Source organism: Ammospiza caudacuta, chromosome 6 (genome assembly GCF_027887145.1).
Source record: "Ammospiza caudacuta isolate bAmmCau1 chromosome 6, bAmmCau1.pri, whole genome shotgun sequence".
Classification (NCBI taxonomy): Eukaryota; Metazoa; Chordata; class Aves; order Passeriformes; family Passerellidae; genus Ammospiza; species Ammospiza caudacuta.
In genome coordinates this window covers 45,715,575-45,828,483 of record NC_080598.1, presented here as the reverse complement: position 1 = coordinate 45,828,483, position 112,909 = coordinate 45,715,575, and the positions used below count along the sequence as shown (strand labels likewise).

Sequence of the window (112,909 nt, the reverse complement as noted above, 5' to 3'; positions counted from 1 at the left end):
GAAGGGTAATTTGCTTTGTTGCTCTTTCACCAAGAGCAAAGTATTTTGGAATACCTTTCATTTATTAGGGAAAAGGAGCATGCACATAAATACTGGCATCAGAAGCTTTGGCATGCCAACAGCTCTGTGGTAGTGGTGATAGTTCAGAAAGTGTTAATGGAAGGAAAAGTATCTTCCCAGCTATTTATAAGGGATCAAAAATGGAAATTATAAAAGATTGCATATAAAAAATGCAAAGCTGACACAAAGATGTTCAGAATAGACTCTAAAATAAATAAGAACTTCTTAATACATGATTTCTGGGCTTGAACCATAAATGAGAGAATGAAGGGACTCCTGTCATTGAAGGCCTGATAGCTTTGAAGGAAACAGGACAGTACATGCACCTTCAGCTGGGAAGAGCTCCAGGTCTGGATACACCTCCTTCTGTGCTTCAAGACTTGGCTTGCACATTCTGAGCCAGGAACATCAACAGAGTTTGGGTAGAAAAATGACTGTTGCTAACCACATGGTGTTTCTGTGGGTACTGGCTTCACTCGGAAAGGTTATGTTCTAAGTAAAATGATGTTTGCATTGTAGTTTCTAGCATGTTTAAGGAATTTTCTGGTTACAAGTTTGCAATCACTGTTCAGTTGTTTGTCTCTGTCAGGGCTCTGGCCTGGCCAACCCAACCATGCCAGCACCATGACCCTCTCTAGGAGCTCCAGGGTGTAGTAGGAGTCCTTGTAAAGCATATATGTTGTATAAGTGGCGTTGCCCAGATCCTAGTTGTTCTAAATGAGCTACAGCTGTGAAGTCCTTAATTGGGCAGCAGCTGTGGCTAGTGAAGGCAACTGGGATAAATGGGGGTGGGTTAACCTGTCAGGGAGAGCCTTGGTGGAGTTCTGATGAAGCAGCAGGAACAACACTGCTGAGAAGAACTGCTCATGAGAAATCCAGCCAGAAAGGTATGGGACTCTAGAAATATAATAACAACAATATGATTACAATACCGGGGTCTGGATCAGCTCAGGTCTGAGCTATTCAAACACTGAACTCATTCCCAGCCTGATTCCCACAGCCCCATCTTGCTGACTGGTTTTCCTGCATTTACTGGAGACCTATGTGGTAGCATTGTCTTCTCTCCAGTCCTGTCTCCTTGGCAGACCTTGGACACACATTATAGTCTTGCCTCCAGCTGTCTCTTGCTCCTCATAAATGGACACTGGATCTATTTTCATTCCCTGCCTTGCTGTGACTGTCAGTATCACCAACCCAGTCCTGCTGAGATGCTGCAGGACTGTGTCCTGTTGGCAAGGCCACTCTGTGCTGTGGCCATGCCTGGCTCACAGCCTGTAGTCCCCTCCTAGAGCGGCCTGTCAGAGCTGAGAGCACTGATGGCCCTGTCTGGCCTCCACCAGGCCCTTCCTCCAGCCCGCACAAAACCCAGGACCGTGTCAGCCTCCAGGGCTGTCAGTCCTGCCCCAGCACCACCACACACAAACATGGGCCCCGCTATGCCAGCCCTGCCACCCAGGCTGCCATCCTGGCCCAGCCTTAGCCTGTCCCAGTTCCCCAAGGAGGTGACAGTACCTGGGGTTGTAGCTGCCCCAAAGGCCACCAGCAGCCCAGCCCCTAGTGGGGCTGGTGGATGGAATGGGCTGCCAGGGCCTCTCTGCTGCTCGAGGAGGATCCTCTGTGGCTCCTGGTGCTGCCCTGAGGGAGCTGCTAGCCTTGCATTGCCATGCTCTGGCTTCATCTAGTCAGTTCCTGTGGGATCTCAGCACCTCAGGATGGAGGTGCAGAGAGGCCGAGACCACCCTTGGGGGGCTCGGGAGTCCTGGAATGTTGCCAGAAGTGTCTGGTGGCTGGACTTTGATCCGACACAGGAGACGACGCCTGTATGAGGACTGGGAAGGTTTCACTGGGTGAATGGTGAAGGGATAAGTTAGTTAAAGTGTAAAACACAGGGTTTAGGATTTTGGTACGGGGGGGGTCTAAAGAAGTAAGATGGAGGAATTGGGGCGTGTCCTGTTCTTCTTCTTCTTCTTCTTGGCCTCCATCTTCTGTGGTGGTCGTGGCACTTTGGGATTGGTTATTACTAAAAGTGCACCGGTTAATAAGGGTAGAAGGTATTGGGGAAAAATGATAAATATTGTACACGTAACTTAGGGTATAAAGATAAGTGACCGCCCCGGGGGCTCGCAGTGTGCCCATGGCTGACTTGCTGTGCAGACCTCTGTCGGGCTGAAAGAAAATCTTTTAGATAAACAATTAATAAACACCAAGACCGAGACGAGATCAGAAGTCTCTCCTCGTCCTTTGAAGCGCTGGGCTCTTCAAGGCCATCCCTGGGCCTTTCCAGGCCACCTAAACAGCACAGAAAACCTTACAAGTTCCCAGTCCTTCTGTTCAACTTTTTCAAGAACACGTCCAGTGAGATGGGGGAACTAAGAGTGTATTTGTAAGTCTACAGATAACCCCAGGCTAGGGAGGTCTCTGAACTCTGGATTAGAAAATAAATTCTAAATAGAAAAATACAGGTAGCTACATGCAATAAGACGTACCCTGCATGGCACAATTATGGAAATATGTTGCAATTATTCAATTTCATTTTGCATTTTTAGCACTGTCTGGAGTACTTTATCATCAAGAAGTAGACAAACAGGATTATTGACAGGATAGTAAGGAAAATAGTAGGTTTAGAAACATGACCTATACTGAAGGAATGATAGAACACAGTTGCTTAGCTTAGTTAAGACTGCAACTTTTACGCTGTAAAAAAGAACAATAATCAATAATTTTGATCACATCAGCTTAGAGCGACTGGCAACTTTTCAACCCTGTAGAACATTAATAAATGTTTCTCTTTTATATACTAAAACCAGTTAATGTATTAAAAGTATTACCAACAAGTGTAAATCCACAATTATAAATATAATCCTAAGAACAGACATGCAAAATCCTGTATGCCCTGAGGCTAGAGAAATTAAGTAATTTTTATCAATTAGAATATCTTGTGCTCTGATTCAAATAAACATATAGGAAAGAAAGTCACTTTTAAATCACTGTATATTGCAGATTTTTTTTTCTGGCTCTTTTTCAGAGACCCCTGCATGTTCCTATTAATTTAAACAGAGCAAGGCTTGGCAGGCATTTTTTCCACTGTTACAGGCACTCCCTCTAGTGACAGCCACGGTTTGTCATTTAGTACATATCATCTCAAGCATTGCAAGGCTCCGAATGCCATCATTTTTGTGATGCTTTCTGAAAAAAATAACATTATTATCATCTGCCAGATTTGATGTAGTTTCTTACTTATCCTTTCACAAATCAGATAAACCACAACAGGTTCTAACAGAGAAGCAATTAGGTCTAATTAGTGTTCCACATAGATCACCAGGTATCAACAGCCACATCTAGGAACATCTGCATGAGGAAATGTTTAAACTGGGAAAACAAATCAGTAAAGAGTAGATTAAAAGACTTGGTGGGATTTTTTTTTCTGACTAATCCATGTGTTTTGACATACTCGATGCTTGGAAGATATGCCAATTCCTACCTGTTTCTATTTCAGTATTGCAAATAATTTCTGGCCTCTCAGAAAAAAATACATTAGACACACTGCTTTGACACAGCATCATTTATCAAGTGTTTGAACAGCTATATGAAATAATTTTATTCTAGGTTCTTGAAGATTCATGTTCGTATAAAAAAACTGTCTTCTATTTCAAGGTAGTTTTGGAGTTTTATGGTTACGGAATATTGAGGAACTCTTGTGCTTTTCCTTACTGTAAGAAAAATCCATGAAAAACTGTGAAAATTGAAATACCCAGTAGGCTGCAGGATAAAGAGGAGGTGCTGCTGTGTAAAGCCTTATAAAGCCTCAGGCTGTCAATTCTAAGAGTGCTCAGAGAGATGAGCAAGATGAAACTATCTCTTGGCCTTAAGCAATTAGTTTAGGTCAGAATGATGAGAGCTGTTTTCAGGCAGTATATTCGTCTACAGAAAGAGTTATTGAATCACCGAGTCACAGAATCATTGAGATTGGAAGGGCCCTGGAAGCCATCTGCCCAAGCCCCTGATCAAGAAGGGTGACCTAGAGCTAGTTCCCCAGAACTGTGTTCAGACAGCTTTTGATTATTCCAAGGATGTAGATCCACAGCTTCTTCATGCTCCCTGTGCCAGTGTTTGGTCACCCTCAAGACTGAAAAGAGTTTCCCGATGATGACAGAAAGTCCTGTTCTGTTTGTGCCCGTTGCCTCTTGCCCTGTCACTGGACACTCTCCCTTCAAGTATTTACACACACTGATGAGATCCTCCAAGCCTTCTCTTCCCCAGGCTAGACAGCCCAGCTTTCTCAGCTTTTCCTCAATGGAGAGATTAATTATCTTGGTGTCCATCATCCTGCCAGTAGCTACCTCAGCAGCCATGGGTGCATCCCAGGGCCTATGTACTTATGTCTCTCTTTGTATATTTTTTTTCCTCAGGCTTACATTCCCTGTGCCTCTTCATCTAAAGTCAGCTTTCCAGCCATCTCTGACTTCCTTAGAAATAACCTCTAGCAGAAATGAATTTGCCCTCATAATTCAGACTTCAGATAGATCTTGCACTTTTCTTTGACTTGGGTCATGGCACATACTTCCTTTAATAAGGAGAACAGCGTGTTTAATAGAGGAGTTTGAGTGTTTATTACAACAATCATAAATAAAAAATGGCTTTCAAGCTCACTGACTTAGGTGACAATTCATCTACCACATGGTGCTTCTCCTCTTTTATGCATTTATGATAGCTGTTCATAAAAGAACTCATTTTCTGAGTACCATGAAAGGTGAATCTGTAGGACAGTTATTTATTTTGTGTTGTCTTTTTTTTTGATAGCCTTGTGAAAGAAATAGCGAAACAATTTCCTGAAAGCTACATGAATAATGACTTGTCATGGAGGACAAGTAGTATAGCATGAAAAGGTATCATTGGTGACAAATACAAAAATTTAAAAAATTGAATTTAAGCTTAAAAAAAAAGTTATAGTCCTTCTGGATTTTCTGCTCTTAAGGTATGTGTCCTCAGACTCAATACACATTTATTTATATATATATATGCACATTTATTTATATATATGTAATGGGTCAGAATAATATATCTTTTTTTTTTTAAAGTTTTAGCCAAGATCTGTATTTGTATTATATATTTGTATTACTCAAGGGGCACAACAGCATTAATCAAGCAGCACTAACCCAAAGTAAAAAGACCATGCTGGCCTCTCTAAATGCAAGCACCATCATGTTACTGTCTAACAGAGCACTTCAGATAACAGAATGCTGGGATATAACTTTTCAAATCCATCTAATAAAATTAAAGGGTTCTGTTCTTATAAAGTTAAACAACTACTTTATAATTTTGTCTAGTATAGTGGTTTGTTTTGCACAGTTAAATCATTTCTCATCATCCTCATTCCAAACTGAAGATGTATTGTAGCAATCTTATGAACATATTTAACATCCTTATGACAAAAGGAAACAAACCAGCAAACAAAATCACAATACTCTTTAGCTTCAAAAAAACAACTCCAAAAACATAACTCAGAACTGTAGTGGGTACATCAGTATAAACTACTAGGAAGAATAAAATTAATGTATGCATGCTCTTTGAAGGAAGAATCAGAACAGCTTTTTTTAAGGACAGATGTTCCTTATATGTTTTGAAAGTCATCTGAAGCTGTCAACAGAACTCTAGACACAGTTTATTTAGATTTTCAATCTGCCTTTAGCACAGTCTTCAGCAAGAACCCTTAAATTATGCAAAACCACAGAGTAGTAATAAAGCACTTTTACACTCTCAGAAGCAAGCCTCCAGAAATCATTGCTAGGAGGTCGGGAAGGCACACACGATTATACAAACTGAGGGTTTACAGGCCTGTAAACAGACACCAAAGGAAACAGCCTTTTTACAAACGAGCTCTGATGTGACAGATGTAGATGCCAGAAGAAACTACAGAGGGTTAGAGCATAGTACATAGCCAGGTTCATGTGCTCTCTCTCTCAATATCCTGCTGTCACTGATGAACACAGTGTGCTGGGCCAAATTTCAGAGGCCCAGGAGACATTTCCTGTAATCGGTCACAACATTCCTTATCCCTTTTCTCTCTTATAGGTCAGTCAGAGCAGCAGTGTGTAATACCTGGTCGTTTTTACTGCACACAAGGACAATGGATACAACATTTGGGAGCAGGGGAATGCGTGGCTTAAGGAAACGAGAAGCAGCCACGAACCAGGAAGGGAGACGCCTCCTTGTAAGAACAGCTGCTCTCGGTAGCTCAATGCCTTTCCCCACCCAGCCTATCAGCCATCTGCTCGCAAGCGGAACCGACTCGCCGGCTTTACCAGTGCGACAGCTAGCTGACCTGTTTGTAAACACCAATGTGTATTTTGTAAAAACTCAGCGTTTCACAAAACAACGCTGATAAACACCAGGTCACTTGCGGAACCTCCCACCAGCGTTCTCCGCAGGCCCAACGGCCTCCCCAGCAGGCGGGACCTGCCCGGCCCTCGCCGCTCTGCCGCCTCAAAGCCTCTCGGGAGTTGAAGTCCCGCACGCTGCCTTTTCCATGGCAGGCCCGCGGCTTGTGAACTCGGTGTCCCATGGAGCGCTGCGGGGGACCCGGCGCCCGGCCCGCGGCCCCGGCAGCTGGCGGCAGGGCGGCTAGTTCAAGTTGCCATAGCGGCGAGGTGAGGCGGGCGGGAGGTGCCCGGGGACGGGGCGGCCTCGCCTCGGAGCGCTGTGCGGTGCGGGCTGGGGGTGCGGAAGGGCCGCGGCCAGGGCGGTGTGCGGGAGGCGGCTGTCGGGCATGAGCGCCGCGGGCGGGCGGGCGCGGCTGGGAGCGGCGGCGGGAGGCGCGGGGTGCCGCGGGGCGCTCCGGAGGCCCGGCCGGCGGCGTGCCCGGCGCCGTTCTGGGCTCCTGTCTGCGCCAAAGAACCGGGGGACTCTCGGAGCTGGAGTCGGGTGTTAGTGAAGTTCCCTGCGTGTCCGGCAGGAGGAGGATTCTCCGAGGGCATTACTTGCTAATGAACAGTGCGAAGGAACCGTTTCTGTGTTGTGCTGCTGAAGAGTGCTGGGAGCACGGTGTGACAAATTGATAGTAAAATGGGGTGCTGGTCCCTGAAGGCACGATGGCGAATTATCATCTTCCTGTCTTTTTCCAGACTCAAATACAAACACTGAAGGAAAGGGCCTTTCAGGTGTCCTGTTGTTCCTTTCTGAAATTATTATAAATTTTTTTTCGTTGTGTTCAGTCTTAGCTACAAGGCTTCAACCATTCCTTTAACACTAACTTAGTTACCTAGTGATAGATTAGTCTGTGTGGAGCTGAACAAGTAAAACACTCGAGGAATAATCAAGTTGTGTACACTGACTTTTATCTTTTGTTTACTTGAGCTGAAGAGCTTGACGTTGAGATTGTCAGCTCTACTTCTTACCTGGCAGATCTGTTAAAATTCCTCAGTGAAGCTGAAATGCTCTGCTCCCTACAGGAAAGGAAAATACTGAGTATTGATGCTTTTCATCCATCAGTTCAGCAAAGGTTATGATCTGCTTGGGTAGAAAACCAGTAAGAACCAAATGACTCTCACTGTCAAGTAGGTCATATGTGCTGAAATTAGTGTTGCTTTTTGGAAAAAGTGATAAGCTTTTTTTTTGTTTGCTTTAATTAATAGGCGGATGTGCATATGGAACATTTCTACAAATTTCTACTTCTTTGTGATTTTTTTTAATCTAAAGTGAAACTTGCACAGTTCCTTTAAAAATGAGGATATTGCCTTATGTGAAACAGCTTCTTCACCTTAAAAGTACTTGTGGTTCCTTTTAGGTTGCTCATGAGAACAAAGAGGAATGCTTGACTGTAAATAGTAAGTTTTCTTCAGACAAAATGTCCTCCTTATCCTGTGCTTTCTTTTATTTTTACCTTGATTACTGTCCTTTCTTCTATGCTTTGGCTGTATGTATCTTAATGGGCCTATTTTTGGACAGCTGAAAATAAACCCATTAATCTTTCATGCTGTAAATAATTATTTCCCTTTTTTCCTTCAGTTGTTGCTTTTCAGTAGTTGGGGCTCTTATGGTTCAGTCTACTTTTTTATTGGGTTTTACTGATTGTTTATTTTTTTTACCAAATTGCAGTAAAGCCAATATTATTCCATGTTATTATATATACTAGTGTTTATTTTATTTTTCTTTGTCTTTGAAAATATCCCATAATTTCTATTTCCCAGTGTTTAGTGTTTATTCATGTTCAGTCTAATTAAGACTTCATTGCAGCTGACTAGAGTGAGGCACTGGAATAACAAATTCTGATACTGTTGGTAAAAATGTGCTTTAGTGAGGTGAGGTAAGAAGAGGAAAGATGAGTTAAATTCACCAGTTCAGTAAAAGAAGGAATACTGATATACTTGAGCACAGAGTAAGCATGTTGATCTGCTGTTCTTTCATGTTTGAAAGGTTTTTATCCAAGTCTGGGGGACACAAACGTGCAACCTTTTGAAAATAAAATATAAAGACTTGGAAAAACATCAAGTTGCCTCTATATAAAATATAATACAAGATTTGAATCCATCCATGGTTTCTTTTGTAAATTTCAGCTCTCATGGCTAGAAGAATGTCATCTTTACTGTGACTTTTTTGTTGGCTACAGGGGTTCAAGAGTTTGCTAGTCTATTTCTTCTTTCACCAAGTCATTCCATGACCTTAAGGCAAACTGCTGCAGTGTATAATAGCTTAAGAAAAAATTTCGATCTAACCTACCTTTTGAGGGTTATTTTAATCAGTTACTATGTGATTTTAGTATACTAAGCACAGCTGTCTGTAGTTTTTAATAATTTCACCCATCTGATGATTGTTGACCTATTTTCCCTCTATTTTGCTGTCCTTGAGATTTAGCAATCCCCATTCTGGAGACAGCTTAGTGAGTAGTGTGAGGTAAAGGAGAGAGTGGTTCTGCAGACCAGGAAGATTGATGAAACATTGATGTTTTATCACTGTCTTTGGGGGGGAGAATTTGCTTTGGGCTGTGATTTGATCATGGATACTGAACATTTGGAAGCAGTGAGATTGCATATTTTGATTTAATTCAATTCGCTCCTAAGAGGCTCTGCCTTCTGCATCTTGACCCTGCTTCAGAGTGGGAACAAAGGCAATAACTGAGGAGCAGTTGGAAGATCTGCTTCAGAAGTACATCCTGCTGACCCAAACCAGAAAGGCAAATGTCATCTGAGTTTCTGAAGTTGCTTTGGGAATGTTGTGCAAGATTTCAGTTACAGACAGGAATTAACACACATTACTTTTTCTTCCTGCCTAGGCTTCAAGACACTGATGGCAGATTCATCCAGTGATTCAGACAACTTATTTACGGGTCGGGTTGGAAGGCGGCCTTTGAGAGCATCCCACAGCAGAGCTCAGAACTATGGTGCTGAAGAAGTTACAGAGAAGATCCATACTTTAGCAAGCACTTTGCAGGTAGTTTACAAAATACAACTTTAAAGTATTTATAGAGCCTGCATTTCTGTAACACAGAGTCAAATTTTCATTTCTAAAGTTGTGGAATGTACTGTACAGATGGGAAACATTGCTTTCTCTGCAAACTAAAGATCTTTTGGGAAATAATTCATACTGCTTTTGAGTTGAAAGTGTGTGGCTTGTTGCACTTCTATACAGTTGCTGTTTCAGACAGTAATAGAGTGTTGTTAGAAACAATGATGTGTTGGGGAATATTATTTATAAAGTTAGCAAACTGAGTAAGGGCAGATCAGCTTTGTTAGACTCTCACAAAAGGCATGAAATTTTCTAGCAGAAAGTTTCAGCCTTGTCTTGGTTGTCTTTGTACTCTGTAACATTTCCAAATTTCTGACAGATATGTAAGTGGTCAATTCCTTCAGGAGACAGCTTACATTTCAAATATTTTCTAGATGTGAAAAAGCACTGTGAGAAGCATTATTTCTAAACTTGTAAGAGAGCAAGAAAAAGTGGAGGGTGTAGAGGGAATATCTGTTTTGCAAATGGAAGGAGACATTTAGCTATCCTGACACCATTAGTGCTGGAGAATTTATTCCCATTCTACTCTAGTTGACAGTTCTGACTACCTAGAGTGGGTGGGTGTATATTTTATTACTTATTATTTGGGTAGAAATATTTTTTTAATATATGAGAAGAGAAAAATCAATATAGAATGGTAAATTTAAAATTTAAAACTTGTTATCTGGAAAATAAACATCAATCTAGAAAAAATATAATAATAAGAATACAGTCTGACTACTTTTTAAAAGGGATTCTTTGGTATTCTGATTCTGTCAAACCTCTTTCTAGCTACTCTTCTGAAATTCTGATTTTAAGCAAATTGCTTTTTGTGGACTGCTTTTCAGCAGATATTCCATCTGATCCAGCTGTTTATCTGGTCAGAAAATATTCATGGAATGACCTTACCTAGTGTGTTCACCTTCAAAAACTTGTTATTTCTCAGATAACTATTCTGTTCTACAAGCAGGTAATGTTAAGATTGTTGGATTAAAAAGTTTTTTCTACAGAATGGCTGAAACTTAAAAAAACTTTTTATTTAATGTTGAGGCCTTGCTGTTGTACTGAAATTACAGAATCTGGTTGTTTTTTTTTTTTCTTCTTCATTTTCCTCCCTTTAGCCATGCTGTATCCCTTCAGATTCTGGTTTACTTGAATAGGATTTTGAATGCTTAGATCCTTTAGAAAGCATTTGTGTTTCAATTTAATCTTAGTAATCAATAAGAATAAAGGCAACAGTAATGTTTGATTAGAGGAAGTTTCTGTTTTAACTTTTTTTCTAAACCTTTTTTGTTTAAGGATACCAACAGAAATCTAAGACACGTTGACCATTTGCTAGGACAATACAGAGAATACAACAAGGAACAAACCAAAGCAATAACAACTGTGAGCAACTTTCAGTTTATCTTAACTTTTTTGGCCTTTTCCATTAGTAGAATTCATAGCTGAAAACTTGGTATTAATGGACAGAATATATAAGGAGTTAAGTAGGTGTAAACAGAAACTTTTAATATTTATTTGAGCAAACTAAATCATAATGTAGTAATATGTTATGTAATGAAACTCTGACAGGTTTTGTAAGCTTGTTACTTCTCTGTTTATAAGCACCCAGTAGATTATGTTATGGTGCTATGCAAAGTACAAGATGTGTAGCTGAAATAGAGTGTTAGGGAACATGTTTCTTTTGCAGGAAGAAGTGGTAAGATAAAAGCAGGGAATGAGATTGTGATCATACTGGTGTAGCTTTTTTTCCTATCATTCTACAGCAGTTTCTGGACCTGTTGACCAGCTTGCTCTAAATTGCAGAAAGGATGCAAAATTCCTAAAATTAGTCTTCTCATTTTAGAAACTCAAAACTCAAACTTGTACAAACTTGAAAATAGGTGTCTTAGAGAAAACAAAAAAAATTAATGCTGCTAGGGCAAGAGAGGTTTACAATTTGGTTACAAGCTGCAGCAGGTGCTGCCTTAAAACAGATACATCTGAAATGTAGAATATTTTACATGTGAAGGTAGAGTGAAGAAGCAAATGTGTAGAAAAGAAAGCTTTTCTTCAGAGAAAGAGATCCAACACCATATAATTCTGCAGGGTTAAAGCATCAATTTAACCAATATACATACAAGCCAGTATAAAAGCTTCTCTTAGAAAAAGGAGAACCTTTAGAAATTGATGTTTTGTGGATTGTCAAATAAAGGTGTAACAAGGCAGGTGGCTAAGAACCAAAGTTAACAAATGCAATTGTTAAAAAAACGAGATGTCAGTTTGAAAAATTAAGAACTAATTTTTGAATATAGCTAGTTCTGTAGTCTTAAATTGGGAATGGCTTCCTTTTCCTGGAAGTAAAACTTCTAAAAATAGAGGTTTCTGTAAAGCTGCTTAGGGAAATTTGATAGCCATGTAAAATTGATTCCAGATAGGGCTGGTGGAGGAATTCCAGTAAAAAATAATTTCTTGGAAGTTATTTTCTGAATTTTGTAGAGCTGTTAATGAGCATTGCTGGCAAATAGGTCTTATTTTGGTTGTAGGAGATAAACTTTTGAGTTTTCATGGTGGTGCACCACTGTTTTAAGAAACTTGATATTTGAAGCTGCCATTGTTGGAAGCATGTTTTGCTATATTTACCGGAATGTGATATATGAGATATTGAAGAAAAGCTGTTATTAATTCATAGCTGTAATTGGCTTAAAATAGCTTTTATACTCTTAATGACTTTTAAATAAACAATATTTTCCATGCTTTTTAAAAAACAAGTCTGTGTTCATATTTCAATAAGTTATAACTTTTCTACAGTTGAAAGAAACACTGGAGCAATCTATAGGTCAGTTGAGGAGCCAGCGACTAACACGAAACTGTGGAATGAGAAGTGCATCTCTCTCAAGCTTATATCCCAGTGACCTGGATGGAGAAGGAACATCAGGTAAAATACTTGAAGGGCTTGAGTATGCTTGAATTATGTCATATGGCTGTGCTATGCAAAAAGGAAATTAGGAAAAATGTGTAGAGATGGTCTTATGGAAAGTCATCGTTGATGACTTAAAAGAAACCGAGTTTAGAAATCTGGGAGACCTGCATTAAGTTATGCAGTTGTTTATGTGGTAAATTTTTCCAGCTTTGTGTTTCTGTTAGTATTTTCTGCCGGCATCCCAGGAGATCTAAATGAAATGTTGATTCTTTCAGCTGAGGAAATTAATTTTCCACTGCATGAGTTGTAGGTACATACAGGTTAAAACTAAATCCAAAAGATATTGCAGCTTCTGAAGCTTGCTTCACAGCAAAAAGGGAATTTAAATGTTAAATGCATGAGATTATGGATGTTTGGAAACAGTGGAAAAGAAAAAACAGAAATTATTTATGACCCACAAAAGAGTAGGGTTTTTTTTCCTTGTATATCTCACAAAATTCATTAATATTTTGGGAAAAGGTATGTTTGGGAGGAGTGTTTCTTTTAGAGGTAGTATTGAATATATTTTAGCAGAAAGCTCTAAAAATTTAATTTCTCTGTAAAAGCTGTGAAATATAATAGTTTGAAGATCTGATAGATTCATGTGGAGGAAAAAGTGGTTGGTTGGGCAAATAAAATTTGAGGCAAAACTACTCCTTGGAGAAAAAATTCCTCTTTCTGGAATACTTGTATGTCATGGGTAAGAAATGTTTAAAGTGAAGAAGAATCCTGGGAAGAGCTAAGAGTCATATACATGATAGGTAATATAGGTAATTCAGTAGTTGTTTTGTCTGTAATATGACCTAGAAGGATATTGTCAAGATGAAATAAGCCGTTTTTGTGAAGCAAAATGCAGAATTTCCCATACTAAATTTTGTTTTCCTGCTTTTTTTTTTTTTTTTTGTATCATATCTGCTGCAGCCAACCACCACTTCCTGCCCACTTCTCCTCTCAGGGATTACGGACGCGCACAGGGCAATAAGCACCGAAGGTCTCGATCTGCAAGTGTTCGGTTTGTCAGTGAGGCAGACAATGTGGAGCAGGTACCGAGCACTAATGGGAGCTGCTGTTCCAAACAGGCAGTATGTTTGCTCTTTGAGAGTCCAAGAGTCTCAAAGACTCTTTGCTTTTACATTAAATGAGGTGATTCTGAAGATGCAGCTAAGAATGTTTCAGTTATGATTTGTGCTTTCAATGTTACCTGCTTTTTTCATTAGGCAGTCACCTCTTGTATCTGTCATGAAATTTCGTGCAAATCATTATAGAGAAAAAGATGCAGATGGTAGTGGTATCAAAAGTAAAATATGAAAATAATCTTCCTACTTTTTAGGCTGTCTAATGACAAAGAAAAATAATCTCTGAGTAGCCTGTTTAGTCTGGAGACTACTGAGAGGGGATCTCAGTAATGCATATTAATATCTCTAACATGGGTGTCAAGAGGAGGGTGCCAGACTGTTCAGTGGTGACCAGTCGCAGGACAGGCAGCAATGGCCATGAACTGAAACACAAGAATTCCACCTCAGTGTGAGGAAGAGCTTTACAGTGAGTATGGCAGAGCAGTGGCACAGGCTGCCCAGGGAGGTTTTGGAGTCTTCCTCTGGAGACATTCAGAACCCACTTGGACAAGTTCCTATGTCACCTTTTCTAGGTGACCCTCCTTTGGCAGGGTGTCACAATTGAATCAGGAATGGATGAATGAGTGACACACTCCAGATCTCTTCAGGAGGCTAATAATTTTATTAGGAACCCATTCCTTTTTATACCCTGTTCAGACACAGATGGACCTGACTGGTCCTTTAATCAACACAGCTCACATGATTGGCTAATTAAGGAGACACCCTTTGGTAAACATCTTATGGGAAAACAACTGTTCAAAACACCAGCTGCAAGGCTGTTTTAATTCTTTCTCTCAGCCTTCTCAAAACTCCCCAGAACAATTCTTGGGATTGTTTATCTTGCTTTCTCTCTCTGACCAGGTTGTCAGTATCCACAGCAGGGGGCTTGGATGGGATGACCTCCAGAGGTCCCTTCCAGGCAGTTAACCCTCACCTTTGTGCTGAAGCTCACTGAGGCTGTGAAGGGGGTTATTCTGCTTTAGCTAATGGTGTAGGGTCTTAGTGCTTTTGCTTTTAGTTCAGAGTAGCTTGACTTGATTTTGAACCAGGTAGTTCTTCATCTTAGTTCTTGGTCTGACCTGTGAGTGGGATAATTTGAGCCTGTGTTTCAGGGAGATGATGGGAGGAGTAGATGTGTGTGCCACAGGTAATTTTCATATTCCTTAACCTGTATCTGCTTGCAGACTTCAGAAAAAATAAATTAATTACCTTAATGGATAAGATTATATGTTTCTGTTATCCTACAGGTAGAGAGGAGATTTCACTACCTGTTTTTGCTTTTTTCAGACAGGGTGGATAGACTTGCTTGAGTGAATCTGTGTAGACTAATGTTAAAGAAGCTGATTGTAAGGTATTCACATTGACTTTATTAAATCAATCTCAGCTTCCAAATAATTTTAAACTTAACTACAACAAGTTTTCTCAGTTGACTTTTTGGGAAATGATAGAAATTTTGGACTTTTATTTTACCCTGTTTCATTGTCTTTTCAATCAAGTTCTCCCCCCATTCCTTCTTCTCCCAAGGTAAGTGTAGAAAATAATTCTTGGAAGGAAATATTATATGGGAATCTTTCCTCCCAACCATCCAAAATCCTTAGGACTATTTTAGATTATTTCTTGATATTCTATAAATATCTTGGAAATTTTATTCAAGGGAGTTCCTGCAATGCATACTAAGTTCTTAATATTAAGTAACTATGTAGGCAAATAGCATTTTTTTCTGGTTTTGATGATAACTGCTGGTTTATGTTTGTTCCTTATTCTTGCTTTTCAGTGGGTGAATGTGGCCTTTTTCTTGTCATTAACTATTTTGTGAGAAGAGTATAGTGCTTTGAGGAATGGTAAACTAGAAGTAGCCATTGATCATGATCATAGGTAGAAATTACACCAGAGATAAAGCTGTACTGCTTAAGTAAAGTTGTGGCTTTTTCTTTTTTCTGCAACCACTGTTCTCTTTATTCCCATTCTGAATTTTTCTGACTGAAGTAATTTTTCAGCCAAATGGTCTTTTAACTCATTCAAGTCCCTCTCTTTCTTAGCACATACATGTTGAAAATACAATGTGTTATTTCAAAGTCCTTCAGGTCAGGTGGGAATTTATGGTTAATCACACAGGGGAGGTAGTAGTGCCTGTGTCTGAATGTTGAGGGTAGTCAGCTTGATTGTGGAAGATCCAGGTTTAAATCTAGGACACAGAACAAAGGAATGTTATAAATTAGGTTTTTTCATAAAGATAATCCTGGCCATGGAATTGTTGACAGCAATAGGTTGCATTAGGATGGATTAACTGTCACTTTCTGTTCCATGAAGAATGAATGACCTGTTCAATTTTTATTTGCTCCCTAAAACTTTGATGATAAATGAGGAGCTTGCTGAATGGGGAGAATGGGAGGTTTTTCAGAAAAAACCTCCTTTGTCAGAAAGTACTTTTCAGAAAGTAGATGGGTGGTTTTGTTTTTTGGTTGGTTTTTTTTTCTTTTTTTTCCTGAGGTTTGAAAAAAAAAGTATGTCAGGTCTTGGGCAAGGTAAAATATCTATTCTTGGTAGATTATTATGCTGTACTGCTTGTTTCATTTCAAGTTCCTATGTAATCTATTTTTAGTAGCATATATAGCTGGGCAGAACTTTGTTTTACCAATACTTGTATCTATTAACATGAAATATGTCTCTCCTGAACATTACTTGTTCAGATATTTCAATTTGCTTTGCATTGAGTTGAAGAGCTGGTATAGTTTGTAAGCTCTGAACCACATTAAAAAAACATAGTTAGGAAACTTGGTTTATCAAATAAAGTACTGAAAGTTAAACTGCATTGAGCAAGTATTGTGAAGGGTGGGTTGAAACAGAAGTGCATAAGCCTCATCCAGTCATCCAGGCTCAACTACAGTACATGGAGTTTTAGTCTTTCTAGGTTATTTTCATCTGGTTTATTTTAAAAAGTGTGTAATGTGTAGATATCTAATTTTGGAATATCACAGAAAAAAAGGGTTCCTAAGCCTTGGCATAATTTGTGTATTTCATTTACAGCTGCATTCTTTCCACCAGTCTCTTCGGGATCTCAGCAGTGAGCAGGTTCGCCTGGGAGATGACATCAGTCGCGAGCTTTCAAGAAGAAATCGGTACAAACAGAATAAAACTCCGTGTGGAGAACAGTGTGGAAAAAAATTCTAAAAACTCTTTTAGTTCAGAAAATAATTTTGTGGAGAATGAGTGATTGTGCAACATGTAGATGAAAGCAGGGTTATGAACTGCTTGTTTTATGTAATCTTCTGCAGTATTTATAAATGTTAGTAACACCTACTGATTCCAAATTGTATAATATATGGGGCTTTACTCAGCTTTTTCAAATATATGCACGAAATAACAAGGTCTAGGGGTTTTCTTTTATTATAACTTTGCTCTTAGTTTGTTCTTGTAACTGAGTCCCTTCAGGGCAAGCTCTCTTGCAGGCCGTAATGTATATACTTTGTCAACATGTGGTGCTTTGTACAATAGCAATGACAGGAGTTAGACTGTTAATCCCTAGTAGGAAAGGACTGTTCAAAAGGACTGTGTAGATGTGTCCATAATTTTTTACTTGTTGACCTGATACCTGGCTGATACTTACATGCTCTGTTTCTTCACTTGAGGAATGGGAATGCTTTTTATAATGAATTTTCCACTTGGGGCTTGTTTCTCATTATGCTATAAATTATTATGAATTAGCTATAGAACAAATTGAGGAAGCAAAAAATTCTGGGGGGAGTTGTTGCTGCTTAAAATTATCATGGGTGCTACTTAGCTTCTACACTGTAGAATGTTGTCTTACTTATATTTTTCTATGAAGGACTGATGCTGAATTAAGAAAGACTCTAGAAGAATTGTCTGAAAAGCTCACTGAGTCCCAAAGACAAGAAACGGTGAGTGTGACTCACATGAAAAGGATTATTTTAATCTGGTATTCTAAACAAGATGTGGGCTTCTAGTTTAAAGTATCTGTTGGTAATTGGTATGACATACTGATATGTATATCTGAACATGATCTTATTTGGGTTGCTATAGGTTGTTGAAATGTTACCCTTTGATGATGAAATCAGCAAGGCAAGTTTTATACTTCAGGTGCTTGTTTTAAGTACAAATGTTTTGCAGGTGTGTGTATTGCGTGTTTTTCTGTTTCAAAATATACAGCCTTGGAGAAAGGTGTATTTTAACTTTGAACATTGGTTTGAATGCCTATAATTGTTCAAGGTACCTTTGGAAAGATACAAGCTTTCCCGTGTTAAGATGATAAATACATTTGTTTCTTCTTCCTTCATCACTCCCTCCCTGTTCTTTTCAATCCTTATCATCTGTGTAGCAAAATGGAAGGAGTCTCTTTGGGCTGTACTCTTCTCTAAAGGCTTGCTGACAAAATGTAGCAAAGGAGGGAGGACAGCCGTGACAGTCTTTTCTTTTTTGTTTCCTGTATCTGCTGGAAGCAGACTAACTGCACTCTATGTTACTTAAATCTGAGAGAGATCTGCTATTGAGATCGAAGTCAAACATCATATTGCTGTAGGAACAAGAGAAGTTGAGAATCACCCCAGTAATAAGTAGGTGAGAATCCTGTAGGTAGCTCTTGACACGTAGGACTTGTGTGTATGCTTTATGTAAGCATTTACTGTGATACTAGTAGCAAAGCTGACTTTCCAGAGCAGGTGTTGTACGTGCATATTTTCCTGTAGGTGATTCATCTTGCTCTAAAATTGCATGAATTGGTACTAAATGCTCTGCCAAGGGCTGTAGTGGTGTGTTTGTCACTGATAACAATATCATTGGCGTGGACCACTTGTTGGTACCAGCAGACTTAATAAATATCCTTGTGTAAATTCATGTTACTGGATTAAATTGGAGATTGATTCAAGAGACACTATCTGTACCAGTTATGTTCTTGATATGGTAGAGTCTATCAGGGAAAGAAGACTTGCCTTGACAGCCTTTGTAGAAAAATATGATGGGATTGTCTTTGTTAGAATGTTAATTTTGATTTCTCCTAGTAGCCTGGTAGGATAAAATAAGTTTATCTGATAAAGAATTCTTGATACTTGGAAAATGCTGTGTTTTTCTTGTAGCAGACTTCTCAGTATACTTACTTTTTTCTCTTCCATGTATCAGGAATTAGCAAACTCAATTTTAACCAAGGTGGTTCTCAAGAAAATAGCTGCTACAGCTGGCTACATTACAACTGTTCAGTGCCATTGCATGAGAGAAACAAATGTTCCTCAATCCTCTGGAATGGAGGCATGCACTGTCTGTTCATTAATGAAAGAAATAACTAGCTCTTTGACCTCCTACACTACTCAGTGCAATACAGCAAGTAGGGTTTCAAGACATGAAATTGAAGGTTATAACTTTTGACCTGAGAGAAGCAAAAACTGAGAGAGGTGAGGTGTAACAAGGAAGTCTTCTGTAGATTGTTAATGGTAAGGGCAATATCAGAAGAGTAAATCTCTTAATTGGGAGGGAACGTTATAATGCAATAAAGCTATGAAAACTGAAATATTTACTGATATTCTTTTAGTGAAGACACAAATGCTGCAGTAAGCTGCAGTGGGATGATTTTTATGTGTAAGACTAGTAAGAATTCACCTGGAATATTCTGCTCATTGCTGATTGCTGATTTTATGAAGAACATCATAAAGCCAGATGGAAAGAAGACTGGAAAGAGGAGAGGGGGGGAAAAGAAAAGGGGAAAAATAAAAAAGGCCACTAATTCAAAGACTTCAAAAAGACAGAACAATAGCTGTGATTCAGTTTGCACAAGAAACAGGTCATTAGGAAGGATCTAGCCATGTATGATGAATGCCCAAAAAGTGGAAGTTTACTGTACAATATAAGACAGTCATCTAATGATAATTTTGTACAATAAAAGTCTAATCACCTGTGAGTTAGGAGCTTCTTGGTCTGGAAGTGATCTGTTTGCTTTCTGTACTGAGAAATAATCCCTCTGTGGATTTCTTTTTTGAAACTTGTCCAGTCTTTATTATAACTTGCATGTCTTTATGATCTTGTCTCATAGCAAGGGGTTCTCAAAATAGATTATATATTATATGAGGAGCTGCTGCTTTTTTTGGTGATCTGGTTTCTTGGGGTTTTTTTGTGTTTATGTGTTTTGGTTGATGTGTTTTGTCTTGGGTTTTTTGTTTGTTGTTGCAGGGTGTTTATTTGTTTGGGTTTTAAATCTAATTTTTCATCCCTAATTTTAACTTGGGAGGTTGTTCAGTTTCTTCAGAGGCTTTTCAGAGTGTTACTTTTTGGGCCAAAAAATTCTGACTTAATGCACTATCGTGTCCAGCCAATTCCCCACCGCTTAAAAAGCCTACTGGTAGCAACATTGTGCACTGCTGCTTTGCCAGGGCTCTCCAATCCTAGATGTGGATCTCTTGCCCTTGTTCAAAGCCTTCTGATCTCCTATTACCTGATGAGGCTGGCAGAATCAGTGAGATGAGGTAAATGCAAAAAAGGGGAATTTAGTATGGATATTAAAAATAAAAATAACTCTCATGGTATGCATAGCAAAGCATGCATGAGATTAGAGTGCATGTAGAAACTAGGGTCTGTTATTGTAGATATTTGACATCCTTTAGCATGTGTATTCATTTAGGAATTTTTCTAATGAGATTGCTTAATTCAGAATTGATTGTCATTGGTGAAAACGAGTTGGATAAGACAAAATACTAAACTTCTTTGTGCAACGTTGTTTGGGAACTTTTATCCTTAATGCCTTTAGGCTTGGGAGTGTTTATCACCTCAGGCATTGCCATCCATGTATTTATATTCTGCTGTATGATTCTTGGCAATAAATTGTCAACTTGAAATCTTGATAATTTCACAGGATGAGCTCATGGTAGAAACATTCTTTTCGGTTCAGTGTCCTTAAGTCCTTTATTTTTTAGAGACATATATCTAAATTCTTGCAGTTTGGTATATTTGGTCCTGTTTGAAAATTGCCTATATGTAGATGTGTGATGATAAAGGTTAAGTCACTACAGTTCTTCTGAGTCACTAGTTCAGGATTTATTTTATAAGGGTTTATGATTCTTAGAGCCTTTTTGATGCTGCATTTGAGTACTTTAGGATTCATACATCACAATCACAGCACATTATTTTACCTCAAAAGAGAACTTTTCCATGCCAATATAAAAAACAGATGACATTGAAGGTGGTGACTCAAGCATAGTTGGGTGCCTGTTTCAAGTCAAGCACTCTTCATGGCCTTGTACTTGAGAGTTTATGTGCAGTTTTGCTAAAAAGCCTTTCTGGTTCTGCAACTCTCTATATCAGAATCTCTTTCTTACCTAGACATTTTGTGAGATTCCTTTGTTCTTGAAAAGGGTTTGGATGATCGCTAGACAGGCATATAAGCAATTGAAAGAATATTTACTTACTTTATGGTTATATAAGATAGCCCTCTTGGATATTTTGTTGCAATTGCTTGGATAGATGCACATCTCAAATAGCACAAGATGCTGATCTTTATACATAAAAAGCAACTTCATCAGAGCACAGTTTAGTTAAAATTAAGTAGATGCTTGATTGAGGTGGTGCTGTTATGAAATGATGGTAGACTGTCTCTGGAAGAAAACAGTGTCAAGTGAAATTGGTCTTACATGGAGTTACTGTGGTTATGATACCTCAGAGAGCCAGGATTGTTGTCAGATAATGAACTGTTCCTCAGAAGATCTGGAATAAGGAATTTTCATGCTGCACTGGTGACTTGTAAAAGGAACACATATTATCATTTGCCATGAGGGAGAAGTTTAAAGTTTAAAACAATATTTAAAGTTCTATCTCTGAAAATAGTTTTCTCTTTTGTGATTTTAATACTCCTGTTTCAAGTATGCATTGACGATAAAATGGGTCGTAGCAAGAACAGCAGCAAAAATCTGTTGAAATAGATTTCTATTAGCAGGACTTTTGCACTAGAAATAACAGTGGAAAGCTGAAAAACAGGTCAGAACTTCAATAAGTAGGATGGTGCTTTTTGTACAGTAGGCATCCAGCATCTTCCATGAGATTATATTTAGCTGCATGACTTAAATGTCACCCTAGTTTTACAAAGGACATGCTGTTCTTTGTGTTTAATTGTGGGGGAGGGGAGGAGCTTTTTGATAGCAGCAAAATATATGAAAGCAGATTAAGCTACCTGAAAGCTGGAGTGGAGACACAGCTCTAGTATCATCATCATTATTCAGATAGTCTGTTGCTAAAAATGCGTGCTTGAAATCACATTCTAATATGTTCTGAATGCAGTAATTTAGTGCTAGTATTTCGTGTCATTGTGTAGGGCCTCTATAATCTTTGTACTGTCCTTTGGTGAAGCGCTGGTCTACACTAAGCACTAAGAATTTTGATAACATTCAGAGGTCAAGATACAGTTTCATGGTAGAGGTGTTGTTCTGAGTCAGGGTCATTTGGAACAAAGGAAGACAAGTATGTTTTTAAGTTTACTTTGCAAGTACTTCTTAATAAATTAAACTGTTTCTAATTTCTTTTTAATCCCTACTGTTATATGCTGCAGGCTCTGTGACAATCTTAGAAAAGTCAGAGAGGCTACAAAAACAGGGAACATAATTCTCGTGGGACATTAAAGCCTTGCTGTAGTGCAAAGGTGTTACCAATACCATACCAATATAGAAAGTATGGGAAACAAATAGGAGTTATAAGTAGCATCAAAATGTTTGATGGTTTGTGTTGGTTGTGGGGTTTTAATTTTTATTTTTGTTAAAGAGGATTATGTCTGTAGCTGAAATTTCCATGACAAATATTATGATATATAGTCCATCTTTTGTAGTACCTTGTTAGAAATAATACAACAATTGTGTCCTGGAAGTGAGTTGAAGGAAGTCAGAGGCAAGGCAAATCACCTCATAAAGTTACTTTCTTACTTGTTCTGAGTTAGTGATAAGTTGTAATGAAATCTGAACTTTGCAGGAATCTAAAGCCTGTCTAGTGCTGCCTTGTGTTCTGTTATCTGCTGTGCATGCTAGACCCATGACAGTGAAAAAGTTACTGAAGTCTCCTTTGGGATGTCATCTTCAGGGGTGATGTTACTTTTGAATCTTCTGTCAAGTCAAAATTGTATGTTTTCTTTCTTAATAGTGCAATATAATTAGTGCACTAAATTAGTGCTTAATAGCACTAAAGCTATTAAGAATGTGCTTCATTGAAAAAGGTGCATGAGAGACCTGAGAAAGCTTCTGTCTTCAGAAACACATAGTCAAAACTTTTTCAAAAAATGTTAAAACATTACTGTTTCATTTCTTTATGTTAGATATGTATGGGGGGAAAGATGACAGCTTATTGCTTGGTTTCAGCAAAGCTGTAGCAAGTTTAATGACAGTGTTATTTTCTGTTCCTACTACCTAGTATCATTGTTTCTGTTAGCTGGAGTATTTTATGAATTCTGAGAAGTAATGCTAAGTGGTACTTGTCAAAACAAACATTGCCATGTGGTCTTTTTCTTTTTTTTATACATTAGTTTTTAGTAAATAATTTTTCTGGATTATGACTGCAGAGCTTTCATAGCTTCATGAAAGTGTGTGGTTTGATGCAGTACCAGGCACCTTCTGATGATTTTAGGAAAAAATACAATATTCCAGACTGTAAGCTGACTGTTCATCTGGCTGCACAAACAAGAAGTGTTTTCTGAGAGATGTATTCTGTTGTAAAGAAAGTGTTTTGTTCATCCAGCCTTGTGAAGCCCAGATTATAAGTGTAGCCTTGATTGTGTTTCTGTTGCTACATGAATTGTGTTGCTTGTGGTAACATTTTCTATGCATGCATATGCCTAGTCCTAATAGAAGTGTGCTTAACGGGGAAAGATGAGAATTTATTCATCTCCACGTCCATCAAAAGCTAATAGTCAAATGTTGCTTTATTTTTTATCTCTTTTTATCTCTTTCTCTTTTTATCTAATTATAATTTGGTAATGGATATATTGTTTTCTGGTGTTTTAAAATAATTAGTTTTAAGGTAGGGAGGAAATGATACATAAATATTTTTCTTACTAATCTTTAATGGAACAAATTTAATTTGCTGCCTCAAGAGGGTGCTGTCTGCTAGCAGCTTGAATTGCAAAAGTGAAGTAATTCTGGTATTCTAGTCTGATTGAACTTTTATGTTCATAATCCAAGTTGCTTTAATAAACACCTGTTGTTGTTTGTATTAGTTTCTACATGGATTCACAAAATACTGGGGAAAAAGCTTAAGTGATGTAATTATTTTGTGTTGTTACACTCATTTTCATGTATTTAGTTCTTGTTTACAACTTTTTACTCACAGAGTTTGGATCATTAAAGAGGCAAACATTGGTCTGTTTTGCAGGCTGGAGATATGAAATAAATGTCCTTCCAGAGGTTAATCAGGCTTGTGACAGAGTAGCTAAGACTTTCGTATTGCAACTTCACATTAGGCTGCTCTAACCTTGATAATGAGATATTTAACCCTTGAGTAGAGCCACCACTGTAGAGAAAAATATGCATACACATAAAGGAGAATCCTGCCAGCAAGATAACAGTTTGGTTCCCTGCCTGAGTACTTCTGGAGTACTGACTGCTATAACTAGTTATTTTCTCTACAATTCTAAATCTGCTCTAATAAAATACAAATGGTGTTCTCTTTTCATTTTGTCCCATGATCTATTTACATTTTTGCTATTGATATTTTCACATGTATTAAAAGGCACACTAATTTCCAACAGCATGTATTTTTTTCCTTGTGAAGGTATCAGAACGAGTAGAGAGGAGACTTCAGGAGATAGAAGAAGAGATGCGTGCTGAAAGACAGCTCATAGAAAGGCGCCAGGACCAGCTGGGCCATGTGTCTCTTCAGTTACAGGAGGTATGAAATGAAAGCTTCCCTTGTAGTTTGGATTTAGTTATGAATGTGTTGCATTTGTGAGCCTGTACCTGTCAAATTGACAGAAGAGCTCATATCTTAGGCACATGTTTTAGCTCAGTCCAGCTCACATTGTTTTGATGATCAGATAATACCAAGCACAGTCTCTGTCCTTCATTATATTGTCTTGACTATATTTAGACTTTTTGGTAACTGCCACAAATCTTCTAACAACCTACCCCCTATGCCCTTCCTGAAAACCTAAGCAAACAAAAGCAAGTCATTACCTGGGTTTTTTCAATTAAAAGTATACCTTTTATTTTCTAAAAGGTAAACTTCGCTTGCTCATGCAAATGAACACTTTCATTTATTTCAACAAGCAATCTAAAGCACTGTGTAGTGGCCAGACAACTTTTCAGTGCTTTCAGTTTTATTCAGCAATACCTGATGAAATAAAAATTACTGTTTAGGAGACAAATAGAAATGTTCAGAATAGAATTTAAAGTTTGGGACAGCTATTAGCTTTTTTCCTTCTTATTTTAGAAAACATATGAAAAATACTTCTTTTTGATTTTACTTCTTTTTGGAAAATCTATTTCTTCACATAGAGTGACTTTTTATTTCACTCCACTTAAGATTTGCAATGTTATCTCTATCTGTGCAGTAGGATACTAAAATTGAAAAGAAATATGCAATTCCTTGGTTTTCACTCTTAGTATTTGTAACATAGCTTTTTGGAAGGCTTGATACTGTGTGGTGATACTGAGGAACCTTGTTCATGATGCTACGTATTTCTTGTAAAGCTAGAGACTGTTCAAAGATGTCATATTTTAGAAGATTATATGCTTTTTTTAAAATATAGATAAAAAGTAACATTTATCAAAAGGCTTGGAATTGTTCTGCCAGTATTTCAGAAAGACTTTTTGTTTCATTTTCCTTCCAGTTCATGCCCTGTTGGGTGAAAGGAACTAGTGTACTGACTTTCAATTTTCATCACTCTTTAATATGCCTATGTCCACCTCTAGATTCTTCAGTTGTGTCTTCAGGCTGGGGAAGGGATGCTTAATGCATTGGTGTGATTGGATAGTGTTATCTGCAGAATGGAAGATTCTTATTTTATCCTTTTAAAGGGAGGATGTCTTGTGTTCTCTAAAGATACATTGACACTGCCATAGTTTCCTTAGAAAGAAAAACTTGAACTCAAGTGAATGGGTTCAAATGTAGTTCAAAGAATTTTCATATGATCTTTCATAGATCATGAGAATGATCATAGTGTGTGTGATCATGAGCCTCCAGGCTGGGTGCCTTTTATTCTTGGTAGCTTATCTTTTGAATTTCATGCAAAAAGAGTATGAAATACTGAGTACATCCTAGACCTTCTATTCCCTTAAGGTGTCCAGCTGTGAATTAAGATGGTTTAATAGTTTCTTCTGTAAATTCTATTTTATTTTTGTAAATTATTTTTCCTGAGGAGTGCCTTTTTAAAATACAGTTAAAGTTGCTGTATTTTAGAAAAAACGTATTTGAACTGCCTTGTGTACTTTTGCATAGCCTAGTGAGAATAAAGTAAATAAATATTTTGCTACAATTGTTATTTGGATGAAACATGTTTCTGTATAATTTTGAGCTTGTTACTTTGTTACTCTGTTTATTGTCCTTTGTAATTCAAATAGTGAGTTAGATGGACTCTAAACTCTGACAGTGGCCTCAATCTTGTGGTAATCATTGCACAGACATAATGTTCTATTGAGGTCTACTTTGGTTTTCATTTATTTCTCCAAGATACTTCCCAAGTAACATAACTGGGAAGGAGGGTAATGTTTGGACTGAGTTTTGAAATCCTGTCATTAATACAGCCTGAATGATTTACAGAGAAATACTACTTAAAGCATTTGTGGCTGTTGAATGATATAATTTTTTCATTAGTTTGCCTGTTACAGATTTCAAATGAAATAAAATTTTTCTTTTGCATGTGATCAGCAGTTGCTCTAATTAAGAAATTGTGTGACATTTGTGAGGATTAAATGCTATTTTTTTTCAGTGAATGCAGTGCCTGTAACTGACCACTGCTTGTCAGTGTTTTACCGTCTTAAGAGAATCATCTTCCTAAATTGCAGTTATTAAATTATATATTTGCAGGATCTAACACAACATGATACATTTATTTTAGCCTTTCTCTTGTCTGTCTTTTCTCTCAGTTTTTTGTATAATGTGCAAACTTCTGATTTGCAATGTAGTATTACATATTACTATAAGCATAGACTGATTATGAACCAGGAAGATATCTACATGTATACTGGCCATTAAGAAAGCTTGATGTATAAAATGTTTTACCTTTAAGTTTTAAATTTGCATTTTTGTTTTAAATCTTTAACCTGTCTGTGCTGTGTGTAGTTGTAAAAAACCTATTTTCTGCACATTTTATGTCTCTTTTACCTTAGTGTGTATTGGTACATTTAATCAGCAATTACTCCAAATTAGAAAATAGCAATTAGCAAACAAATTCATGCAAATCGTATTATCGTAATTTTTACTATTTTCCTGATACAAGCATTTTTCTGATTAGAAAGAACAACAAATATTCTTTTTTTGCCAGGGGTATTGACCTGTGTGAATTGCTGTAACAACTGAATTTGTTGTGTAAATGAAAACTATCTTGAGATCCTTCAGTGTTTCTTTTTTTTTTATATAAAGACACCATCACCTCTTACTTTTGTTTGCATTTTTACATCTATTTTCTAAAACAAGATCAAGTATCATTCTTAAAAATGTTTTCTTTGCATTCTTTTCTGTGCATTGGGTGTCCTGGATGGCTTTACAAACTTCTCTGCTTGGCTTCTTGGACTTTGGTGAAATGTGTCTGTGTGTTCATGCTTGGCATGCTTTAGGTAAACAGATTCTTCATTATAGAACCTTTTGAATCCACTGACTGTGGTAAGGCAGTGACTGCAGTTATGTCTTAAGCTAGCAACTTGGGTAGGCCAGGAAGCATTTTTTAACTTTCTCCTAGTGCAACTGTACACTTAGACTCTGTTTGCCTCCCACTGCAAATACTGTGAACTGCAAGAAGCTGGTGGACAGAGGGTGGGGTAAACTGATGGTCAAAAGTCTTATTGAACAATGTTTTTTGCATTTCTTTATCACTGATATTTTTAGACAAACATAAACTTGATCTGTGCTCTAAGCCACCTGGATATTTTAGTGCATTGTTGATACTTGCTCTTTGGCTCTGTGCTATGCCACCTGTGGCCAATGGTTTCTGTTTTGATTGTAGTTTGAATCTGACTCTTGCTTGGAACATGAGCAAGTCTCATACATATCTGTCACTGAAATAGCTAGGTAGTCTCTTTTTAACTGCCTGGATGGTATGTTTAGGTAGCATACTTGGAGTCATGCTAATCGCTAATGTAGCAAGTTAGGGAAAGTGTTTTCATTCAGATTAGGATGTGGTACATTTTTGCCTTACTTTAAATTATAGCTTGTGGCTGTTCTGTTTGTATGTTTGTGATAGTATGAAACACTCACTGATCAGTCTCACTTTGAAAGAGCAAGTTTCAGTTTGTGGTCTGTACACAGCTTTCAAAAAGTCTGGTTTTATTTAAAAAGAAAAAACAATACAGCAAAACCAAACTGAGACCAAAACCCAAACCCTAAGAAAAGTTAGTAGGCTTAAGTTGTTGTAAAAGTTGATTTGCTCTTGAGACGTTACCATATGTTGGAAAGATTGAGAACTTGAGTTGTTTCACAATCATCCCCATAGTTTTTCTCATGTATAAGAAAAATGAATCTATGAAGCAGTAAGTTATGATTTTGAAGTTTTGAGGTTCAACAGATATTCTGTGTGTATGGATGAGGTATGCTCAGTTGGGGTATACCAGTTACATTTGTATTCTAATGCTGTCTTATGCTGGTGAGCTCTTTATAAAGACCTATAAGAATAGCCCTCCTTGGTAAAATCAAAAGTTCATCTAGCCTGACCACCTAGCAGGCAGTGGAACTTGTGGCTGGTGCTTTCCAAAGCCATGCTGTGAAGACCTCTGTACATGAAAGTTCTTTGTCTCCTGTGGCCTCCAATATACCTGCCTCCTCCAAGGCCTCATCAACCTCGTCAGTCTCTTCCAGACCAACCTGGACATGAATGCTTTCAGAGGAGGATCCTGCTGACTGTAGGCCTGGTCCCATTCCTTGGTGCTTCAGCTTCTCTGGGCAGTGTCTGCCTGCTGTTTGTGAGCCATCAGGGAGGAGTGTGTGCTTGAACTGCTGTCCTTAGCATCCTTTTCCTAGTTCCCATTTTTGACATTGGACTTCCTCAGCCCCTTCTTTGGGGACAGCAAATGAAATCAAAGAATCAGCTTGATCTTTAAATCTGTTGTTTGGTTTTTTTCTGTTACCCCTCCCAAGAAAAAGGTTATATAACGATTTTTAGTGGAGAAAAACTGAGCGTTGCCTAAAACAACAAGAGAGAATTATTTAAAAAAAGAGTACAGAAAGGGGGCAAAACAATTAACTTTTACCTGTACAATTTCTGAATTGTCAGTAAGAGCTGACGTTTGTCTGGCTGTGCATGATCAGATGTTTCCATTGCCTCATGACATTTTGATTAACTGCTTACCTGGCACATACTGGTACAATGCAGGTTTCACACTCCAGGCAGTGCACATGTAGTATGTTTCATTTACTGTAACATTACTTCTTTTTTGCAGTATTTTAACTCTGGGGTATCTATCTATATCTCTCTCTATATATGAGCTGTTATTTTCCTTAAAATGAAATGGCTATGGGCTATTTTTACAATATGCAGAAAATAAAATGGAAGGTTATAATATCAGTTATAGTAAAGGATGCATTTCTGTTTGAAATGATTCCTCTTTAATAGCCTGAATATCAGTCAGTGAAGTTGAAATGGCATATTTATTTCCATGGTTTCTTCTGGGAATTAGGATGTGCTACTGATGCAGAGATATTTTTTGCTTTTAGCTGGAATAATTTTTGAAAATTTTACTAGTATTCCTGAATCCAGCCCAGCTGTAATATATTCATTGTGATTCTGACCTCTCTAGCCAAATTTGTACATGATAATGTGTGCGTTTGGTACTATGTTAATTATTAATTTAGTGCCAAAAATCAAATTGGCCTAAATTTGACTGTCTATAGCAAAGCTTCTGATTTTGCTGGTAAAACTGATGGTTGACTGCAGTTAATAGACATCATATATTCCAATTGGGCTGTTCTGAACCGATACTTCTTGTCATTAAAAATAAACAAAGAAAAAAATGCAAACCAAAGCAAAAACCCAATGAACTTGGGTAATGCAAAACAGCATTAGCTGAAAAGATGATCTTAGGCTTTTGTTCATGTTGCTTTTTGGGACTTCTCTCAGGAGCCTTTTTGAGTAAAATATGTGCAGTGTTGAGTTTTACAGTTGACTGGAATTATGGATTTAAATCTCTACTGATTACTTAGGAAAGTACCTTAAATATGCTACAGTCTTCTATTATCTGATTAGGGATCAGTATGACTAAAAGTATAACTCTTTATGTGGTATAGTCTTTTCAGTGGCATAGTTTTGATTGATGTCTTCCATGGTCTCAGATTTTAATGTAAACTGTTCAGGCAGAAGAGTAATCCAAACTGTACTGAAACCCTTAGGTTTTCTGAGGCGAGGTTGTAAGAGGAAGGTAAGTATATAAAGCCATTTATTTTCTCCAGAAAGCTGCTTTTAAAGCCAAAACTTCTAAAGCTGAATGCCTGGCCTCATTGAAGTTGATTAATATCTTGTATTCTGTTTTCATACACTGAAATTGCTCTTCAGTGTACAGTGAAGAGAAAATGTTCAAAACTGAATGAAATGGCACAATTTATAGGGACAGATTTCAAGGAAGATAAGAAGAGATTTTCCTATAAATGTAAAATGAAAGTGCTGCTTGGGAATGACAGACTGGGAAAAAGAAATTTCTTTCTGCATTTTTGTTGTTGTTCTGTTGTTGTTTTAGCAAGTAATTATGAAAGCAATAAATGTACTTATGTTTCAAGATATGGGATGAAAGTAAAAGATTTGTGCTCAGGTACCTAATTAATTGATTGGTGACTAGTGTGAAAAATGCTTGGTCATGTTGCGCAGATAAAAACTGTGATTTATGAACAGTTACAGAAATTCATGGCAAGTTATCAGTGTGTGGCTACTGATCTCTTTCAGCTGATATTTCTAAGTGATATTTAAAATGACCCAATGTGATTTTAGATACCTCAGTCTGAGAGGGAATGGGAAAAGTCTCCATGGAATTTTTCTATTTTTTGTTATTGTTGTCAAGGAAGGGCACATCAATGTTGGTAATTATTGATCAGGAAAGTTTCAGTTGATTCAGTTGTAGTTCTATGGCTTTAAGCATCTGTCCAGATTCAGAAAAAAATAACCTTTTCCTTTTTTTGCTTTTGACTTCTCACACAACCTTATGGTAGTGTTTTCTTGACCACAGTGCATTGAATTTCATAACATGCACACTTTATGTTAGAGACTATATTATTTTTCTCTGATGTGTGCACAGCTAGTCTGTTGGGGATCTCCTGAGCCTTTTAGACCTTAATCTAAAGGTGTTTGGGGTCAACTTGAGAGTCTGGAGATCTATACATCGGAAGGATGTTAGTGCTGCTTTAGACGTTGTGTTTGTCCCTGTTCTCTGCATGGGTGTGTTTATGTATGCATGAACTTATATTTATCTTTTCATAACAATATACATTGGCTTTACATGGAAGTATTAGATGCAGACAGAAAGCATTTGTCAAGATCTTCTCTCTTAAATTCTTTATTTTTAAAAATTTAAAAAAAAATTATTTAAAAAAATTTTTATTTTTTAAGATTTTTAAAATTCTTTATTTTAACAACCTTGGAATGATGGCTTCTGTAAATTTTGTGATGATGTTTGCAATATATTTTTCTCATCTAAAGGTTTTAAGGAAGCAAGATGTTAAAGCAGATGAAACAGAAGAACTCATGAGAAATAAACTTGTGAAATATGAAAGTGAAAAGCACCAGGTAAGACTTAATTTTTCCTTTTTGTTTGATTTTAAATGAGTGTATAGTGTCATCTGTTACAGTATATGCTTTCTTTTTCTGAGACACCAGCAGAACAAAACTTTCTTTACTCTTTAGGAATTCAAGGTGTGGGATTTTTTTCCTGCATCAGAGGCACTGTGAATATAGCTATGCTCTGCTTGTGTCCCTGCTTCAAAGCTCTTCAGTTATAGTATGTTACTTCTAATGGCTCTTCCATCCTGCCAGGCAGACAGATTTATAACTTGGACATAATCCTTGATTTCTTTCTCTACTTTGTCTCTGAATTTGTATGTAGTCTGCTGTTTCTTATTTGCAGCAGCTCAAAGCAGCTTTTTTTCATCCCTGCAACTAGCTCATGCTGGTTATGTTGCACCATAGTTATTATTAATTACTCTTACTGAACTGTTGCCATATTTCACTCTTTCTTTTCATAGAAAATAAAATTTCTTGTATTTCTATTCTAGCAGGATGCTAGGGCTATATTATGCTTTCCTTGTTTTTTTTTCTACTTGCATCAAGTTTAGCATCTTTCAAAGGTATACCCCTTTATGCCAAGCCTTTATGTAGTGTAGTGTTTTATGTAGTGTTTTATGTTATGTTGTTCTCTTCATTCCCTTAATGTTGGTCCTGTTTACTTTGCCCATTTGCCAGGCTTTCAACATCCTCCTTCAGATTGCTATCTCGACAATAACAATTTCTGCTGTCAAAACCTCTATTTATTTTCAAGTGGATCTTTGAACTATTTATGGAAGAAGTCAAAAAATATTTTGAAGCTTTTGCTTTCATTTCTTTTTTTTTTTCATGGTCATCGATTTGATCACTGTTTCTGATTACACATTTTGAATATTATGTTTTCCTAAAAATTTTCAGTTTTATTAAATTTAGGGCACTTCAATTTCTTAGTCATCTTGTTTCCAGAATAATTCAAATACATCATCTTGCACAACACAGAAACCCCATAGATTTTACCTGTTACAGTTCTACCAATGCGTGTCATCTTTAACACTTCTAGGAATAAACTACTTACCAAAGGTGACTTAAAATATTAAGTCATTATTAATTTTGAGTTTGAAAGTATGTTTCAATCCAGGGACTATGTTTTTGAAACTTTGTTAAAACTTATCTTCCATTTTTTTACTTTAAACCCAGTAAAAATTTAATTTTGTGATTTTTTTGTTTTGGGTGATATGAATTATTTTATATCTTTATGAATAAATTTATATATTTATGGAAAAATTATAGACTGTAAGTAAAATTCCCTTTATGTAATTTAAATAAATATTGCAGGGATTTAGTACAAATGAAGGTTTACTTAAAATTTTGGACAAATAAAAATACTGTATATATTATACCACATTTTAGATAGATGCTTGTATGGAGGAATTTGTGTCCAAATTAAATGGTAAAATACACTTATATATTACAATGCCTACATTGCTTTTCTTTTTTCATCATCCTCTGAAATGCAAGCTTGAGCAGGAATTGGAGCAGTCCCGGAAAAAGTTGAGTGAATCTGAAGGCAGTAGAGAAGCTCTTTTGCATCAGGTAACTGCTTTAGTGTGGTAAAAATCCTAAGGTTTTCATACTAGGTTGTGTCTGAGTCTTTTTGTTTAGTATTCTTATCTCATACTCTGATAAAATGGTTTTATGAAGGAAGGCATGAGGTATAGGAAGACAGGTTTAAGTGTGTATAATATGTGGACTGAGCTCGTTATACTTTTTCTACTTTTCAAACTGTTATGTGTATATGTTCATATGTATTAATTATAGTAGTGATAGTAATGGTATGTTTTCAGTACATAAATGCCTTCTGTGAAATTTCCTTTCATAATATGCTTTAGAACTACTCCTATATTAGTAATCATTGTTCTGCAAAGCATGTGCTATAATTGGTGAAATCAGATAAATCAGTGACCTAGAGGTATTTGGTACATTGTAACATGCAATAAAAGTAAATAATTACCGGAAAAAAGTATCTAAAGTGTGCTTTAAACAATAGCTATTGATGCATGTATGATTAAATTCAATATTTGTAGGAATTTGGATTATAACTTCAGAAATAAGTCCTTTCTCCTAAATATCTTTCCTTTAGAGGGACTGGATAAAAAGACTGAAATAACTAGGGAGGAGGCAATTGGCATTCTCATCTTTTAGCATTAGTTGTTTGTCTTGTGTATCTAGCAGAATACTAGTTTTGAGTTAGCTATGTTACTGTTTTGAATTTAAATAATTGTAAATGGCATATAGATTAATATGAATAACAGATATTTTTCTTCAATTCAACTTTAGCATGTTGGATTTTCTCTATTTTCCTACATGTCATCTTTGTAAGTGCTATACTATATATGATAGAAAGGAAAATGTGAAGACCCCTGTGTTTCTTATTAATAAATACATTGTATTTTTAAGGAGCACAATTTAAATAAAACATACTCTTTATTAAATTTGGATAGACATTTTCACTAGCTATGAGAAAAGACAATTGCAACATATAATATGGTAGCATTTTGTTTGGTCTAAAGAAATTAATGCTCATTTGTAGTCAACATAAATTAAAAGGTTTCCTTTAATTTTGAATAATCAATTTATGGCCTGTAATTAGGAAGTAGTTTGTCTTTTTGTTTACCATCTGCAGTACTCTCAAGATGTATTTATAAATATTTTTTGTGTGCAATATTTTTTTAGTGTTTAATAGAAGTATGCTATTTATGTTTTTTGTTCTGTTTTTCATTAAACTTTTGATGCTTGTGCATATATTTTAGATTGAGGACCTTCATTCTCAGCTTTTGAGAGCAGAAGAAGACCGTGTAGAATTGCAGCATCAAATCTCCTACGCTGCTATGCATCGCCAGAGCTATCAGGATGCACAGGATGATGACAGGAGAATTAGAGCAGGTACAGCTAATACTTTGCACTGGAGACCTGCAAGCTAGTTAGTGGGCATGGATATTAATTTTATCTTAGAGTTGCAGTCTAATTCTTCTATTGTTTTGACAAAACCAGCCAATTAATTCCTCAGATTTAAGTTAATACATATTGGCACCTGAATATTAACAGACAAATAGCAGTGACAATTAATTTGTGATAAAATATTTTGACTTGCATGGTTAAAACCGATGAGACAATTTCAGCAAACTGAATGGTGTTTTTACAGAAGAAAAACATGCATTATTTTTAAGTAATAATTTTCCAGAAAATTGGCATTTCAGTCCATTTGCAGTTTGAATTCTGCCATCTTGAAAATGATAACACAAGTCATTGATTAGTTAGTTAATAAGGCTGATGACTTTCTGGTAGAATTTTTAAGCTACATGTTCCTGAGTGGTTTAGAAAATTTTTCTGTATAAATGCAGTCAGAGCTTCTGTTTGCACTATGTTAGAGTTTTAGAGTTGGAATAGTTTTATTTAGAAGACAAATACTTTAAACAATTTCGAGATATAATTGCATATTAAATTACCACTTTAGCAAGGTCTTCAATTAATTGCTAGTTATCTATCTATCTATTTTCAAACATAATCACATAGGTATTAGAGAAAGTCTTTATCTTTCTCTTTATTAGCATAGCAATGTATTACTCAAGGTAATAGAGAAATAGTGATTCTATTCTCGAGTCCAATGTCTATGGGACTATTTAATTGGTTTGACTAATGACATATTTTCTTAATTCAGAAGCTGAAGTACAAAAATATCTTCGTTTTTAAAATAGGACTCTGACTCCATGTTTTACAAACCTCATACAGAGCACTGGAAATGGGCTTAGCTTCAGAAGTGTAATGCAAAATAATAATTTCAATAGTTTTTTCTCCAATCATGTTAATGTATCTGCTTAAAAGTTAGTTTATTCGGAACAATATGCCTTTCATATTAATAAAAGCATATTTTAACTTGTAAAATATGAGGAAAGTTATAGTGTACTGTAACTGTTAAAATACATGCATACATTTGTATAATTTTTGCTGTTGTGTTTCACCTTGCTGTGTTATTCCTTTTTCATCAAAGAAATATGGGAAGAAGAAAAGTAGAGATTTTTTTTCCTTCTGCCTCCAGTAGTTATTTATGACTTAAGACCTTTGAATTTCTGATTGAGTGAATTTATAGCTTACTCTTATCACAATCTTTGGTTGTAGTTTCAGGATTCAGACATAAAATTCACAGATAATGTGACTTTCAAATTGGGAGGTATTACTCTGGTGAGATAAAACCTTGGCCTTGAAAGTGATGGCCAAATTTCATTTACACCAGAACTTCCCCACTGTTTCTTCCATCCCATTTTATTTAATTCAGTTTTGTTGTGGCTTTTGTTGTTTTGGTTGGCTTTTTATTTGAGGGAGCAGCTGTGTGCAGGAGGAAGAGTGGAAACCCCTATAAAATGAAGGAAAAGTACTGTTTTATTGTTATTAAAATGTTATTAGCTTATGACACAGGTATAAAATTTTTCACACATATTTTGGCGAAAATCAGTAGTTGTAGAATAGTCTCAAGTGGAGAAACAAATTGCCAAAAATTAATTGAGATTAAATTAATTTACCATGAGTTGGTATTTCTACTGAATGTGTTGCTTTGTTCTTGCTGTTTTACAGTAGCTGAAAGATATGAGAGAGAGAAGCAAGATCTAGAGAAACATATTTTGGAACTTAAAGCAAAGCTGAATCATAATGCTGTAATGTCAGAGGTAGAAGAACTGAAGAGATGTATAGAGCGTAAGGACAAGGAGAAAGCACAGCTTGTGATGCACATACAGGTAAGTTGGGTTTTGCTGCTTTTTGCTTGGTGGCATTTTTGTTTTTTAAATAATTTCTTATCTGTTTAACATTAGGTGATGTATCAGATTAGGGATTAACCTTTAAAACTAAGAGTAACAGTCATGCTTATTATTTATTGTGTGAAGAACTTTGAAAAGTGATTTGTGTTTGCCAACTTTTTTGCTCTCCCATGTAATACTACAGAAGGTATTTGCTGTTGCCCATGATTCCATAGTTTGGATTACTTCTCTTTCCCATGTGAAAAGAAAAGTTGATCTGATTTTATCAGCACTTACTGTTAATAATGGTTTTTGGAACTACTTTTGTAAGGTAGTACTTACTTTCTTATTCCCTATTCCATCATTCCACAGAACTGAAGTTCAACTTTAAAAATTGAAATGCCTTGTTCTATAGCAGAGTGTAGTGGAGTAACAAAAGTAGGTCACAATTTCCCTTTTTTTTAGTAATTAAATGCAATATAGTAATATAATCATAAATATTAGTAGTCTTCTTTATGGTAAGCATATTATAATGTTTATGTGGTTCTTTATGAGAAGGATGAGAACAGTCTTTTGTACTGGAATTTTAGTTAGAAGACTTAGACCATAAAATGAGATCCAAGTAGGCAGTAGCCTTCTTATTTAAGATGGGAAATTTCTGTGTTTCTTGCTCTTGCCTAGATTTGTCATTGGTAGTAGAATGGCTGAACAGTAACAATTTTCTTCTGTCTACTGTGACTGTTATGAGAAAAGAGTTTGCAAAACGATGTGTATTTTTTCAGTAGTCAAGGATTTCACTTTTTGTTCAGCTTGTATTTTGGCATTCTGTAAGCAAGGAATTTTGTATGTATTTTCCTAATGAAGGTACTTATCTATGAAATGATATTGCATATCTTTGGAAATTCAAAGGTAGGAATTGATTTTTTTTTGTCTTCGTAGATTTACAGGACTATACTCTTCAGTTTATTTCTGTTGCTCCTTTACCTTGTCAGTTCTCTGCTGATTTAAATCAAAATAAGACATCAAATTACACTTGGAAAAAAATGGCTTTCTGAAAATAAGTTCCTACAAGCTTTATGCAATTTGGTTATTGAATAGGTTTAAAAGAACCTAAAGTGTTTCTGTAGAGGGTAAGATGAGCAGAACTCATTTCCTGGTGTCCATCAGCATTTGTATTCTAGCTTAGGTTAATAAAACCCATGAGTAACTGAAAACATTCTGGGTTTTGATTTTGTTGTGCCTGGGAAACAAATAATTTTGGTGACAGGAATTAATGGGGTAAGAACCCACATAAACCAAATTATTTTAAACTTCTGCTTGTAGAACATGCTTTCTTAAGGGTCAGAATGATTTTATAATACTAATTTCCTGCCCTGAAAATACTCATGCAATACTGCTCAGTTGGGGTCTTTGTCATTTCTCTGAGTTAGAAATCTTTGACTTCCCTCATTTTCTCAACAGAAAATACTTTGTACTTCTTATCTGCTTCCCACTGCCGTTCTCCTACAGGGGCACTAACAGGAAATTAGCTACTGTGTTTTTCTTTTAATGAGACATCAAGGAATGCAAGGATGTGAATTTCTAAACTTGTGTACTAACAAAGCATTTTGTCAAGCCTGTTCTGACAGCTGCTCCTATCAGATAGTCTGATTCCCAGTTGGAAGTGACCAGTCATGTTTGACTTGGGTCTGATTTATCTTTGTTTAGTGGGGAGAATCTAACTTGCCTCTGATGTACATGTGATATTAGAAATTTCTTTTGATTTATTAAAATATCATTGTTTGCAACAATTTGAGTTGTGTGTGTTGTACATTTAGCCTCCTACAGTTTCCATAAAATTACAGTGTGATGTGAAATGAACAGGATGAAAAACGTTAAAACATATTCTTAAACTCATGTTTAGAAGTGAGTTCAATCTTAGTTCAATTAGATTTTAAATTTAATATTTATTTCAGCTACTCTAGTTTACTTAAGGGAGTGGTTGTGCTATCTTCCAAATGTTTACAATCATCTTCAAGTCATTTTTCTGCATGAAGCCAAATAGATATGGGGCTGTTGTGGCTAACTATTAAGATTTAACTATTATGACTAAGAAATAATTAAAGTGCACAAATTACAAAGATGCTATACCCTACTTTCTCTGTAAGTGTTTTTAGACTCTTTAGAGTTTTTTAGACTCTTTTAGCCTGGAAACTTGTTTGATTTACTAATTACTCTTCATTTGGCTTTGGTGTTAGTATTCTTATAGTATTGTCCAGTACAGCAGTGAGTTTGTTCAAATATTTCAGTTTTTCTGAGGGAAAATTATTGATATGTTAGAATTCTTCAGTAATATAAATCTTTCAGTTTTATAAAGATTGATTCATATTCTCACTAAAATTTACTTTTACTTTTCTTCTACAAATGAAGTTGTTAGCCAATTAAATGCCAGTAGTGCAAGCCCTTATAGATTAGAAAGAATTTTGGCAACTGCACCCATGTTAACACATGATGAGATACACATTTATCGCACATAACTAGGAATTCAGAAGTACAGATCAGTCCATTTGGGACTTGTGTTTTGATATAGAAACAGAGTGTGGAGATACTTCTTCAATCCTCTTGCTTTACAGGGTTGGCTTCATGAAATATTGACTTGCTATTATGCTGTTTTCTACCTGATTTCAACTGTTGGGTCTGTGCTGGCTTAACCCTTTTAAGCAAAGTGCAAACTCATTGCTAAGGTTTATCCTATTTACACATATTGTAAAAATAAAACGTTAAAAGTCACTTCATATTGGTACATCCATGTCAAAATCCAGTTTTCCTCCTCATGCAAATAGTTGTGTTGGTAAATTAGTTGCATCAAGGTAAATACCTAAAACAAATGTTCCTCTTTATTATACTGTAAATCAATAAATTGGAGGTTGATTTACTTCTACACGATAAGGGGAATGTTTACAGTTAATTGAACATTATTTTATGTGTTTAAGATTAGACTCATATTTCATTAAAAAGTTTGTGGGAGCAGTAGTTTTGTTAATGAAGTGTGTACTCTGGGGAAATGATATATAAATAACTATTTTTTAGTGGTGCAGTGTTGAGTACTACATCAATTTAGTCTGACATCCTTTATGGTCTCCAGAAAGACATGAAATAGGAAGTGATAATAGCATGTGTAATCATAGGACTAAAAAAATTATGACCCGTTTGAGAAAATCTGTGGAACGGTAAATGTACTATCTGATTGTATTTTATGATGTTATTTTTAACTTCTGCTATACTCAGTTTAAATCTTTGTCTTTAAAGAAGTATGTTAATCTGTTTTCATTGGAAATTAAGCTTGTTTTGATTTAAATTTTGCTAGTTGTAGCTAATGAGCTTGTTTTGGTTATCTTTTTAGTTCAGCAAATGCTATCTCAAAGAGATTGGTACAATTTGCTGCCTGCCAGGAGATGTTGGCCTGGTTTGGACAGAGAAAAAACCCCAAACTAACAAACTGACAAGGAGAGAGCCCTTACTAACAAAACCAAGTCTCCTCCTTCCCCCAACCTTGTGGAAGTATCCTTGTCTAAATAGTCACTCTATGTCCATCTGTAAAGTTGCCCAATCTTTCATAGATAAAATAATTTTCCTTTGTCCATTCTGAATTGCAGTCTGTTTATTTCAGGCTACATCCACTGTTTTTTTTCAGTCATTCTGAAATCTAATCCTCTTAAAAGTATTTCAATCCCCTGAGGCTTGATAATATGTTTGACTGGCTATAGATCAGGTCTATCAAATTTATCTTTCATAATGAAAAGGCTGAGTGGTATGAAAGCAGTCTAAATAGGCCCAAAATGCGGAATACTAATGTGAATGATCTCAGTAAAATACAATTTTGCTAGTGTACCTTCAAAAACTGATTTCTGAGCATGTCCTTCCAGAATGTGTGTGGACACTATTATTCCTGAGTTTCTTAGGAGACTGTTCAGAGAAATATGATTAGAGAAATAGAGAGTATTTTATTTTTAAAATGTGTGTTTTCAATTTAATTAATTTTTGAAAGGCTTATATATGCCTCTGACATTTTCAAACATCTTTGTTCTAGAAGCATTTACCAAGCTGCTGTATTCTCTTTGTATTCTATATTGTATGCTAATATACCTTTATTTAGCATGTTGTTTTCATACAGGCAACCAGCATAAAACTGGGTAACAACTAGCTCATAAACTATAAATTCCAATTGTTGTGGTGACTGCTGTTTTGTCCTTTCCAGTTATTCTTTTCCTCTCATCTGTTTACATTAATCTCCTTATATCTTACTATTTGGTTTATTTCTTATTTGTGTAGTGTGTAATATATAGTCAATGATTGATCTCAAACTTAGAATACAGAAAAGTAACAAGAACAACTAGAAAAGGAAAAAATGCAGAAAGAATTGAGTAGTATGTATTCTATGTCTTGTGTTGGAATTCTTTGCTCTTGCAGAAGGGGAGATTCTCTGGGCTAACAGAATTTTCCTTGATACTGAAGAAGATCTTTTATGCTGTTGATATTTAATAAAAATGTGATTTAATGTTGCTGTATGTTATTTGATAAAGTTTCGTACTGCACATCTTTAGAGAATGTTTGTATTTTGCTATTATCATTCCAGATGTTAACATCTGACCTGGAAAACAGGGAGAAGCAGCAGGAAAAAATGCTGGATCAGCTAAAGGAGATAGAGAATTGCTACAAGGCTTGTGAGAGTGGACGTAGACAAACTGAACTCCAGTCTGCTGAGTTAGCTCAACAGGTTGAAGAGAGTACCAAGGAAGCAGAACGGTATCTCAGTGAATTCAAGCACTCAGAGGCACTCAGGCTGGAGATTGAGAAAAAAAGAGAGGATTTGAAGGTGAGAGCCCAGGAAACCATCCGCCAATGGAAATTGAAGTGTAAGAAACTGGATCGTGAGGTAGAAAAGCAAAATCAAACTATCAGTGAACTGATGGACAAGAATAGTCAGGTAAGATTTGTTGATTTTTTTTGGTACCCTTTCCCTTTGTTTTGAAAATGAAGAGAAGGAGTTTATATGCAAACTGTGACTTAAACTGCTTTCTGCTTTAAGTTCTGGACCTCTTCTGTATAATTTTCAGAACTTTTTCTTTAAAAAATCAATTTGAAAATGGATTGTGTAACATTTCTGGGGTTTTCGTTTGTCTTTGTTCAGTATGGCAGACCACTTACTCCTCTTTTTTTCCTCCTCTAGAGTTTCTCAGGAAAAAAAATTTTTTTTTTTTTTTTTTGTTTTGACTTAGAAGAATTATTTGTTCAGTTGCTGACACTGTTTTAAAGACAAGCACTCACATCAATGCTAATGTTTATCATCCTCTATCAGAATAATGGTAGAAACCACCACTCTGTTGGCAATGAGTTTGTGGGTCTGTTTTCCAGTGGCTGGGTCAAAAGTTGCTTGTTTCTAATAGTGGCTGATATAGTGCTTAACTCTATGCTGTGAGCTTTTATCTTAACTTAGATGCTCTGCTGGTGCAGTCTGTCATATTGTATGGCTTTTCTTTTACAGTGCTATACTCTTTTCACATATTTTCTCATGGCATCCTTTCAGTTTAAGTTACTGAATGTGATGGGCTTGAGAGGGCTCCATCCTCTGTTTTGTTTTGCTCAAAGATTGAGGTTTTCAAGGACTAAATGGGACGCAGTGGTGGATGTCTGTTAATCCTGTGTTGTTTCTGATGCAACAATCTGTTCTGAGATTGGTACATGAACACAAGCATGGTCAAAGCACAGGAGAAGTCACAATGGGGCTATCACTGATTTGAAATTAATAAACTGTAGCAAAACTAAACTTTGATTCCTGGTGTTGCTATTTCTCTCCTATTGCCTATCATATTCCTTGCTTTTTATTATTATTTCCTCTTTCCATGCTCCAACAATCCATTCTATAGTAATCTTGTATTTGTTTGCCCTAGTGCTTGTCTGGGAAAGCATGTATGTCTATCAAATGGACAAATAAGCAAAAAGTAGAGAGAAATTCAAAATCATGCGTGTCTATTAAATGGACAAATAAGAAGCAAAAAGTACAGACAAATTGTGAATAAGAAGCAGTAGTTCCCAAAAAGGTTCTGGAATCACTGTTCTTTTAAACAGATAGGCTAGTCTTTGTAGAGGCACTAGATAACACTTTCCATGTTGAAATTTTCTTTGTTATGCAAGATTCTTTAATATGGATTTTACCTCTTTTTATGTGGCAAGTATATTCACATGCTAAATGCAGTGGTTAAACTTTGGCTTAAGCTCCATTTAAGAAATGCTGTCAGTATTTGTTTTTACTTTTAAAGTGGTGACCGTCCTGCCAACAGGTTTGAGGTAATTGTCTGGTGAAGAAAGTTTCTTTATTTTAAGATATAGAAGATCAAATGAACTGTGTGTCATTGTGAAGGAGAAAAAAGTACAAACAATGTTTCATGTTCTCAATATAGAGTTGGAAGCAGTTTTACTTATAGGAATATAATCAAGCTAGATGCAGCATTTAGTATGAACTTGAGGTAACTAGATGAACATAATTTAACTACCTTTGAAATGCAGGCAATAAACAATTGAGACAAAAATCTGTAAAAACAATAAAGGAAGAAATCTGTAAAAACAATAAAGGCAGTTTGTTTTCTTTGATTTGTGTTAGAAGACTTCAAAGGGTTGATGGAAAATTTTCAAAATTGGGTTGCAATCATAGCTTGCAATTTTGAGATTTTTGAAAAATTGGCAGACAACAAATGTGCTATACAAAGATTGTTTAGGTTTCATTCTTTTGGAATTACTGGGATAATTTGGTTGAAGTTTTGCCCATGTGGTTGTCCTTAATATTGTTTGACAATGGAGTTTCTGACATCTTTTGAAACATGTTCTTTAAGTTATGTAATGTAGAAAACATACTCAAAGCAAGTAACTAATAGGTTGTAGTTTAAATTTTTTCTGGAGTTTTGTTTTTGTTTGGTTTTTAGTGATGCTTTGAGTTTTTTAAGCCAAATTCTTCCAGTAGAATTACAAGATAGGTTTAGGAGAGTCTTTTTGTTGGGTAGGTTTTTTTTCTGGAAAAACCCATGATGGTCATCAGTCCATGTCCTCAGTTTATTACATTTGTATTTTGCTTTGTGTTGCTTATTCTTGTTGTAATTGCAAACTGTTTTATTATTTTTAACTGCACACTTTTAACCCTAATTGCCTTCTGTTCTGGATTGTTTCAAGTTATTTTGCTATATCCATAAGAAATGTGTGTTGCTTGTGGAATTGATGAAAATACTCAGTAAAATTTAGTATAAAATTTATTAAGTCAGTTTAAAGAATCTGATCTATTGGAACAGATTGCCCAGATGGGTTGCATAGTCTCCCTCACTGAAGATATTCAGGAACCATCTGGATGCCATCCTGTGTCTGTGTTCTAGGAAAAGTTTGCTTGAGCAGGGAGGTTGGACCAGATGACCCATTGCGGTCCTTTCAAGCTTGCGCATTCTGTGATTCTCTGCTAATTTTTACATTAAATATATCAATGTTGAAAAAACACCCAAGCCCTGAAGATCTTAGGAAAACACAGGAATTTTTTATTATTTTATTGCATTTGATTGATTTCTATTTGGGAGATGATGTCGTTATTTCTTGGCTTTGATGCATAAGTGAACCAAGCTTTTAACTGCTACTAATTCATCTACTGGGCATAATTTCAAACATAGGTTAAGGCTGGTATACTTTCTATGTAATATTTTAGAAAATAAACAAAATAAGTCAGCATATGGAATGGACCATAGGTATGCTTTATATTTCCAGTAGTCATCCCTGTATGCTGCAGCATTACTCTATTACCTTATTTTCTCCATCTTGTTTTCTGGAGGAGCCAATAAAGAAACACTTCTCAGTCTGCAAAGAGAGAGTGTGAGAAGCAGAGAATTAACCAGAACTATCCCTATTTAGAAGGCTATATGATTTAAGGACAAGTCCAAGTTTGAGATTGCACATGATCTAAAGTGGGTAAATTTAAAGAAACACTGACTACATTTGAACTGAGTTCGTAGCAAGCAAAAATTTTGTATTTTCACATACATATGTTAATTGTTCCATAGACATACCTGATGTCTAAGGATATCCTTCCAACAATTGTCTTTAATTACTTCAGATCAGAATGGATTTTTTTTCTTTCCTAGGCCCTTAAAGAAAAAGATGATCTCAAAAGTCAGCTTCTCTCAGCTATAAATCAAATAGAAAACCTGCGGAAAGAGCTGAATGATGTGCTTACAAAGAGAGCCCAGCAGGAAGAACTCCTGCACTGTAAAGAGGTAAAACTGAATGAAATGGAGTCACACCGGGTATCTCTTGAAGAAGAGATCAAAGAAGTGCAAGGTACTGCAAAAAAATTGGAGAATGAGTTGAAAAAGCAAGTCTTTCTACAAAACCAAATGCAAGCTGAGAAGGAGCACTTGAAGACAGAACTTGCAACTATTAACTTGTTTCATAAAAAAGACCAAGAACGACTCCTAGAAATGCAAGCAGATGTAAAACATTTAAGTGCTGTACGTGTGGAACTAACAAACAGAATTGCAGAAGAGGAGAAAGCCAAAAAGGAATTACTTAAGAGCCTCTCAGACCTCCAGAAACAGCAGGAATCTAGTCATGAAGAGATGATTTCAGCCAACAGGCAGGTGAAGATGGAAAGAGAAATTCACCAACAGGAGTTGGCAGATCTTAGATCAGAGTTACAAAATGTGAAAATCAAACATGAACAAAATGTTCAAGAGCTCATGAAACTCCTTAAACAAGAAAAAGATGATGGAGAGGCTCAGATTAGAATGCTAAAGGTACTTATTACAAAGAATTCCAATGTCAGATTTTCCCCCTCCTCCCACACACCCCACACACAGGCCCTGCCACTGAATGATGAAGGTAATAAAGCATGGACTTTAAAGCACTAAACACAGATGTTTTGCAAGCCATTGTAAAAGTTTAAAGTTCAGGGTAAAAGTGTTACAGTACCAGTTTTAGGTCAAAATCTTAGTTCAAAAATAGTAAAATAGATATAATCAAAATAAAAGGAAATTTATGATGCTGTAATGTTTTAATATGGCAGGCAGGTGAAGTCCCAAGTGACTGGGTAGGGGAAGCATTGTATCATACAGTCACCCCAGGACACCATCTTTTAAAAGGGTAGAAAGGAGGAGTATGGGAGCTACTGGCCTGTCAGCCTTCTCTCTTTTCCTGGGAAGATCATGGAACAAAACCTTTTAGAAGCTACACTAAAACCACATGGAGGACAGGGAGGTGATTTGAGACAGTCAGCACAGCTTCACCGAGGGCAAATCCTGTCTGACCGACCCAGAGGCCTTCTCTGATGGAGTGACTGCATCAGGGGACAAGAGAAGGGCTACAGATGTCATTTAGCTGGACTTTGTAAAGTGTTCAACACAGTGCCCCACAACATCCTTCTCTCTAAATTGGAGAGAGATGGATTTGGTAGGTGGAATCTTAGATAGATAATAAATTGGCTGAATGGTCACATTCAGAGGGTTGTGGTCAGTGGCTCAGAGTCCAGATGGAGTCCTGATGTACAGGAGTGATGAGTGGTGTTCCTCGGGGATCTGTGTTGGGACTAGTGTTTAGTTATGTAATATATAATTCATGTCTTGATAATAATTCTTAAGCAATTGGTAACATGGAAACCTTTAAGTGAAGAAAGCAATAAAAACCCCTCTAGGTGGTTGTTAGTAGAAGGGTCATTAAAATCAAATATTTTGACAGCAGTGCTTTAACATTGTAGACCTAATTTTTAGTGTGTGTGTCATTATTTAAGTGGTCTGTCCAAAAGTGGTTTTTTCTTTGGCAACGACATTGAAATTAAGAGTTTACATTTGATATCAAGTGAGGAGAAGGAAAGTGTATTCTGGACGCAAATAAGAAAAAGTAAGTTGGTCGTGACTGTGTTTTTCTATGAAGCAGCAAATCCTACTGTTAGGACCTGTTTATCTTTACTGATTGTTGAACCTAAACAGCATATTAAAAAAATTGACTTCCATATTTCATTTACAGTTCCATGACTTCCCCAGAATCATAAATCCTAAATATGTTTTTTAAGAGCAGAAGGTTTGAGGGAGATGAATTTTCTAAGATATTAGGGTAGGCAAATTTTTCAGAAGTATACGAAATAATAATGCACAAGATTCTCTTAATTAAGAGACTATAAGTGAAAAAAATTAGAAAATCACATGTGTCTCTAGGAAGATCTGATGAGAACATGTCATCCTGCAGGTGATTTGGTTACTTTTTGTCTGAACTCATCATTACATTGCATTTGGATTTCAATTTTATGGACATACTTTTCTTCTAAAGTAAGGTAAACTTAACATACATTTTATCTTTTTTTACCCCTTTTTTTAAATAAGTATTTTGTTCTTAGAGTAGTCTTTGGGGAAATCCAACAGAAAAAGTTGGAGTTTTTTTAACCTATTACATTTTTTTTTCAAGCTGCTAAGATTTTGTGGCTAGCAACCGGTTGTCTCTTACTGTTACAGTAATAGTTGACCTTATTTATACCTCAGCTGTGTCCAACCTTTGTAACTGTTTTTGGAAAGGACTACACACATCCTGTCCAAAGATAGTTAAAGCTTTAAAAATAAAGGTTGGTTGAGGGAGACTTGAGGAGTGAAGGGAAATTTGATATATTTGTAGAATCCAAAGCCTTAAACTTAAAGAGGATGCATTTATGAGTTACTTCCAGGAAATCAAGGGTAGAGAGTCCTGTGTTTAGAGAACTAACTTCTACACAGATTGTAAAAAGAAGTGACTTTTGATTTTAGTTGTTCTTTCCTCTCTTGCCTACTCTGTGTGGTACTTTCTGCCCCATTTTTGCCTGGTTTCCTGTACTGCAGCACTGGATTGAAAAATAATTAAGTAGTTAAGGATTTTTGCGGTAGTAGGGAAGGTACCATAAAATATTGTGTGATGCAAGAGAACCGGAGAAAAACAGAGTTTTTTGAGATACCAGTGTTAAGAAGGATCTTACTGTTTCATTACTGAAGTTCTGATGCTTAAACTTTTAATTTGGTTTCTATTAGAACAACCTAAATGATTCCCAGCCAATGCCTCTATGATGTCTTATTTAGTATTTAAAAAGATTGATACACTTGGCATAGGAAATCAAGTGGTTTGCTTAGTGATCCCCATTTGGCTTTGTGCTCTGGATCTGTCCCCTAATTTTAATACATACCTTCATTTGCTTTAAAAACATGCTTGTTAGAATGATAACATACAAAATTTCCTGCTCCCTGACAGTATGGAAGTATTTGCAGTATTAATCTTTAATATAAACTTATAGAGATATCTATCTATACACATTAAATTGTGTATATGTGTATATTTCTTTTTAAATTGTTTTCTATACATTTTCCAATTGTGCCATCCCATTTTTCCTGGAGTATTAAATGTTAAAATTGGGTTCAATAAAGACCAATTAAATTACAGTCATATCTACCTTGTTATACTGGAAATTAATAAGTATTGATTTTCTCTTCTGTGTCTCAAGGGTAATACAGGTGAAAGATTTTTTCTTGAAATGTCTCCATCTGCATAGATGTTATAATGCAATTACTTTTAGTAGGAACTGAAAAGTTGATTTTTATAAGCATATTCACAGAAAATGTTTTGGGCATTGCAGGCTTGTCTTTGTGGTCTTAAATCTTTGTAGACTGTGAATGCCAAAGTTCTTTCTCAAATTGTCCTTTGGAAGAGTTTTTGTAATCCGTTTAGTGTCTAAATTAGTGTCTAGATATAGTGTCTAAATTAATTCATAAAACTTCTCTCCTTACCCTTCTTCTTCATAGAACTTATATTTATAGTGTAATTGGAAAATAGAATTTTTGCTTTTCCTCAGAAAGAAATTTACCTCTCAAATTTATTTTTCTGTTTAACTGCATCCCTCACGTCATCTAATCTTAAACTGGTTTTGAGGAATGTGTGCGTTAATTTGCTTCTTTGTTGTATTTTTAAAAATTTTCTAGATACTATGGAGCATTTCTCAATTCTCTCATTTTCAGTCAATTATTTTTTTCACTGGAAACAAATATACATTATTTACTCATTGTTTTGGGGCTTTCTAGATCCTTACATGTTTTCTTCATTTTTCTCTGCAAAGTTTCATGAGTAGCATTAATTGTACAAAGTAATAGCACTAAACCCACACAAATCTAGAACTTAAAAATACTAAATCTTTGCTGTTGTTTCCTTGCAGATATAAATTTAGCACTGGTTCCTGAAATTAAATGAGTTTTAGACTTTCTGATTCCAAATTATTTTAGTAATGGAAAAGCTGCATAAATACTAGGCTCAGGATGATGTAAGCTGATGAGTGTAGCAGAGCTGAAATGAAGAACCTGAGACTTCTGTTTTCTGCTTTTAAAGCACTGTATGGTTCTGCAACTTTGTGATGTGTGTTTTCCATGTTCAGATAAGTAATTGCACTTAGTAGAACTTAATTTAATTTTTTACATTTCTCATTTGGCAATAGTGTTCCACTGATATAAAACTTTAGAGTTTGGACGTGTTTTAAAATAACCCATACAGTAACTTTGTAATCTTTTTTCCCTTTACCATCAGATGGAACTTTTAGAAGAGAAAAACATAGTCCAGGCTCAGTGTCGACAACTGGAAAAAATAAAAGTTGAGTGTGATAAGTTGACAGAAGAATTAACCCAAAATAAGGAAGAAAATACAAAACTGAAACGGAAATGTGAATTTGTAAAACAAGAACTGGAGAAAAAGGTAAAATTAATTGATTTTAACCATGATTTGTTTCTCTGCTGATAAATACCTAATATAAATGATGGATTATAGAAATAGGTGGTAAACCTAAAAAACCCCAGCCTGCATGTATTAAAGAATACACCCAGTTGTGCCACAGTACATGGTTTCTTTATGAATGAAAGAAGACAAAAATGCTTTGCCTGGATTATGAATGGTATCCCTCCAAAGATTTGCTAATATTATTTAGGACTAGAAATATAAATCCTCTTACTTGCCTGATGTCTAATGTAGGTAACCAACAAGTGTTTAATCAGCTACTTTTAGTTTTCTTCATATTTTTCTTCAAGATGCAGTGGAGCTGTGAATGATTTAGAAATAATTTGAAGTAGATATGCAATGTAAGCATAGTAAAAGAAATTCTAAGTAATGTTGGGGTGGAGGATTTTTGGATTTTTGGGATTTTCTCTTATAGTATAGAGTTAGAAAAATGTTAAATCTGGCGTTTCTTCAGCTTGCTAAACTGTCAGGAAGTGGTTTCAAAGCTCAACTTGTCAGACTAGTAAAAAGTACTTAAAATGAAAATTCAAAAATGTGTTTTCTCTGTGTTGGCATTTTAGTTGTATAATATCTATTATTAAGAAAATGTATTTATAGGAATGTACATAGGCTTCTGTAGTGTGTTGTGTATTAGCTCCAACCTTACCTAATATTGGGAAGACAATTTTTGAATTAAAATAATCTTTTATCTCTAAACTGAAAAAGATCAGAGAAGGTTTTAAGCATGCAATCCTGTGGTCTCAACTTTTGCAGGTAAAGGCAGATGGAACTTCTATTAGTTTGCATTAAGGTTAACTTAAAAGAATAGTTGCTATTTTGGTTTTGTGGATTGTCAAAAGGGATGTTAGGATGGGGGAAATAATATTACCTCTTCAGAAACCTCATGCTAGCATACAATTGTGGAAACACAGCAGAAGCTTATTGTGTTACAGAGTATTTTATTTCTTTTCCATGCTTTTTAGACTTTTAATATTCTGTTCTTAATGCAAATACTAATTCAAAGGGGCATAGGTATTATAGCTAGCTTAGATTTTTTTTTAATTGAAAGGTGAAGGAGCAGAGCATAATGGTTGGTTTCTTTCCTTTTCCTTCTGTGCACTTCTGAATCATTTGTGACTTCTTTTCTCCTGTAAGCTCTGGATGTAGAATGATAACGAATGTTGACACATTCAGAAAATCAAGCAGATAAATAAAAAAATAAAGCTATGTGTTCTGTTTTAGTCATGATCTTTGGGAATGAACTTTGGCATGTGTTGAAATGCATTCAGTGAATAGTGGGGTAACAGAATACAGATACTGGAAATATATACAGCGTAATCTTACTGCTTTCAGAATACGAGTCTAGGTTAAAACTATTATTTCAACTCCCATCTTTCAACTCCCATCTTTAGAGTACAGAAATACTGGAATCTGTCCATCTTAAAAAATCTTATGACTTCTTCAGTTTGAACAACTACTGTCGCAAGTGTTTTTGTATTAGTTAGTGAGAAAATCAGACTGCTTATCAAGTATTGGTGTTCCACATTTGTAGGCCACCTACATTAAAAACACCTGTTTTGCTAGTAGAAATAAACCCCTATACATATATATGTATACAACCTCCTGAAAGGAGATAGCAAGGTGGATGTTGGTCTTGTCTCCCAATTAGCAAGTGATAGGACAAGAGCAAGTAGCCTTAAGCTGTCTGAGGGGAGATTTAGATTGGACATCAGGAAAAATGTATTCAGGCATTGGAGCAGGCTGCTTAGGGAAGTGGTTGAGTCACCACCCCTGGAGGTGTTCAAAAGACATGTACATGTGGTGTTTGGGGATATGGTTGAGTGGTGGACTTGGCAGTATGGGGTTTTTAGTTGGACTCTATGAATGATTCTGTGATTCCATATATATCCCATTCATGGAACTTGAGTGTTAGACGTTAACTCTGTGTTGGTGTCTCATAAGAGCAGTGTATGAAGATTTCTAACAAATAGACTTCAAACAGTTGTACCTTGTCATTGTGGAGGTCCACAATTAATAATTTTTTGAAAACCTTGCCGTTCTCACTCTTCTTGGTGCAACTCACAGTTAAAGTGTTTGCCCTTTGCTACATTACATCCTCCTGATCTCAGCAGCAGACAGGTGTGTTTCCATTTCTCTTATTCTCACAGGATAGGTTTTTCTATATTATTTATAATGCATAATTCAATGTTTTGTGTAATCTAGCAGCAGTTTTGTTTGGTTTTATGGCAGCTCATAGATATAAAGGAAGATAATCTGATTTAGAAACCTGTAATATATTTAATCAACTTTCTGACATTAGTTGATAACGTAAACACTTTCCTCTGTGCCACTCACTCTCCTATGAGATATTCTTTGAGTAGTTTTCCTTGGAGGGCACACTGACTGCCAATAAAATTTTCCTTCTGGGATCTCTTTTCTGACAATAGATTACATGCCTACAACAGATTGAGGGCAAAAGATAATAATGGGAGTATTTAGTCTGGGCTCTTTTTCTACTCATGAGGAGATTTGTATTAGAACATCTATTTTTGACTTTGAAAATAGGCTTTATGATTGTTGAGTTTGGATTTAGTAGCAGTTTCTTCATAACTGATTTACAGGATAATGAGGAGAACCAAGGGAGGAACTTACAAGTGCTATTAGAAGGTATTATTTTTCCATGGCAAGCAGTTGAACTTAGCATGACTGAGTATGGTCTGATTATGAGATTGAATGATACATGGCTGATGACATATATTATTAATGCAATTACTTAACTTTGTTTTGTTTTTCCTTTTTCACTCCAGGAAAAACAGATCAGCAATGAAGATCATTTGAGAAAGATGAGTGAGGCCAGACTGCAGTTTAAAGATCATCTACGTCAATTAGAAATGGAACAGCAATCCATTCTCTCCATGATAGGAAGTGAAATTGATGCTGCTTGTGAAATCATTTCTCGGGACTCTATGGAGAAATTCAAAGTAATTCTAAATTTTAAGTATGCTGCAGGTTTTGTTCTTTTCTTGATGAAAATTTGTAGTGGAACTTGCATGCATTGTTTTCACTGTTGCATAGATAATCATTCTGACAGAATTATGGGTATTTAGCTGGTACAGAGGGACATTACTATGTATTAGAATGGGATACTATGAAGGACTGTCCATGCATTAGTTGGTACTGCTTCCTTTTTTTTTTTTCTTTTTTGAGAAATAGTTCTCCTTTTGTTTTTGTGAAAGGACCTTTTATTAGCCAAAATTTTGAGGTAGGTTTTCTTAGGCCATGTTCCTAGAATTGGGAAATCCTTAAGAAGGACCTAAAATGCTTTTAAAAGTGGGAGAAAATGAAAGAAATTTTTTGTTAAAAAATCACTTGGATGCTTTGTTTTTTATGTACAGAACTGAATAGTGAAAATGGAAAGAGTTTATACCCTCCTCTTTTGAGGAGCACGTCCTTGTATCCAGAAAACTCAGACTCAAATTTTCAGGAAACTGGTAGCTTGCTGGAACTTTTTTTTTGCTATTTTGCTACTTCTCCTGCAGCCCCTGTCTCCCTGTAGCTTTTCTTCTGAGCGTTCTCATTTGCTCCCCAGGTAGAGAAACCACTCTTGCTCCCTCTATATGATTCTACATGACTGATCCTCTTAAATCAACGTTGTACATTTCTGAGAATAGTGAGAACAGACTGTCTGACTCAACTTGTCACCACACTTACAAGTACTTGACCTAATGGCCTTTTGGCCTTAGCTACAACCCAGAGTACATTCAGATTACATGGTTTTTTTTTGTCTTGCTGTTTAAACAGAAAATACTTTGTCGCTCTTGGTCATTTGACTGGGCTGGGCTGGGCTGCTTTTGAAATAGATTTTTTTTTGGTGATTGACACAATTTCTCCACTTACACATGGAGTTGGGGTATTGCAGCACAAAACTAGATGAGAATTCTAAGAAAATGTATTTTACAAACAAGCTTTCTCCTCTGTATCCTTACAGATAGGTCTTTTTTAAAATTAAGTTTTATAATCTGCTGTGGTTGCCAGATTTTTGATCATTGAACCATGCCTTCTTGGACTTGTTCCTCACCTTGTGAAGATTTTTTTGGTTTCTGGATAAGGTTTTGCAGATCCCTGTTTATACAATTCTCCTTGGTTTCTTATCGCTGGCCAACTTAAACCAGTTCTGAGTGTGAGTTTTTGACTAGACAGTTAATGTGAAAAAAAAGTTAGTTTTGTGGTCCTGGTATGAATTTTTATTTTTTTTAAAGATAAGCATCTTCATTTATAATATTGTTCCTCTGCCCAGTACTTCAGGTATTGCTAAGGTTTCTGAAAAGTTTTACCCTTTACTTCAAGAAGTTGCCACTGCAACTTGGGTAAGCAGGAGGAATTTGATGGATAAATATTTGTATTGAGAGAAGTCAAGCACTAGGCTTAATCTTCCTTGATAAGAAATGTATTTCTTTGATGAATTTCCAGTAAGAAGAAAAGACTTTCTTCCTCCTATGCCTAATTCCCATTTTATGTCTGTTTCTTTGTCACCTGCTTTTTCATAGGCAATATCCCTTACACCAACAGTACCGAATGATCCTCATCGCTGGTTAGCAGAAACAAAGGTAATAGTCAAACCTCCTGAAATTTTACTGAGTAAGCTAATATTCAGCATTTGATGATGTAGTGGGAGGTGTCCCTACACATATCTGGGAGTTGGAACTAGATGGTCCTTAAGGTCCTTTTCAGCCCTAACCCTATATTACACTCGAGTGAGGGGGTGAGTCTGTGAGTGGATGGATCTGGTTTAGTTGAAAGTAAATTTAAAATGGCACTTCACGGGTAAAAGAAAAAATACAAAAACATTCCTTTGGCAATTATTCTGATATTTCCAGACTTTTATTTCAACTGATAGAATAATTTTCCAAATGTTTCTATCAACAAGAAATAGCCATCTCTATAGCAAAATAAATAGCAATTTTGTTTTCACAAAAAAAAGGCATATAAGTAAGAGCAGTGATAGCCTTTAGATCTAGTTCAAATTTTTTGAGTAAAGCATGAGAATGTAGTTAGCAGGTTAAGTTTCTCTTACAGCAGTATCACAAGGCTAGAAATTATTTTAAATAAGGCTGCTATTTGTTCTGTCTAAAATATATTAGATTGGATTCTTGGAAAATGAACGATTTTTCTTTCCCCATTGAAGCTTTCAAATCCTATAATATGGGGGCACACATGCTTGAGAACATCTTCAAGGTGATGACTGTAACTCATAAGTCTTGCCTTTCATTTGGCAGCTTTCCTCCAGCTCCCTCAGCTCACACACATAGCACACTTCTTACCCAATATATTTTAAAATAAGTAAATTTCTCATTATTAAAATAGATCACATACTGTGGAAGACAACTGGTGGTTTTGCTTCATATAGAAAGGTTGAAGCCACAGGAGAATTGACGTAAGGAAAAAAAATTGCAAATGTTTGCATGTAAGAGAAGATTATTCATGGCATGTGGTCTTTGTAAGACTTGTAGACCAAGAAAGACTTCCACCATAGATAACAGAAATAAGATTGGAATCGAAGGAGAAATGTTACGGAGGAAGTGTTTTCTTCATTTGAAAAAGTGCCTATTAATACTTTGCAAACCCAAGTTTGTTTAGCTGCTAGAGGGAAGTTTAGAATGAATGACTGCTTAAAGTGCCACTTTTATTTTCTTTTGTTTTTAAATACTGTGTGAAAGTTTCCATACTGTATTCCATTTCATCACTTCTAGATTTACTAAATTGATCACAACCTTATCAATGAGATCTTTTTCTCCTCTGAGTGAACCTTAAATATTGGCTTTTTCTGACTAGAAAGGATTGGTGTCACTTTTTTTAGAAAGCGGAAATATTTTAAAATTCTGCCAACATTAAAATGAGAGAAAAAGGTACTTTGAAAGGAAGGCCTATCTCTTGGTGCATATGCGTGCACTAATTCAATGCGAATTTCCATATCTACCCTAGCAAATTCATGCTTCTGATTTAAAAGAAATAAAATAAAAGAAAATCACTTTTCCCATATAATTATCAACCAAAATATGTCTTTTGGGTCTCTTGAAAATCAACTTTTCTTCTCTTAATATATCTAAATGCCTTCTCTTATTATTGTTCAGATAGCTAGAAATGAGTAATTTGTGACTCCAACGATCATTTGATCAGTGAACATTTATGTCCTCTTATTTTTATTAGAATTCTTTACTTTTTATTGTACCTTTTGTTTTAAATGTAGACTAAGCTTCAGTGGCTCTGTGAGGAGGTAAAGGAAAGAGAAAGTAAGGAAAAAAAGCTGCGATGCTACTTGCTGCAGAGCCGAGAACAGCTCAAGCACTTTACACAGATAAAGGAGACTGAGCATCAGTCTCTCTTTAAACAGATAAAAAAACAGGAAAAACTTTTGGAAGAAGTTCACAGAGAAAAAAGAGGTATGTTATGGATTCCGTTTTTGTTAATAAAAGGGATAAAGAATTTAATATTCTATTAATTATAATTTCCATGGCACAGTCATTTTATCAGCTAATTATTTCAAACTGCAGTGGGCTAGTGCTAACCAAGAATAAGGTTTTGTTTGTGGTTTTTTGTTTTCCCTTGCTGACAAAAAGGCCAATGCAATCAGCCACCTTTCAAACCATACAGTGGCTGAATAACACACAAGTTTACATCACACACAGTGGATAGAGAAATTATTTCCCAGCTGTACCATCTGGGACATTGCACGACCTGGGCAAAAAGGGATTATACAAGCGTTTGAGGCAGTCTGAGTTAGACTGCTATTGCACAGCTCACTGTGTCATGGTACGATCTTTCATTGTATTCTGTTCCCTCAGTTTTGGAAGAAAGGTGTCACCTTTTAGATTTTCTTCAGAAATCTTGTTCCAGCCTTTATTCAGGACTCCATACTGATAGAACTGGGCAGAATAAGTATTCTCTTTCATTATTTTGTTCGTTGTCACTTTGTGCTGATAGATGTAGATTCAGCTAAGTGTAAACTTTTAGTAAATGTAGTTACAGCTTCTAGCAGTTGACTTAATGAAAACATTTTGTGAATTGCAACAAAAACCAAAACTGCTTGGTTTTGGCAAGAACAAAGTTAATGCTCTTCCTAATAGCTGAAATGTGCTGTGTTCTGGTGCTAATATGGATAGTAATGTTGAAAACACACTGATGATTTACTTGTTACAATCTAAGTCAAGCAGTTTTCAGTTTTCCATTCTCTAATAGTGAGATGGTGCACAAATAGCTGCACGGGAACATGGGCAGGCCAGGGGAACTGGCAAAGGTATATTCCATGTATTACAATATTATTCCCAGTGTACAAACACAGGAGAGTTTGGGAGGAGCCAATCACAGCTGGAGAAGGGGCTGGACATTGCTTGGTAGTGAGCAGTGACACTGTACATCACTTGGTTTTTTTTTTTTTTAATTTTATTTATATCTTTTTTGACGTGTGTGTGTCATGACAGTGCATGTGACCATGTATGCAAGAATAATGGATTTACAATCTCCACGTGAATTTAATTGGTTTGTTTTACAGTCATGTCAGCTTAGATTTTTCTTTTTAATTTGAAAATTGTGATCTTCATTATACCAAACCAGTTATTTTTCAGAAGTTGCAGGAGGTAGAGAAATAACAGAATGCATATCTGTTAATCTGAGTTTTGAGTACTGTCGTTCACTAAGGGATACATTTAAATGTTTAAAAGGGGTTTTTATTTTAAAAAAGGTGCAAGACAGAGTCTGACTGTTTTTATAATTTGAGCGAATACTCTTACATACTGAGTGAGAAGCCCAGCCTTGATTATGAAGCAAGTAATACAAGAATGTAAACATGTAAATAGTTTAATGGATAAATGATTTGAACATGAAAATTGGAAAAGCTACTTTCCCAGAGGGAAAAAAAAAAACTCAGCTAAAAGCATAAAAAAGGTGTTAAGCCAAGAGGAGAAAGCAATCCATCAAAATGATAAAAAATTTAAATTAAGGATACAGAATGCTGGTTGGCTTTTCTTACTTAAGCATAAAAAATGGAAGTATTTACACAGTACTAAGGCACCCAGTATTGAAATTACAGGCAAATCCCAGGTACAGGAATAAAGCAAATGAAGGCAGAATGTATTTAATTGATTAAAAAAGCCTTTCACTTTTTTTTTTTTTTTTTTAACAACAAAGTATCCTTTAAGGTATTGCTAAATAAAATAGATATTAAGTCAAATTTGATCAAATGGATGAAAATATTTTCTGTTGCAATGGTGTGGATTTTAGATGGAGCGTTTTATCAGATTCTCTGATAACCATGAATATCCATGGATGTGGTTGACTGTCCCCACTGACACAAACCTCTTGTCTGAGTACCTGATATAGTCTGAAAGTAGTCCATTAATTAAAGTTCATATAAATCAAAACTTATGAAAATGAGACAGAGAAATTATATTCTCATGAAATTGATTTTTAAATTTCCTTTCTGTGGATCTGATGTAATTTATTCATGGAGTTTTTTGGGGAAAAAGAATGAAAATAGAGATTTATGGTGGACATATCAAAAGTAGGTGGCATAAATATTTAAATTGCTTTGTTGATGAACATGTTTATGAAGTTTTATTAGCTTAAATAGATTTACTAAAACTTTTAACTATGTATTTTTTGTCTTTTCTCTTCACCAAGGCCTTTGTAAATAGCTGGGATATTGTAGGCTTTTAAAACCTTCTTACAAATCTCTGTAGAAGTGTTAACCTTATCACAGTGGTACCTGTGGTGGTATAAACTGGCTGTCCATGTGGTATAATCCTGACAAATACAAGTAAGCTATCACAGAGAATCATCCATGAGAGAATATGAATGAAGGAAAATATAGTTGTGAAGCACAGAGTTTCAGGATTGTTTACAGAGTAGCAGAAGTTTCATAGTTATCTGGAGATGCTTCAAGATTAGCTACATTTGTCTTCTTTTCTTGATAAGAATATCATGATGGTGAGTTTAGAAATTCAGAAGTCTAGCAATATTTATAAATACAGAAGAATTGAAGAGGATGTGACTTCTGATTTCAGGTTTGTAGACTGGTACATTGGATGCAGTTCACTACTTAACAAGGTATTTATCTAGCATGCTACACAATGGGATATTTCAGTAACAACTTGGATTCTGTGTTCATCTTCGAGTGCTTTTGGTCTTAGAATCAAAATTATTGCACTAGGTATTCAATATGTTAAGAAAATAGACAAAGGTCCGAGGAAATAAAATGCCTAAGTTCCCATTTCTTAACTAAGAATTTAATTTGCATTCTGGAGTCACTGAGCATGCCATGGTGTTCTTAAGAACAATTTTAAAATTAGTTTAGCTAACAAGAATTTTATTTTTATTCTGTTTTGAATGCCATTGTCAGCAATTGTACCCAAGACCTGGCACAAATTTCTTTCATTTATTGTATTTCTATATGATCTAGCCAGACGGTGTAGTCTGAAAAGCTCATCATTCAAATCAGTGAAAGTCTATATTTGATCCTGGGTGGACCCAATGGTTTTATAAACTCAGATATACTTTAATTGCCTTTCCAAAAAAATCTTGCAATATATTGACATGCATATAGCTAGACATAATATGTTGTATAGTGGTGGACATGAAGTCTGCACAGTTTTTTGTTTCAGGATAATATACTGCTACTTCAGAGAAGACACGGACAGTCAACAAATAAATCTTTGGCAAAATAAGACCTGACATATTTGGGAAGACCATATCTGTTCCTTTTTTAATGAAACAATGTTAGTATGGCTGTAGTGATGTAAGAAGAGGAGGTGCATTGCTTGCATTTACACAACTGATTTAATTGGTCTCAAAATATTTTGCAAAAACTGTTTCACACCAAGTCCCAGGTGATGCAGGATGTATTCTGTATCCTTTCTCGGTGTCTACTGAAATAATGCTCTACAATCACATTTGAATTATTGCATATTTAGAATCTCTTATATAACATACCTATACTGCTATATATATATATATTTATACTGCTAAGTAAAGCTTAGGAAGTTAAAAGCTGTAGTCCTGAGCTGTGATAGACTAATGTTAGATGCCTTTGTCACAAGTACAAAACTGTTCTGGGCAAATGTGTGGTGTTTTTCTTTATGCATTAAGTTTATCACTCATGCATTTATCATTGTGCGTTGTCTTATATTTGAGGATACAAAAATCCAGTTTTTAAAGACTTATATTTCAGCTGGTTTTAGTGGTGGTGTCAGCTCTATGAATCATACGGTTACCTTTTGTTTCATCACTTTAAACAAGTAAAATTTGCAAAGATTTTGGGAAGTGATTCCTGAAGCAGGACATCAGTTGATTTTAATTTCTTTTTTTTCTCTTATGTTCAGTCAGGATTATCTGTTATTCAACTGCTGTGGATAACATAAACTCAAAAGAGCCTGGTATATTAAAGTAGATTAAAAATGTAGGTAAAACCGTGCTTTGACAAAACCTAATCTTTCAAATTATGTTTCTGTTTTTTCTGTTTTAAAGTCAGGAGTTCCAATTTTTGTTTGAGTCAGGGACACTAAAGCCGAAAGAGTAAAGATTTAAAATAAGAAACAGTATAGTACATTGAATATAAATATACTGACACTGAGCAATCTCTGCTATTAAACTGAGGAATGGGATGAGATTGGAAACCTGGGAAAATCAAAACAGTCTAAAGTCTTTCAATTATGACCTATTATGTTTCATTAAATAGTAAAGTACATATGCTGTTTTGAAGACAACTTTAAGCCTGAATCTGCTCTTTCAGCTTTGATTCTTTCTTTTTTATTAAATTTCTTTTTCTCATATATTGCATGATATTGCCTTTGTATGAACAAGAGTCCTTTCTGTGGCACCAAGAAACATCACAAGGTATTTTCAGGTCATCTTTTATTGAACAGTGGATGGGAGCATCAACTAGAGAGAACACTCTTTTAAGCATACAGACAGGAAGGAGTCTGAAGGATTTCAGAGAAACTTTTCATAGTACTTGGTTTTCATAGTGAGCTTCAAAATTCATAAAGTTGAAAATCATTACTGTTGAAATAGTTTATTTCTTCTTAATAGTGTTCTTGCCCTTTAAATAATGCTTGGTTTTTTTAATGTGATGGGGGAAGGAGGAGGGAGGACTTCTAAGTTATTTTTAAACTTTGCCAAAATGAACCTGCGTTCATAGTCTTAGAAGAATGGAAATAAACCCAAATCATTTAGAAATCATGCCCTGTGGAATTTTTTTAAATCGGAAAACTGGAGATATCTAACTGGACGTGCCTTGCTGTAATTATTTATTTGTTTTCTGGAACCATTTTCATTTGACATTATCTTTTTATGCACTCATAAAAATATGGCTGCCATTGTAAAAAAGAGAAGGTAAGAGATGGGATCAAACTGTAGCTAAGATCTTTTTAAGACTTCCTTTGATTTCTTTTTTCTTTCTGAATCACATACTTTAGATGATTATGTATAACTTATGTACAGTTTTTTGGTGTGGAAAGCATGTACTGCTCATTAACAGTAAGAGACTATATTTATTAGATTAATTTCTTGGTTTACCTGTACATACCAGAAACTAAACCAAAATTAACAAAAGTAACCTGGGGGATGAGGATTCAGTGTATATTAAATAATTAAAATGTATTATTTCATTTTTTCTTTCTTTTGTGAATTATGACTTTTTTTCTTTAAACCAAGCTAAAATAGCTGGTGTTCTATGATCTAGTAGTTTTTTTGTGTTTTTTTTACAGCTGTTGAAATGATGGCATTGGACTCTTTATAAGCACAATTACAGCTTAACAGTGATTTAACACTGTGTAATAAAAACAATCTTGTAATCAACTGTACAGCTTTATCAGGACTCCTTGAATTAATATGAAAGGTGCTGTGATGCTTTCAGGTTATATACTATGTTTCTATACCAAACTGATATCTCCATTTTACAGCTATTAAATTTTAAAAACCCAACCAAAAAAACTCTACTCCAAGCAACACAGGTACTTCCACACTTGTCTTGAATTCAATATTTTTCTGAGAAGTATGTAACAGAAGCATGCTATCTGTCATTTATTCTTCTTTAGGTAACAATGACATCCTGAAGAAACTCATCAATATCTGAGATGATGTCAGTTTATTTAAATAATATGCTGTTTTATAGGAAATAAAACTGAACCAAGGGCTCTGTGTTCCTCTCCTGTGCCTATTCCCTTGGTCAAAGCCATCTTAGTCTAAAATACAAATGAATCATGTTTGAAATTTGAGCAGAAATGAAAAAAATGCTATGATTTAGTATAGTAATTTTTTTGAAATTAAAGAAGTATTTAAAATCTTGCATCTTGCTATGTCATAGATTCAATGTCTTTCAAAATTAGTGCTTGTTGTAATGGTTTTGCCTAGAATTTTTCAGGTTGTAATAGAGTATGATTTTCAGTGTAATTCATTGCTATGTTAAAAGCTTTTATATCCTTTCAGTTAACATGATATCCAAGATCCTTTTTTTTCCTAAAATGAGTCCTAATGATATGGTGTATGTGGAAAATTGAAGTTTAAGTGCTATGTCAGTACTAAAAAATTCCTCACTTTGACAAAGGAATTTTTTGTCAATACCAAACAATTCCTCAGTTTGAGAAGAATTGTTCATTAGTAAAACAAATTCTTAATGTTGACTGTATACAACAAAATAATTTTAATTACAGAATATACATTTAAAGCGAATTCTTGAAAAAAAAGGAAGTCAAGCTGGTTTTGGATTTTTCTATATAAAAATTAAATAAGTGATATTTAATCTGTTTGCCCATTTTTTTCCTTCTAGTGGGTTAAATATGACAAATTCCTAGGTTGGATATTTACTCTGATCAGCATGTTCAGGGTAATAACTGTCTATATCTAACATCTTTTTTTCCTTCTTTTTTTTTTGTTTTTTTGAGAAAATTAGACATGATTGGTACTTTTAAATGCTTTACATATTTTGTAGTTAAAGGGGAAATTGCTTAAAAATGTTTTAGAGCCAAGCAAGACAAGCAAATTAACTATACAGTTCATATAATATGAGTGATTAGAACAATTAGCTACTAATTGTTTTTACTAAATAACAGGCTCCTCTATGTAGTTTTTTTAAAACTACAGACACATAATACTGGGCATATATATCTGAATCTTTAGAGTGGACAGAGAATGTCATGGTATTTTTCTTGTCTGCGTCTATTATGTCTCTAGGGTAAAGCCATAACATAGTCAAGGGCATTATTTGGATACTTCTGCCTTGTTTAAAGGACTTGAGTTGCAGGTCATTAAGCACTGTTAGTAAATATTGTTGCTGTAAAATTTTGTTTGCTTAAACAGGTACAGTATCTGAGTCAGAGAGAATGTGCCTGCTTGTGATTATGTACCAAACAAAAAAAAAAAGAGAACTGAGGGTAAAGCTTGGTCTCCTATTCCTCAGCTGGATTTCTTAATTCTACACCACCTTTCTGCTCTGAGAATTATTTTTGAAAATGCACATGTTCATATTGCAGTACTTATTTTTGGGTATTTGAGCAACATTATGTATTGCTAGTATGTAAATCTGTGTTTAGTGGAAAGCATTTAAATATAAAGTTTATGACCTTTTTGTTTCACGATTCTAACACTTGTGATTTTGTTGTGGATATGTTTTTTGTTTTTTTGTTTTAGTATACCTGGTGAATTGGGGTGCCTACCACTAAAAAAAGAGACGAAGTGCAAACCCAAGAAAACAGATTCATTGAAATATATATGTATGTACTTTGTGCATATGTACATACTGCATCAATATTGTATGTTCTTCAGCTGCCAGGATAAACCTTTGTCTTCCTGATTTTAATTATATTCGATGCCTTGGCTGTAGAACATGACTTTCTTGATTGGATTGAAATTCTTGGAGCAGCATTTTCTGAAAATAAGGCTTGAATGTTTTCTGTATGGGAAACTGCTTCTACTTGCAAAATCAAATGATCAGACAGTATACTATTTCTTGCAAGACACACTATAAAATGAAAAATCCTAGTGAAATGATTTTGTTCTAATGCAACATGCTTAAAATCCATGGAGCACATTTTTATTAAGGAAGAGATCAAAGGGTAGAATTAAGTTAGGATGCTATTGAATGTAATGCAATGACCTTACAGCTGTTTGGCAATCCACAGTTACCCTATCAAGTTTTTAATGCCTATTAAAAACCGGCTTATTTTTTAGCAGACGCATATTTAAATTGGGAGAGAACTTAGTTTTTCAGATGCCTTGCTTCTGTAAAGACATGAGCCATGAGTCATGGAACTTGGGAGTGAGTTTGTTTTGCACAGCTTGGTGTCATCCTCTTGTCTGAGGAAGAAGGGGCTTTCCTCTCCAAGCTGTTGGGAATGTTGAGCTGATGTTTCTCAGGTGTATTAAAGGGATTATAAGTATGTTGGGCTATGTTTTATTAAAGTGGCTTCTTACATAAGAGTGGAATGTGAATATTCTACTATATACATACTTATTCTCTTAAAAGTTGGAGAAATATTAATACTTCATCCTTGGTCAATGGGACTTATCTACACAGACTGGTTTAATGAGTTTCTACCATGCACTAATCATGTATTACAGTGAAACAGAGAAAATAAGCAACAGTAGGCTAAGATCTGAACTTTAAGGTTGAAGTATTTTTAACTTGTTGCAAAAACATCTCAAATTTGAAAATACAAAAATACTCTGTCCATTCTGATACATGTATGTTGTATACAATATGTGTATAGTATAAAATCTTCAGACTAGCTTCTGATATTGTGGGAAGATTGCATGATGAGGGGTATAAAAACTGAAAGCTTTTAAGATTTCTTTTTTGGCTGTTTCAGGAAGGATTGTATTTTAAAATCTAAGGTTTTTACAGTACACTGCAACTCTTATATTGATCTGATCTTAAAACACTTTAGTGTGTGACTTCTAAAATAACTTGATTAATGTAAATATTTTAAAGTCTTGCTGTAATTTTATCTGGAAAGAATTTTGATTTCCAAATAATTATTTACAATAAAGGCAGTGTTATTACCACTAAATTATGAAAATTTCCATCCTTACTGTAATTGAGAATCAATGGTATGATTATGTGGGCCATTCAGCAGCATGATTATGCATTTTTCATTCGTTAATCTGCTCTTACTATAAGAATGGCAACATAAAATGCTTTTAGTTCATAAAATTAGTGTCTCATATTTCCTGAAGTGGTAATGTACAAATATAGTGTGATTGAACTTGAGCATTCTATTTGTTGCTACTCATAAGGTTTTCATAATTAATTTCTTTTTGTTCATTGAAAATTTTGTTGATGATGATTCAATAACTTGTAATAATCTAACTTACTTGAGTAGTAGCGTAACAGTATTGGACAGATCCAGGAACCACACTGCATCCAATTAGGAGGAGATGTCAGTACTCATAGTATCACTGGGATCAGCTATAGTCAGGGCATTTTTACAAAGCTGTATAAGAAGCTGGGTAGTTTCTTTTTCCATCTGAATTACCAATACGAATAATATTTTATAACACCAGGTCAAGAAAAAGTAGTATCAGGTGTCTTGCACTTTAAAATTTGTAAATTTGTTGCATATGTACTGTTCTCATCTGATGTGTGCCCTCAAGGATAGGGTGCAAGTTGCATGTGTACTCTGGTTCCAAGAAGATTATCTGACTTTATTCTTTTTCCTGAGCAGTGTTTTTAATCTGTGTCCTGTAAGAGATGACTGTTTTTATCGTTTGCTCTAAAGATTTGTTTGCACTGCCTTATTTTAAATTGCTCTATAGACTTTGTTTGCAGTGCCTTAGCAGAGCAAACGAGATCCGAAAGAAAGAATTTATTCCAGAAGTTGTAATGCTGGTGTATTTCTGCTCAAGTAAACTGATTTGCTGGTGTATAAAATACACATCAAGGCAGCAGAAGGACACACATTTACAGTAAACCAAGTTTTTATTAAATGGGAAAATATCTGTTACTGATCATGCTAGTGCTTTGGGACAAATGAACTTTGATGACCACGTGTGTAGAGGAGAAGCGCAGTTGTGTGTGGCACTTACATTGTACTGTGTAAAGTGTAGGTCTGGAAAAGATGCTGTCAGAAAGCTTGACAGAGTAGAGAAACCCAGCATGATTCATTTTAAATATTACTTTGATACTGAAGGTTGTCTATGATTTGTATTTTATTGTCATTATTAAAACAGTAGGTTGTCATACAGAAAAAAGATATGATCCTTGTGTCAATTAAAAGGTGTTGTCAAAAAAATATTCTGGCAGCAAATGTTGTTGCAGTAAAGGAAAATTATACTAGAAAAAGGGGTAAAATTAGAGAAGCCACAGAAAAGCATACAAACTTCTGGGTAATAGGTAGAAAAAAGTTTCTGAAAAGCACACTTAGATTTTCATTTGCGTTATTTTCTTGTTTTCTGAAGAAAGTTTAGAACCATATTTACACAGTACAAAATATATTTTAGAGCTAAGGCTTAAACCTTTACTTTTGGTCTCAGGAGCTTTATTTTTTGGAATTATATCCTATTATACATAATATAAAGACACAAGGGAAGAGAAATTTAGCCATCTGAAAAGATGGCTAGAGGGTATAAAAACTGTACATAAACAGTATGAATTTTCAACATTGGTTGTATATTAAGAGAGTAGTTTTTTGTTGTTTTCTCTGTTCTCAGGAGGCATGAGCAGATCAATGCACATTATAACCTATAGCTCTTAGCAGTTATACATGAGGGGCATTTCCAGAGAAGCACATTTACTGTTTGCTTGGTACCGCCCATGCCTAACCTAGGAGATGATGCCCCAGCAAGTTTCTGTTTGCCAACATAGCTTATAATGTATGCTGCAAGAGGCATGATATAAAAACATATCATAATATTTTAATACTTTAGCAAAATTCAGTTTGTTCCTTGCATTTGCATTGCTGAGATTAAACAGATGTGCAACTATAATGTAAATAGGTAAAGGATTAGGTATATAGAATACTCAATGTGGTCTCCCATTTACAATGGTATTTTTGTGGGATTTTGACAGTCATTTTGCCGTTTCTTTGATTACTATTTCAATATATCTGTCAAAATTATGTAGTGTTGGGAGAATGGGATAAGCAATTCTATAATAAGCATAATTTATTTGCAGCTCTCATCAACCTTGTAATAAGATTTGCAGTGTGTTTTTATAACAAATTAATTTTTTCTAGTACATTTATTATACTGCTCATACTTAATACACTTTTCTCCATGTAATCTCCATTGTGAGATAATTGCCTTCTTACCTTTTAAATCAGTTAAAACAGCAGTGTAAATTTGGGGTTTTTGTGATCAGTCTCCAGAAATTCTGTTGATCAGAAATAGAAAGTCAAGTGTCAGTTGAAAATTACACATACTCCACTGCACAAGAGAAAGAAAAGAAAAAAGTTCGGATGTTGCTATTCATTTATAATATTATATATGTAATTTGCCTCTTAATATTATCTTCTATTTTGGAATATAGGAGAGATTTCTTCCTCAAATCTATGTATAGAAAGTTCTTGAAAAAATTTACTGGACTTGTATTGTAAATTTTTGCAATTGACTATGCAGAAGGAATAATAAGTTAGTGCATTTAGCTAGTGTAAATTTCAAAATAGTTTTTTAGATGTTAAGCAAAATGTGCCATTCACTGAAACTTAAAATGTTTGCCAGCTGAGCTGGTAAGTCTCAGTTGTCTATCATCAGTTACCGTGGGACAGTACAAAAACAGGATTGTCTCACCAAGGAATAAACTTAAAGCCTAACTGCAGCTGAAAAAATGACAAGTAAACATTGCTATTAGAGCTGTCTTCATAATTGCCAGCTCAGTTTATTGCATCTTCCTATGTAGTATGTGTAATAGACAATTATATAATTTCTAGTTGCATTTTCTTGGGTGTCAATAAGGCATACTGACCTCTGTGTATGTATGTTTGTTTGGTTGAAGTAAGTGTTTTCTCAGAAGCTGTTTGGGTCCTAGTGATACATAGTGCCATCTAGTAGAAGTAAAAGCTTTCTTACAGCATGTGTCAAGGAGTGAATCCCATGGAGATAGGATGTGTGCTTTTTGTATGCTTTATTCTTCTGACAAAACATCCAAGCTGCTTAAAAATTCCCTTTTTTTCCTGAGATTGGTAGGGAAACTTAATTTCTGGACCAGTATCTCTGAGCTTCTTGTATTACCTGTTCTCCTATGCTGTGAACATTGCAAATTTGATTGTTTAGTTCTGATCTTTAAACAGCCCAATTAAGAAATGCACTTCTGGGCTTGGGAGAATTTCTCATCTCAAGTAACAAGTGACCTTGGCTAGAAATGATTTCTGTCTTGCAGCTGTTGGCCTCCTTTGGTTGGCCCAGTTACTTCAATTCAAATGAGCTGCACTAGCTGCTTCAAAACCCTGGATACCCTTCATCATTGACCATTCCTTAGCTGATAGGTCCAAAATCAGTTTTGTATGTATTTGCATTAAGATCTGCAGCGGTCTTTCATATGTAGCCAAAAGGAAATTTGCTGATACACATAAATATGGTTGGGATGATAAACATCAAAACAAGAAAATCCTAGGATATTAAGAGAGAGCTCACTGGAGCAAGTGGCATTCAATTTCCTGTTTGTCATTTACATATGCCATACAATGATTTTTATATAGCTACCATGCCCATAAACATATCAACAAAATTTTCTAAAACAAGAAATGACAAATTATCTTTCTAGCTTGCAGTTGGTAAATGAAAACAAATTACATTTCAATTTCTTTCTGTGTGCTCCTGGAAACTTTTATTCATTATCAGAAAGGAAATGTTTCTTCATTCAGGAGAGAATTATAAGAGTTATGTATTATATGCAGTGATAAAAGTGTTCAACTGCATTTTCTGTTTAAAGTGTGAACTATTATGAGGACCTTGCTTTCAGGCATTTCTTACTATTTTTTATTTTATATAATACTGATTTTTTTTTTCCAGGTTATTTAATAGGTTTTCTAACCAAAGCTATGGGAGAAAAAGCCATTGTCAGTTTCCTTGCATATATCTGTGCTACAGACAGATGTGATGATATCTCACACACACAAATCCAAGTGAATCATGAGTTAGTGGGTCAAACTGCAGTTTTCCATTCATGGAGACATTTAATATCACTGCAGACAAAAGGCAGAATTCTTATTTCTGTTTCTCTCACTCCTGTCAGTGTTACTTTCTCCATCCCTTGCTCCGTGTCTCCATCCCTTGTTCCTCCTCTCCTCCTCCTATAAGCATGAATTACTCTATTAGCCACATAGGACTGTCTGTTTTTTGCCAGTATGCTGTTCTTCTGGTAATGAACTAAGACCTTATGGAGGTCCAGGTTTGTCATTTTGCCAATGCAGGACGAAGTAAGCAAGAGCAATGCACAACCAGAGGCAGAGAGCAAAGCGACCTCCCTGCATTTTGGCAAATGCAGCTGCAAATGCCATCTAGAATGTGATCTGAGCACATCTGGCAGGACTGGAGCACTTGGTGCTAGCACCCTGTCAGCGGGGTTGGACTGGTTTCTGTGGAACACGAAGAAGGAATGATTACATAGCCATTAGTACCCAAATTAGCTTATTTAAAGCTATTAGTAAAGAATTCCATTGTAGTATAAATGTGCTATTAGGTTGTTAGGGTTGAAAATTGATGGCCTCTCAGCCAAATCTGTGAAGTGTAAAATCTGAAGTGTTTATTCACAATCATTGTATATTAGATTTTTTTTAAAGTCTGTTCTCAAGATTTATTTCTAGTAGGAACATTATTGCCTGAATTCCAGCACTGGTTGACTATGTTACTGTTGCATGAGTAATCAATACCTATATATTTGGTAACGGTTTCAGCTAGAAGTATGATCAAGTAATTGATGTTTAAGGCCTTAGAAACATTAATGATCATCACACAATGCTCAGTGGCAGAAATTCAGAATGTCGCTATTTGTGTTTTGTTTGAGAATAATTTCTAAATGCAGTAAATCTCAATTATTTTCTCAATTATCATTATTTTTAGGGTTTTAAATCTTTTTTTTTTTCCTCATAAGAAATTCTGTATAGTTATAAGTGAAAAGAGACTTCTGTTATTGTAGTTAAGTCATGCCACTGTAATGATAGTCTGAAAGAAGAGCTGGAGTTTTCTGATAGATGTTTCAATAAATAGTAGCCAAAAAAAAAAGTATGGCAGCATACTCCAAATCTAGTGTTTAACTGTTCAAATACCATTTGTATGTGTGTTAATAAATTGTCTCTGGCATATGTGTCTTTGATGATAAGCAAGATGAAATTTGAAAATACTGTCTCGGTTACTGAAATTATTATTTTATTACTACCTTTAATGGTACTAAAAATTTTGCCATGAGGAGTTTGTTTTGCAGTTAAAAACGTTTTGCTCTTTTTGCCTGCAAATAAAAGGCATAATCCAGAATCTGTAATGACTGGAGGAATTTCACCATTGTTACTGTTTGAAGTTTGGATTTTGTGTTTAAAGTGCAGTTACAGACAATGTTTCTTAGCTCATGTACGAGGAGGGCATAGGCAGTAACAATGCTGGCTTTTCCTGCTATACTCTTATCCTTTTTTTATCCTTAAGCACATTAAATGGAAAAAAACCATAATGTTGACACAAAGGATGGTACAAAAGGAGGGTAACTTGCAATTATTAGGGTTGTTTTAATATTGTTTAAAATGTTAATTTAAGCATAGATTCAACCAACACCTTCTGGTAGAAGGTTGCAGATTTGTGGATACAGTTTTTATAGCTAGATAATTTGTAATCCGAAAATGCCAACATCCTGAAACTACTAAGCCATTTCCAAACCAGCTATCCAAGCCATTAATTAAACATAATGGGAAAAAAATTGTCAACTCCATTTTTGGCATTTGGTGTATCCCATTTTAATTTTCATGGCAGAAGCCACGCCGTTCAGATAAACGTTTTGCTTTACTGGATCAATTTTCCATGATTTTGTTCTTGTGGGGTTTTTTTTTTTGTTGTGGTTTTTTTTTTTTTTTTTTTTTTTTTTTTGTTGTTGTTGTTGTTTTTGTTGCATCATTCTTGATATCTGATTATTAATTTAGCGTGAAATATGTGTATTTAAATGAGTTTTTAAAGAAATTGTTAAATAGAGGCATAAAGAAAATTCTATCCTGCAGTGTTTTTTTTCTGTCAGTAGAATCATGGCTTAGTAAAAGCTTCAATAAGAAAAGCTATGGTGGTGGCATCCTGTAGCAGTGAAGCAGGTTAATATCCATAGTGCAAGGACACTGATGTAGAAGATTTAGTATTCCTGGCAATGAAAAGTGGCTGCCTAAGACTGAGACAAGTTGATTGATTAATGAGTCTGCCTGAAACTGAAATTCCAGTGGTCTGACTTTATAACAGTTGAGCAAATAATGCAAACAGAAGGTTTTCTATAGCTCTGCAGTTGTGACTCACTGTGAGTTAATACCTTTATTTCTATCCCAGTTGTGTTAATTCTGATGTAACATCTGTCTAGATTCTAGAAGAGACCCTTGATTCTATTCTGTCTGCGATTCAGCTTGCTTATTTGGACACTTCTTCAGAGAACAAGCAATACCTGGGTTACCACCTCTTAATTTTTCATAGTGGCAGCTGTTTGGAGATGACATAATTCTAGATAAAAAAATCTTTGTAGGGATTTGTATTAACATACAGACTGTTCCTGTTCTACATACAAAGATGTGTTTGGCACTTCAAGATTAGTTTATGCCAATCATTCATGGCTCAAAAGCTATGTGTCCAGATATGCTGGATATGATCTTCTGCTCATAGGAGAGCCTCTATTTGAATAATAAGCAACACATTCTGTCCCTTTACTGTAAATAGTTCTAGTCCCTTCTTCTCTTCCTCATTCTTACCAGAGTTTCTCTTCCCATAGACACCCTTCTCAATTGACCTTGTTCTTACTTGAACTTTACTTTTTTTCCTCTCAGTTCCATGTGTTACGATGTATGCTGCTTGGTGTATTAAGGAGAAAGAATTTTGGAGTAAAAGGCTAGAAAACATTTCAGCTTTCTAAAAACTAAATGCCTTTATTAAAAAAAATTCTGAATGCTAACTGCCAGCCATAGTCTGCTTACTTCAACAGTGAGATTGTTCAAAGGTTCTAAATACTGAGTACTAGTCTCCAAACTTTGTTGATTACATGCTCCATTGGTAAAAAATTCATGAGCATGCTGCCCTAATATATGTATATTTATTGATAATATTGTATATTTACTTATATTTATATGAACAATAAATACATATAAATATACAACTTGATGATAAATAGATACACACATCTTTGTAAGTTCAGCCCCACAGAGCTAGAAGATCTACCTTGAGCATATTTTCATAATGAAATTGTCTTTGAACCAGAATGAGGCATTTTTATTTTTTCACTTCAAGATTAACCTTCTTATTTGTCTGTGTCACTAACTGTTTCCTAATGAAACTTACTGGAACTTACTAAAGCATCTAGGAAGTGAACCCTCCCTCATACTCCTCCTACTCTAATTTCAGTTGGGAATCAGTATGGTCCTAAACAATTATAATAGTCATGCTCTCTCTCCCAGCTCATACCTCAGGCAGTTGCTGACATAGAGAAGTTTTGGGCTGTCGTCACCTTTTGTATTCATAAGAAAGTTCATAGGAATATTTTGCATGGATTTCAGTTCACTTTGTTTGAGCTTCACGTCAGAAGATAGAGAAATATTTTCTTTAGCCATGTTCAAATGAAGCACAGAAAATTTCCCAGGAATAGAGGGAAGCCAGGAATAGAACTAAAAGATCTCATGTAAGCTTTGGGAAAAAAGCCTTCTCATTCTTTTGATAAAGGCCTCTTATAAAGCAGCACATTAGGACCTATAATTTTTTGATTGGTAACCTTGTAGTTTAGTTTTTTTATTATATTTAGTCTCATATTCAGACAAACTATTCCAATGCAATCATATTTGGACTGTAGAAGAGGTTACAGCAACTTGGCCAAGGATCTTGTGTACTTAAGCTGTGTATTTGAAAAAAAAAAAAAAAGAAAAAAGTATGTATGTATGTATCCAGTCTTGAACTTGTGAATTCACTGTAAGACAGGCAGTGTAGTAGTTCAGGTAATGACAGGTACAGAGAGGTTATAAAACTGATGAGGAGAATTTTGGACTGGTTCTTGGGAAAAGTAAAAAATTGGAAGAGGTTTTCTAAATGAAGTGTGGGAGATATGCATATCTATATCAAATACCAATCAAAGTGAAAGGAAAATAACCCAGTAATGTATCATTCATTCCTAGAAGTCTTCTAAAATTCATGAGTATAACTTGAATAGAAATTCTCTGAGAATATTAAATCACACTTCTCTGTTGTCCCACACAGCTCCTAAATGATTACATTTCCCTTCTATAAGCTATCCTTTTTTCTTTTTTTTCCCCCCAGTAGTAATTAGCTTCTGTGCAAACAGAGAAATATAGACAAGGCCAGACTGGAGATGGGAATGTTTAAAAGTTTTGCTACAAAATATCAGACCTGCCTAAGCCTCAGGGAGTAGAAAGAAAACAGTTGTTTCTTGTATAGTATTAATTCTCTTAGGGAATCTGAATGGTGAATTGTTTCCTTCTCTTTTAAGTTCTGACACCTTTCTTCTATTTCTTTTTCTGCTATGATTAGGTGTGCTGCTTCAGCATTGGGGTAAGCCAATGCCTCACTGTAAGTTGAAGAATCTGCTTTGAATTTACACAGTAAAAATACAAGTATATACCTAAAAGTTATCAAAAGAATGAATTAATTTCAAAAAAGTTCAAGTTTTCTGTAAAGTATATTATTTTGAATTCTTGATTATGTAACTTGCTAACTACAGTAGTTAATAAATTACTAGGAGCTGAAAAGGCAAAGAATATTTCAAAAGGCACTTCGTTTTTTAAAATTGTATTCTTTTAAGTTTGGAGCTCTTTTTCAATGTGGATAAGAAAACTTTTGATTTAGATGCAGACTAACAGCTTTTTGGTCTTGGTGATCATGAGTATTGCATTGCTTGCAGTGGTGGGAACTGAACTAAAATCTTTAAAGACAGTGGAATGTGCTCAGTTTGGTAATGAACTAGGAAAGCTCTAAAAAGTATTAAAAATCACTTGAGACTTTTTTTTTTTTCCTTTCTTTTTTAAAATTTTGCTTGGGATTACATAAACACTGAATTTGGGATTACACAAACACTTGAGATTACATAAACACTGAATTCTGAAATACAAATAACGTATGGACCTTGTTCCACACTAGCAAAAATTAATGTTCTAAGAGATACCTATTTCTATAAAACTCCTTCAAGATGATAATAATATGGTTATGTAGAAATTCCCTTCATGACTTGCATGTGTGGCAAATACTGTTACAATTAAAAGAGTGCAAAGTAGGTGCCAGTGCTGTTTTACATCTCAGTTGCTTTAGTGCCAGGATGATTTGTAGTGTTGGGCCTGACAGTAGGAAGCTTGAGCCTCACTGAAACATCCTTTAGAACTGAGTGCTTCTGGATTGTGACAGTTTTCACAGTACTGTGGAGCCATTCATCACAACCTAACACAGGTACAGGGCAAAACTGCAGTTGTTCTGCTTCTACTGGACATGAATTAATATGTATTATCTTGTGAAACACTTTGGTTACACAGGTTCAGCTAGAAATATATTTATTCACCCCCAAAACAGGGCCTTCATGTCAGATTCATTGTGTGAAGGGAAGAATTTGTAAGTGGTGTGTGATTAAACTTGACTGTGTAGATGTGAGCAAGATAAGTAATTTCTAGCTGAGAGAAACTGATATATTCAGCTACTTGAAAATTCCTTCATACTTGATGGAAACCTGCTTGGCTGCCTTGTGCATCTACAGGAATGCTGCAGTATCTGTTCAGCAGTTTTGTGGGAAGTATATCCAAATGAGTGAAAGCTGTAGGCTGCATATTTGAAGTGAGAATGATGGGAAATACTTGGCATAAAAAAGCCTTACACTTTTTGATCAAAGCAAATTTAAAGGTAATATGATCAGAGTGTCTAATTAAGTGACTTCTCAAGAGTTTGATATCCACTTATATAACTTAAACCCTTAATGTTTAGGGTTACAAACTTTGGGAAATCCAAAATAGTTGGAAATCCAAAATCCCTGACTTGTGTTTTGGAGAAGAGCTTTTCATAGCTTGATGATGCAAAAACTATGCTGACAGTTTTTTTTCCAAGCTGCCATTCTTTTCTGGTAATAACCTGGATTTCTTGCTTTAGTGCCACATAGTAGCTGTATTTTTTGTATTATGTGAGTTCTTTATTTTCCTGTGTGATCTGCAACTGCTAGGGAGAGGTGAGAGTATTCAGTCAGACCTACGAGTAGCCTGAAGATATCTAGGATAGTTTACAGCATATTGCCTATGAATTCAAAACTGAGCTGTAGTGTGAATGTCCTCATCACCTCACTGAATTGCATTTTAGGGTTTCTCACTGTATGAGTAGATATCTATGGCTATAAGAATTGACTCTGTGTGCACTTCTGTATTTGTGCATTCTCCTTGGCTAGAAGAAGATAAACATAAAATTGTGGTATTGGTCCAATTTGTAGATTTTTCTCTGGCATGTCAATCTTCTCTGAGAATGTGAAGAGGAATATTGTCTATTATTATCTTCAGTTTCTAAAATGGGGCGTCATGCAGTGTTTGAAATCAAAAAATTGATGGTCCAGTTATTATAAAGTCAATGTCCTGTTTCCCACCTTTGTTACACCCAGCACAAAGCTAAAGGAGTTGAACATTTTAGTTCATAAAAGAGCTTTAACATTCTAGTTAGTTAGTGGCATATTAATGGATCAGCTAGGATAAATAAGGTAGTACTGTTGCATTTTATTCATTTAAATCAATAAATATCTGCTCCTAAATCTATTTGCTGATACTTTTCACCAGCAATAAAATTTACAACTGGGGAGTTTGTGTGTGAAAAATCCTTTCAAATAACCCTTTTTTCCTCACTTGTCAGTGTGGTATGATGGAATATATAATCTTTATCTCCAGCTTAGTATTTGCAGTGTTTTGAAGCATACTGTGGTGGTTCAGTGTCAGGAAAACTGTAAGAGATAATGATTCTGACAGAATATTTTAAATCATAACGTGTATTTTTCCTGTAACTTTGATTAGTCACATCTAAGTCACTGTAGTGTAACTTCAAGGACACTCAGTTGGTGTATACTGATGCATAGCTCAGTGAGATATAATCTTTACATGATTTGGAATTTAGGCACTGTAAATAAACTGGTTTTGTATGGCTGCAGAAAAGCATGATCCCTAATTTTACAGACAATGTCCTGAGTTTGCTGCTGATTTTGAACATCTAAAATATATCTGATTTTTTAATAGTTTTAGCTTATAGTTCCTTATTGGTTTGCAATATTCATATTTAGCTAGAAGTAAAAAGGGAATATACTGATGAATATCTTTGTTTCTACATCTCATTTTTCTTGTTGTCTTTTCCCATGTATTATTCATCTTTTGAGAAGAGCCATCAATGCCTAGAGGTTCCTTTTTCAATAATGCTATTTCTTCTAGTAAATTTATAAATTGATGTGTTCTGTGCCCCATGAGAATAATGATGCATTGCTTTGAAAAGTCCCCGAGTACCCTGTGGTTACATTAGGCCTTGAAAGAAGATGGTAGCAGGATTGTTGTAGCAACCCATGCCACTGTGCAACTTCTTTTATGAACAGAATTTGAATTAGAAAAACTCAGAGGCTGTTTGCACAAGAACTTAAATATGGGAAGTATTGTACAAATTATAAAATAAATCAACAGAGCTCTTCAGATCAAGTAAGCAAAGTTATTCTGTCATGATAAATGATGTCCAGAGGAATGGTATATGCTATATATGACTTGACTTTTTGTATAGCTGTTTAATATATATGGCTTAATTTTTTTTTTTTTTTTTTTACTTCAGCTTTGGAGAAAACATGTCATTATTTTACATGGAATACTAAATGGAATCATCAGTTGAAATGCAGAACTTGATCTTTAAATATATGTTCATAAAGGATGCCTCTGTACGGGTGTATATTTTGTCAGTTAATACAACTTGAACACCTGCCTGCCCTTCCAGGGACAGAGTTTTGTGAAGCACCCTGCAGGACAACTGATTTAGGCAGCAGTAGGATAAAGTAAATGGATTCTAGATAACCCTAATTTGAGGTGCAGAGCTTTCAAATCTAGAGACTGTTAGCAGAAATCAGTTGAATTTATTTTACATTTGTGGAAGATGTTTGAAGGGAACCTTGTAATAGCAACCTTTTTACTTAGAACAGTCATGCCTATACAGTAACATTTTAATTACTACATTAGAATGAAAATAAAGCAAAGTAATAATAATTGAGGGGTTTTGGTCAGAGGGGACATAGGGATGAATTTTTCCTTTCCCACCTTTTTCTTATAACTTATTCCTTGCTCCTAATTTTTTTTAAAGCTTGTATTACAATGCAAATTTTTATCAACTTACATCTAATACTGGCATATACCCAAGGTAAACATACAGGGCAGCTACTTTTCAACCCAAATTTTTGTACTAATGTTGATGGCAGTGCATTTGGCTAGAGTAATTTATGTGGCAGTTGGATCACTGCACTGAAAAAGCATACCAAAGAACAATCCAGAAAAACATAGATGCACCAAAACAAAGTGAAGAAATTGTAATTTGACTAATTTTTAAAAAGGATTTGGAAAAAGTGGCATTGAAGTCAAGAAGAAATAATAGTGAGTCGATCTCTCAGCTTGTGAAAGAATTAAGTAAAAATTTTTACATGGTATCTACATCTCTTAAAGGACTGGCGCTTGGAAATAAGTCTCAATCCACATGCAATCAGAAATTAATAATAAGCTATGAAAAAAGAGGGTTGGAGTGCTCACAGGAAGGTTTCATAACAAGAGAAGAAGAAAAGATCAGAGATACAAAGGGAAAATGACAAATTAATATCAGAATATTTTCTGTAGTTACTACTGTAAATCATTGAAGCTTATCTTTATGAACTATGTAAGTATCAGTAAAGTTTATTTCTTATGGAGGCAAACACAGATACTTTCAGTTAGCTGTTCTGTACTAGGATGCTGAGGAAATTGGCAGAATTCAGTCCTCTGACGTTGTCAAGGCAGTTTCATAATCTCATAACTCTCCTAATTGCTACCAAACTGAAGCACATCTGAATTCAGAGTCAGTCTCTGGCTTAGATAAAGCAATATTCTTCTCATGCAGAACTTATGAGTGAACTTCTGACAGCTGAAATAGCCATAAGCCTGCAGCATGTTTTTTTGTTTTTCCTGCTCTTTATGAGGTTATAACTTCAAGGTCCCAGAATTCTAAATATGTTACAATTTATCAAAACCATGATTTTAATCATGAAACTATGTGAATGAAGGAAAAAGGGAAAAGGAACTCATGGCATAAGCCACAGAATTCCAAAAAAAAATTTCAAATGTGAAAAATTACATATGTGCATATAGTGCTAATGTCTATAATTGTCACACATGATGATACAAGATATTAGGATTTTATCTTGTAGAGACTGTAAGAAGCTTTTCTAATATTTTGTCACAGTGAATTATTTTCCTTAGCAAAATTGTTCCATTTTAGTGAGAGGAGGTAATTATTGTGAGTCAAAATAGTCTGCAGTGTTCTACAGTAACTTTTCATATACAATTGCATTGCTTTGACAGTCAGTTTTCGTTAATTTTTAGGCAGAATCTCTTTGATTTTTTCATTCAATTCTAAAAATGCACCAGAATATTTATTTCAGGATAGAAAAGTTTATCTGTAAATCTTAAATCTCTTTTCCCCCAAGTCAAACTGTGTTCTTGAGGCTGTTTTTTTTAGTCATCTCAACAGCCCATGCTTGAAAACAATCATATCACTGACACTTTTAATTTATTATTTGATCAGCTGAAAAGGGGTGTTGTGAAATCTGTAAAATAAAAAAACTCAATGAAGGTTTAACACAATGCTTTTTCTATCAGGCCATGAGACAGGAATTTGAATTTACAAGTTCCATTTTTCATTTTGCAGAGCTACTAGAGAAGACACACAGAAAAGAAGAAGAAATGGGAGCTCTCCAGGTATATTTTCTGCTTAATTAACTAGCTACATTTTTTGTTAAATTTCTTTAAACATATTGTATTACAGCATTATGATTTTCTGAACTGCCTTATAGCTTAAATTCAGATTTGGAAATATATGCAGACAAATCCAGACCCAATGGCTGGTAATACTCACTGCTGAGTTTTTTCACTGGTTGGGTTAAATTCTCTGGGCTGTGTTACCTTCTTTTGTAAAACTGAATAAAACTGAAAGTAAAGTATTCCAAGTAAATATTTAAAGCCTCTGAAGCACTAAATGTTCATAGCCACCTTTCTGAGGAAGAATCGAGCAGTCAGTATTTGCTAGGACCTGTTACAATATTATAAATCCTTATTGTATGTCATCTAGCAGTAAAGTTGTTTGTGCTAAGCACTTTAAATTTGTGCTTAAAAACTTTTACCCTAAGCTCAGCTTTGGAATAGTATTTAAGCGTTGCAGTCAAAGAAAGCATACTCCTTTTAATTTAAAATGACTAAGAAAGCAAAACCAGGCTGGAATGTCTCTGAATTGTGAGGCTCGGGAGGCTATGAGGGAGGGTAATGTGTGTATTCTTCAGAATAAAGAAAGAAAAAAAAGTAATTTTTAACAACAAATTGCTACAAACAATACCCAGTATGAACATAAAAAAAATTTACATGCAGTGTGAAGAGTATCAATGAGTCAGCATTTTGTAAGTGTATTGAAAGCAGGACATTTGTGAGGGAATTGATGAAGATAAGGCTCATAAGGAAAGTGACATTATGTATTGACCTCAGTTTTGACCATAGGATTTTGTTTGAAGATAAGCCTTCTCTTCTCATATAATAAATAGAAGGCATTTTGAGGGCTAGAGGTACCAAAGAAGTTAGTGTACAAACAGTTTGATCCAGTAAGAAGAGACAAGTTGCAAGACCCAAAAGTTGCACAACACACCAATCCAGCTGTTTCCTGTTCTAACAAAAATCTTGGCCTGGCTTTCTGGCAGCTCAAGTTCAACAAGGCTGAGAGCTTGTCTGCGTAAGCAGTTTACACAGGTGCATATCTAATTACATCAATGTAAAAAGATCTCCTTTCATGTGAAGCAATTCTGCATCTGCTTTCATGTGAAGTTTCATGGTTGACAAATTGTTCTAATGATATTGCTTCTGATTGAACGAGGAGTAATTTTAGACTGCAGGAAGTTGCATCATAGTAGTATCTTGCATGGCTCTATGTGCCTGCCTGCCTGTCTTGTTCCTGATTAAATTGCTTTATTCCTTTCCCTAGCTGGCAGTTCTGTTTAAGTGTGTGAATTGTAGTGCTCTGGCTGCTGTTCTTTCATATTCAAATGCTTGATAGCAGTTTTTTCTCCCTTCAGATATCCATGCTTTCACAGTCAAGTGGTGTATAAATTATCCATGGTAAATTTCCTAATACATTAGATGCTAGTCCAGAAAATTATCTGCTGAGATTGTAAGAGTTTATTATACTTTTAGAATTTGGCAACTCTATCATGCACTTTATTTAATGCATGAGTCATTTTGAAAACACTCTTCATTCTATCATTGGAAATATCCTCACTCTAAGACCTTTTTTTCAAAGTAGTCCTCTTTAAATGAAAAAAAATTATTTGAATTGATGTTCATTATTACCAAAAGTTTGTGAGTTCTGTAAATACCTTCTTTTTCATGATAATGACTATGTATTTCATTGCAGAATCTTTAAATAAATATGAGTGTTTGCCACTGCAATTTTGTGGAGGAACAAACATCTCAGAATAAAAATTTCTGAGTTTTCAATATAATACTTTTTGTCATAAGTTTGTTCTGATGCATGGAAATAATCTCTATCTCAGACCTAGTTCTAAGGAAGAATAAAGACTTTAGCAGGTGATAGGCTACCTTGCCTAAGAAAACATTGAGTAATATTTGAGTAAGGTTAGAGTTCCTGTAATGTCTTAATGGTCACATACTCTAAATGGGGACTTACCTAAACACTGGAATATATGTTTTGTCAAATAACTTAAAATACCATACTTAGTCAGGATATAGTACTATCTTGATTTTACTAACTTCATATTTTTCTTAAAAATACTTCAAAAAGGGAAAAGTATGTTGAAATATACACAGTAAATAAGTTAATTCTGTGTTCTTTGTATTTTGTCCTGGATTAAAACTGACACAAGTTTGTTCTATTTGTTTGACTAATGTCATCCTGTTATTAATAAAACATTATTCAGAGCTATTTCTGGATGAAAGAATAATGATAAAGAATTTACTTTTTAGTTTTCTAAGGAAATGCGTAAAAGAAAACTAAGCCTGATGCTAAGATGATATGAATTCCAAATCATGCTAGATTTACAGTCAGAGATGATCAAAAAAAGAAATATTTTTTGGGGGTATGTAGGAGTAAAATCAGCAATATTGAAAACCTAATGCACTAATTAAAAAATATATTGTGGAGTAATTTTTGTAAAATCCTTTCTCACCTTGTTTCTGGATGGTTTCTTATTTTTGGGGCAATTTTCTAAGTGGAATAGTGTGATAAAGACATCCAGTGAAGTACAACAGTTCCTACTCAGTGAGTTTTTTACAAAAGACTCTATGTATGAGACCACCAAAACCCCAAAATTAATCCTATTCATCATTCTTTGACTTCTCTCTGTTTATATTTTTTGCTTTTTAATGGCATTTTGTATTTTGTTTTTAGGAACGTATTATGGCCTTAGAAATGGTAAGTTTCTTAAATTAATTTCCAAACCAATCCCAATTACATTGCTGATAATTTATCTAAATTATGAGAACATTATTTATATATATACTTTTTAAAAAGTTGCAGTTCTGGGTTTTTAACTGTCATTTTACTTTTAAGACAAAATGGGATAATTTTGCATTGCAACTCTCTATGTAGATCTTTACTACAGTATTTTTGTACTCGTTATATGAAATACAATGTATTTCAGTGTTGTTATTTTTCTATACAGTTCAGTCCTCATCCCATCCCTGGGAAGAGAAATGTTGTAGATTTTATCCATACAAAAGGTGTTATTTTTCTAACACTTCTAATGTTTGAGGTTGATGCCGAATTTTGCCCCAAAAGGCGAGAATAACTGCCTAAGAGACTCAGCTTAAGTCTAATAAGCAGGAGGTATTTTATTGCGACGTGTCGGGGAAATCACAAAGTGGATTTCCCAGTTTCCCGTAACAAAAGCAAGCTCTTTTATACAGTTTTGAATATAGGATTACATCAGATCATATACGTAATCATATCTTTTGCATGAATATTCATATGAGGCGTGGTGTAGGCGGAGCGTGGGCGTGGACATTTCTTTTGAGGATCATCTTGGTGGTCATTCCGGTTGCCTTCATCATGGGCTGGGGTCTCCTGATGAGTCTTCCTCTTTAAACTTTTGAACTTCTTTCCTAATTTGGTCAATTCCCAGTGTACTTGGCTTGATCTCTATGGCTTGGCAAAGTTCTTAGGGTCGGTTCGACATTGTTGGCTCTGAACATGCTTATCCCATTGCTTTTTCTATCCCTATCTCTTTCCTGTCATAGTGTTCCATGCTTTAGCTAATTAATTGCTCTATGTGTTTCCTAATACTATACCTTCTTCAAATGCTTCACATTCTATGTTTTAACTCATTATTTCTTGAAGGCTATCCGTTTTGGGGCTTCAAGGTCCATGTGATAGATCTAATTATTTCAGTGACTACTCTGTGTGCTTACTTGTTTGGTCAGGGAGGTGCAGGACAGAATCAGTTCATCTGCTCATATCCACACTGCAACTAAAAGAGTAAAGGAATGTAACTTTAACCACTAATTAATATAATTTAATGTGACATTAAGTTGGAAGAACAAAACCTTATGCTTGTACATGCTGTGAATGCATTTTCCTGATGTCCCAAGGTAGTCAGTCTGTCAGGTGGAATAGCTGGAATGAGTTTTAGCTTGCCCTATGAATTTGGAACTATTCTTCTTTCCCTTCACGTAGGAATGTCCAATAAAATATCACAAATTGTATGTATCAGGCCCACATTTCCTTTTCATGAGAAATCCAGAAAAATTCATCTAGAGAAACCACTACTGAGACAATATCAATGCTGCAAGTATAAACTTCTAAAATTTATTTGTCAAATTATTACTTTATTCTTTCTGATTGTCTCTGCATCTCTGAAAACAGTTTCCGATTTCAAAAATGTATTTTAAATGTATTCAATCTGTTAAAAACATCTTTCAGTTATGAAAGGCCCTTTGGAAATTAGAGTGCTGTGCTGCAACACCTGCCTTGTGGAAGCAGGAAGCGAATGCTGATGTTCAGTGTCCTGGCACTTCACATGGTGCTGTGTCACTGTTGACAGGACACTAATTCTGTTCAGGACCTTCTCTTATTCATGGTTTGCTTACATGACAACCAGTCAGGCATGTATCCACTGACATTCATTTCTCACAAACCATGAGTTAAACTGCCTGCAAATTCCTTGTCATTTCTGCTCCCAGAGTTATTTTTACACAGGCAGAGGACAAGTACCCCAATGTCATGCAAATTCTGTCTCTATTTTCTGACAAATTTTTATTTCTATTTTTTCTAGAACTTTTCTCCTTTTTTATACTCCCAATGGCTCTGACTTTAGTAAGGAAGATTTGTAAAATATTGTTCAGATAGAAGAAAGGGATGACCTATTTATCATACTATCCCACTGTTCTCCCTTTCTCTACAATCTACTCACTTCCAACTCCTGCACCTGCCAGTAAAATTGTTGTAGTGGCCATGAGATGATCTTGCCAACTTAGATAATAAAAAAATAAGTTGGGATAGAATTGTAACATGAACCTTTCAGATTCCATTCAGAGCTCTGAGTGAATTAACCTTCCAGTCATAGCTTAATTTAACTCAGTGGTTTTGTGAGTTGCAGCAGTCAAGGAGGTCCCTTGCCTCTCTCTGAGCCCTGTCAGCTCCTTCTCCTCTCAGCAGTCTCTTTGAGCTGGAAGCTCCATCTCCTGTCTACAGTACCTGGCAGTTTCTTGGGTCTTCTATTTCCTTAGCCAGCTCCTGTTTCCAGAGGAAAGTGCTGTCATTGTGAACCTCCTTCAAGATACTACACATCATCTGATCACCCCCTTAAGGAGCCTGAGAACAAATAGTACCCATTTAGAAAAAGCTTTTGGATATTTTGGCACTTTTTTGCAATCAGATCAGTTTTGCTGTATGATTCAATAGGTATACCGCTTCTTGCTCCAGCAAGTTGTGCAGGTCAGGAGCAGAAGCTGGAAGGTAAGGAAGAGCATGGTTTGTTAGACAGACTCACTAGTGGATATAAAAGAAGATGAAGAACCTAGATTTTTCTGGAATAATCCTTTAGCTCTTGAGAAGTGCCAGAGAACTAACAGATATAGGCAAAACTGAGATTTTGCATATCTAGAGATTGTGTTTTGTTTGGCTTTTTTTATTTGGTTTAATGCTGTTAATTAAAGTGAATTTAATTATTTAATAGCTATTAACAAGTAAATATCCTAATTACTTTAGCAATCAATTATTTAGTCTGACATTTTGAGAGAATGAATATGATTAAAATAACTCATTTAATTGAAAGATTATTCTTGAGTATAGTTTAGTTGTTACATACAAGATTTGGCTCTATTTGTAGAGAAAGGTGTATGACTTTTTGGAAAAAAAAATCTGCATTGTATTTTCAGATGAGGCTGCAGTGGAAAGCATATTTATTTCTCATAAAGATGTCAGGATGCATTTTGTAGGTGCGCACTGCTACTGTGCTGTGCTTGGGACTTTAATGGGTTTCTATAAAATATTCTGTTCTTTGTTTGCATAAGCTGCAAGTCATGTTCCTCTGCCTTACGAGTACTAGTCTGACATAGAAGACTGCAAAATTTAATTTTAAGTCAACCACATCCTGAAGTTATTCCAGTGAACATATGCATTCTATATCCTTTGATAATAAAACAGCTTGTTGCTTTTAGTAGAGAACCCAGAGTGAGGTTACCACATTTCTAAGAATACTTGGATCAGACTTTTCTGGACACAATTCAGCTTTTTGTTACAATGTCCGTAAATCTAGGTTAATGTTGGTAATGTTGTAAGTATTCAGCAAAATTGTTATTTTAATATGAATTTTTGGTTCAGTATGAACATTTATGCATTTTGTTGTTGTAATGCATTTTTATGTTCAAGAAAGTAAGGTTTTGAATCAGTAAAACAAATTTCTGTCTGCATCCATTCAGCAATGTAAAAGCTATTAGATTATTCTCTTGTAGTAGCATGCTCAAATTTGCATCAGTTTTATGGTTTATCATCCAATTTAAAAGAAGAATTGGAAGGATAACAATACCAAATGCATTTTGTAGAGAGATTATGTGACTGCCTGACACCATCCATTTTTATGTGCTTGTTCTTCCTTTCTGTCTCTCTCTGTGTGCCTTCCATCAATAAGTAAGTCTTGCTGTTAGCTCTTGAGATTATTTCATGATTTTTGTACTTTGCTTGTATGAATGTGGAGGAAATATTGAATAGAAGGGTTAATACTTTCTTTTCTTCCTTAATTATGTAATGTCTTGCCAAAACTACTATTACATCAAAGGTTTTCGGGTCCTCCCAGAAAACAGCCATTCTTTGATCTTAAAAAAATGACCAGGAGCAGTTTGAGATCCTCTGTCCTGCCGGCCTCGCCCTTTCCTTTCCTTTCATCGGGGAGCCAGTGTGTCACTTCCCTTTGCTGGGCTTCCCAGAGCCTTTCCTCTGCTCATTACCACCAAGTGACTTCTGTGTCCTGTGGGCTCGCAGCCCACCGCTTCTTTCCTCCTAATGCTCAGCTTTCTCTTCCCTTCTTCCTTGATGTTATCTTCTCACCCTACGTATTTATTGCTCTTGTTTAATACCCAGCTACTTGTCCACCCTCTGCCCTCTACTCTTTGGTGTTTCACTTGTTCTTTCAGGTTTTTTCAAATGCAATCACCCCTAGTTTTCTAACCCTCAGAGTGAAAAGCATTTCCTGTGTTCAGATGGAACCTCCTGTGTTTCAGTTTGTGCTTGTCACTGGGCAGCACTGAAAAGAGCCTGGCTCCCTCTTCTTTACACCTTTCCTTTAGATCCGTGTGCACATTGATGAGACTTCCCAGAGCCTTTTTTTCTCCACACTAAACAATCCCAGCTTTCTCAGCTTTTCCTCACAGGAGATATGCTCCAGTCCCTTAAAAATTTGTTGTCTGTTGCTGAACTGGCTCTTGTATGTCTCTTTTGTACAGAAGAACCTTGAACTAAACCCAGCACTCCAAATGTTGGCTGATTAGAGGAGAGGGATCACCTCACTTGACTTGCTGGCAATGCTCCTAGTGAAACCCCTACATGCTCTATCTATGTTCCTTTCAAAATTAGGAAAATTTGTTCCACATGTTGCAAATATAGAACATTTTTGCCAATGTTTAATAAACCAAAATCCTTCATTTTTAAATTAGAGAAAGTAAAAATCTCAGGAAAAATGCTTATTGCAAAAGATTTAAGTAATCTAAAATTATTTATTTCAGTTGAACTAGGAGCAGTAGTATACAGCATTCTCATTTTTCTTTAAAGTAGTGATATATGCATGTAAATGTAATTTTAAAGAGAGATTCTATGAGTTCCTTCCACAGGATCTTCATGAGAAATCAGAGAATCACTGAGGTTGGAAAAACCTCCAAAACCCTCATGTCCAACCTTTGACTGAACACCACCTTGTCAACTAAACTATAGCACCAAGTGCCATGTCCAGTCATTTCTTGAACACTTGCAGGGATCACCCTCCAACCCCTCCCTGGGCAGCCTGTTCTAATACCCTTTCAGTGAAGAAATTCTTCCTAATGTCCAACTTGAGCAGCTTGGGACCATTTCTTGTCCTGTCACTTGCCTGGGGAAAGAGACCAACCCCCACCTGGCTACAGCCTCCTCTCAGTCACTTGTAAAGAGTGATGATGTCCCCTGAGTCTCCTTTTCTCCATGATAAACAACCCAGCTCCCTCAGCTGCTTCTTATATGATTTATGTTGGCCTTTAATCTGTGGAATATGTATCTGAGTTCTTCCACAGAATGTAACTTGATAAGACATAGATTTGTGCTTTATTTTTCTTGGTTTGGTTTGTATATCATAAAATAAGTTAAATTTTGTTTGGCAGCAGACTATTGACTAGATGTTTCTAAGTGCTGCTAGGTCCTTCATTTTAGATTTAAATGCTTCCTATTTGATCTAGGTATAACCATAGGAGCACAGGCATCAGTTACACCTATTACACCTATTTTTCTTTCACTATTGGGAGCTTTTTATTAAAATAGGGAAATCCATAAGGAAAACTCCTAATTCTTTTCCTACTCTGACACTGATTTGCTGTGAATCCTTGTTTAAATAACTTCTCTTTCTACTTTAATTTTTCTCACCTGAAAAACTGAGTGATATTTCTTCTTTCCCATGAAGGCTGTGTTAATTGAATTTTTGCAATGCTTTCTGGAAGGCTTGATGAAATACTGTTAGCATAAAAAACTTTAACATAAATTACATGTAAAGATTTTTAGCCTGCAGTGCTTCATAATGTTAAAGATGAGCAACAAGGAAGCCTTTACACCTTCTGAGAATGTGTTCTCCCTAACATCGCATTACTTTGCACACTCTATTTCTTGTGTCATATTTCTTTTAGTTCCTAGGAATTATATCTGGATGTCTCTGATCAAAATCTTAGTAAACGATAAAGAATGGATTCTGAAAAATTACTCCTATGGACCCCCAGAGTACTTGGAACACTGACTGATGATTCACAGAAAGCTACCTTGCCAAAAGACAGCAGTTTCCTCCATGTTTCCAGCTGTTAGGATGCATCAAACAACTGCAAATTCATAAAATAGTTTCCTAATATTTTCCCATGTAAACATTCCCCTAGTTAGCACAGGGATGTCATGTGCTTATGAATGAGAGAAAAGACAGTCCATGTCATTGCAAACAGGAAAGGAAGCATTCATGAAGTTCCCTTAATTAAAATGTGGTCCACCCCATGCAAAAACATCTGGAATCTAAATTGAATGTTCAAGTAGTTTGACATTGGCAATGCATTGTTAGCAAGGTCATTTGTTTTCCATTAGTGTAGTTTTTGCTTAAAAAAATTTTGCTTGTTGAAACTTATGAAACAATGTAATAGAGAAAAAAAAAGCCAATTGAGCATTGAAATTGTAATTTGATAAAGTTACATGTGTTGCCTACCTTTGTATAGGTAATTTGACTTCTTGATGTGCTGAAATCATCAAAACAGTGGTATAATTTGAGTTATGATATACGTGGAATATAAAGATATAAAATACGTTTTTCTGTTTTCTCTGAACTTTCCCTCTCTACATATGATGTACTATTCACAGAATGTTCCAGCTGTTGTGGAGTTTGCCTGGTGTATAAAAGTCAGCAGAGCACCTCAGGCCTCTCAAGCAGAACCACCTGCTTAAAAGAAAAGTATTTGATTTATCAGTGGAGAGCTAGAGATTGAAGCTGATAGTGCATAGTTTTACAGATCTTAACAGGGAAAGCAAAGGATACTTTTAAACATGCTGTGTGCATCCTGTTCTTGCTATTTTGGTATTCAATACACTAAGGTCATTTAAAAATAAGTCACTTTAGGTCACCTCCAACACTGTATTTTTCGTTTGAATTGTAACTGCCTGCTGACATGCATTGCAGCCAGTTAAAATGATGTTGCATTTAATCTTTTTATGGTTATTCTTTGGGGATTAGCTAAGCGGTACTTAAATCAACTCTTATTTTAAAAAAAATATCTGTGCAATACAGATAGCCATTTGTTTTTACCTACTTCAGAAAAGAAAGGAGCGCTGTACTTGAAAGTCAATGAAGTTTGGTTTCTGGTTTATGTTTATCTGTTTTCAATATATTGACTATAAAGGCAAACCTCAGGAGTATTATATACAAACCTGCTTTGATTTATTTGCATTTAGCATTGCAGCTTTGAGACTAAAAATAAAATGTGTCTTATTTTGATTTAGATCTGTCCCGTGAGACAGTGTGAAACCATGTATTACCAAGAACACATCAGAATAGGAGGATTAACTGTTCGCATGCAGTTTAAACATCAAAGTGTTTATATGAAGTCATGGAAAATAAGTAATTTGTTTTGTCATTCTCTGTGAAAAATAGAATGCCCCTTTTAAAAGTAAATAGTCTTTATTTTAAAAACAGAAAGATTAGTAGCACTCAGTCTATCGAAGAGCACTGCTGTTAAGCAAAATGCCATTAATACTGCCTCAGACAGTACAATGGGTGTTTTTTCCTCTTATCAGTACCATCAGTGCACTGGTCAGTACCTGCTGTTGCTTGTTATACAGAAGTAGACAGATGTGATAGCTGTCTTTAGGATTATTTTTATGCATTATGGCATACAGCTCTCTGATTTCTGGGAAAAAATTTAACAGTACTTAATTGGCCTCTATATCAGGTGTTTCCAACATCCTTTTCCATGTTTTATCTGTGTGGCTAAATCTGTCTTTTTAATAGAATAGATTGTAGTCATTAATGATACAAGTATGGCATTTGAACCATCTTGAGGAGGTTGCTGTGATTTTCGTTAATTACCAGGCCTCTTCTGTGGACCAGCTAAAAGGTCTTTCATCATCTTTCCCTCACATTCTTCAATGTATTTCTTCGTTGCCACCTTCCTTACTGAACCTCTCCTAACAACAAAAGTTGCTTTTTTTCTGTTTTTATTTGCACATCACTACCATTCTTTTCATTTGTTTTATGGAAAAGACACATTTCTGTCCCTGAAAATGTTAGTGTGTGAGTTATCCTATTCAAGTCCCTCAAGACTGCTCAGAAGACTGTGAGAATTTTACAATATAAAAAGAGCCGTTCTGGTCAAGACCAAAGGTCAATCTAACCCAGCTATTGACATTGCAACAATGGCCCAAGTAAAATGCTCAGGGAAGATTGTATGAGCAGGACTAACATGTATTTTGTTTCCCATTTATTCATTCTGATTCCAGCTGTTCAAAGGCTTCCAGACTTAATGTAGTTTCTGTGAATTTGGAACCATTCTATGGTCTTCCTCATTCATGAACTTGCCCAGTTTTCTGCTTAAAGCCATATAACATTTTCTATCTTTATGTGACTTGTGATTTTACACAAATTGGTAATTAGTCTTCTCAGGCATCTCTCTTACTGGCTGAAGAGTTCTATTCTTTAGAGTATTGTGTTTATAATTTCTCACTTGGAGACAGCACTCCATGGCTTTGAAAATTCTTGTTCAACTTCTCTGACCTTTCCCTTTTGAAATAAAAATCCACATCTCCACTCAGCAGTCAAGATACAATTGGATTAATGATTTGGGACAGTTATGTTTTCTGGCTTTTTTTATCCTTTCCTGATTATACTGAGTGTTGATTTTGGTTTTCTGATTGATACTGAGCACTGCATTAGCAGATTCTTGGTAATATGCATCACTACCCCATGATCTGCTTCCTGAGCAGCAATGGTTACCTTAGAGCCCATCATTTTGAATGTGAAGTTAGATTTAAACTTTAGGAGTCTAAAACACCTTTCAGAAATCCAAGTAGCTTGTACCATTCTTTATCCACATGATTCTCAACAAAACCAAAGAACCAAAGACTGAATGTGCATCTAACCCAAAGGCTGGTCTTCTGCTTTCAGGATTATATTTAATAACATAACTAATAAGGATTAGCAGAGAAACAGCTAATTTTTTTTACACTACAAAAAGTGCATGAAATAGAGGGGACATATTTAGGAGACACTTTGGGAGAACAGATGATTAACATCTTCCTTAAATTCATTTACAGACAGTGTTGACATGAGGTCTTGGCATTGGAATTAGAGAAGGAATTGAAAAATGAATGGCTTAAGGCATAGGCTTACACCTAGGGCCTGAATTCTTTTTTTTTTATGAGAAGAGATCAGAGGTCATCCGTATTAAAACAAGGTGGGTAAATGGATAGGTAAATATCTATATACATATCTTTGCAGACATGTAATTGCAGAAACAAAATAACAAGTCTCATATCCTCTATCTAATTTAGTTTATTGGTACTGAATATTGGCTATAAGTTCAGTCCATGTTAGCTGCAGATGAATCCCATTTTTTATAAAATTTGACCTTTTATTGTTATGAATATTTCTTAAAACCTTAAAACCAGAATGTTAGGAACTAACAAAGAGGTAGACATCACTGCTTTTAAGCAGATGGTGTGTCTTCATTTAGGTTACCTTGTTCATTTCGGATTCTACACTCCTCACTCCTAGTCTCCATCTTTTTAAAGTTGTTGCCACTTGTGCAGAGAAGCTTCCATTGAGTTTTCTTGTCCTGTTGTGACTGAAACTTTTAGTCTCTGGAATCTAAATGGAATGTTTTTCATGGTGGTCAGACTGAGATTTTCCAGAACAAGTAACAGAGGTTTTGTAATTAAGAGCAAGTTAATTTGGTTTGCACAGGCCTTACAACATAATATTTGATTTCAGGATTGATGGATTTTATTTGTGTTAAGATTTTGCTTTTAAGTACCAAGGCAGCAATATGATTAATGAAGCCCATTACTGGTAGATTGAATACCAGACTCGCAGAAACTTAAGCATTGAAATGTGATTTTGAGAATTATGGAGGAAATACTGTTGTTCAGAAAGTACAAACAGTTCTGGTTTTACTTGCTCTTTGGCAAATAATAGAAGGACAGCCTTTGAGAAGCTGCAGAGGCATCTGACCTGTGGGACATGACTGTTCTTTGTGCATGATAACCAACTTCATCTGGACACAAAACCAAAACCATTATATTTATTTTTTCAGTTCTTTGCAGTTTTCAATAGGCTGCATTTTTTGTCTGGTGGGTGTGAATGTGAAATCTTAATGTTGAGGCCAACCCTAACTCTTCCTAGAGTGGTAATTCAGTAGTACACACCATATGCCTAATATAGTATGCCTAATTTTTCAGTAGTACATACCATATGTGTGTGTGGTAACCAAAACTGCACACAGGACTCAAGGGGGTCGTAAAAGGAAATCAGGTTTGGTAATAAGAGGAATTTATTGTCATGAAATGAAGACAGCTGTGAGCAATGATGTTGTTGTCTTTCAGGTATTTTTCAATACCTCCTAGCATAATCTATTCCATAACTTTACCATGCAGTAAAGGGAAACTGACCTGTAATTCCTGGGGTTCCTCTTTCTTGCGCTTCTTTAAAACTGTGACAAGGTTTGCCAGCTTCCAGTAATCTGGAACTGCTTCGGATTCCCAAGACCACTCAAAAAAATATCAAGAGAGGTTTTTTGATGACATCAACTGGCTCTTGAAGAAATCTTGAATGAATGCCTTCATGCCCTGTAGACTTGTAGGGATGCAACTGAAGCAGCAAATCCCACACAAGTTCAGGGTCGACTGGGAGTTGATCATCTCACAGTCATGGTCCTTCTGCTCAGGGCACTGTGATCCCCTTGGTCGATCATCCTCTGTTAGAAAACAGAGGCAAAGAATGCATTAAATGCCATTGCCTCTCTCTGCCCTTGTTTGACCATCCTCATCCTGTAAAGGGATTAGTGTTTTCTTGCACTGCCTATTGCCATGAATATATTTTTAAAAACTTTTTATTTTCCTCCACATTTCTGGCCAGCTTCAATTCCAGTAGAGCTTTGGCTCCATGAATTTTCTCCCTATAATGACAAGCTGTACATTGACTCTGTGTTTTTCCCATATCAGTAATGTCTCTTATTCTAGTCCCTGGAGACAGCAGACTTCCCTGTGAGCTGGCTCCAGTCTGCATAAGGAGGCCCTCCACTTGCTTTAGAAGGGTGTTTCCTATTACAACTACCCTTCATTTTCCTGTTAACAGTGGTCTTGGTGCAGAGTACGGGTGGTGTTGTTTTAGGAGGCCACACTATCCCAGAAGAACCTCCACCCTCCTCATCAGTAGTCTGGCCTTCTGGTTCCAGAGCCTCACATGTATTGTAGAGGGTGCCAGTCCTGCCTGTCAAATTCTGAGAAGGTGGAGGAACCTTCCTCCTAGTACATGCTGTGACCCGCTTCCAGCCTTCACCTTTTAACAGACCCTTGGCTAACAGTCCTTTGACTAATTCCCCTGCAGGGTTCTGAGTGCATCAGCTTCTCCACTGTAGTGGAGGTTCATGACTCCTGAGAGTCTTGAGACTGTGAGACTCTGAAAATAATCAGTTTCTCTTTTGCTTGTTTGCTCAAGCACTATGTAGCCTGTTCACTTCCTCCTGTAGCTGGTGATCAGCTCCTTAAGCACAGCTCACCTTCTGCAAAAGAATGGTGAGCCCCAGCCTCATGAAGAGGTACCAGGCACGTGTGGCAGCCTCTGACCTGGAGAGCTCCATCTCCCATCAGCAGGTCTGGCTGGCTGGCTGGAGCCTCTGGCATGGCTGCTTCAGTGAGTCCCACAGCCACTTTGATTGAGCTTTAGGGTGAGTCAGCACCCTAACTGAGGAAGCTTGAACTAGTATGCTAATAAGACTGGGTTTGTAATATGTGAGATGGCTGAAAGAATGGTTTTGTTTTTAATGTTCTAACTTGTGTTCTATTCTTTAGAGTACCCGAGTGGCTTTAAATCACCTGGAGTCTGTGCCTGAGAAACTGAGCCTGTTAGAAGAGTGCAGAGATACTGGGGTGAGAAAGATTTCATTTGACTCTCTCAGTACTTGTAAAATATTTTGGTTAATTAACAATGTCTATGATGTACAGATAAGTTCTTTAATAAGATATTTACAGTTGCATATGTATGTATTATATAGACAGAAACATACTGAAATTTATTTTCATGTTTATATGGATATTTTTGAAGTTATAAATTTAGTTCTAATTATTAATACTGCTCCATAATGTAGGCAAACATTGATAACTTGGCATAACAGGTCATGTGTTAATTACTGTTTCCAAATATTTTTATGGAGCGGTAAATTCTGATATTACATGTTAAAAAATGAAAATTTTATAATTAAATGAATTATGCCAGTTGTTTCAATATTTAACTCAATGAGTGAAAATAGATGATCTTCATAACTTTTTTGTTTTGTTTTGACATAATTACAATACTTGTTACTTAATTTTGCAACACCACTATCCAATCAAGATGTGTTTGGACATAGTAGGGCATATTGACAGTAGCAATGACATACTGTCAAGAGTGATAAAGCTCAGGTTGGATTTTCAGTGGCTAAGTGCCTAAACCCCTGTACCATAGTTACTTTCCATTTATGAAATGGGTGGTTTAATAGAAAAAAATTTGTAGCTTCCTTGAATGATATAAATTTTAAATCAGTATTAAACCGCAGATCAACAAATACATAATGATTTGCATTTTATTTGATATGTAAAATTTCTTAACCTGTGGTTGTCATAAATATTTCAAAATATACTTGTTTGGAGCATTATTTATTTTGTGTTCCTACACGAGGTCATCAGATAATGATTCTACGCCATTTTATTGCTGTCATCATGAACAGATTTGGTAATGCACATACCAGTTAAAATATTTGGGTTTTTTATGAACAATATTGTTGAGGTGTATAGTTTTAATTTCACATTCCACATATCCCCAGAAGAGCATTTTTGCTCTGACAGAGGTTTATGTTTTCCTTCTGTTTCTACTAAACGAAAAATTTTGTTCTCAGCAGGCCTCTGCAATCTCCTTCACTCTTGCCCTCTCACGCTTAACACTACTATGAAATTCCATTGTAATTTTCTGGTTTGCTGTAGTTATAGCTTAGCCAATATTTGTGAGATTGGAATGCAAAATCTTTGGTTTCAGTCGGGCTTTGTCCTTCTCCATCATGCTTAATTTTTTAAATATGGTTTTCTGAAGATAAGCCCCTATCAACACAGTGTTTTGTTTAAGAAATAATTTATTATTCAAGAGGGCTAAGCTTTATGTCTTAGCTTTGAGAAGGATGTCAGTTTGGAGCTTCATTACTGTTTGCAAATAACATATTGGATTTTTTTGTACAATACCTAGCAAGTTCTTCCTTCAATGTTTTCATAGGAAGGGAGAAGGCAAGAGGAAGTAAGTTTTGGTAAACCTCTCGGGTTGTCTAGGAGGTTTGTTAATTCAAGTGAATTATGTTTTCTTGTGAAAATACTGTTTTGTCCATATCCTTAGAACCATTTTTTCTTCAAGTGCTTGTTTCCATAGTGTTGAAATTAATTTTCCACCATTGCAGAATTTTTCTTAGAAGGTATGTTATTGCTGAAGTTTGGAAAGTGTTACAAGAAATCATTCAACAATTAAGGATAAGACCATTTTTGTTTTGATCTGCATGTATTTTAACATTATTTTTCTGTACATAGCATTATGCTTTTGTATGATGCCTGTAGTTCAGCCTCTGAAAGTTAGTTCTTAATTCATTCTTGCTGTGGTGAAAATCCTTGATGATATCTGTGTTTACAATAGTTAGAATTTCTAGCTACTTTTTACATTATGAAATCATCTAAATCTTTAAATTCATTTCTAGGAGTCCCATTGCCGAAAGGAGATGATTGAGGAGAGGTATATGAGGTATAAAGACATAGTGACTTCTTTGCAGCAGCAGCTGGAAGATTCAAAGCAAAGAGTTGGGCAAGTCAAGGTGTGTGTGTGTACTCCACTTCTGTGTCCCAATTGCTTTCAATCAGCAACATAACCTTACCTTATTAACTCCTAGTACAAACACAGACTGAAATCATGCATGAATGTTTCTGTTTCAAATAGCTGCCATGGCTGATGGCATGGCAGGTATATTGACATGGCATGAAATTTGATGAATTAAAGGTTGCTTTCATGGTACCCATGCCATGGATACTTTCCAAAAAATCTTTCAGCTTTCACAAAAAGGTATCTTACTGTGTCTTACTTCTCTGAAGTTCTTACTGCTTTGTCAAATTGCTGTCTACAGCAATTTTTAATTTTTCAATTTTCTCTTGTCCTTTCAAGTAAAAGATACAGATAGAAATCTATTTCCCCTATAAAAAGGTTGACTAATTTATAAATTACATGTAGCAATTCTTCAGTAGTTGATATTTGCACTTATTGGAAGCAATTCTATGTGAGGTCTCTTTCATACATAAATGAAATCCAGGCAAACAGAAGGGAAGTGATTTGCTGAAGGTCACTCACTGGACTTACAGCAGTGCTAAGCATGAATAACTAACTCCCTACAACACAAATCCAGTGCTCTTCTTTAGAAACTTTGCCTGTAATGAGTTCAACTTTCCAATTATTAACATGCTTTCTTTCCCTTAGTAGCTTGTTGATTGTCATATTGCTGTCATTGTAATAGCATTGTAATTACTTCAGCACAACTACGATTTCTTATGCAAGTGTTTGAAAAAAGTGATCTGACCTGAAGAATCATACTAGTATTTCTGCTACATGTCTCAGTCAAATCAGTTTCTTTGGCAATGCATCAAACCTGTGTCTCTAAGCAATTGAGCTCAAATTGAGGATCACACACTCCATGAAAAAGATAGAAAGATGTTTGTGTTCCCCACCTTATAGGTAACCGTCTTCCTATTGTAAAATGAGGACATACTTACAGCATGTCTTTTAAAAAGTGGAAAAGCTAAAATAAATACAGAATGTTTTAGCTTAGTAAGTTGCTGTTGTGAGAAGGTACTAAGTTACTTGAGAAAGCTATCTTGCTCTTCTGTAAGAAAGAATTGAAAGGAGGAAACAGGCACAATCAGTATGTTGCTGGTGATAATCTTCAGTATCTTGAATTTCTTTTCCCTCCACAGAAGCATTACTAAGTCAGTAGCTACTGAAATTTGGAAAACATTGAAAAGCTAAGTGGAATGCAATCAGCTGACGGTAGAACATAACATTGCACTAAGCTGACTGAACTTACTGAACTTGTGTGATTTGAACTCAATAATCAGAATCCAGTACAAAGCTGATTCCAAAACAATTCTCTTTCTTTAGACAACTGAGAGCATTTAATGGTTTCCATTTAGTCAGGCCTAATTGGGTTTTTGCATGATATACAGTACTTTTTGCTGTCACAGCTGCTGCAAATAGAACAGAATGTTCAAAACCAAGTAACAGATGGGTGCTAATCTGATTTCAGTGATCAGGCTAGCTTAGACTAAAAAAAAACCTTTTTAATGCTTGCCTTTCTTACCCTCCTTTGAAACTAACTCAAATGCCATTTATTTATTTATTTAATTTTCTGTTTGTCAGTTGGGAGTCTCTAAAATTGATTGCTGGAGGACTGTAGGTTTGAGGACACCAAAGTTGATTCTTTCTGGTATTTTTGGTTCACGCTGTGTACATACTGCCCCTGCTATACAAAGTAGACAGATACTTAATAGATGATAAGAAAATCCATGTTTCTATTAAAATTTTTACATTGATCATTTTAGATGGAATTACTTCTGATATTAAACTTCCTCCTCTGTTAATGTTTTTCTTTCTAGCCTTTCTTATATTACGCTTGTTTCAGCTTGCTTGCCAACATTGATCTCAGGCAGGCATTATCTAATCTTGTGTCCCAGTCTTTTCATTTTAAGGAGGAAAAATTAAACCAAAGTTGAATGTTCCTCTAAAAGCAGGTCTTTTTCTTTCTTTCTTATGATTTCTTTTGTCCCTACTCAATCTTCCTACTCTTCTGTAGTCTTGTCAGGTGGCTTTAAAATACCTGTTGCTTAGAAGTCCAGAAAAATCATACTTTCTATTTGTATGTTTTAAAATGGAAGATTTCCAGTAACAAAAGTAGGCCATAGGCTGGGACGATACCATCAGGTACAAAAATCTTGATTTTTCAATGAAGAAAGGGCCAAATAATAGTAGATGAAGATGAAATTGGGGGAAAACTTCATAAATATAACATATTAAAAGAAAATAGCAACAGCAGCAAAATCAAAGCAGAAAGCCAGAGGAAAGCTAGAGATAAATGTTTTCAAGTAGAGATATAAATATTTTAGGAGACTTTCCCTGCCACAGATGATTGACCATCCACTCAAACACAGCAGATGAAGTTGTCCATGAAGCACATGACAAAAGGCACATTCTCTACATTAATATTTCTGTTAAAGAAAGCCATTTTGTTTTGCAGGTACTGGTAGAAGCACCTTTCTTGTTTAAAAACTCTTCTTTTAAAGCATTTCTGGAAGCAGAATGGAAAGACAAAAACGTTTTTTATTCTTTAAAAATTGTTATTGTGCTATGAACACTTTAGGTATTAAGTCTCTCATCAGCACATAAGGGGATTAATATGTGTAATTCCCATTAGTCTTAACAGGAGTAAATCCTTCTTCAGTGATGGAACAAAAGCTTATTGTATCTCTAAATTAATATAATTTTTTTTGTTTAGTTTTCAAATCTTATGTATCAACGTAAAATTAAGTATCAACATAAATGATAAATTGCAAGATGTTTTAACAAAATTCCTTGAGGCTTTTAATGATAAGAATTCAGCAGTAATATTGTTTGTTTTATGAATTGATGCATTTATTCATTATGACTTCTTCTCATTTCAAGAAACTGAGTAATTTGGATTCCAAGCCAAGCTTTTAATCTCATTTTAGATTGTATTGTGAATGGGGACTACTTGCTGCAGAGCTAATAGAGATTTTTCAGGGATTTTTGTTTAAATGACATTTTTAAATTTATCTTCTCTTTTTAGCTTGTAGACCAAATGACTTTCCTCACCAAGAAGCTATGCTGGATAGGTTTAGCCATAAATAGTAACATTGTACTTAAGACTTTATGTAATGGTTTAACAAAAACATTCAAAAGCACCTTTAAGTATTTTGACATGCGAAATCTATGAACTTTAGGTTTCCTCAGTGGCAGTGAAATTAGATTTATATTTATTACTCCTTGTGAAATTAGTATGAACCATTCATTGATGAGGAAGTCATTATTCACTGATGTCTGCCCTGCTGATATGGTGTGTGCTGAGCTGTGCATGTGAATAGGAAAGAGCTTTTTACAACATGCTGTAGTGGCAAAGACTTGCAGTGATGCCAGTGCTTTTCTCAAGGCAAAGGAGTTTTTCACAGACATTTTATAGTGGTGAAGTGGGGATAAACTTGTAAGCAAATTTGAACCTAAATGCGATACTGAGAATTCAGAGAATTCAAATCAGTCTTTTCCAGTGTGTGTGAAATCACAGCATGTGCCTGTGTGCTATTAGTTTTTGTTGAAGTTTGCAGCTGCTTGATAGTGATAGATGAAATTATTTTTATCTGATTCCCATAGGATGTGAAAATGGATGCTGAAATTTCTGATGTAGAAGTGGCTGCTCATTCTAGTTGGCGAACTCAAAACAGCTTTTTGTGCAGCTCACCGCTTTCAAGTTCAGGTTGTAAGTATTATAGCACAGAAAAAAAATGGTAACACATTTTTTTCTTCTAAAAATTTTTTTCCTGGATGAGTGAGATGCTGTTTTCAGAAGTGCTGGAACCATCTTAAGTATCCTACTGTGTTTTAGTTTTAGATGCTGGATGGATGTCTTTGCCTAGGAAGTACTTCATTACATCCCACTGACAGTTGTTTGAGTTTTTTTGGCTGGGACATTAAATATATTTTGTTTATCTATTGCAAAGAAAAGGGCTGCCATTGAATTCTGAATCTCTGCTTAACAAGTCATCCCTCTGTAAGCTGTGTAGACTCTCTGATTTTCTGAGGGACCACAGAGATATCCTCAAACATGGATTCTTTCCAAGATCTTTTATGTGTGCCAGTTAGTCCCATGCTTGTGTAGCATTTTCTCAGGGAAAGTTGAATTCACTAATTCTACTTCAATAGTGTTTTTAACTGTTTTTTCTCTACCCCCATGTGCATATACAACTTGTGTTCATGTGAAGTCATGGGATCTCTGATTCAGCTGAGAAATGCTCAATAAAACATAGGGCGTATTAGGTCTTGATTGGGTATGTAAGCACACCTTTGCATGAGTGTCAGAAGTAACTTAAAACCCAGGTTTTTAAGGGGGTTTTTAAGCATATCAGTACAAGGATATCAAAATACTTCTCTTCAGAAGGGTATCATCTTCCATTTATTTTCAGTATAGCCAGTTTGTGTACTGGGAACCTATTTAGAAAGTTGCATTCTCTTGAAGTCTATTTCAGGCTTCATTGCACTTTGAAATGTTGCATCTTTCTATGAGTGCTGTGGTATATTTCTGCTCACCAGTAAGTCTTGAGCTGATCTGATGAGGTTAAAGGTAATTGCTTTCTCTTCCTTTCAGAATCTATGGGCTGGAGTTAGTATCTTTTTGCAGAGCATATTGAATAAGAGTAGTGGGAATACAGCATAGGAGATAATACCTCTGTATCATCTGTACTGCAGAAACACTTTACCTTGACTCAGAGTTGATTTTTCTGTTTTCCCAAACCTCATCCCTGTCAAAGTCTTGCAAATCAAAGTACAGCTGAACTTGTTTTGGGTATAGAAAAGAAGTAACAGATGCCCCACAGAATATTCAGATAAATGGCCTCCACCAGTCCCTTCCTGTCCCAAGAACTCCAAAACTGGTCACTGCAAAAATTTACTGAAATTTAAAAATACAGCATAAGTGTTCCTAAACTATTTCAATATCTTTATACTGCTTAACCTGAATTAAACAAGCTAGAACTTTGTTGCTTTAAAACTTTTTAATAAATTCTAGGGAGTTCTAAGAGAAATAGGATCCATGTGATCTGAATACCAATCTGATGAAGCAGTTGTGCATGTTTATTCTCTGATTCAATTGTTTTTTACCAGCACTAACTACTAAGTTTTCTGGAAATAAAAAAATAAATTATTAACAAAAGACAGTGGTGATTCAATTCACTACTTAGTCCTTATGGCACTGAAACATGTGGATTACTCCACAGACTTTGGTTTTGGACTGATTGTCACTTTATGCTGAAACTGATTTCCACCAGTCAAATGTGTATTTTGAAGTTGTTGGTATAGTTCTTGAGGACAGTGAAAATTCTGCTGTGGTATGAGCATTAAGGAGATTTTTCAGTGAGTGGCAAATGAAAAGTCAGCTACTTCACTCATGATAGTCACAAAAACATAATGACCTTTAAATTTCAGTAATGGTATTAATTAATTCTCATTTGAGATTTTGACAGTGAAGTATAATTTGACATCTTTGCTCCCAAACCTACTGTAGCTTTTAATAAATCTTCCTATACATGTCATCATCTATTTTCTGTGATTAATTGTCTCCTTCTTCAGAAACAGAAGGATGGAAATTTTTTTCCTTCATTTGCCTTTTGGAGTGGTTTGTAAGCCTTTGTGATTTATATTTCCCCATTCCATCTCTCTTCAACTCATGCAGCCTTACAGACTATAGATTCCATAACTAATACTAGAAACTTCCTTCCCAATGTGAGTTTCCTATGACTTGTGGAGAGTACCCAGAAGGAGAGCAGACTCATTGTTATAATTTAACTTATTTGTGAGGGAGATTGTGGGATTTAAGTTTAAAATTGGTTGACGAAAGAAGAACAAATAGCATGGGAAAATAAATAACGGAACAACAATCTATTTCCATACATATATATATATGTTGACCAAAAATTTGCCAATGTAGCAAGCAGTTAAAGGGAAAGTAATGAACATCAACATTGTGTTTTGTTTCTGGTATAATTTCTTCAGTTATAACAGCTTTTCCATTATAAACATATTTTAAAATATGTTGAGAGAATGTGCTTTTATTTCTGTACCGATTTTCTTAGAAATTAAGAAGTTGAAATGAGAAAGTAATTTATTCAAGGAAACATTCACTAGATGTGGTTTGCAGTCGATATTATTATCAGACCAGAATGGTTGGTCCAGCCAGTCACTAGTTGTTATCTAAAGAATAATCCTCAGGAACTGTTTTTACGGCCACTGTATTTTCCTGAAATTTTGAGTACAAAAGTCCCTTGGGTTACACATGCTTTGCATTAACTTTGTGCATTGAGTCCTGCCTTTCTCTTTGCACATTTCATCACTTTGAGGTTTTAACCTGGATGGTTTCCCAGAAACCATATGTCTTAGAGGTTTTCTATTGTTGTTGGGAATTTATGTTGCAGGGCTTCATAAGTTGTGATGGACAACACTCTTGTGTCAACATGGTATGTAGTAGGACTGATACCACAGCTGAATAAAACCAAGCTGTCCTGAATGTAGGCTTTATTGTCAGAACAATTAACTTCTGCACTGTATTGGTGGTGCCTGTATTTATCCCTCTATGTATACTTTTTCATAAATTCTTAAGACTATTTTTATTGGCATTTATAAATAATGTAATGTACTTACAAGTAAAAAGACATTGCAATGTGACTATGCTGTGGGCACCCTTCTAGAACAAAACCTAGGGCTGCTTAAGCATAAGAACTTGGAATGACTGGAAACTTGACATCATCACTTAGAAAAATGCAAATTGAATTAGTTAAGCAATGAACTTTATGATTTTTTGCCTTACTTTGAATACTGTCCACAGGAGGTACCATTGACATTACATACAGCAGCAGAGCTTTGAACCAATTCTGAAAACTTTATGGTGAATACTTAGAACTCACTGTTATACCAGTGTCCCGAACAGTGATTTCATTCTTCTGAAAGTGAAAACATCTCACCCCTCCTAACCAAACTGTGAAGTCTTGCTCCTTGTTAAATAACTTTTGGTTATGTATTGCTACAATTTTACTGGATTGTTAGAAATTGCACTCTGGATATTCAGCAGGATTACTTTTCTTCCATGCTTGAGCTTTAAAGAAGGCCATTAGAAGAAGGGTATATATAAGCTGCTAGCCACTTTCCTTCCCTTAATTTCTGCCTTTTGCTAAATGTTTGGGTATTTGATTTTTTTTTCCTTCAGCTTTTTATGCTAAGATGTTTTGTCAATTCATATTGTTTGGATTTTGATGCAATATAATATTTTTAAAAATAAGCACCATATGTGTGCCCTGCTGTGAAGGTATATACACAGTATGACATTTTCTGAGCACCTCTTCAGTGTCACTTGGTGACTTAAGTCCATTCTGTTGGTAAAGATATTCCTTCACAAATTTTTGAGAGGTTTTTCTTATTTAAATAAAAATTCTGGAAAAATAAATGGAAAATATTTCTTAGTGTAAGAATCAAAGTTTTTTAAATGGCGTCTACATTTCTTGTGTATAAGAAAGCTCATGGCTATGCCTGTATTATAGAGTATTAAAATAGATTTCTCTAGAAAACAAAATATTATATTCTCAGTTATGAATATTGAACATATTACTTGCTGAATAAATTCTAATATCATATAATGAAATACATGTTTTAAATAAAAACTAATGGCCAGTCAACCAAATCCAAGAATCATAGGTTTGAAAAGGCCTCTAAGATCATTGAGTCTAACTGATGTAATGTATGATTCTGAAAATGCTTAATCACCTTTTTTGTGTGACTTATTTCTAGCACTTACGAAAGGGATGGTTCCTTTGGATACAAGTGGCACCAAGGAAGATGATACTAATGTTGCTGTTAGTGAAAAGAAGCTGCAAGCAGAAGGGGGAAAGCAGTAGAATATTTTATGAAACCACACCAGTTTTCTCTGTGGTAAATTCCATTCCACTTTTTTTTTGGTTTTGAACTGTAGTAATTCCATCTGCTGTAGGAGTTATGCACCCTTAATGATTCAACAATTGCCAAACACTCAAATGAAAGAGCACCAAGACTAATTCTAATGAACTCTTTTGATAATTTAGGTGACTTGCACACCAAAGGCTTTCTGAGATTTTGCTATTCTCTTGTATTTGTTTCTGCAGTCCTCTTAGACTATATTTATTGTATTCCTGAAATACTGTGAAGTGAAATACCTGTGACATTAGTCTTTGCTATGAGCTTATTTACCCCTATACAGGAATTGTTCTGACACTTGTTTTTTAATTATGTTTAATAACATTATTAATAATGAAAAAAAATTCAGAAATTGCCTATTACTGTGATAGAGAATAATTATACAGTGTTGTACAGACGCATTTGTGGTTTTAGGTCCCTCAGTTTGAAAAAATCATTTCAAAAAGAAGTGATAAAACAAATTTTTCTCAAAGCAATTAAAAATTGACAGCTTGGTTTTGGGTTCAGCATATATGTATTATAAGTTGTCTAGAATTATTCTTTTGGCCAGAACACTTTTATTAGATGGCCTCAATTAGGCACTTTAAAGAATCTGAATCTCACCCATCTGTATCAGGAGTGTTGAATGGCACTTCTTTGTGGCTGTGAAAATTTTAAAAGCAATGTTTAATGTTGATTTATTTATTCTCTTTTGTTCTCTATTACAGAAGATGTGTTATATTGATTGTAAAATACTATGGAAATAGAATATTGCTCATTTGTATTTGTTCAGATATCACTATTCTAAACAAATTAGACACAATTTTACGTTACAGTGGTCTCAAAGAGCAAATCAAAGAATTTTCTGTGTAAGAATTCTGCTGTCTAAAGAAATGCAAGTGTTTCTGATGGTTCTACTTTCATTTTCCTCTCAGCTGCTTCTGGCTGGATCACTGCTAGTGCGCCTTAAAAGATTTGCCAAAGCTACCAGGATACTGTAGCAACATTAACACCACTCAAACAATTTTGTTTTGCAGACTTCTGTCATATTTAGGAAGTCTATTTCTTCTCTGAAACACTGTTATTTTTTAGCACTGTAGGTGTCTCAGGTATAATTCATAGGCCACGATGTGCCATCACAAAAGGGGACTCTTATATTTTTTTTCCAATACTCTGATGAAGTGTTCTGTAGTCCCAGTGGGTGCTCTGGACCGTGCGCTTCTTGACAATCACCTTGTGTTCGTCCTGTTTCAAACAGAACAACATGCTGGGAACATCAAAATCAGACACAGAAATGAAAAAAAGATTGAGTTTATTCTCTGTTCATTTTCCATGAACTTAAATTGCTTAAAACTAAAAAAAAAAAAATCTGACGTGGTTAAAAGTTTTCTTTACCTTTTGTGGTGTATTATGCTGTGCATGGTAGTGCTGGCATTGGCTTTTTGCAAACTTCTGGCATATCTCCTCATTCAGAGGGTCAAGAAAACAAAACAGGCACATCCATCTGTTCTGATCTCAATGGCCATGACAGGAAGAAGAAAAAAAATCAACAAATAAACTTCTCTCTACAAAGAGTGGGGATGTCATGAAACAGTGTTTAGCTCAAGCCATGGCTACTGTAAACTAAACTTACTTTAAGTGGATCCAACATTTGGAATTTATTTTTTTTATTAGATCAGAGCAGAGGTGAAAATATGGCATTTAAAATACTTTAACTGGTTTGGTCTGCTGAAACTTAAAAAATTGCAAAACAAAATGTTAGCAGTTTGCAGACTTTATGGTACCTACAAATTAGGGCCAAAACATAGAATGATCACTTTAAAATATATTATTAAGCAATAAATCATGTTCTCAAAACACCTTATGTGGTAGTGAGGTCTGGTGCATGGATTGCTGATGGATAAATGTATACCCTAACTGTTTTACCAAAGTTTAAATGATTTTGTGACATGCAAGTAGGTAAATAAAGGGGCCTTTGAGAGTCTTAGCTGAGAAGTAAGACCAGAAATATAATGTCCTCTCTTTTTCCTAAGAAATTTGTAAAAATCGTACCATTTTATGTATTTATACTTTTTTTCCTGACTTGTCACTTAGAAATCTGAAGTATGTGTTCTTAAAACAGGATCACTACAGATTTGTATTGTTAGAAAACTAAGGACAAGCAGTCTTATCTCCCTCACTATTACATCAAGTATTGAATCGACTTCTGTACTACATAGGACAGAAATTACTACTGGGTGAACAATTTTGGCTTTAAAACTTTAGGTATGTTCAGTGCTTAGTATATTTGCCTTTGCCCATGTGACTGGGTTTTCATCAGTTTTATATCCTTTTATAAAATTTTCTAAAAGGAGTGGAAGAACAGAAGAGACGTCAAACCATGCACACACACACACTCGCAAAAAATTCTTACTGAGTAGACTTAGGGACTCCAAAGCCAGGAAATTCTTAAGTTTACTCTCTTGGCATGGCAGTCTAGATAGCATGTAATATTTGTCTCTCTTCCTCCTTTGATAGAGCTTCATATTACAAAGTGAATTTTGTTTCCTCTTTACTGAAGGCTAAAGTTCCGTTCATGACATTACGTGAAACTGTCCCTTTGTGGTTTAAGAAATAATATTTTTTCCATATTAGTCTGAAATAATATTCTTCTGCACAATTTCAGTTTTTAAAGTAGAAAAGCAGAAATTTTTAAATACAACCTTTTGTATATTTCACATCTTTAAAATTGCTGTCCCTTCTGGTAGCCAGATGTTTTTGTACTTTAACCCTTTAATGACCTATTACTCAATTCATACCCAAAACAGTCGTTTTCAATAATCAAAAATATGGTATTGTACACACAAAAAATGATGTTTGTTCTGTTTAGCATTTGGTAAATCAGGATATTTTTTATGTATGTACTAAGTACATACAGATTTTATAAGCTACTATCAGGCACTCTTTTTTTTTTAATGCTGCAGTGAAATACAGTGCTTCAGTACTGTGCTTTCAAATGTATTGGCCCTCTATTTTAGCATCAAATAGCTGTCACATGAATAAGCTAGAAATTTTATGCCCTTCAGTTCCTAATGTTTTATAGCAGACTTGAGAGTACTTAATTACTTTTGAGACTATATTTACTAAACAGACAAAATAATTTATTTTTATTGTGTAATTATGTCATCCTAAGAAGAAATGTCAAAAGAAAAATAAAAAATAAAATTTTACGGTGCAAAACAAAGCAATTTCTTACATTTACTTCCCAAATTTTTGATGGAAACTGGTCTTCAGTGATGGTGAAAATACTCCTTGGATATTCAAAGCTCAGCCACATTTTTACTGACTATTACAGCAAAGTAAATAAAGAAAATACTTGAAAACCCCATACAACAAAGAAACTACAATTCTCAAATCCATTTCTCAGCTAAGGAATCTACAGTTCATCTGTGGCTTGCAAGGCATAGTCTTTGCACTGGATAGCACTGAGTGGTTTTTCATGAATGAAAATGCCAGTATTACTCTGAAAGGAGATCAGTAGGTATTTTTGTTACACTGATTATAATTTTTATGGCTTAATATGAGAAGGCTGCAACTTGGAGGCATTCTCATATCTATAACATGCAGGAAAACTTTTTCATAAATTTTTGTGGCGCTGTTTGTTACAGTAGAATTTTACAGTGTCCATGTTAAACTCCTTGTGTCTGCAGTGTGTTAGTAACAAATTTATCTGTCTAAGCCCTTGTCACCCCACAGAGGTAATTGATACTGCAGTTAATGTGAGTTGCAGGTCAATAGCTGATGACACAGCCTTCTCAAAAATGGATGTGCTGGAGGACATCATACAAAGTCCTGTGATTTTGATGTAATTGTAGAATTTAGAAGCAGTTGTAGAGGAAAACTTAACAGTGGAAGGGATGGAAAGCAGTTCATGATTAAATTAAAATTTAAGAACACTTTTATTCTTGTTGCCTTAGCTTAAAAACTGTCTTATAGCTAGTATTTACATCTGAATGAAAGTGATCCCTAAACCAAATTCCATGGTGGATAATTTTTTTTTTCATGCTTAAGGACTTTCTACTCTAGCACAACTCTACTCTTTACTGTAAGCATGTCTGGGCTGCTGTGAATATGAACTTATTTGCTTTTCTCTGTAAATAACTAAATTAGATTTTAAATCTGAACAATATTTCTGTGCTCTGTACAAGAGTACAACACAGCAGAATCCAATAACCAAGTCATTCAAAAATCTGCAATGCTTCTGGGAATGTTGATGGCAAAAATGAAGGACATTGCGGTGGTTAAAATCCAGCAACATCCAACTTTTATCATTTGTGCTAACAACAATAGCTCTCCTGTTTCTAAAGCTGAAGTTGCACTTCTGTAATTTTTCTGTCTGAAATAGTGAGATTTTATTTTCTTTTCCCCTAACAATGACAAAATCTGTAGTGTGAGAATATGCAGTGAACATATTTTTAAATTTCTAGTATTTTTATTTGGGAATCTACGAGGTGCTATTTGGAACTAACACAGTTGTTAACATGTTTTTGTTAAATTATTACATTTAAAAACACAAACTCCATAGAGATACCTCTTTTAGGATAATTTTGCTGTCTGTTTTTAGGGACATGGCTCCTTGATAGGTGTTTTATGGGTGTAAGTACAACAATTGTTCTTGAGTAGTTTATTTTCTTGTCTCTTCAGACCAGAGTTGTTTTGATGTTAGACTGCTTTTCTCATCTGCCATCTAAAGTGCACTAGTGTGTCAGAAGACATACCATAATTTCTTCACCTACCCACTGTCAATAATTTTGGTAGTTTATGTTGCCATGGAATTACATTAGTATTGATGGCAGTTGTTTCTTATAAGCTCTTTTCATATGAACTCTGACACTCTTGTTTGTTTACTAAAATAAAAGCTACATAGTAAATGGACTAACATCAGGTCACATACTGTCTAATTTTAAAGATTATTCTACAGGCCAAAGTAAATATCTCTTACTACATTCATCTAGATTTTCTGATTGCCAGCATTGATTCTACTATCAGTTTGTAGAAGGAAATAGTAAAGGATAGACTTTGCCACAATACCCCTGAAATATTATTGATTTGAGGCAAAAAAAAGAGACTACAACAAATTTAGGACATCTGTCTAAGTGCTTATTCTAGAACCTAAAATACTCATATTAAAAAGTGTATTTCTTCAGTGTGTTAATATCAAATCACCTTCCTTATAAACAGTTGCTGACACCTAAAATATTTTTGAAAAGTGCTACTGAAATTTGCTAAATGTGATCAAAAGGATTTCTGTATCACTCACTCTGTTAAACAAGCATGGAACTGGGAAATTTATGTTTCTGGCATGAGGCTCTTCACAGAAACCACCAGTGGTACAGTTTTGTATTTAATGTGGAAAATGATGAGGATGAGCTGTGTTTTGCTGGTGGCCAAGAGAACAGTTTGCATCTGTGGCTTTTTGGTGTAGGGAGCTCAGTGCGTGCACCATTTCTATTGAGGCTCTCCCTGGCTTCTGCAGCACTGACAGCCCCATTTCACTCAAACAGCTGCAACCATGAAGACATCATGGAGCTGGCAGAACTTTTGTTACATGTTTTGACTAACAGAGTGTCAACAAGTCCATCAGAAACCTTGGAGTTTGTTTTGTCTTCACTGGAGCAGTCTCCAGTGCAGTCATAGAGCTGGAAGATGCAGAAACCTTTGTTTAGTGTGAGCTACCATCAGCGGGGAGGCTTGCTGGCCATGGAATGTGAATGCATTAGTATATTGTCCATTGATCAATTAGAGGTCTACAAATTAACAAAAAACTAATCTAAAAGGTTTTTAAAAGTGAGACAAATCATTCTTATATGGTAGTTAAAAAAATCTCTGCAAATATGAAAAAATGAAGTACCAAAGTCAAGAAACACTTCATTTTTCCAGAATGCGAGTAATTGCTTAATTTCAGTAGAGTGACAGACTGAAATGAAGCTCCTGAATATGTTAATCAGCAGACATCAACCCACTTCATATCATCTCTTAACATGTGAGACTTGCTGACTTTGATTTAGACTTAACTATGTTCCATACTTAGGGTAAGTCTCTTATGTGTGCTGTGCACTGAGTAGCAAAGTGGAAATAATTCCACTGGATGCAGGTGATACGCTACAGAAGGAATACTGGCTCTTGCAGTGTATTTTAACAAATAGCTCAAATGTTCACATTTCTGCTGTGGTATTACATTACCAGAAGAAAGCAACAAATAGAAAAATACTTGAATTGTAGGTGAGGGTGTCAATACAATAACAGTGTATTACTGAGGTTTTGAAGGTGTATCACTTTTAAGGCTGACATTTCTATCTGTGCTTATTAGCAAATGTTGATATTCTGTTTTAATTTTTTTTCCCTTGGGGTGTATGAGAAGAAAATATGTTATTTGGTTTTGATTTCTGGAACATGTTTTGCCATCTCATGCTGTCAATTTCTATTTAATTTGGTGTTAGCTAAAAAATTTTACCATCTAATTCTGATACTTCATTACAAGCACTCCTAATTAAGTTAGTTAATACATGAGTCACTTTCCTCCAGATCTTTTGTTTTCATTTCATTTGAATGAAATACAGTGGTTTTTTGCAGTTAGTGTCCTAAAACTGGAGCAAAATTATTCTTGTGAACTAGCATTTTGGTTGGGACATTCCAAAACTAAGATTTCCCAGGCAATTCATACATGTGACACTGAATATATTACATCATATTTCCCAGTCAACTATTGTCACTGCAGTAGAGTATAAAGTAACAGCAAAGAATCTGCAGAATTTCAACAAATAATATGGATGAGAAATGTTTCTGTGCTGGTATGAAGTCAGAAAGGTCTGTTTAATACTTCTAAAACTTATTGTATTGGTTAACGTGATAGAAATAGGCACAGTGGAATGAAATTCCTCAATACTGAATAATTTCTTGAGATAAAGTCCTTGAGTGTTTAGCAAGGAGTCTAGCTCTTTGTACATGTTGAGGTTCACCTTAGTGTAGTAACCAGAACTACTGCAGTTTCCTTCAGACTTGATTTCTGAAACATAAAGGTGTGTTCAGACTTCTAATAGCTGTGTAGGCATCAGGTATATCCTGTCCACATAATTATATCTCTTTCTTATAGACATTGACATATATAAACATGTCCATGCAGTGTAAAATTTTACTGCTCAAAAAGAAAGATTGCCTTTTATGCTTTGAAATCCTGACTGCAATAAGGCTAGCAGAGGCCTTGCCTTTACTATCAGTAGAGTTACAATTTTGTGCTGAGTTTTAGAAAAGAGGAGAGAAATATTTTTTTGTCTGTTTTTTCATTGCATTCTGAAGGTATGCAAGTCTGCAATATATGTTGGTTTGATGAACAACAAATGTTTGCCAAAAAATACATGATCTTATAAAAATCATATGGTAACAAACTCCAAAACACTTGGAATAATTTGACACTATCTCATTTTTATATTTTAATTTTTTTCAGAATCTAAGAAATGAGATTTTGAGTTCATCTATGTTTTTTTCAAGACTAAATCAAAGTTAGTTATATCATGAAAACCATAGCACTTCTGAATAACATCAATCCAAGCTTATGAAATTTGAAAAGTTCTGAAGCAGCTCTTTGATCCACTTCTATGTGGTCTACTACAGGATTTTCAAAGTAATGAAGCCATCTCCAAGGAGAGATGGCTCATCTGTTAATGTGTATCAATTGTATTTCAGAGTCATGACTAAATGTTTTGTTTTGTATCAGTTTTTCAACCGATCTAGTAATTTAATGAGAACTCAAAATGGGGATTTTTGTGTGTGTAGGGAGAAGGTAATTACATCTTAGATCTAAATTCCAGTACTGTTGGTATTCTTTCTTAACAAAAGACTCACAAAATAAAACCAGTTTTGACTTTTTTGTCCTATATTTTAGTTCCAAGATAGATAGCTTCACAAGTTATTTGCAGTCCACGTTTTCCATTATCTGCCATCTTCAAGGAGGAAGAAAGTTCAGCTTGACTATCTTGAGAAGTATGTAATGAATTTAAAAAAAAAAAATCAAGAATCTTAGAATCATTTAGGTTAAAAAAGATCCTTTCGATCAAGTTCAGCCAAACTACTGCTTGACTATTACTTCCTGTAAATCGCATGGATACACATAAAAGTAAGTCTACAGGTTGGATTTTCAGAACACCTCATGCAGGTTTAGGAACAATACATTGTAGAAGTATAAAAGGAAGAACTGTTACCATGTTGGTTTGATGCACAAGTCCTTACCAACCTGTGAAATTTGAGATACTTGGTTACACACGGGCTGTGACTCATGTCACACCAGAGCACCAGTTTTATTGCTGAGTTGCTTCTCTGACTTCAGAACATCTGTGCCTGATTTATACCAATATGAAGCCAGAATGAAATCTCATGCATAAAGCCTAAGTACCAATCAAAGTACGAAGTGCTGAGATCTTGTCAAGTGATTGCAGTACGAAGTATATGAAAGCTGTCTTTTGTGCTCTGAGTATGTTGCTGCAAGCTGAAATCTTGGCACAGTCTGCAGGTATGTTTAAGTTTGGTTAAGGCTGTACTAGGAAAGTTCATATGTTAATTTAATGTCAACATTTGTACCTACTTTCTGCAATTAGACTGTAAAATGTTAGCCAATGAGGCAGTAACAAAAATATCAAACTACATTGCACTTCTGCTGACTTGGGGCTTAGTCCGAGCAATTCCTGAAGGCGGGGTTGCAAGTCTTCATTGCATCTCAGGAGATAGCTGGTACCTTTGCAGGACCAAAGTTGCTAGCTGTACTTGTAATTTAAAGTATAACATAAAAACTTGTCATTTTTCTAAGCTAACACAATAAATTATTTTTCTAAGCAATGCATGGCATCTGTATTTATTTACCTAACATTGCCAAACTTATGTAAAGGCCTGTTTTATGTAATTGATCTTTTTTAGTTTTGTGAAGTATAGATGTGTGATATGGAATTATATTGCCCAGTTTTCTTCTTATCTCTAGGAGCAGTTGGATTTTTTATTTTGTTTTCTTTCTCCTACTATAATATTTGTTTAAAAACTAAGATGAGAATAAATAGTTTTCTTCAAATATTTGTATTCAAAATACTTATTTAAGTCAAAGATTTGTATGCCACTGTGCAAAAATCTGGTAATGTATTGTGGTGTTAGAGTTGGAGTGGGTCTTTATGTTGGCCATTACTGACAGTGTTTCCAGAGGTGCCCTTAATTAGAAGAGGCTGTTGTGGCTGTAGTGTCTTAGGGAGTGTGAACAAGATTAATCTGATTGAGCTTGAGTGTGGATGGAACACATGCCTCCATCTAAATGAACCTGCTTTGTAGTCAATGGGATCTGTAGCGTCCTTCATCTCAGACCAAAGTAAGCAGTCAGAGTTTGATCAAATTGCAGTGAACTGCTCTAACTAGGTAATTTAAGTCTTCATGTAGTAAAAAGGAGAATCAGGCATCTGCCTTAGATGGTTATTGCTTGCAGTATAGGAACCATGTCCATCCACAGAGTGGGGTCTATCCATGTGTGCTTTATCTGGACTCCAGGGTAAATTCTTTATTACCTTAAATAAGAGACACCCCTGGAGGCACTGAAATGGGATGCAGTTAAACAAGCAAAGAGATTGAGCCATGACAGTGTTTAATGAAAGAAAAATCATTGTTGCTGGGAGGTTCCACACAGCTAAATTTCTATGGAAGCATTTAATGGAAAACAAAGCCTTGTATTTTAAAATGCAAAGTAAAACCAAACCAAACCAAAAGGTATTGCATAATTGCATATAATGAAGTTTTCTTATTTGGGTTTCTCACAACAAGCTGGCCAAAATATAGTTTCTTTATATACTGAGAAATCAGTTACTGAAAACCTGTAATTATTTTACTAATTTAATTTTCCTCAATTACATATTCCATTCCCTTTGGAAATTAAGAGATTTTGCAAGTTTTTAACATTGTTTTTTTATTTGCAATTATTAAGTTATTATGACAAACTTACTTTTCTGTGGACCATTGTTTTCACTGATGATAACAGAGTTCTTTCTTTCACACATGATTATTCCTCTCTTCCAGCAGCTGTTGCACAACACTTTTGCCTCCTTCTTAAATCTGCTATTCCAGAGGCTCTACTGCCATTGCCTTGGCCCTGAGAATTGAGCTCTTGTGATGTATATACCCTACAGGCTCCTTTACAAGTGAAAACAAGTAGTT

At 35.3% G+C, this 112,909-nt stretch overlaps 1 protein-coding gene across 1 annotated transcript; it reads left to right on the top strand.

Moving 5' to 3' along the window:
* The first annotated feature begins 7,847 nt into the window (after window positions 1-7,847).
* Window positions 7,848-102,980, top strand: CEP128 (centrosomal protein 128). Its single transcript, XM_058807423.1, has 24 exons — window positions 7,848-7,883; window positions 9,329-9,486; window positions 10,840-10,926; window positions 12,331-12,457; window positions 13,403-13,524; window positions 16,624-16,715; window positions 17,423-17,495; window positions 24,340-24,456; window positions 31,400-31,486; window positions 32,978-33,052; window positions 34,270-34,402; window positions 36,092-36,249; window positions 40,865-41,215; window positions 44,403-45,053; window positions 48,841-49,005; window positions 51,831-52,004; window positions 53,571-53,630; window positions 55,271-55,463; window positions 78,112-78,161; window positions 80,851-80,874; window positions 92,728-92,805; window positions 94,647-94,760; window positions 98,372-98,477; window positions 102,551-102,980. Exons 2-24 carry the CDS (start codon window positions 9,343-9,345, stop codon window positions 102,655-102,657), a joined length of 3,288 nt encoding a protein of 1,095 aa, XP_058663406.1. The 5' UTR covers window positions 7,848-7,883; window positions 9,329-9,342; the 3' UTR covers window positions 102,658-102,980.
* Window positions 102,981-112,909: the final 9,929 nt, after the last annotated feature.

What these genes read in the sequence shown, in the direction of transcription:
- CEP128 (XM_058807423.1), top strand. Translation starts at nt 9,343, where the DNA reads ATGGCAGATTCATCCAGTGATTCAGACAACTTATTTACGGGTCGGGTT. An exon ending in AGCTTGTGATGCACATACAG is followed by an intron (nt 36,250 to 40,864) that starts GTAAGTTGGGTT and finishes TTATCATTCCAG; the next exon opens with ATGTTAACATCTGACCTGGA. An exon ending in CTCAGATTAGAATGCTAAAG is followed by an intron (nt 45,054 to 48,840) that starts GTACTTATTACA and finishes CTTTACCATCAG; the next exon opens with ATGGAACTTTTAGAAGAGAA.